The sequence below is a fragment of the Pecten maximus genome, chromosome 7 (genome assembly GCF_902652985.1).
Source record: "Pecten maximus chromosome 7, xPecMax1.1, whole genome shotgun sequence".
Taxonomy (NCBI): Eukaryota; Metazoa; Mollusca; class Bivalvia; order Pectinida; family Pectinidae; genus Pecten; species Pecten maximus.
In genome coordinates this window covers 40,460,140-40,604,318 of record NC_047021.1, presented here as the reverse complement: position 1 = coordinate 40,604,318, position 144,179 = coordinate 40,460,140, and the positions used below count along the sequence as shown (strand labels likewise).

Here is a 144,179-nt window from a genome sequence, read left to right as displayed (position 1 = left end):
GTATGCACATGTTGGCCCTGACTGACCCCCAGGGGCTGATGGGCGCGGGTAAAAAAGGATCAAATTGACTGAAATTTCAAAAAAACTTCTATTCAAGCCCCAAATAAGGTAGAATCAAATACTCCTCATAGGTGGAACGGTCTTATTGTGCTTTACTGAATTTATGAATTTCATGACCCTGGGGTCACAAGTTTGTCCATGGGGAGGGGGTAAATTTTACTATAATTTATATAAGGAAACCACATTTTTGACTATCATTTGTTTCATTTGGAATTCATTCTAACTTTGTTAACATTATCAGCATGGGATGACAGCTTAATGGTATACACATGTTAGCCCTGACTGACCCCCAGAGGCTGATGGGAGGGGCCAAAAAGGGTCAATCAATTTAACTGAAATATTTCAAATCTCAGGTGACCGTTAAGGCCCATGGGCTTCTTGTCTTTTAAAGATTAACTAACGCGAATACCGCATCCAACAACCATGAGTCTTGAGACCTGTTTCTACTACAATTATAAGTCGGTAACGGATAAAGCGATAAAAGAGTAATGTTATCCTAAAATGTAAAAGATCCCTAATAAGTATCAAGAAATTAAATTTTGTTTTTTCCCAAATATATATGATAAACCCATGATAGTTAGACGTCTTTAAAACTTTAATGTCTATGTATGTATTTTGTGTATGAAATTAACTATCACGGACTACCTGCGCGTATGTATGTGGCGCGGTGCCATCTGCTTCTCGCCTAAAAAATTCGAACAAACACTGTCACTGTCGGACACTGTTGGTCTATTTCTGGTTTTTTCTTTGGGGGGGGGGGGGGGGGGGGGAATCTTTTTATATTACGTTTTTCCTTTTTTATGTTTTTATGTTTTTTGTTGTCCCTTTTATTTTTTTGTTTGTTGTTGTTGTTGTTGTTGTTGTTTCTTATTAATTTTTTTATATATATTTTTTATTATTATAATTATTCTTTTGTATCAATTTGTTTATTTTATTTTCTCTTTTTTTATGAGAAAGTGTGATCGACGGGACCTTTGTAGTGACCTATTACTAATATATAAGCTTATAATAACAATGTCAGAATGTATCTATTGTGTATATAGCACAATTTATATACCCGCCAAATAACACCATCTTGACAATAACGTAGTAATATCTAGCTATTGGAAAGTTACCCATTTTATCACTTCACGGCCTAACCCAATATTGGAAAGCTTGTAAACAGGGCGTGCGTGTCATGCATGACTTTATCACAAAACACAATAAGTATTTCTTTCCCCGAATCGACTATCTTTCCTGAATCATATGTTATATGTTGAATAATTTATGAATTGATGAGCCGCCAGGACGAAATCCAGTTAGGCAATTACTCTTAGGTAAGAAAATGAGATATCTTTTTACAGTATATCATACTCTCGTTCTTGTGTGTACTTTTATACCATTGGCTTTCTTCCAAGAGCCAGGCAATATATCAATCGTAAAAGGCGAGTCTAGTAGTGTTAAGATATCAAAATATTTCAGTTGGTTTTTTTAACTTTATTAAAACATCTCGGACATCCGATACAGTTATAAGGGTTTTGCCTAATTTGTTCTCGATGTTTGTAATAGAGGATATTCAATAGGAGTGTTTGGGAAGTAGGACATCATTAAAGAGTTTCCTTTTCCACCTACAATGACGTAACGAAAAACGTTAACAATACATAGAGGATCTCTAACAGTGTCTTCAGTAATACCAAATATATTTCACTCGTGTGGCTAATATTTTGATATTTTTCACGAGTGCGCATGATATTATCACTTTTATAGGATGAATAATTTTTTATATATTTCACTGGTAAAAATGTAATAAATAGTTGTTATGTAAACTTTATGTATTTACAACAATTGTGAAACAAGTTATATCAACTTATATTAATCACGCTTGCTCCCCCAGATGGAAGCGCGCGAGGGGTCTTACTTTTGGAGGGAAACCATGAGAACCCGCCGGGAAACCAACATACCTTTTCACGAACCATCAGGGATAGCTATTAAAGTATTCCATTAAGCTTTCCTGTTCTTATCAGTTATTCGTATGAATTACATATCACAAAGGAGAAATTGATGTCAGAGTTGAACATCTCTTCCGATAGCGACGACGATCAAATCGAAGTCTCGTGAATTGAACAAGACAGTTCTGAATGTTGGGGGTTGAATGTAATTCAGTCTGCGAATCTTCCATCAAAACCGTCATATTGTAAGCAATTAAATGATAAAGCAATCTTGTCAATGTAATGCTTTAACATCTTGAAATTAGGAAATTGACCTTTTCTTTTGATCTATTGTACGATACGTATTGATATTGTGTGATTCCTAGTTATATCACAGCAAAAGACCGCTCAGGAATGATCTAGAATACAAATAGCTACGTATCTACAAAATGTAAATCGCAAATTAAGCCAGACTTCTTCTGGACGTAGAGCAATAACCGTTGGAATAGCTAAGACTCTAAATTGGTATTCAGTGTCTGGATGAGGTCGTTGCGCTATGCATCTATATTTGTCGTATGTATGATTCAGACTTGAAGTCATTGTGTAAAGTACAATGATATTATCAATACTGCTATATTTGACCGTTAACTACAGCATGTATAATTCAAGCCGAACACGTTGTCTAATCTAATTTCGTTTTTATCGATTTTGTGAAATGAAGATATTTCGAAACAGGAATAGCAAGTTCTGTGCAAAAAGGTCAAGACAGATTTATTTTTTAATTGAAAATACACCAGTGGCGTTGAAATAGTAAGGAGTATAAAAGGTAGGATTAAGGAGCAGTGGAAAGATTGCTACTGCCGATATGTGGAGGTTTTCGTTTCGGTTTTATATTGTTCAATGCCCTCCAAACAGCTATTTAAGGACGACCTCCATGTGTGCGATCTGCATGCTTGTGGTGGCTCTTTGTGTGTATTTGGCGGCTGTTTTAATTCGTGTTTGATTACTTATGAATAAAAGCACGGAGCTGATGTCAACTTTGCAGTGCTCCCTTGCTGAAGTATACTGTTAAAATCAAGAGTAGCAACATCATTTTTAGATTCTAAAATGTCAGGGGCGAACGCTCAGCTAAGGGCAAATTGTGAAGTAGTGTCAAGGGTTAGCTGGTACAATGCCTACATGTACGTCCAGCATACTGAACAGATTATATGAAGTCTGACAAGTATCAAATGTTAGCCGACAACCGTTTTTTTTTAAAATGGATTTGCATACTAATGGCGATTAACCCCTGATGTGAGACAACTAACACAGATCATCCATCTGTGTCACGTGAACGCAGATGTATCGCACGCGAAATTTCCCATAAGCTTTCCATGCTTTCTCCGTAAGCCAAGATCCTCGTTTGCGGATAATATCTCTTCGTGAGATCGTAGATAAACGCTATAGACAGACAAGTTGTATTGTATGTCATTAGTGATGAATTTAACAATATTTTGGGATGATCCTGCATAGCTACTCATTTTCTAAATATCTTATCACTCTGTATCTTCGCGTGTGATAGGGATATGACTCGTAAAGTTTATAAATACACCAGTCGTGGTGTCCTTTTTATGTCATTCACCGGGTTCATCAATAAAAAGAACATTGACGACTGCCATACTATTCCACTTCGTCAACAGACGTAGTTTTTGTTCTCCTAAACGGGTCAGTAGCTTCTGTTAAAGGGATGTCATCTCCTCCACGATCATCTTGCGAAGTTGAACTTCCCTTTTGTACAATATACGATCGGCGGCTATATTTTCAATCAAGCTGTCGCCTATATTGGTCCGGTAGATAATTTCTTATGTAGAGCTGTCATCTATATAGGCTGTTCAGAACACTGGGAAAACTGGAGATCAAAAGCAATGTGAGAGAAAGGTAATAACGTCAGGTGCTTGTAATGAATGATGGGTTTATCAAATTTTTAATATGACGTTTATTCTCGTAATAACCAAGGAAAGCATCCGTGCAAAAGACATTTTGAGAAAACTTTAAGTGGGAAACATGGTAGTTCCCGTTCCCTCAGGGTTTCGATCATATTTACTGCCTTCATAAATTGCCTATTTTTTTAGGTAAAATTTTACTTGCATGTGCTCATGAAACATAACTAACAAGCAAGGCAGTTATCCGAAACTCGCTTTATTTCCGATTTTACGGATTGGGTGACTACGAACGCCAACCCAACACCTGTTGATGTTTTCTACATATAAATCGGCTGACGCGATCGGTCTGTATAGTCGTAGTGTTTCCTACGACAATGCAACAATTAAAGTCATCTGAGACTTGTGCAACGTCAAACAAGAGGAGCATCAGCATGAACATTTCGTCTGGTCTCCACGTCAAATTTCCATATTCAATACCTTCAATGGTCCTTCCTGGATTACTACACTCCTGATACTATCTGATCCCAGGCATTCGTAAACCGCTCGACACGACGTATCCAGTCGGTAAGCATTGCATTATAAATTGTCGAGCAAAATAAAAGTTCTGCGATGCATTCACATCAAAATAAACATTTTACCGTGTGTCTACAGTAAAATAAAAGTTCCCCATCGTGATCCCACAGTCAAAATAAAAGTGCCCTATCGTGTTCCCACAGTCAAAATAAAAGTTCCTTTTCGTGTTCCCACAGTCAAAACAAAAGTGCCCTATCGTGTTCCCACACTCAGAATAAAAGCTCCCTATCGTGTTCCCACACTCAGAATAAAAGTTCCCTATTGTGTTCCCAGTGTCAAAATAAAAGTTCCCCATCGTGTGTCTACAGTCAAAATAAAAGTTCCCTATCGTGTTCCCACAGTCAAAATAAAAGTTCCCTATCGTGTTCCAACAGTCAAAATAAAAGTTCCCTATCGTGTTCCCACAGTCAAAATAAAAGTTCCCGATCGTGTTCCCACAGTCAAAATAAAAGTCCATCGTGTATTTCAAGTCAAAATAGAATTTAACCCTATGTCAAGTCAATATAAAAGCTATACCGTGTGCTCGTGCCCATAGTCAAAATCAAAGTTGTTTTTCGTGTGCCCGCAGTCAAAATTAAAGTTCTCTATTGTGCGCTCACAGTCAAAATAAAATTTAACCCTGTGTCCAGTCAATACTATTAATCACATTCCTCTCAACAAATCCAGAAAGTTAGAACGAGTACAAAATACCACATATCTGAGTTTTCATTCCTAGGAACAATAAACTGAGACCAGTCCTTTTGTCTCGGTGTATCACAAATTGGCTTTAATGCCACGCCAGAGCCTGCCAAAAGGCTTTTCCTTTTGATAATTTTGTAAACGAGGTGACGCAATGATACTGTAAACAGGGAAATTTGCGCGAGGGGAAAATGTACGCTATTTACGGGGACCCCTTTTCGTCGCGAAAATGTCACCCACACGAATTATTTTGATATCATTTTGCGTAATCTCGAACTACAAAAGAATGTGGGTCGATTGTGAAAGTTACCCCAACGTGTATAGTCTAAATAAATTCTACATTTATTTCTTAACTCTAATATTTCAAATAAATATCAGGAGATATATAAGCCGCAAATTACTACGCTATTAGGGAAAGGTGATCTAACTCGCTCAGTAACATAATCGATATACCAGACAAAGATGCCGTAAGCTAGAAAAATATGATTACCACCATCAGATTCCAAGCAGAAAAAAAGCATTTATGGTTAGTGATACCATGAATTAAAAGGCCTGCTAAAAAGACAAAAAAAAAATATAAGAAAAGCTTTTAGAGATCGCTTGATTTTACGCCCAAAGCCAAAGCCTTGTGCAAAATATGCTATTCTACCACCTACCAGATCATGGTGAAACCATCTATTTCTCTTTTTATTTTAATATTTACATTGACCTTTCATTTTATTTCGGTGATACATCTATCCCTGTTGATTTGTCTCACCTTCTTATCTCCTCAGAGTTCTAGTTGATTTGCTCTTCCGTTTGTGTTGTCGCCTCCTCAGGCAGTCTTGATGTTTTTCGTTTTATCCCGGATTCGTCTCATGAGTGTCTTCCCGTTTGTGTCGTCGTCTCCGTAGTTCTTATTGTTGTTTTTCGTTTTTTGTCCCGGCATCTCTTAGTTCGTTTAATTGTCTTCCCTTTTGTCCTGGCGTCGTCTCATGCATATACTTGTGCTCTCGTTTGTGCCGGCGTCTCCGTAGTTCTTATTGTTCTTTTCCGTTTTATCCGGCATCTCGTTCAATTGTCTTCCCTTTTGTTCCTGCGTCCCCTTTTTTTCTCTCTTTTGATCCGTTATCTCATCAGTTGTTATTTTCTGACCTTTTTGTCCCGGCGTCTTCCCGAGTTCTAAATGTGGTCTTCCCTTATGTTCTGACATCTCCTCAGTTCGTATTGTTGTTTTAAGGGGATGTCACACTATAGCGTTTTGTTGGACGTTTGGTTGCGTTTTGAAAAATTGGAGAAACGTCGGGGAACGTCGACGTTCTTCAAATTGAGTTTCTAGGTCAACGTTGTTATAACGTTCTTGTAACGCTTGGGTAACGCTCAGACAACGTTCACTCAGCGTCAGGTGACATTTGTGGTCGAAAATAGCAGCAAAATCTAGCGTTCCATTGCGTTCTCTGTCATTCTTCTGAGGGCTTTTGACTCTGTGAAAGTTCCAACAGGGCTGGCGTGGCCTCTGCAAGCCCCTTATATATGGCAAGTGCCTGTCAAACGCTCCTGAACGCTACCAGTAGGTTACAGGCGCGTTACAAGGACGTTACATGGACGTTACACTGACGTTGGAAAAATTCAGAACGCTGACATACGTCAAAAGAGCGTTATATGAGCGTTAATAACGCTCAGTGAACGCTGAGAAACGTTGGCGACACGCTGGATAGACGTTCGACAGACGTTACACAGGCGTTACCCAAGCGCTAGCCACGCGCTGGACACTCGATCCTGATGGACCGTCGTCCGCCTAGCGTCCAGGGAACATCCTGAAGTTCGAGTTACGTTCGAGTAACGCCCGCCAACTTTCGTGTAGCGTTCCTCTAACGCGTAAGTAGCGTTTTGGTAAAACGTCGTGAATTTTTGTGCACACCCAAAAATATTTTTCACCCTCAGCGTTCGTCGGCGTCCCTCAACGTTCCTAAACGTTTGTCGACACTCGTCTAACTTTCTTATAACTTGTTTCCAACGTTCTCGACGTTCCTCTGCGTTTCGCAACACGTTACTCGAACGCTGGCGAGAACGTCGTAGTGTGACAGGCCCTTTACTTTTGTCTTTTCAGACACGATGATTTTCTTACTAGTTCATTGCGTAACGTATAAAGTAATACAGTACCTATTATCATCTGCCATATTGTGTCGCGTTTTGCATTATGTGGTTTTATATTGATTTATACACTCAATTATTTTCCTTTTTTTTTTCTTTTTTTTTTTTAATTTCCTTTTCTTTATTTTCGATCCGGTTTCTTCCTGTTGGCTACTAACTGATTGTTTTTATTTTTATCACACACAAAGTGAAAGAAATTTTGTATGAACAGTAAAACTTATTTCGAATGTTCATTAAGACCTAATTGAACGCACATATCATTTTTGTCTTCATATTTTCAATGCTGAACTCTGTAACCTGAAAGTCATCAGTGTAATGGGTATGTTCAGGAGAAAAACACAGGCAACCTCACACACAAACACACACGATTAGATCAACTTAACAATAGCGCAGATGCTTAAAGAGGACTTATACAAAACGGGTAAGATACATTTACTAGACTTTACACAGAACGCATTAAGCCTAGCGAGAAAAAACCGTGTCTACACATCATTACAATATAGTACAGGAAATCCTGTAAAACGTCATGCATTAAGTAGTCAAGGTCAGACTAGATAAGCCCTATCTTAGCGAGTTCCTCGTGCTACGTGAAAGCGCCGAGGATAATAGCTTTGTAAAAATCAGCATGAATACAAAAGTATTTTTATAAAAATAATTACTACAACGTCAATATAGATATCAAAAAGATTGTAATTTTTTTTTTTCAAATGAATCCTTTTAAACAACGAAGGAACAATATGATGACACAGACAAAATGATAGATTTGGTTTCTTATCATTTTATTATTATTCTTTTTAATGAAAAAATATCACAATTTCGATAAATGACAGATGTTTTGAGAAAGAAAGGTCTGCGGTGTTGATATGTCACATTTGACGGAATATATAGCGAGCGCTTTGAATGTTGTTGAGTTGTGATTGACATCAACTTATAACTGCACAAGGAAGTGTATTTCCCCTTAAGAGATAATGTTGGCAGCCATATAGAATTTTTTTTATTGATAAGTGTGTAAATTTACAATAGAAAATGAGATGCCGCTTACTAAACCAAAAACAACAATCGTTTGTGTCAAAATATATATGGAAGGATTGTCTATACAATAGCATTACTGAACAGAAAAGGTCTAATAATGAATCTAGAAATTCACTTTACAACTATTTCCTACTTCTGGACTCTTTTGTTATGCAAGGTGTTAATTACTGTAGAACCCCCGAGGGAAGTGAGAATTAAAAAAAAAATGAAGAAATGTATAAATATAAAGTACGTTTTTGCTTCACCTAAACGAGAAAGCTCGTCGTCCTGTCAGTTGTATTGCTCTGCACAATGGTCAGGTTGTAGGGCAATCGGAGTTGGTGATTGAATGATCGCTAGTTCGAGTTTCGAGCGGACATTGCATTGGTCTCAAGAAGATTTTAATTCCCCCGTTTTCTCTTTTCTTAATCAGTATTGTGAAATATTATACATACATATATATATTGACAGTTAAAAAATGTATTTATAAAGTCTCTTCCGATTCCGATAGCGCAAGAGAAACGAATATTTTTTCCAGAAGGCAATGGATCGAACGGAGAAAGCTTACCATGGAACAGGATATAACGAACATTAGAAATAGCAGTGTGTTTTTGTGCAGCGAACAGTTTAATCTTCTGCTATCGAAATCGGATTTGTTTGTTTGCTTAGTAAATAATTAAACTAAATTTATCAATTGAATATTTGAATAAATTCGAATCGTAATACCTCTCTCTCTGTCTCTCTGTTTCTCTCTCTCTCAGTCGTCTCTCCCTCTCTCTCTCTCTTTCTCCCCAAATATAATTGTTAATATTTCAAATGTCATGTCGTCTTGTATAAAAATTGCAAAAAATCATTATAATTAGGAAAGGGCTTCATATAAGTTTGAAAACTTGTGCCTAATTCCTTGTATATATTGATACAAATAAAATATATTTAAATCAAAATCGAATAAATCAAATTGCATTGGTTCACTGATTAATATACTCTGCTGGAAATGAGTACGTCATAAAACAACGGCAAAATATCAAAACAAATATAGATTTCCATGGAGACGTCATAAAACAACGGAGACTCTTAAAAACTGTAAGCGAATAATAATACCAGGTACTCAAGAAGAGTAAGCGTCGCTTGCTTCATCTATGTCATCCGTGCTTGAAATATCATGGACATATTGTATTGTTGTGTCAGGATGGTGCGTTAAGTGCTATTAAATAACAACACAAGTCGCAGAGCTTGGCTCACGTTTAATCGCGGCAAACTCTACAACAACAACGGAAGTAATCTATTACACGGCAATACAAGACACGAAGAGCCGGGTCCAAATATCCGAAATGTCACTAATATTCGACCCGGGTAGAAAATATCCAGAAACGTCGGTACAACAGTATGGAATCTGCAACTGTATGGTCCCCAAGGAGCTGAGAAACACAATGGAGGGAACAATGTACTATTATCACAATATACAGTTAATGTTTTGTTATTCTTAATATTCGGGTATAAAATAAAAACCTTAAACAAAAGTAGGTAAATTTAACTGTTTTTTGGGTTTTTTTTTAGTTTTTTGTTGTTGTTTTTTTGTTTTTTTTTCTCATTTATTTGTTACTTTGTACTGGATGCGAAAAATGTTGTTTTCCTATAATGTTATTACCGTTCCCTTTTTTTGGAGCATGATCATGATGATGACTTTTCAGACACTGTCGCGAAAACTTCTTTGTGCAGACGAGACAATAGCATGTTGGTTTCCTTAGTTATTAAGAATACCATATAAGGCTCGCATCGACAGCCTCACTATGAAAATCGTTCTGTCTTCAATACAGTTTGGATTTTTTAATATATCGCAGTGAAGAGAATCATTTTTATTATTTTTATTATGAAATATGTATCTGATATTTAATCTTTACACGAGAATCCATATGTATATAAATCATCCACGTTGATATAAAATCACGTTCTTGGTACATTCATTACCAAGAGATAAATGTCATTCTTGTTGGTATCATAAAGCTTGGATTTTTAGTGGTGAAGTATGATAAGTTGGATATTGATAAAGAGTGAACGTCGATTTGGTATGTCATAGAAGATAACCGACATTGGAGCTAGATCTTAGTTATAGCTAAAATTGACAGATTCTGGTCAAAACATGAACAAAATCAAAACATTTGCAATGAGCCCATTGGAAACGTACTCTGAGGACAAGACCATGTGTTCCGCTTTCTCGATGTCACCCGTGTTAATTATGTAAATACGATACACTTCAAAACAACGTCCTGCGCGAATTGTATGATAACCTTTTGAGAGCACTACTGAACCTATTGTTATTTAAACTAATCCTTTGGTACGCCCATTGTTCCGTTGTCAACATACTATGTATCACTTTGAGAATGTAACTTAACCTGGATTTGAACTAGATTGATATGATAGATGTCATCCATGAAGCAAAAGACGCTTTCCCTTCTTGACCACATGGGTCCATATTCACGAAACCGTGTCCATGTTCAAAACCACATTTTGTTCTCAGACACAAATATGTTTGGTAGTAAATTTGATATCTTAATTAATAGTTCTTTCGAGCATTTTAGGGAATGTTTGTGAATGAGTTCAAGTGAAGTATTATTTTTCAATGTTTAGGCTTTTAAACTGCTATTTCATGATTTAAGCGATTTAAATGCAAGTTGGATAGAGAACAGATCTCATGCTTGAGCAGAGAAATTGTTTCATGAATAAGGACCCAGAGGTCTCATTCTACTTGTACTTTTTTAGGGTCTCATGTAAATCTATATTTTTTGTTCATAGCTTGCCCACTGTTTTATTCTATTTTGAATTTGAAATATGGTTTCATTATTATAATTTCGGTATTCTTTGTTGTTTTAATCTTGTCCTATGTTCTGACCTTTGCCAATATCAGCGACCTATTCTTGATGACTATATAGAGACAGTAAGTATATGAGAATGAAAACAAACCAGTTAGATTTCTCAACTTTATATTAATATGGGTTGTCTATAGTGCCAGATTTGTATTTGCTTTGTGCAAAAATGAAGTCAATCTCAAGCAATCAATAACACAAATCAAAGTATAATTAAAAAGGATGCAGATTCGAAGACGAAATAGGTTCATACATTTTATCATCATATATTTTTGAATTCTATCAACTAAATATAACATTTCATTACTCTTTTCTGATGCTAGCCTAGATGCAGGCGATTTATCATTTATCATGCGCACATTAAGTGAAGAGAGTCAAGAATAGAATCCAGACAAAGAAACTACTGATAATATCAGATTAGGATGGATGCGTTGCAAGTGCCCGGAGGTGTTTTTCATTTCTTGCCTGTATAACATATATTTTTGAAGTATGACATAAAAGTTTTAATGAATGGTTGTCGATAACGGATGACATCCTTATATAGATATTGGTATCTGGTTCTAACTTAAGGAGACAACCTTGTCGCCTTTGTCAAGCTTAATTGTACCAGCATGTCTTAGAAGAACAAGTGCTTCTTTAGAGTCTGTTAATTAATGGGAAACATCGACATGATGTCTTGTTCTGATTGCTTGATTTGACTCAATTTTATGACATTTTTCTGTCGTATCACTTAGGATTATATGGGTATATATCATCGGAAAGGTCGGGTTTCAAAATAGCCTAAGAAGCAAATACGATATGTATCTTGTATATGTTATTGGTAGCCGCTGTAGTCCTAGGTTTGCAAATATGCATTTAAGTCAAAACGTGTACATGTACATACGCAGGAATATGCTGTAGCGCCCTTTTTGGGGAAAGTGCTTCAATATCATTTATCATTTTTTTAAAGAAAGCTAAACATAAACATGCTGATAGTAGCATGCTAGATATCATATAAGCAAATCAAGAAGTTACATTTTTGGATACATCAGAAACAAGAGCAAAAAAAAAAAGATTTTTAGTATGACGATCAAGCAAAATTTTCTGAGCGTCAAAAATATATTTTTCTATCGCAGTCCATTCGTTATATGCCTCACACGTGTTCAAACAGTATTAAATAAATTGCCCCAAAATAGTAATAGGGTGTTTTGTGCAGAGTAATAATTGAGATATTGTACAGTGAACAAAAATAAAATGTTTATGCTTGGTTGTATTAGTACTCGGGGACTGACATCTACACTAATAACCCATTAAAGGTTTCTTACAAGAAAGCTACATGATGGATTTACAAATTAAACCACCTGTTACCCATTATGTCTTCCTCGTCCTAGAATATGATTGACCATGTCAGTGTTGGTCTACATCGCAGTTGTAATTGTTCAAATCGACCATACCTAATAACCTGAAGATAACGGTTGGTAGCGAAATCTGCATTAATTTTTGAACATAAAGGAATGCTGGTTTCCAAATGCATGTAGTATCCTAAAAAAGTATAGGATACTGGCTACATTGAACATACTTTCATGGTTCTCTGTCAAGCAGGACACTGATACATATTTACATCTCTCCCTTCTTCAGCTTAGTAATTCGGACTGCGAATAAATTAGCATATACGCAGTGAAAAACGGATCAACGGATTAATAAGCCCGGAATCGGTAACATAATTATGACGTCGTCTATTTGTGACGTTACAGGAGCCTCAACTAGACGGTGCCATTTTGAAAGGACTCAGCAACGCAGTTTTAAGCGTTTTCTCTTGTTACTTGATGATCTCTGCACAAGAAATCATAGTTGTTCGTCCAGTCGGACACTGGCAACAACAACCCTTTGTGTGATTTATTGTCTCGGAGCAGTCATGCAAGTTCCAAACATTGTACCTAACAATTATCATACTTCGAGTGAATCTGACATCCTACAATGTCCCGTGAGTGCCGATCCAGATTTCGTAGTGAACATCATCACTGACGTGATCACTGATGTGGCGAGCTTCAAGTGATATAAGGTACAATTGTATGTGCCGCAGGATATTGCCCAAAGATAGTCTTTTGAAAGTCGCAATTTTTTGCAGTCGAAATCTAGTTTGACAAATAGTGATTTGACCCTTCGGGTAATATCTGGCTCATCTTTCACATGCTAAGCTAATGTTTTGCATCCTGTTCCAGTGCTCTAACATATATAGGTCATCGTATACCATTTAGACAGTCTGCTTACTATTTTAACGAGTGCATTGATGAAACAAATAAAATTGCTGGAGGCAAGGGTTTTTTTTGTGCCATTTCTTAAATCGTATGTGATATGACTACACCGCTCATCTGGATCTGGTTATGGATCTACCAATGTTAGCTTGTAGGTCGTCAAGGAGCCTATGATCAGAAGTCTTAGGAATAAAGATATATGTATCGTCACTGTATTGTGCTCAATAAAGGTTTTCTCTTGTAAGATATTCACGTCCAATGAACAATGTCTATTGCTTTTACTGTGGAATGAAATGCTTTCGATATACTTGAAACTGACACGTTAAAACGAAAATCTTTGTGAAATGAAAAACATGTTAAAACAATTTGTAAACTTTTTCCACGATATTTCCGTCTTCATTTTTTCCCTGAAAAACAGAAGTGCATCCCCGTGGTTTTGAGGTGTCAAGTGTCATTGGAGGACGAACAATGTGGAAGAAAATTGTCGAGTGTTGATTGAAACTCTTCATCCATAGTGTTTATTTAGCGTGGGAAGACTGGCTATAAAATAGATCCTCTATGGATAATAATGATATGATCCGCTACGTATCTTCATCAGCACCAATGCTTTGATCTTCAGGTCGCGGCTTTTCGTTTCTGGTCATTCTTGAAACACGTGCGCACATACCCTTTGATCATAAGTAAAATTAATTCCATCTGCTTTTGAAACATCAACCAACCAATTGTGCTGAGAAAGTCTTAAGTTTCTAGCAGATGTGTTGGTTCCAATGTCTCTTCTATAGACAACTATACAATCTGCACCTACAAACATATCTCTCATTGCGAAAATGGTAGTGTATTTGCTGTTTAATGGCTCCGTTAGACGGGATTTTATAAATAGGATAGAGGCGGTTTAATGTGATATTTCAAATTATCGACTTAGAAGTTATCTATTTGAAGAAAATGATGAAAGCAATGTCAACAGTACAATGTGATTTGGGTACATGGGTATATCATTGCAAGATTTTGAAGTCACTATCGGTCATGTAGTATATATTGCTTTTAAAGTCCTAATTATAATTATGGATATTTTAGGATGAAGCCTACACATGTCGGCATTACTTTAAGGATTTTAGACACAAAAAGGTTAAAGTTGTCTATAGGTTGGTTTTCTGAAAAGCCAGTCAAATTACCCCCACACTCCTGGGGTTGTGTATATACAAGCTGAGATACAGGGCACAACATGGGTCCATCTGGACAACTGACCTATATGCAAAATTTCATTCTGATAACGAGGTCGGTCAGCCTCCTACGTCACAGGTTCACTGCTGCCGAGACAACAATTAAGCTGATAGTATAACTAACGTTAGAAATACCCAAATGTGTGTCACATTAAATCACTATTTACACACTATCTACCATTGCAACGGTTTTGTAATGTGAGAATACTTTACATAAATATATTGGGTTACAACAGTGAATTGGTTACATGTACTCCAGTGATGATCCCGTTATTCATTAAACAACTGTATTCAATTCAACTTTATTCCATAAGTTTTGCAACTTATTGGATAAAATAGTATATAGCATTAATGGACAAAGGCATCCACTCTTATATGATTTATAATTAAATAAGCTAATTTGTCAGATTTGTTTCAGGGAAACAGAAGTAATCATTAAAAATGAACATATTCTAATTAAAATCATTTAAAAAATCTTTCCTTTATTTTATTTGCTAGTGATAGATATTTTCCTAAATTGTTAAGTTCTTTTATATTTTCTACTTTGAGTAACTGAATACGTTTAAACACACTAGGGTATTTAAAATGATATGTTTTAATCAAATCAATACGAATATCTGCGTAACATTTTCACCACATCAAATACATTTCCTTCATAACCTTCATAAAACATTCTTTAAGGAAATTGTCAAAAATAGGACGTTGTTTGAATACATTACTGTAAAATTGATCAGAACAGTAACTGATTTCTTCAAACATATACCCAAGACTGACATTTCAAAGTTACTGATTTAAATAAAGAATCAATGGATCTTTAGTTTCCAACTTGTCATCATAACATGCTTTGAGTAAAAAATTATCGGGACGCTTTAATTTCAACTAATATTTAAAAATTCTTGATTTAATATGCACAAAGGAAATCCTCAAAGTTCGATGTACAAAAAACCCATGTATCGTCTTAGATAAAAAAAAAATCAGCTCTGTGATTACGTACTATCTAATTAAATTACATCAGGAGGAGACAACAGTTTTTTAAACTACTGCATTTTTATCAAATCTTTATCTTGCAAAATTAAGAAATGGATCTTTTTATGTTTTTTTTTTATATTTCTTTTATTTTTTTAAACATTTTGCATGATAAACATCAAACAGGTTACATTTCACAAGTACAATTATATAATTACTTGCTCACAAATTTCTTCATTTTCTCATTTGAACAGTTTAACTGATCACACTAATACTTATGTTAGATCCAACCCACCTTACATTCACACTCGCATACAATATGAAGACATATAGAATCGGACAAAACACAAAGAAACAGCAGAACAAAAACATAACACATATAAAAGAGCTATAGTAAAGAAAGAGACAGAAAAGAGGGGGGGGGGAGTAATGGTGATGGAAAAGATAGAGAAGAGAGGGGGATATTAGGGTGAGAGGTGGTCAGACTTTCGGTTTATATCTTTAATTTTTTTTTTTCAACGTTTTTGATCAGGCAAGTTCAACAAGTTTCAACCATTTTTTCCATTCATTACTTAAAACATTGAGGCACTGTTCACCTTTTCCCTGAGCAATGTACTTTTGGACTTTGTAATAATCTTTTATCAAATTTACCAATGCCATAACATTTAATGATTTATGAGCGCACCTGGTTTGGTACAGATATTGTTTAAAAATTAAAATAATTTCATTATCAACTTTATTATAAATGCCTATATGTTCAAATAATCCAAAAATCATAGCTTGTTTATTAATTGCAAAAGGAATAGTAATGATCTCTAAAAGTGATTCAAAATTGAACAAAAATTGTTGAACTTCATTACATTCCCATAAAATATGGGTGATTGTCTCCCTGTCACCATTACAGAATGTACAGTTAGGATTATTTGTTTGGCCAATCTTGTAAATAAAAGCATTAGTGGTTAATATGTGATGATTTATTCTAAACTGTAGCCATTGTAGTTTTGTATTTTTTGTTATTCTAAATGGGAGAGAGTATATCTTTTTCCATGCATCATTATTAAAATCAAATATATTTCCCCACTTATTTTGAGCTAAAACAATGTTTTCTTGTTTTATAAGTAGTTTGTAAAAATCTTGAGACCCCTTTTTCTGTTTAAAAATAATTTCTAAATCTAAAGGGATGATCGGGTATTGTGGGGTTCTATTAAGGATAGGATAGTTTTTAATGAACTCTTTTATGCTTCTTATTCTATGATATTGTAAATAGTTAGCTATGTTCCCATATATATTGCAAAATTCTTCAAATGAAAAGAAAGAACCATCACTTTTATCCTTAATTAGATCATTAATTATTATTATTCCTTTCTTAAACCAGTTTGGAAAAACATTTACTTTTTTACCCACAATTATATTTTTATTATAACATAACGGTGATTTAAAAATAGAATAACCATCTTTCTTATATATTTCTTCTCTTACTCTAAGATTATTCCAGGCTTTAAAAACATCCACCCAAAAAACATTTTTACAACAAGTCAAAGACATTTACTTCCAGAAACAGCCAAACGGTTAAGGTTTATTCGGGTCTTAAGAATTTCTAACCATTTCCCTTTTGAATTGAAAATCCTTCTTATCCATCCTATCTTTAAAGACTCAATAAAAGCTATCAAATTAACCATTCTAAGGCCACCCTCACTATAATTTTGAATAATTACATCCCTCTTTACTTTATCTGTTTTACTGTTCCATAGAAAATTAAACAGAAGTGAATTCAGTTCTTTAACAAACTTTCCATCTGGATTTGGTAGGGAAATAAACAAATGATTTAACTGTGATATTAATAGTGATTTAATTATTGTGATTCTTCCTATTGGGGTAAGTAACCTTTTACTCCAACTCTTAAGGGGCATCTAAACAGCAAATCCAGCCAAAACAGTTGATATTTTGCAGGGCTATACATCCCTACTAGGGTGCAATTTAATATAAGTAACTTGATAAAATTTTGATATGCATCATGTCAACCTGTGGGCCTTGCTGTTGACATTTAATTTGTTCAGTAGTTCGTAAATTTCAACAAAACATTGAGAAAAATGCATGTTTCAGGGGGACATAATTAACTCATTTGTATCGCATTTATTGTGCAAAACAGACATGGCGTTTTGCTAACAAGAGTCTAAAGCACAAAATAGGAGCATTGGTTTGACTAGATCGGACTTTATGATATGTATTAACACTGATTTTATTTAGACCTTGAAATGCAAATGGCGGTTGTGAATAATATCACACAATTATGGCATATAAAAAGGTATTTCAAACGTCAAAAATGCTCATATTAGGTACTATAAAGAACTCTAGACATGGCAGGAAAACTGTTTTTAGGAAAAAATGTTCATCCGTTGAGTTTGTGGTAAAAGATATATATTTCTGAAAAAGGCCCAAAACTCACCAGTTTGACAATTTGTCTTAAAAAGTTCATTCTTACTATAATCAGATGTCTTAAAAGAATGATATAGGAGCATTTTTAATCGCTGAAATGCCTCCCTTTATGCCATATGTGTGTAATATCATCCACAGCCGCCATTTGCATTTCAAGGTCAAAACAAAATATGTATTTATACCTACATAAAGTCAAATCCGGTCAAAAAAATGCTCCTACCCTGTGCTATACTTGTGAGCATGACAGCTAGGCTATTTTTCAGGTTTGGTTATTTTTGTTCCATGCTACAACTTACCACAAAGTAACTCTATAGAAGAAATTGTTTGCATCTACATCAAATTATTTGTGATTTTAAGACACTACATGTCCAAACAAACATTTTGGTATATTACATGACTATTTTTGTGCAAATTTTAAGATATTTATTCGTGTTTGAAATTCAACATTATTCTGCTACATAGATGACTCTTAATTATTGATTTCATCTTAGTAAGTTTTTTATCAAAATTCATTTTAGGTATTTTATGTAAATCTACATGAAATTCAATCCCAAGAAGGGTAAATCTATCTACTCCCCATTTATAATTTAACTCTGGTATAAAAATGCCATTACTGTATTTTTTGCTGCCTATCCAAACAACTTGTGTTTTACCTGTATTGTCTTTTAGACCTGAAAGGGTGAGGGAGGCGGGCAGGCAGGACGGAGGTGGAGGTAATCATTAAGGATAATAGAATACGTATAGCACAGAAATAGGGATATAAGTACATAAAAAATCTAATTCCTCAATTGATTTCTTCATTGATTTCTCGGTTCCATCTAGTATTAGTGAAGTATCATCTGCATATTGAGAGTTTAAAATAGGGCAGTTATTACATTTATACCATTTATATCTTTGTTATTTCGGATTCGTATTGCCAGAATCTCTACACACATTATAAATAAGTATGGGGCGATCGGGTCGCCTTGGCGATAGCCTCGCTTGATATTGAAGAAAGATGACAAATTACCTCCTTGATTAATGGCAGAATTACTGTTATAATGTAATATTTTAACCCATTTTCTTATATCATTACCAAAACCGAAATATTTCAAAATTTCCAAGACACAGAATCAAAAGCCTTCTCAAAATCTATAAGCAAAAGCATACCAGGTATATTATTTTATTCTGTATATTGCATGATGTCATGAATAAGTCTAGTATTTTCTCCAAGATAACGACCTGATTAAAAAGCCAGTCTGATCCGAGTTAATTAGTTTATCTAAGACTGATTTAAATCTACTTGTAATTGATCCAGAGGCAATTGTATAAACAATATTTAGAAGGGATATCGGTCGCCAGTTTTTTTATGAAATATTTAGATTTATTCTGTTTAGGAATACAAGTAATAATGCCCTGTCGTTGGGTAATGGATAATTGGCCACTTACAAAACCAAAATTGATAGACTGTACAATAAAATTACCTATCTTTTTCCAAAAACATTTAAAAAATTCTGAGGTAAAGCCATCAGACCCAGGACTCTTATTATTTTTCATATTTTTAAGAGTTACAGAAGCTTCTTTTAAAGATACCATACCCTCTAGACCCAAAGCTTCCTCTCAATCTAATTTAGGAACATCAAACTCATCAAGAAATTCATCAATATTTACTTCATTAGTGTTACTATCTATTCCATATAAATTTTCATAAAAAGTTTTTACCTCAGTCAAAATATCTTCCTGTTTTGTTATTATTTCCCCATTATTTTGCTGTAATTTTGGAATTACCTTCGATGTAAAGTTTCTATTTTCTAAATTACAAAAATGATTAGTGGGTTTTCCCCTTCCTCAATCCATTGAGCCTTAGCTCTCACTATACTGCCCTTAATTCTATGTGACCTTATATCTTCCAATTCTTTTTTTTTCAGATTTAAAACTTCAATGTCAACATTATTTTGACTTTCTAACAATTGCACTTCATGAAGGAGTTTTTTTTTCTCTTAGTCGACTTTGTTTCTTTTTAAAAAAATGAGTAGGAAATAGTTTTGCCTCTGATTTCCATTAAAAGAGTTTCTAAGAATAGCTGATCAGTTATAAAAAATTGCAAACATGAATCAGGGATATCAGTTATCCTTTCAGGATTGTAAGCTAGAAGACTATATTGCATTTTAATTTGTTCAATAGTGTCATTTATAATTTCAAGATAGTTTTGATCATGCAACAATGAATTATTGAATTTCCATAAGCCTTTACCTTTTTTAAATTCATTAAATTCTAAAGTTATTTTTGGGAAGGAATGATCAGATCTATATCCTGGATCTATGGCTGAATCAGAGATACTTGGTAGAAGGTTTACAGATACTAAAAAGAAATCTAATCGTGCTTGTTTTATTGGTCTACTCTTTCTCCATGTGTATCTTGAAGTATTAGGATGTTGCTCTCTATACACATCAACTAAATTAAAATTCTCTATAACTTCTAAAATCTTTTCCCTAGCTTTTGGATTATTTACCCGTTTATAAGTTTTATCATAATCTATGACAGGGTCAATCACTAAGTTAAAATCTCCACAAATTATACAATTCTGATTATTAAAGTCTGAGATAGTTTCCGAGATCTTATCAAAAAAGGAAGGAGTGTCCAAATTTGGACCATATAGAGTGATTAATGTGGTTTTATTACCTTCAATTTCTAAATCCAATGCTAAAAAATTGCCTGTCAAATCTTTTTTTTTCTTTAAAAATCTTCACATCAAAGTTATTATTTATCAGCACTGCAGTCCCTCTAGCATTAGATTTAAAAGAGCTAAAACAACATTTATACCCCCATTCAGATTGAATTATATTTTCCATTTCATCTGTAAAGTTTGTGTCCTGAAGACAGTAAATATTGTAACTTTTGTCCCTTAAGTATGAAAAAACATCCTTCCTTTTTAATTTGTCCCTAAGTCCCTGACAATTTGCAGTTAATATCTTAATTCCTTCCATAAAAGTTATGAGAAAGTAACTCTAATCTCTCTAAATGGATTGATGAAATCAAAACTATTAATGCACGAAAAAATAGTATTGTCAACTTGGACAAACGGTAACATGGATACACTAAAAGTATTTTCTTCATGTCTAGATATTACATTTAGAGGACTACGTGGAACAGATAACGTGTTTACATGTATCTGGAGTATCATATTGAAATGCCTGACCTGATAGAACAGAAGAAAGGAAAGAAAGGGAATTTAAAGGAGACACAATAAGTACAAACAAGAAAAACATACAAACAAACGGGAAACGTAAAATCATTGAAATAGGTCAAAAAGACTTACCACCAGCCAAACAAACTTGCACACTCACTCAGTCCCTCATGTACATGTACTGTCATACTCTCACAGAAAAAAAATCCAGATCAAACAACAATCCATCGGTGACCGGCAACTAATCTGTATCGACCAGGTTCTTTTACGTCATACAGACTATGGTGTGAGTAAAACAAGAGTCCAGCTGACAGGGACCGCACCGGAAACCATAATGCATCAATATAAACATTGACTTTAGATCCAGTTTACATGTACGCAAACTATCATTATGGAAATTATCGGTTACGTACATTTTCAAGTACAGTAAATCAATGCTGTATCTGCTCATATTTTTTATGCCTGAATTTAAGCACACTAAGCTACATTTTCTTTGTACGTTATTATTAATTAGGCCATAATATATGTCCCATAACGTTAAAACATTAATTATACTTAAAATATTGGACAAAGCATAGTAAGATCTGGAACTAGGATAACCAAACAGCACACATACTCTTTGATTTATAGACACGTATTACTATTTGGTAATACAGTAAAAGTACTGTATAAACATCATATATATAACAATCATCATTATTGCCAACATAAATAACCTAAAAGAAAACTAAATGCCTATATACATGGATGGTACATTCCTTAATCGATGAAAACATCTCTATATATGTAAATGTACTTATACATGTATAAGATATTACTTTAAGGTATTATACTATCGGATATTACTTCAGATCTTTTTATGTTAACATTATGTCAGGAAAGGGTAAAACGTGTTCTTAAAAGTTAATAAAATCTTATCAAATTATGCCAAAAATAAAATGGTTAACAAGGCTAGGAAAATCAATCACCGTAAAAAGACTGCACAAGTAATATCATTTTGTCACCTCACTGTATAGTAGACCAGAGATGTATATATCACATATGTGATATTTACACCTCTGAGTAGACCTATAGTGTATATGCCATTGTTTGAGTTTTTAAAATTAAAAAAAAAAGATGACATGTGATAATAGTAAATTACCAAGATTATGATATTGTCCGCTGGTCTACTATTTTGATTATACAATTACAGACATGAGGTGTGGAAAGAAAATTTAAACATGTAAGATGATAAAATCAGGACATTCACTGTCATTGCTTTCAATGTTTACAAAATAATATGGGGCCCTTTGAAGTTTCCCTCTATAAATGCATATAACAAGGCAGATTCTAGCCTAGTGATACTGGTGAGGTGAACCAGATGACGCGTTGGACCACGTGACCACCTAGCTCATTAAAATTTTTCAGCCAGCAGCAATATCCCCCTACTGGCCTAAAATAGATAAACAGCTTTGTAAGGCGAGGTGAAACCTGTGTCAGCCAACATTTATGGGGTCGGGCTAACAGAAAATGGAAAAATACCCTATGTGTCCAAAACCCTTTAATTGTATGTGTGCTATGGGTTTTTATATAGTAGGATAGTCACACTTGTACATCAAGGTTCGGAGTTCAACAGGGTGGCATGTTATATCCACTATCGTACAACAAGACATTGGGGTGACACACATCAAAGCCAACAATCAACCCTTTGCACAAATGGTTAAATTGGTTGATCTATTGGCATGATAAGGGTTAGTGATGAAACGCTAAATAATTTAATGGACTGAATATGGAAAACATTTCAAATGGCATTTGTTCAAAAAAGTTTAGTTTTTTCACAAAATGCTAAAAAAATAATGTTATTTGCGGTTTACTTACTGTCTTCGTATTTTGGTATTTAGTTTAAGGTTCTAACTTTCCAATTTGATAAAAATAAAACATAATTACCCTATCTTTTTTGTGACAATCTGCGTTCCTAGTTTTGTTATTTAGTAACGTAATTAGTTAATTAAGCAAGTGCGTCATCAATTAATTTGGGTTAAATTTATAGCCAAGGAAACCAACTGTGGACAATTCTTTGGGCCAACCCCTACCGGAAATTAACATTGCTGGGAACCCCACTTTATATATGATTGAAGAATTCGTTATATTTTATAAACAAATTGAACTGCAAAACCAACCTGAAGTTTTCGTTTTTCAGTGCCAATTCACGATTGCAAATAACATCGAAATTAAAATGTTTAAAGTTTGCTTTGCTGTAGGCAATTAATTTCGACTGAAGAATCCTTATGAACGAACCAATAAGGGCTTGTATGATATATGTCAAAACGCCAAGTGGCAGCAGACAAGGCAAAACTAAACTTAAGTAATGTTCAAAGCCATCTCATGCAATCGTGATGGAACTAAAAACGATATACCAAAGTTGTACCTAGAGACCCCTAAAGATGTTCAAGGAGAATCAGGCCAGGTGATTTAGGAGGACAAGTATCTGCAGCCTCACTGATTGTACTAGGCATATAGGTAAGATAATAAGGATACGCAACATCCAATTAAAACAGAAAAACCCTTACAGATTTGACATTTTATTCAAATAAAATAATGATTCTATCCTACGATCAATAAAGCCAGAGCGAAATACAAGGGAAAATTTAAAGATTTGCATGCACACTCTCGAAAAAATCTAGGAAAATAAGCCAAGGATCCCGGGAGGGTGAGTGTCTTCTTCATCAACAACACCCTCCATACATATCTAGGTCAAATCCATGTTAACTCAGGTAACTAGGGCGGTGCCAACAGAACGGACAGCACGAAACGTGACAATGTTATTCGCACAATAAAAAAGAATGTAGTACAAATAGTTCAAAAAAGTTTTCATTGACTTCATCAACCTACATCAGCGTGAGGGAGATGTGGGTGACAGAGGTATAGTTGAGGAAAGTGGGAAGGTGGGAGGGAGGTGGGAAGGCGTGGGGGAGTTGTGGGTGAGGGAGGTGTAAAGGGGTGAGGGAGTTGGGAAGGCGTGGGGGAGGTGTGGGTAAGGGAGATGGGCAGAGGAAAGGGAGGTGGGAAGGCGTGAGGGAGGTGTGAAGGTGTGAGGGAGTTGGGAAGGCGTGGGGGAGTTGTGGGTGAGGGAGATGGGCAGAGGAAAGGGAGGTGGGAAGGTGTGAGGGAGGCGTGGGTGAGGGAGGTGTGAGGGAGTTGGGAAGGCGTGGGGGAGTTGTGGGTGAAGGAGATGTAAAGGGGTGAGGGAGGTGTACAGGTGTGAGGGAGATGGGAAGGCGTGAGGGATTTTAGTAGTGGTGAGAGAGGTTGGCAGGTGTGTGAGATGTGGGAAGGCGTGAGGGAGGTGTGGGTGAGAGAGATGGGCAGAGGAAAGGGAGGTGGGAAGGCGTGAGGGAGGTGTGGGTGAGAGAGGTGTGAATGTGTGAGGGAGTTGGGAAGGCGTGGGGGAGTTGTGGGTGAGGGAGATGGGCGGAGGAAAGGGAGGTGGGAAGGCGTGAGGGAGGCATGGGTGAGGGAGGTGTGAAGGTGTGAGGGAGATGGGAAGGCGTGAGGGAGTTGTGTAGTGGTGAGAGAGGTTAGCAGGTGTGTGAGATGTGGGAAGGCGTGAGGGAGGTGTGGGTGAGGGAGATGGGCAGAGGAAAGGGAGGTGGGAAGGCGTGAGGGAGGTGTGAAGGTGTGAGGGAGTTGGGAAGGCGTGGGGGAGTTGTGGGTGAGGGAGATGGGCAGAGGAAAGGGAGGTGGGAAGGCGTGAGGGAGGCATGGGTGAGGGAGGTGTGAAGGTGTGAGGGAGTTGGGAAGGCGTGGGGGAGTTGTGGGTGAGGGAGATGTAAAGGGGTGAGGGATGTGTACAGGTGTGAGGGAGATGGGAAGGCGTGAGGGAGTTGTGTAGTGGTGAGAGAGGTTGGCAGGTGTGTGAGATGTGGGAAGGCGTGAGGGAGGTGTGGGTGAGGGAGATGGGCAGAGGAAAGGGAGGTGGGAAGGCGTGAGGGAGGTGTGAAGGTGTGAGGGAGTTGGGAAGGCGTGGGGGAGTTGTGGGTGAGGGAGATGGGCGGAGGAAAGGGAGGTGGGAAGGCGTGAGGGAGGCATGGGTGAGGGAGGTGTGAAGGTGTGAGGGAGTTGGGAAGGCGTGGGGGAGTTGTGGGTGAGGGAGATGTAAAGGGGTGAGGGATGTGTACAGGTGTGAGGGAGATGGGAAGGCGTGAGGGAGTTGTGTAGTGGTGAGAGAGGTTGGCAGGTGTGTGAGATGTGGGAAGGCGTGAGGGAGGTGTGGGTGAGAGAGATGGGCAGAGGAAAGGGAGGTGGGAAGGCGTGAGGGAGGTGTGGGTGAGGGAGGCGGGCAGGCAGGACGGAGGTGGAGGTAATCATTAAGGATAATAGAATACGTATATCACAGAAATAGGGATAAAAGTACATAACTGCTAAATGAATTGTGTATGAATTGTGTAATATCAATCACTATTTTCTATTGCAGCTATTGTGTTTTTCCCTACGTCCTGCTCTAGATAGGACGTTTACTGGAATCCTACTGTATCTTGGGTAATGCATACATTATTTACTTTACTACAATTTTGAAATAGGTTATATCAACTCATATTTATCACGCTTGTTGTCCGGAATGTAAGTGCTCGAAGGGTCTTACTGTAGAAAGAAAGCGAAATACACAGGGAAAATCAACGTAATCTGGCACGTAACCCTATACCTTTTCACGTCCCAAGGAGGAATGGAACTCGGCCGCCTTGGTGAAATCCAAGCGGAATACCACTGTGCCACCCGACCATCCTATCATCACATGATATGTATTGGTGAGTGTTAGTACTGGTTTCTGTTTCACAGCTTGCAATGAGTTAGATGTAGGAATAAGTTACCTGTTGCTTGTTTAAAATGTGATCGGTTAACTTTCTAGTTATACCACACCATCATGCCATTGCGATGGCAACTTGATTACTCGTCTTGAATTTTCAACCCGCTTTCAGCTGAAAGATTATACGTTCATGATAGGAATGTCTCATTGTCAACACAGATGATTGATAAGCCATATTATCATGTTGCAAATAAGGAACGAAGCATTTGAAGCAAATAGGAGATGTCATATTGGCTTTGATTTCAAGTTCGGGAGAAAAATATGAACAAGGTATTCAATTTACTTCCTCTTTCCTTGTTGTATTAGACAAAATGTTGCCGACATGTTTTAAATTCGAGTATATGGTTGAATCCATGTGCTTATCACGTCAAAACGTTTAACCCCAAGTGGAAACAAAACGAGTTGACGAAGAGAAGCGTATAGTTTGATTTGATTAGTCTAGTATAAAAATGCAATAAAGATATTGTCAAAAAAGGAATTCGATCCTTCTCTCTATTTCATCCTCAATACAGTTGATTAATTCTTTTTCATCAATGCGTTGCAATATCCCAATATAATCCACGACCATATGTTTGTATTGCTGTTCTTGGAAAACGAACTTGTCGCGTTAAGGGAATGAAGGCGTACGGTTGTGTGCTGAATAAAACAGATTAATGGCATAAAAGAGGAAATAGTTTAAAGGAAAATAATCTCAAGGTTTATCAAGTGATGTATTTATTACTTAACGCCATTGTGTTACATGTCGCATCACGTTTAAACGTCAAGTTGTGGTATTCTTATCAAATACAACGCTTGCAATGAGTTTATCCCGAGGGCCTTTTAATCATTTTTTTTCGTTTGTGTCAAAATTGTTATTGATCTTGATAATTTTTTTCTCTATAACAACCCAGCAAAGTAGTTTGGAACAAACGTACTGTCACTAGTCGGGCCATTACCACTGACGTAGGCAATGCGCAGTAGTCTCCCTTTCTTTAGTGGACCTACATGTAGTATGCCGGCAAGACATATCGCATCATTTAGTGAAATTCTGGCCCCATACCATTTCCCATAGACTATAAACCTCATCAAAGAAAACAAGAAAATGTTATTCAATGGTCAATCTAAAATGCATTTTCTTCTTTCAAGAAACTCCTGTACGTTATAAACTTTGTGGGATGAAGCTATGTCGTAAAAACCATTTAGTCCTTTATTTGGACGTTTTTATTTATTTATTTAATTTCATTTTTATTTAATTTTTTTAATGTCCTAATCCCACTAGAATTTAGAAAATGACATAAGAAATCTTATTTGCGTTTTTATACTTTTGTATCTTGGAGCCGCGGTTGTCGAGTGGTTAAAGTGTGCCAACACTTTATCACTTGCCCTCCACCTCTGGGTTGCGAGTTCAAAGCCCACGTGAGGCAGTTGCTTGGTAATGACCGTAGGCCGGTGATTTATCTCCAGTTACTCCGTCTTTCCTCCAACTCCAAAGCCTGGCACGTCCTTAAATGGCCCTTGCTGTTAATAGGACGTTAAACAAAATACACCAAACCAAACCGCTCAAGTGCTTTAATTGTTGTTTCAATTAATGGATGATCTTTAAGGCGCAAAGCGAATCAGATTGAAAGTTGGTTTTTAGAAACAATTTCACGGCAATACTTCTTAACAGATGTTTTCATAGCAATAGCCTTTTCCTTTTTTGTGCTGAAAGAAAGGTAGCAGCGCACTGTAGAAGTCTCAGTTGACCTATTGCGATCGCCTTTTGTCGTGCGTCGTCCGTCGTGCGTCGTGCGTCGTCCGTCGTGCGTCCGTCGTGCGACGTAAACAATTTGCATTTTTAACTTCTCAATTACCAACAGGCGGCCCGGAGACCTGATACTGGGTCTGTACTGGACTCTGTAGCATGCTGGGATGAAGGACTACCAAGTTTGTTCAAATGGATTACCTTGATCTTCATTCAAGGTCACAGTTGTCAAATATGCTAAAACCTTTAAAATTACTTCTTCTTAATAACCAAAATGCCCAGAGACCCAATACTAGGTCTGTAGCATGCTACGATGAAGAGCTACCAAGTTTGTTCAAATTGATTACCTTGTCCTTCAACCAAGGTTACAAGGGTCAACTATGCTAAAATCTTTAAACAACTTCTTCTTGATAACCAAAAGGCCCAAAGACCCAATATTAGGTATGTAGCATGCTGGAATGAAGGGCTACCAAGTTTGTTCAAATGTATGACATTGACCTTCATTCAATGGCAAAGGGTTCAAACATGCTAGAATCTTTAAACGACTTAATCTACATTCAAGCTCACAGGAACCAAATATGGTAAAATATATCAAAACTCCGGTGACCGTTCAGGCCCATGGGCCTCTTGTTTTGTTAAGCAGGTAACCCCCGTGTAAAGACATTTAAAATAATGTATCTCAGAATAATTGAATTCATTATGAAGTAAACCGGTTTCACATTTGTAGAAAGAAAATGGTTTGAAATTAAGAGTTTTGGAATGATCCGAAAGTGTGTCGATACCGGAAAAGCTAGCTTTACCTGCATCAAATAATGGAGGGCTGGACTGAAGGTGAGCTACCGGGAAAACTTAATGTACAACATATATAAAGAGAAGATTAATTCTGCCTTTGGGTTAAAGATGGTTAATTTTAAATACAATAGGTTTAGAAAATAAATTGTGCAGAGAATTTTGTAATTTGGGGGCAAATATTATATTTTGCATTTACTAGGTTTTTTCTTGCGGTTGCCATGGTTTTCACAGGTGTGATATACCACGAAGAAATAAGTTTACTCATCCTTTAGTACTATATCAAAGTTCTTAATGTTGTGTAGATTACAAATAGTTATGCTTTATTATAGGTAATATGTAGGCTTAATTGGCTATGTTTTCTAGAATTTGGCACTTTTATTGTACACTGCTACCAAAAGGCCTTCCTCTTTTTCACATTCATATCAACTCCACTAGTCTTGAAATTACTTACTCACTTGAAAGTAGTTATCAAAGAATAGATAAATATTCTGTTCAGTTCTGCATGTACCAGTTTTTTTATGTTAACGTAAAGCACAATGCGTTATTCATTTGGTGTCAACCTTCATTTGAGTGTATCCCTGGAAAATATTAGCCGCAGTGTTCCGCTTTGATATCCGAAGATCGATCGGTTAAACGTAACGTCTAATTTGCTCAATACTTGTCAAGCTGGTTACAATTTCGCAGATCAGCCATTGCTGTCAAACCCGTTGTTTCGAGGTGCTGTGTTGTTGCATTGCAATAGAAATGAGTAATGAAAAATATCCTGCCCGCGCTGGGGCTCGAACAAGCGACTCGCTCTCAAGGCAAACATCCTACCACTAGGCTGAAGGCGAAATCCCGCAAGTCTAAGCTAGTAAGGTGGCCATTGCTGTGCACTTTTACAGTATTGAATGTTCCATCTTTAGCCACGAATTAACCAAATTTAATGACTGGCACTTGCATCTACCCTGTTAAGAACACCAATGAGATGAAATTGTTTAAATTCAACATATATGTATGTAACGGTAGCGGTTCACGAACTTTTGCAAAGTATGTAGTTATGTGATGAACAGAATCTTATACTCGTTTCCATTTTATATCAATCTATTAAGTTATGAAATTATTAATGAAACGAAATTTTCTGTTTGCCTCAGCAGAACCCTGGTAAAATGAATTTTTGAGACTGTTCTATTGTCTGAAATACAAGCTCATGAGATATCCGATGTATGACATACGCATTTTCCTTTCATTTTTTTTTTTATTTTACAAACTCAGTCCCACAGATTATCTATCCCTGTTTATAAAATAATATTATCTTAATCGCGAAATAGAAATACACTGCTGACGCTAAAACAGAAAAGTGAAAGTTCATTATATCGCAATATTGTAATTGAAGGCGTCAGCAAAATCCTTTATTACACAGGGAACTCCGGTCAATAACAAAGTTATGGTAGCTTAATCTCCTATGTTAACAAGAACATCTGATCCCTAAGTAATTTACTACAAGCTCAGAAATAGGATTATTCTAACACTAAAAAAAGCCGATCAAAATCGCCGAAACCATCTCATTCGAAAGAGTTTTCTATGGAAACTGTCCTGTCAGAAGTCCGATATCACGTTTGTTATTATGTCTCCTTACGTCTGGTTCGGCTTGTAAACGATGGTGGGCATCAATTAGAATTTGTTTTTCTTCTTAATTTGACTGCGGGCTGTCCTTTCCCATATAATTTGGATAAATTGAATTACTCCCCCTTTGTGCACAACTTTGTCTATTGTCGCTCCCAGACACTGTTAGGTTTGCAGACGATCTGTAAACACTGCAGACTTGTTTCCTAAGCTCAAATGTCAAGACTTGTTGACATATATTGGATCCCATAGGCTTCGTGGTATACCCCCGGGGGATAAGTGATAGTGCGCTGTGCCACCTTAATTAGGTATGGATGCCAACAAGCGAATAGAGGCTTACCAATTCCATGGCGTCAACAAGCGATACGTTTTAACCTAAGGGTATGATCGGGGCGCTGTAAAAATTGCCCAAATGGTTTCTCCTTCTTTGTTATTATTTTCATTGCAATTGTTTTTATGAATTACTATCATAATCATCGGATATCACAAATGTTATCAAAATAATTTTAGAGTTTTCCAAATGCATTTGCATGCACCCTTGCGCATTCATGTTCATGCGTCAGTACGTATTTACATGCAATAAGTTCAAGAATATATCAAAATATCCATATACATGTTTTCCATCAGCTGTAATTCTTAAGAAAGAATTGCATGCATCAAACCAAATAATCAACATATTTAGATAAAATTTGGAAATTAATCAAAATAGAAAAAAAAAGTGTGTGGCATCACTATGTAAACAGAAATACAACCTGTACATTACATAAAAAAAAAACACTGTTTCTGTTTGGCTGGGAAAAGAAATAGAAAGAACGACTACAAATAAAAACGATAAAAACTACTTAAAGTCGTTTACAAGGTCAACGATTAACATAATTTTGTTACGACGCTGCTAAGGGAATAGACGTCGTTTTGGATGTTGGAGGTAAACTGACTTGGAGGAATATGACGGCGGGGGTAAGGGTTGGGGCAACTAACACAACCGATATCATCCCCTGCCGTCAGTTCGTCTCAAATCCATGCTCTAGAGGAAAGTAGTGTGCAGCTTGCGTTTAATTACACTCATCCTGAACGTCAGCGCATTACCGATCACAGCTCCCGAGTTAAAATTATCTTCAGCAATAAAATGAACAGATATAGACCCGAAGTGCCTGAAGTTGGAAATCAATTCAATTTTAGCATGTCAATGTTGTTGATAAAGGTGTCATAGAGCAGAATACTTGATGCTGCTTGGTACACTACGTCACCTACTTTAATCAGCATTGAATCATTCATACATCATAAAAACTTTTTTCCCCTTTTTTTTACCAACTGATAAAGTATAATGTTGGCTTAAAATTACAATAATATTAAAAAAGTGTTTGTATATCATTTAAAGGGTATCCTAAATTATAAAATTGATTGACTTTATTTCCTTCAGGTCTATCCTTGACCTCATTCCTTGAATGATTGATATGTCCAACAAGAACAAACAATCATATGACTTATTTCATTATTTCATATTCATTTTTTTGGCATTTAATAGTGTGCCGTTGTTGAAATAGCTTATATAAGCCTATGGTCTGCGACTATCGTTTTACTTTCTCTACGATATGAACAAAATGTTCACCGTACTTTAATTACTTTCTTTCATCTTTCATGCGCCAACATACTTGAACATATATGCATACTTTCAGTATTTGTTTAACCTTCTTTAACTTGCTTTAACGTAGTTAACTTGAGTTACCGTCGTCATTTCTGATGACGCTTAACTGCGTTATTGAATGCCTGTGCGACCTAGGCTTTATCAAGACCTAATGTATCTATACGTCCAATTAGCAACAAAATTAATCGATGCTTTTAAGATGATTAATCAAATGCCTGCATTCAAAGATATCTCTAATAAAATCATGCGTGTGTTGAAAAATACCTATAACTACCATCAGTTTAACAGTTATAATAGGATATCAGCTTTAATTAAAGTTTTATGTGCACATGCTGTGATTTAAAACAAAACATCATTTTCATTTTAGATGTAAAACGAAATGAGCAATTTCAATTGTGTACATTTCACTTGATGTTAATGTATGTTTTAAAATGTTCCTTCGTTAGGCAGTATTAAACAAAATGGCTTTTAAAATACAAGTTGAAGTATTTATTATCGACGAAATCGTCAAATATATGTTCTTTTGTACACAGCGCGCATGCTCAAAGGGCTTATATATTTTAATATATATTCTTCTAAAGCTGTATTATTTTCATCTTCAAATGTGTGGCGCTAAGAGCTGTAGACAATTTTAACATGCTAAGACTTACCTACTCAGTTCCATCCCGGTTCGTATTGTGTTGTATACGGTCTGGACACATGGATGATATCACTGTCACAGTTGGTACTCCCGTCGTGTGAAGTCGTTAACAATGCTTACATCCACACGTTGTCCAGAGTGGGCCTTACAAGCTTCCAATAGGGAATCGAAGATGCTCCGGACAGCTTAATACTGACAACTGACACGATGTAAGCATGCGCCTGATCGCTGTACCAGGAGAGTATCCCGAAACTGGAGTGAACGCTTATAGACTACCAAGTCAGCGTCGTCTGAACACCTTTGTGCTTTATATCGCTATGTGAACTGTTTATTGTTCGTACAGACCAGGACGGTAAAAACAGAAAGGTATTATTTCGTATACAGTAACGATTATTTTATAAATGGATGTTTTGATGTGGATTGGCTTTGCTACCTACTCCAGGTAGAGATGACATTTAACGATCCCGTCAATATGTCATTAACATACACTGTTCATGGTGTACATATGACGAACGCAGATTCACTTTTGAAAAACCCAGTGCCATAGATGTCAACACAGTAGAGAAATATCGATTAACCGAAGAGACACTGTGTCCTAATTGACGATACTGTCGACTGGACTTGCGATGCACATCAAATAAACAAAATCGCCCGATTTTTCGAAAAAGAGATAATGTCTTTACTTCATTTGGTGTGTGTTTAATGATATTTTTGCTTTTAATGCAAATGACATTATATGGATACTTAAATTATCTTTGTCATTTCTATAGCTTTCCTTTTAATAGTCGCCATGCCTGGCACGTCTAGTGGCGCGTTCATTAAAATTATTCAATATCCATAATTTAACACGTTGATAAATTAAGGGCGTCATCGCTCCTTTCCCTTTCTATATTTAACAGTCAAATCCCATTTGTTTTACCAGCTCATTACTGGATTTCCACTCTACGCACTGATCGAGTACTGGGAAGACGGCAATATGATGCAGTTTTATATCATTATAACCGTTGTTCGCCATATACTGACTAACTAATATTAAAGGTATTGTTCTGTTGTGTGACTCTATACAAAGCCCTATAGATAATGAACATGTGTATGCCCAATATTTTTTTTTTTTTTTCTTATAAAGTTTAAATGCAGTCATACAGGAAATTGCTTCAACAATGACCCATCCTCAGGAACAACCACAAATGTTCTCATGTTGTTTACATGGCAATGGCCACAACTGGCTACAGCTAAAACAGCGTTCTCCAGACCGTGGTTTCTTTCCAAAAAAATGTGTTGTTACGAAAATAATCTAAACCGGAAGTAGTATAAGTGCAATAAAAGCCAATGCCGCTATCCTGGAGACGGAATCTAGCATTACATTTCCTTCTCTGTAACTTGGTTGTTAGCTTCTGCTTAATACATTTTCTTTCCTGGAAGAAGAAACATAACACTTCATCGTGTCTAAACAGGGGTCTTAGAAATCTGTTAAGTTTGTTCCTAATTTTAACGCCATTTAAGCATTTGTTAAGTAATTTTGCACGTACTTCTTTCTTATCAAATTCCGAACTGAATTTATAGTGTTTCTTGTTTCCATTTCTCCGCCAGCTTTCAATTATTTCATAACCTTCTTATGAACTGAATTTAGGAACTGCCACCAAATCTCTTTTCCATTCATCCATTTGAGAGTTCATCTACATTAGCCTTTTATTGGCTGCAAATAGCTACCAATACTGTGACAAATGAAGATTGTTTCTTCAGACATTAGATATCGTAACCGTCCGCCAAGACCAGTGCGTTGTCCTGAACTGCCGTGCCAGCTCACCTAATGCGCATGCCTTTCACTCTTATACCGGTACAGGGTGTCATTTATTGGGCGGACCATTAGAGAAACCTATTTTGTACTCATCTTTTATGGTCAACCGCGCGAATAATAATTTATTTTCATTTGGTTGACCTCTATGCGAACTACATCTATTTATACCCAAATAATCGATCGCCCAGTTCGGTCAAAGTCTCAGTATCATTCTAGATCGAATGTTTAAACTTGTTTTCTGTTGATAAAATGTCTATACTGGTCAGTTGAAAAATGCACTTATAAAACTAGACTCAGAGTTTAGAATACTTTCTCTACCTGTTTTTTAAATGATATTTTTTTGTATCGCTATTATTTCGGATTTTTCACGAAATTGATTGTACTTTGTAAACACTTTCATTGCAAATTCAGTACTTTACTTAATCAATCATTATACATATACAATTGGAATAAAATTCCGAAAAAATAGCTTAGATACTATTTAACAAGGCATATCAAGTGATACGGATATCCTCGTTATTCACCATTGATTAAAACGAAACACGAGATTGTAAGACTTATCTAATCACAATGTTGCCCATGAAAACACTACCTTAATATGATAAAAAGAGAAAAATTGTCCGAGTAAGGGTTTTTCATGTAATATAACTATATATATATCCAATAACTATAAATAAAATCTATATACATGTACGTCTATCTATATTTTGCCCTTGTTAAATCGATTTTGAGTTTGAACCATTGTTATCACATCAAGTTTCGGTATTCTCCGTTGAATTGATTCTACATAATGAAGGAATGGGAAATTGATGTTAGGGTTTCAGGAAATACGATATATTCGACGAATAGTGGTTCGAGTTCTCCGGGATCGATTAACAAAGGATATATAAGGATGTTGTCCAAGCTAACAGTTCTTTAATAAGTCAAGTAATGCAGGTCGAGTTAGTGATGTTTTATTATACCAATATTTTCTCAACAGTTATTGTAATAAATGTGTCCACTCGTACTAAATATGTCTTTTTGAGAAATGAATTTGTTTATCATGGTCGTTCCAGAATCATTATCAGTACATGGATCCACTTTTTCAGAAAATCAATTACCACACACTACGTACAGAATTTATGAGCCTAATGTCTTTAACATAGGGGTCGTATTTCTTAAACATCAAAGACTTGGTCTCGTAATTGTCATTTTGATGGTAAGGTTGTCTATGTTCCAAACATAAATCAGACAATAGCATAGTGCATGTTTCTCAATGAAGCCAAACGTTTAACGATTGAAGCCTGGACTAACTAGCATGAGTATGCTGGCAATCATTGATAAACAAATGTTTTGAACAATCTTGTACACAACATATCACATGTGAACATAAATATTCTTTCTGGGGAGACATACAAAGAACAGTGGTATATTTATGATAAACCAAGCCATTACGCATCGCAACATGTAAAATAAGTATTTTCAATTTATTGGACATCTATTTATTTAGATAATTTAAATGTTCTTCATTTTAGGTATTATATGAATAATTTTTGCTTCAATTATAAATCTTATTTTCAGTCTCCTTCTCATCCGTGCTACTCCTGATTAGCGCTCAGCATTTTGCGTAGTCATACGACTGATTCGTTCATTATCAGTTTAATGTGACCGGGTGTGGTGTCCTGAGTGTCATCGGCAGTATGCTTCAGTGAGGTAGCACTATAAAGTCGGCTGTATGCTTCAGTGAGGTATCACTATAAAATCGGCTGTATGCTTCAGTGAGGTGGCACTATAAAGTCGGCAGTATGCTTCAGTGAGGTGGCACTATAAAGTCGGCAGTATGCTTCAGTGAGGTAGCACTATAAAGTCGGCAGTATGCTTCAGTGAGGTGGCACTATAAAGTCGACAGTATGCTTCGGTGAGGTGGCACTATAAAGTCGACAGTATGCTTCGGTGAGGTGGCACTATAAAGTCGACAGTATGCTTCAGTGAGGTAGCACTATAAAGTCGGCAGTATGCTTCAGTGAGGTAGCACTATAAAATTGGCAGTAGTTTCGCACTATCATAAGGAAGCAAGCACATCAGTCTCCCAACACACACACACCACTCACCTCATGCATGCATTTCGCACACAGAGGGGGTAGTAACATCCATATACAAAAGCGAATCCAAAACAAAATCAAAGTACTGACTATGCTTATAGCTTGGCATCCACACAATGCACTGACCTATTGATTTCCTAAATAAGAATAGCCGTTTTTGTAATTAGTTTTCTAGAGATCTCCTCTCGTTTTTAGAGCCATCTTCTTGTCTTTTTGTAAGTTATTGCTGCGACACTTTGCTTTTTGTATGGAATTTAGAAAAGATGATTTTTCAAGAGAATTTTAACCCTTTTCTCAGCATTTCGATCTGGTCAAAATTTAATCAATCTATTCTTGATCACATTTCGGCCAGATAAGGATTGTATTAAGCACATCACTAGCTCTGTATATAGTTGCAGAGCGACCGGCCTCTATGGGAGACCTGCTTCTAATTTTGGAAAAAAAACTACATGACATAATGAACCAAGCAGTAAGGACCTTAAGTCCATATCATTCAGTTAAGGAATGTTAGCGAAAACAAATAGTTTTAATTTGGGTGTTTTGATAACCATCTTTATGCGTGCGGCGGGTTTGATTATTATGTAAAGATCCTTTAAATAACTTTGAATAGCCTTATTCCATCAGATGTAAACATGCCATCCAGGCTGAGTAAAATAGTTATGGTATGTAAAGGTTTAGTGATGAACGGACAGATAGACGATCGTGTGTTTGGTCTTCAGGGATTTAGGGTTATTGAACAAATATCATTCCACCTTTTACAGTATGCCATTAACTGATCTTCATAGATAACAGATTTTACAACAAACCATTTTATGTGCATGACGATAACTAAAACAATTCATTGCGCTTGTTGACCTTGGTTGGTGAGGTATACTGTGTATTTTGAACTGGCTGTATAGAGTCTGTAGACATCGTTTTTAATTACCAGCCAGTACCAGTTGATAAAAACCCTATATAGTTGCTGGCTATACGAACTATTGTCATACTGGTGATAGACTAAGTGCATTTGGTTTGAGAAAAGCACTAAATATGAAAACTTCATAAGGGTAGTGTTGTCACTCTGAAATATAAAAAATAAGCAGTACTGTTGCAAAGCCTAGGCAGTCTTGCCAGCTTAAAATGATAATTACCGGCAGAACATTGTAACTTCCGTTCAATGCAAAGATCTTCCAACAATTATCTAAGATAAAACAAATGAAGCACATGGAATAAAACGGTCATTTTCCAAGATTTGCAACAGAATGATAATATGTGATTTAATTTATGGAGTCTCATAAGAATAAGCAATATTGGTTCAAGTAAGGTCTCGGCAGATTTCTACGCAATCACTTATTGTTTAATATAGGACCAAACGACATAAAAACGCTCAAATACATTTTTTTTTTAATTTTGGCATAAAAAGCGATATGCATTAACATGGGAGCTTTCTGACACGCGCAACGTTCCGAGTGGCGTCCGCGTGGGAGCGTCGTCATAAGTACATCCCGAAAGTAGTCCACACACAAAAAAATGTTTGCTAAATGCAAAATGAAAGATATAGGATGGCTCAAAGACAAACAAGAACTGTAGGACGACTTGGACAACATATTTGAATGGACTTAGATGAAGAACGTGTAAATTAATTCAAAAAGACAAAATGCAAGCGCATGGGTATTGAAAACTCTCATTAAGTCGCTAACGCTTGTCACGGTATTGAGAATCACGGACGAAATTGTCAAGCGTGATTTGGAAAAGGCGTCGGTGTAACATTTGATCATTAATTGGAATTAGTTAAGATGTTTTCAGTCATGAGTCAAACACCAGCAGAATAACAGGTTTTATTTGTCATAACCTTTATTGAAGAATAAACATGTCTTTCATCGCAGTCAATGATATTATATTAATGTCGATATAATAATAACTCCTTTGATGATATATCCAGAAAAAAATATCTTTATATATATCTATACATTTACTGTCTATATCTTTATTTTCACTCTTAAGCTGCTTCCCCACAATCGCCAGTGCGACAATGTGACATGGCAAAAATCAGCCATCATACTTTGGAATATTCACAGACGTTAATGGAATACAGCATGCAGACAATTTTGGTTTTTGATATTTTTTTTTTTTTGAAACGGCCGCCATTTATGACGACGGGAATGACAAGTCCACAGATAAACTATACGTTTCATGAGATGAGAGAAATTGGGGTTAGCAAGTTTTGTCGGCTCGAAATGCTATCTATATCGCTTCCTTATTTCCTTTTTAATTCAATATGACGTAAATTAAATTAAGGCTAAGCATATATTGAATTATTTTATGATTTGTAAGTAACACTATCACGTATTGGTCAAAATGAGATCACATCTGTCATCTGTGCTGAGATGTATTTTTAGCAGAGGTCAATATAAAACTCCACGAACCAAGCGAAACGTAAATATGACCTCCCGGTGAGGTGATGAGCTATTTTAAAGGAACGTTCTTAGTTGTTGCTTTTTTTTTAGATAATATAAATCATATTATAAAGTAAATGCAGAATTTAGTTTCGGGCAATCCATGGTCTCGTGTTTAAATCGTACTTGAAGGAAATGGATTGTATCATTCCATAACAAATGTCATTGTCTAATTCTTTGAAAAGCTACTATTACAGTTTGGAAAGAATGCGTTCGCAAGCATTGTAGAAGGAAAAGATAGTATGTAACATCACTGTTGAATGTGAAAGAATTTATTATCCAGACTTAGATGGTACAACGACAGAAGTACAGGTCGCGTGCGGAACACGTGGATTGGCAGTAACGGCAGTGTGGCTGACATCAGCAATTTCCTTTGAAACTTTCTAAACTCTGGAAAGGTGGTACTTATATTTTTTTTTCCGACTGTGGTTGTTTCCATAGACGCATGTTTGAAAAATGAAGCCTTATTCCAGTAAATTGGATGATATTTCAAAACATTCATGTCTATTTGTCCAAAAGTGCAACCGTGTATCCTAAAGAAATATTACAACGATTATGGGACAAAGAGAATGATATTATTAGCCTGAATTTCTGTGTGCATCTAAATAAGTTTCAGAAGATATCAGATTAACTTATTTTCCATGCCAATATTGCATTAACCTCTCGTGGGCTGTTGCTATGTTCGAAAATTCTATTTTCGAAACTTAAATGTCGTGTATTGATTTTTTAGAGGTTCCACTTGCAAATTGGCCAAATTATTTATTAATGTTAATGCTGCTCTATATTCCCGTCACGTGATTGATCTCAAAGTACACCTGACCCCAAAAGATCAGTATGATGCCAGAGACGATTTGGACCTAATATTAGATATATATACCGTGAGACCGGTACCGGGAAGGAAATGATTTACTGTGGGCTTTAAAATGTCTCATTTTCAACGATTCCAAAATGAAACATAACATTTATCAGGGATGCATACAGTTCGGTTTGCTTTGGGCGAAATCAAAAGAGTTTTAGTATCAAATCACGACTTAATGTAGACATTTACACAGAAATGTTTATAATTTGTACAAAACTGTTATTATGCCACATCTTGAATATGCATCGTACATAATTCATGGAACCCACTACTGAACGTCCAGAGGAGACCTATAAAGATAGTGAATGACTTAACAAATTGCTGCAAGCACGGCGACATAGCTTTGTAGCATTACCAAGTCCTCCGTTTCGGATGATACGGGCAAGTTTTGCGCTATTTTATAAATAATCACATTGATATTGTGGACAAGGAGAAGTAATTTACAGTATCACCCATTATTGCCATAACAAGCATTCAAACAATATTTCAACTCGGGTTTAGATTAAATTTCACCAAAACAGTTGTATGGAACAGTTTACCAGGAAAGTCAAATCCGCTAGTATTTTGAATGCATCCATTGACGCAACGGTTCCTCTTAATCTACATATCCATATTGTAGTGTTACATGGAGAATACTGCTGATTGCTACGTATTTCAACATTTCCTGTGCTAGTCAGTACCTTCTAAACGGTTGTCAAAACCTTAACAGAAAAAAGTGTGATATACTCCACGTGGAATTAATGCTGTCCTGTAAGCAGGGCGTAAGAATTGTACCTTATGCCCCCATTGCTTGATATTTTGTAGTACACTGTAACTAAATTTGGAATCTTTTCTTCCTAATGTCTCCCTTGACAATGCCTCACTTTTGGTCTTCACTGGAGCGTTCGCCACTTTGAGGAAGGCTTCGAGTTCTGTCCCCTGGACGAGACTTGCCAATGGCAGATGCCGCTTCTGCTTAGCGCTCAGCAGTTTGGGAGTGGGACAACTGGCAGAATAATGTGACCGGGTAGGGTGTCCTGCTAGGTATCTTCGGCAGTATATTTCAGTAAGGTAGCACTATGAAGTCGACATCACATTTGCGCTATCACAAGGAGACACACACAAACATACCGCAGCGTCCCAGAACACACACACATACCGCAGCGTCCCAGAACACACAAACATACCGCAGCGTCCCAGAACACACAAACATTCACCAAAATCATTAATCTCTTTACACAGGGGAGGCCGTCCTTAAATGACATAAGCTTTTGATAGAATGTTAAAAAATAACAAACGACGTAGAATCAGCTACCTCGATCGATTAGTGCTGGTTGCTTACGCATACTCTTCATGAGTAAACCACCGTGTAGGTAGCGTCTGATCTACTTACATGTACGTGTATGAGCACACTTCGCATGAGATGGGCCACCCCGATCGAGAAAAGCCAAGATTATTTTCGCGTATGAGCATACTTCACATGAGATAGGTCACCTTGATCGAGAAAAGCCAAGATTATTTTCACGTATGAACACACTTCGCATGAGATGGGTCACCTCGATCGAGAAAAGCCAAGATTATTTTCACGTATGAACACACTCCGCATGAGATGGGCCACCTTGATCGAGGCAAGCCAGGAATATTTACGCGTATGAACACACTTCGCATGAGATAGGTCACCTGGATCGAGAAAAGCCAGGAATATTTACGCGTATGAGCACACTCCGCAAGAGATGGGTCACCTCGATCGAGAAAAGCCAAGATTGTTTTCGCGTATGAACACACTCCGCATGAGATAGGTCACCTTGATCGAGGCAAGCCAGGAATATTTATGCGTATGAACACACTTCACATGAGATAGGTCACCTTGGTCGAGAAAAGCCGGGAACATTTACGCGTATGAACACACTTCGCATGAGATAGGTCACCTGGATCGAGAAAAGCCAAGATTCTTTTCGCGTATAAACATACTTCACATGAGATGGGTCACCTTGATCAAGGAAAACCAGGAATATTTACGCGTATGAACAAACTCCGCAAGAGATGGGCCACCTTGATCGATAAGAGCCACAGTTACTTATGCGTTTGAACTATTCCCCAAGGTGCTGATTCGATCAATTTGTGTCGGTGTCACTGTTTCAATCCTGATCTCTACTACTGCCTCAATATCTCATTGTTACGTTCTCCCGTGAATGAAACTCCTGACTGTCAGTAAAATGATATGCCTGAAATAATGACTGACTAAGAATTCTTAAACAACAGAGCTATTCCAAAAACAAACTATTTTACTGTTTTTTGACATTGATATCCATGGGGAACAACATGATGACAAGCCACCATTTTAAATTTCAGCGGTCACCTTACAATGTGAAACAGTAGTAACACTATGACGCCATATTCTAGCTGAAGAGAGTGGATGGTGTCCACACTCGGACTGTAGCAACGATATGATATAACAACCTTGTAACTGTCAGTGGATGGTGTCCACACCCGGACTGTAGTAACGATATGATATAACGACCTTGTAACTGTCAGTGGATGGTTTCCACGCCCGGACTGTAGTAACGATATGATATAACAACCTTGTAACTGTCAGTGGATGGTGTCCACACCCGGACTGTAGTAACGATATGATATAACGACCTTGTAACTGTCAGTGGATGGTGTCCACACCAGACTGTAGTAACGATATGATATAACGACCTCGTAACTGTCAGTGGATGGTGTCCACACCCGGACTGTTGTAACGATATGATATAACGACCTTGTAACTGTCAGTGGATGGTGTCCCCACCCGGACTGTAGTAACGATATGATATCACGACCTTGTAACTGTCAGTGGATGGTGTCCCCACCCGGACTGTAGTAACGATATGTTATAACGACCTTGTAACTGTCAGTGGATGGTGTCCACACCCGGACTGTAGTAACGATATGACATAACGACCTTGTAACTGTCAGTGGATGGTGTCCCCACCCGGACTGTAGTAACGATATGATATAACGACCTTGTAACTGTCAGTGGATGGTGTCCACACCCGGACTGTAGTAACGATATGATATAACGACATTGTAACTGTCAGTGGATGGTGTCCACACCCGGACTGTAGTAACGATATGATATAACGACCTGGTAACTGTCAGTGGATGGTGTCCACACCCGGATTGTAGTAACGATATGATATAACGACCTTGTAACTTCTCAGTGGATGGTGTCCACACCCGGACTGTAGTAACGATATGATATAACGACCTGGTAACTGTCAGTGGATGGTGTCCACACCCGGATTGTAGTAACGATATGATATAACGACCTTGTAACTGTCAGTGGATGGTGTCCACACCCGGACTGTAGTAACGATATGATATAACGACCTTGTAACTGTCAATGGATGGTGTCCACACCAGACTGTAGTAACGATATGATATAACGACCTTGTAACTGTCAGTGGATGGTGTCCCACCCGGACTGTAGTAACGATATGATATAACGACCTTGTAACTGTCAGTGGATGGTGTCCACACCCGGACTGTAGTAACGATATGATATAACGACATTGTAACTGTCAGTGGATGGTGTCCACACCCGGACTGTAGTAACGATATGATATCACGACCTTGTAACTGTCAGTGGATGGTGTCCCCACCCGGACTGTAGTAACGATATGATATAACGACATTGTAACTGTCAGTGGATGGTGTCCACACCCGGACTGTAGTAACGATATGATATCACGACCTTGTAACTGTCAGTGGATGGTGTCCACACCCGGACCGTAGTAACGATATGATAATACGACCTTGTAACTGTCAGTGGATGGTGTCCCCACCCGGACTGTAGTAACGATATGATATAACGACCTTGTAACTGTCAGTGGATGGTGTCCACACCCGGACTGTAGTAACGATATGATATCACGACCTTGTAACTGTCAGTGGATGGTGTCCCCACCCGGACTGTAGTAACGATATGATATCACGACCTTGTAACTGTCAGTGGATGGTGTCCCCACCCGGACTGTAGAAACGATATGTTATAACGACCTTGTAACTGTCAGTGGATGGTGTCTCCACCCGGACTGTAGTAACGATATGATATAACGACCTTGTAACTGTCAGTGGATGGTGTCCACACCCGGACTGTAGTAACGATATGACATAACGACCTTGTAACTGTCAGTGGATGGTGTCCACACCCGGACTGTAGTAACGATATGACATAACGACCTTGTAACTGTCAGTGGATGGTGTCCCCACCCGGACTGTAGTAACGATATGACATAACGACCTTGTAACTGTCAGTGGATGGTGTCCACCACCCGACCTGTAGTAACGATATGACATAACGACCTTGTAACTGTCAGTGGATGGTGTCCCAACCCGACCTGTAGTAACGATATGATATAACGACCTTGTAACTGTCAGTGGATGGTGTCCACACCCGGACTGTAGTAACGATATGATATAACGACCTTGTAACTGTCAGTGGATGGTGTCCCCATCCGACCTGTAGTAACGATATGATATAACGACCTTGTAACTGTCAGTGGATGGTGTCCACACCCGGACTGTAGTAACGATATGATATAACGACCTTGTAACTGTCATTGGATGGTGTCCACACCCGGACTGTAGTAACGATATGATATAACGACCTTGTAACTGTCAGTGGATGGTGTCCACACCCGGACTGTAGTAACGATATGATATAACGACCTTGTAACTGTCAGTGGATGGTGTCCACACCCGGACTGTAGTAACGATATAACGACCTTGTAACTGTCAGTGGATGGTGTCCCCACCCGGACTGTAGTAACGATATAACGACCTTGTAGCTGTCAGTGGATGGTGTCCACACCCGGACTGTAGTAACGATATGATATAACGACCTTGTAACTGTCAGTGGATGGTGTCCACACCCGGACTGTAGTAACGATATGATATAACGACCTTGTAACTGTCAGTGGATGGTGTCCACACCCGGACTGTAGTAACGATATGATATAACGACCTTGTAACTGTCAGTGGATGGTGTCCACACCCGGACTGTAGTAACGATATTATATAACGACCTTGTAACTGTCAGTGGATGGTGTCCACACCCGGACTGTAGTAACGATATGATATAACGACCTTGTAACTGTCAGTGGATGGTGTCCACACCCGGACTGTAGTAACGATATTATATAACGACCTTGTAACTGTCAGTGGATGGTGTCCACACCCGGACTGTAGTAACGATATGATATAACGACCTTGTAACTGTCAGTGGATGGTGTCCACACCCGGACTGTAGTGACGATATGATATAACGACCTTGTAACTGTCAGTGGATGATGTCCACACCCGGACTGTAGTAACGATATGATATAACGACCTTGTAACTGTCAGTGGATGGTGTCCACACCCGGACTGTAGTAACGATATGATATAACGACCTTGTAACTGTCAGTGGATGGTGTCCACACCCGGACTGTAGTAACGATATGATATAACGACCTTGTAACTGTCAGTGGATGGTGTCCACACCCGGACTGTAGTAACGATATGATATAACGACCTTGTAACTGTCAGTGGATGGTGTCCACACCCGGACTGTAGTAACGATATGATATAACGACCTTGTAACTGTCAGTGGATGGTGTCCCCACCCGGACTGTAGTAACGATATGATATCACGACCTTGTAACTGTCAGTGGATGGTGTCCCCACCCGGACTGTAGTAACGATATGTTATAACGACCTTGTAACTGTCAGTGGATGGTGTCCACACCCGGACTGTAGTAACGATATGACATAACGACCTTGTAACTGTCAGTGGATGGTGTCCACACCCGGACTGTAGTAACGATATGATATAACGACCTTGTAACTGTCAGTGGATGGTGTCCACACCCGGACTGTAGTAACGATATGATATCACGACCTTGTAACTGTCAGTGGATGGTGTCCCCACCCGGACTGTAGTAACGATATGATATCACGACCTTGTAACTGTCAGTGGATGGTGTCCCCACCCGGACTGTAGTAACGATATGTTATAACGACCTTGTAACTGTCAGTGGATGGTGTCCACACCCGGACTGTAGTAACGATATGACATAACGACCTTGTAACTGTCAGTGGATGGTGTCCACACCCGGACTGTAGTAACGATATGATATAACGACCTTGTAACTGTCAGTGGATGGTGTCCACACCCGGACTGTAGTAACGATATGATATAACGACCTTGTAACTGTCAGTGGATGGTGTCACCACACCAGACTGTAGTAACGATATGATATAACGACCTTGTAACTGTCAATGGATGGTGTCCACACCAGACTGTAGTAACGATATGATATAACGACCTTGTAACTGTCAGTGGATGGTGTCCCACCCGGACTGTAGTAACGATATGATATAACGACCTTGTAACTGTCAGTGGATGGTGTCCACACCCGGACTGTAGTAACGATATGATATAACGACCTTGTAACTGTCAGTGGATGGTGTCCACACCCGGACTGTAGTAACGATATGATATCACGACCTTGTAACTGTCAGTGGATGGTGTCCCCACCCGGACTGTAGTAACGATATGATATCACGACCTTGTAACTGTCAGTGGATGGTGTCCCCACCCGGACTGTAGTAACGATATGTTATAACGACCTTGTAACTGTCAGTGGATGGTGTCCACACCCGGACTGTAGTAACGATATGACATAACGACCTTGTAACTGTCAGTGGATGGTGTCCCCACCCGGACTGTAGTAACGATATGACATAACGACCTTGTAACTGTCAGTGGATGGTGTCCACACCCGGACTGTAGTAACGATATGATATAACGACCTTGTAACTGTCAGTGGATGGTGTCCCCACCCGGACTGTAGTAACGATATAACGACCTTGTAACTGTCAGTGGATGGTGTTCCCACCCGGACTGTAGTAACGATATGATATAACGACCTTGTAACTGTCAGTGGATGGTATCCCCACCCGGACTGTAGTAACGATATGATATAACGACCTTGTAGCTGTCAGTGGATGGTGTCACCACCCGGACTGTAGTAACGATATGATATAACGACCTTGTAACTGTCAGTGGATGGTGTCCACACCCGGACTGTAGTAACGATATGATATAACGACCTTGTAACTGTCAGTGGATGGTGTCCACACCCGGACTGTAGTAACGATATGATATAACGACCTTGTAACTGTCATTGGATGGTGTCCACACCCGGACTGTATTAACGATATGATATAACGACCTTGTAACTGTCAGTGGATGGTGTCCCCATCCGGACTGTAGTAACGATATAACGACCTTGTAGCTGTCAGTGGATGGTGTCCCCACCCGGACTGTAGTAACGATATGATATAACGACCTTGTAACTGTCAGTGGATGGTGTCCACACCCGGACTGTAGTAACGATATGATATAACGACCTTGTAGCTGTCAGTGGATGGTGTCCCCACCCGGACTGTAGTAACGATATGATATAACGACCTTGTAACTGTCAGTGGATGGTGTCCACACCCGGACTGTATTAACGATATGATATAACGACCTTGTAACTGTCAGTGGATGGTGTCCCCATCCGGACTGTAGTAACGATATAACGACCTTGTAACTGTCAGTGGATGGTGTCCCCACCCGGACTGTAGTAACGATATGATATAACGACCTTGTAGCTGTCAGTGGATGGTGTCCCCACCCGGACTGTAGTAACGATATGATATAACGACCTTGTAACTGTCAGTGGATGGTGTCCCCATCCGGACTGTAGTAACGATATAACGACCTTGTAGCTGTCAGTGGATGGTGTCCACACCCGGACTGTAGTAACGATATGATATAACGACCTTGTAACTGTCAGTGGATGGTGTCCACACCCGGACTGTAGTGACGATATGATATAACGACCTTGTAACTGTCAGTGGATGGTGTCCACACCCGGACTGTAGTAACGATATGATATAACGACCTTGTAACTGCCATTGGATGGTGTCCACACCCGGACTGTAGTAACGATATGATATAACGACCTTGTAACTGTCAGTGGATGGTGTACCCACCCGGACTGTAGTAACGATATGATATAACGACCTTGTAACTGTCAGTGGATGGTGTCCACACCCGGACTGTAGTAACGATATGTTATAACGACCTTGTAACTGTCAGTGGATGGTGTCCACACCAGACTGTAGTAACGATATGATATAACGACCTTGTAACTGTCAGTGGATGGTGTCCACACCCGGACTGTAGTAACGATATGATATAACGACCTTGTAACTGTCAGTGGATGGTGTACCCACCCGGACTGTAGTAACGATATGATATAACGACCTTGTAGCTGTCAGTGGATGGTGTCCCCACCCGAACTGTAGTAACGATATGATATAACGACCTTGTAACTGTCAGTGGATGGTGTCCACACCCGGACTGTAGTAACGATATGATATAACGACCTTGTAACTGTCAGTGGATGGTGTCCACACCCGGACTGTAGTAACGATATGATATAACGACCTTGTAACTGTCAGTGGATGGTGTCCACACCCGGACTGTAGTAACGATATGATATAACGACCTTGTAACTGTCAGTGGATGGTGTCCACACCCGGACTGTAGTAACGATATGATATAACGACCTTGTAACTTCTCAGTGGATGGTGTCCACACCCGGACTGTAGTAACGATATGATATAACGACCTTGTAACTGTCAGTGGATGGTGTCCACACCCGGACTGTAGTAACGATATGATATAACGACCTTGTAACTGTCAGTGGATGGTGTCCACACCCGGACTGTAGTAACGATATGATATAACGACCTTGTAACTTCTCAGTGGATGGTGTCCACACCCGGACTGTAGTAACGATATGATATAACGACCTTGTAACTGTCAGTGGATGGTGTCCACACCCGGACTGTAGTAACGATATGATATAACGACCTTGTAACTTCTCAGTGGATGGTGTCCACACCCGGACTGTAGTAACGATATGATATAACGACCTTGTAACTTCTCAGTGGATGGTGTCCACACCCGGACTGTAGTAACGATATGATATAACGACCTTGTAACTGTCAGTGGATGGTGTCCATACCCGGACTGTAGTAACGATATGATATAACGACCTTGTAACTGTCAGTGGATGGTGTCCCACCCGGACTGTAGTAACGATATGATATAACGACCTTGTAACTGTCAGTGGATGGTGTCCACACCCGGACTGTAGTAACGATATGATATAACGACCTTGTAACTGTCAGTGGATGGTGTCCACACCCGGACTGTAGTAACGATATGATATAACGACCTTGTAACTTCTCAGTGGATGGTGTCCACATCCGGACCTGTAGTAACGATATGATATAACGACCTTGTAACTGTCAGTGGATGGTGTCCCAACCCGAACTGTAGTAACGATATGATATAACGACCTTGTAACTGTCAGTGGATGGTGTCCTCACCCGGACTGTAGTAACGATATAATATAACGACCTTGTAACTGTCAGTGGATGGTGTCCACACCCGGACTGTAGTAACGATATGATATAACGACCTTGTAACTGTCAGTGGATGGTGTCCACACCCGGACTGAAGTAACGATATGATATAACGACCTTGTAACTGTCAGTGGATGGTGTCCACACCCAGACTGTAGTAACGATATGATATAACGACCTTGTAACTGTCAGTGGATGGTGTCCACACCCGGACTGTAGTAACGATATGATATAACGACCTTGTAACTGTCAGTGGATGGTGTCCCAACCTTGACTGTAGTAACGATATGATATAACGACCTTGTAACTGTCAGTGGATGGTGTCCACACCCGGACTGTAGTAACGATATGATATAACGACATTGTAACTGTCAGTGGATGGTGTTTACACCCGGACTGTAGTAACGATATGATATAACGACCTTGTAACTGTCAGTGGATGGTGTCCCCACCTTGACTGTAGTAACGATATGTTATAACGACCTTGTAACTGTCAGTGGATGGTGTCCCCACCCGAACTGTAGAAACGATATGATATCACGACCTTGTAACTGTCAGTGGATGGTGTCCACACCCGGACTGTAGTAACGATAGCATATAACGACCTTGTAACTGTCAGTGGATGGTGTCCCCACCCGGACTATAGTAACGATAGCATATAACGACCTTGTAACTGTCAGTGGATGGTGTCCCCACCCGAACTGTAGTAACGATATGATATAACGACCTTGTAACTGTCAGTGGATGGTGTCCACACCCGGACTGTAGTAACGATATGATATAACGACCTTGTAGCTGTCAGTGGATGGTGTCCACACCCGGACTGTATTAACGATATAATATAACGACCTTGTAACTGTCAGTGGATGGTGTCCACACCCGGACTGTAGTAACGATATGATATAACGACCTTGTAACTTCTCAGTGGATGGTGTCCACATCCGGACCTGTAGTAACGATATGATATAACGACCTTGTAACTGTCAGTGGATGGTGTCCCAACCCGAACTGTAGTAACGATATGATATAACGACCTTGTAACTGTCAGTGGATGGTGTCCTCACCCGGACTGTAGTAACGATATAATATAACGACCTTGTAACTGTCAGTGGATGGTGTCCACACCCGGACTGTAGTAACGATATGATATAACGACCTTGTAACTGTCAGTGGATGGTGTCCACACCCGGACTGAAGTAACGATATGATATAACGACCTTGTAACTGTCAGTGGATGGTGTCCACACCCGGACTGTAGTAACGATATGATATAACGACCTTGTAACTGTCAGTGGATGGTGTCCACACCCGGACTGTAGTAACGATATGATATAACGACCTTGTAACTGTCAGTGGATGGTGTCCCAACCTTGACTGTAGTAACGATATGATATAACGACCTTGTAACTGTCAGTGGATGGTGTCCACACCCGGACTGTAGTAACGATATGATATAACGACATTGTAACTGTCAGTGGATGGTGTTTACACCCGGACTGTAGTAACGATATGATATAACGACCTTGTAACTGTCAGTGGATGGTGTCCCCACCTTGACTGTAGTAACGATATGTTATAACGACCTTGTAACTGTCAGTGGATGGTGTCCCCACCCGAACTGTAGAAACGATATGATATCACGACCTTGTAACTGTCAGTGGATGGTGTCCACACCCGGACTGTAGTAACGATAGCATATAACGACCTTGTAACTGTCAGTGGATGGTGTCCCCACCCGGACTATAGTAACGATAGCATATAACGACCTTGTAACTGTCAGTGGATGGTGTCCCCACCCGAACTGTAGTAACGATATGATATAACGACCTTGTAACTGTCAGTGGATGGTGTCCACACCCGGACTGTAGTAACGATATGATATAACGACCTTGTAGCTGTCAGTGGATGGTGTCCACACCCGGACTGTATTAACGATATAATATAACGACCTTGTAACTGTCAGTGGATGGTTTCCACACCCGGACTGTAGTAACGATATGATATAACGACCTTGTAACTGTCAGTGGATGGTGTCCCCACCCGGACTGTAGTAACGTTATGATATAACGACCTTGTAACTGTCAATGGATGGTGTCCACACCCGGACTTTAGTAACGTTATGATATAACGACCTTGTAACTGTCAGTGGATGGTGTCCACACCCGGACTGTAGTAACGATATGATATAACGACCTTGTAACTGTCAGTGGATGGTGTCACCACCCGGACTGTAGTAACGATATGATAAAACGACCTTGTAACTGTCAGTGGATGGTGTCCACACCCGGACTGTAGTAACGATATTATATAACGACCTTGTAACTGTCAGTGGATGGTGTCCACACCCGGACTGTATTAACGATATGATATCACGACCTTGTAACTGTCAGTGGATGGTGTCCCCACCCGGACTGTAGTAACGATATGATATAACGACCTTGTAGCTGTCAGTGGATGGTGTCCACACCCGGACTGTAGTAACGATATGATATAACGACCTTGTAACTGTCAGTGGATGGTGTCCACACCCGGACTGTAGTAACGATATGATATAACGACCTTGTAGCTGTCAGTGGATGGTGTCCACACCCGGACTGTAGTAACGTTATGATATAACGACCTTGTAACTGTCAGTGGATGGTGTCCACACCCGGACTGTAGTAACGATATGATATCACGACCTTGTAACTGTCAGTGGATGGTGTCCCCACCCGGACTGTAGTAACGATATGATATAACGACCTTGTAACTGTCAGTGGATGGTGTCCCCACCCGGACTATAGTGACGATATTATATAACGACCTTGTAACTCTCAGTGGATGGTGTCCACACCCGGACTGTAGTAACGATATGTTATAACGACCTTGTAACTGTCAGTGGATGGTGTCCACACCCGGACTGTAGTAACGATATGATATAACGACCTTGTAACTGTCAGTGGATGGTGTCTACACCCGGACTGTAGTAACGATATGATATAACAACCTTGTAACTGTCAGTGGATGGTGTCCACACCCGGACTGAAGTAACGATATGATGTAACGACCTTGTAACTGTCAGTGGATGGTGTCCCCACCCGGACTGTAGTAACGATATGATATAACGACCTTGTAACTTCTCAGTGGATGGTGTCCCCACCCGGACTGTAGTAACGATATGATATAACGACCTTGTAACTGTCAGTGGATGGTGTCCACACCCTGACTGTAGTAACGATATGATATAACGACCTTGTAACTGTCAGTGGATGGTGTCCACACCCGGACTGTAGTAACGATATGATATAACAACCTTGTAACTGTCAGTGGATGGTGTCCACACCCGGACTGTAGTAACGATATGATATAACGACCTTGTAACTGTCAGTGGATGGTGTCCACACCCGAACTGTAGTAACGATATGATATAACGACCTTGTAACTGTCAGTGGATGGTGTCACCACCCGGACCGTAGTAACGATATGATAATACGACCTTGTAACTGTCAGTGGATGGTGTCCCCACCCGGACTGTAGTAACGATATGATATAACGACCTTGTAACTGTCAGTGGATGGTGTCCACCACCCGGACTGTAGTAACGATATGATAATACGACCTTGTAACTGTCAGTGGATGGTGTCCACACCCGGACTGTAGTAACGATATAACGACCTTGTAGCTGTCAGTGGATGGTGTCCACACCCGGACTGTAGTAACGATATGATATAACGACCTTGTAACTGTCAGTGGATGGTGTCCACACCCGGACTGTAGTAACGATATGATATAACGATTTGGTAACTGTCAGTGGATGGTGTCCACACCCGGACTGTAGTGACGATATGATATAGCGACCTTGTAACTGTCAGTGGATGGTGTCCACACCCGGACTGTAGTAACGATATGATATAACGACCTTGTAACTGTCAGTGGATGGTGTCCACACCCGGACTGTAGTAACGATATGATATAACGACCTTGTAGCTGTCAGTGGATGGTGTCCACACCCGGACTGTAGCAACGATATCATATAACGACCTTGTAACTGTCAGTGGATGGTGTCCCCACCCGGACTGTAGTAACGATATGATATCAGGACCTTGTAACTGTCAGTGGATGGTGTCCACACCCGGACTGTAGTAACGATATGATATAACGACCTTGTAACTGTCAGTGGATGGTGTCCACACCCGGACTGTAGTAACGATATTATATAACGACCTTGTAACTGTCAGTGGATGGTGTCCACACCCGGACTGTATTAACGATATGATATAACGACCTTGTAACTGTCAGTGGATGGTGTCCACACCCGGACTGTAGTAACGATATGATATAACGACCTTGTAACTGTCAGTGGATGGTGTCCACACCCGGACTGTAGTAACGATATGATGTAACGACCTTGTAACTGTCAGTGGATGGTGTCCGCACCCGGACTGTAGTAACGATATGATATAACGACCTTGTAACTGTCAGTGGATGGTATCCCCACCCGGACTGTAGTAACGATATGATATAACGACCTTGTAACTTCTCAGTGGATGGTGTCCCCACCCGGACTGTAGTAACGATATGATATAACGACCTTGTAACTGTCAGTGGATGGTGTCCACACCCGGACTGTAGTAACGATATGATATAACGACCTTGTAACTGTCAGTGGATGGTGTCCACACCCGGACTGTAGTAACGATATGATATAACAACCTTGTAACTGTCAGTGGATGGTGTCCACACCCGGACTGTAGTAACGATATGATATAACGACCTTGTAACTGTCAGTGGATGGTGTCCCCACCCGGACTGTAGTAACGATATGATATAACGACCTTGTAACTGTCAGTGGATGGTGTCCCCACCCGGACTGTAGTAACGATATGATATAACGACCTTGTAACTGTCAGTGGATGGTGTCCACACCCGGACTGTAGTAACGATATGATATAACGACCTTGTAACTGTCAGTGGATGGTGTCCCCACCCGGACTGTAGTAACGATATGATATAACGACCTTGTAACTGTCAGTGGATGGTGTCCACACCCAGACTGTAGTAACGATATGATATAACGACCTTGTAGCTGTCAGTGGATGGTGTCACCACCCGGACCGTAGTAACGATATGATAATACGACCTTGTAACTGTCAGTGGATGGTGTCCCCACCCGGACTGTAGTAACGGTATGATATAACGACCTTGTAACTGTCAGTGGATGGTGTCCACCACCCGGACTGTAGTAACGATATGATAATACGACCTTGTAACTGTCAGTGGATGGTGTCCACACCCGGACTGTAGTAACGATATAACGACCTTGTAGCTGTCAGTGGATGGTGTCCACACCCGGACTGTAGTAACGATATGATATAACGACCTTGTAACTGTCAGTGGATGGTGTCCACACCCGGACTGTAGTAACGATATGATATAACGATTTGGTAACTGTCAGTGGATGGAGTCCACACCCGGACTGAAGTAACGATATGATGTAACGACCTTGTAACTGTCAGTGGATGGAGTCCCCACCCGGACTGTAGTAACGATATGATATAACGACCTTGTAACTGTCAGTGGATGGTGTCCACACCCGGACTGTAGTAACGATATGATATAACGACCTTGTAACTGTCAGTGGGTGGAGTCCCCACCCGGACTGTAGTAACGATATGATATAACGACCTTGTAACTGTCAGTGGATAGTGTCCCCACACGGACTGTAGTAACGATATGATATAACGACCTTGTAACTGTCAGTGGATGGTGTCCACACCCGGACTGTAGTAACGATATGATATAACGACCTTGTAACTGTTAGTGGATGGTGTCCACACCCGGACTGTAGTAATGATATGATATAACGACCTTGTAACTGTCAGTGGATAGTGTCCCCACACGGACTGTAGTAACGATATGATATAACGACCTTGTAACTGTCAGTGGATGGTGTCCACACCCGGACTGTAGTAACGATATGATATAACGACCTTGTAACTGTCAGTGGATGGTGTCCACACCCGGACTGTAGTAATGATATGTTATAACGACCTTGTAACTGTCAGTGGATGGTGTCCACACCCGGACTGTAGTAACGATATGGTATAACGACCTTGTAGCTGTCAGTGGATGGTGTCCCCACTCGGACTGTAGTAATGATATGATATAACGACCTTGTAACTGTCAGTGGATGGTGTCCCCACTCGGACTGTAGTAATGATATGATATAACGACCTTGTAACTGTCAGTGGATGGTGTCCTCACCCGGACTGTAGTAACGATATAATATAACGACCTTGTAACTGTCAGTGGATGGTGTCCCCACCCGGACTGTAGTAACGATATGATATAACGACCTTGTAACTGTCAGTGGATGGTGTCCACACCCGGACTGTAGTAACGATATGATATAACGACCTTGTAACTGTCAGTGGATGGTGTCCCCACCCGGACTGTAGTAACGATATGATATAACGACCTTGTAACTGTCAGTGGATGGTGTCCACACCCGGACTGTAGTCACGATATAATACCACGACTGTTTAATAAATGTGTGTTGTCGTTATATCTGTGTTATAAACCTGTTCTCGTTACATCTGTAAAAATAACTTGTGTTTACGTTACATATGTATAATAAACTTGTGTTAACGTTATATTTGTAAAAACAAACTTGTGTTAAGCTTTTATCGGTATAACTAACTTGTGTTAACGTTATATAAGTTTTATAGACACATTATTTCTATGATAAACTTGAATCTACGTTATATCTGTATTGTAAAATTGTGTATAACTTACATCTGGAAACGCTTATGAACTGATTTCTTTTTTTTTCTGAAAATTGTGTTTGGAATTTTTCAACAAGCAATAAAGTATTCTTGGGGAAAATAATTTACTAATTCAATAACGGAACGAATTTTATCAACACATTGCAGTTTATTTAAGGTTTAAACTGTCTTTTTTGGTGTCTATGGTCGATATAGATGCCAGAGCTTTGCAAGCAAACGTCATATTGTGCGCTCAATATGACGTTTGTTTGCAAAGCTCTGGCATCTATATCGACCATAGACACACAAAAAAAGACAGTTTAATGCTTATATTTACATTCTCGACATATTCGTTTTGTTATTTTTGAAAATTGAAATTGAGTTAGCATAAAAATGCCAATATTCAGCGATTTCGTCAATGGGGTTAGACAAATAGAACAGCCTATCTTTTTCAAAATTCATTTGTCACGTGCAGATTGGCAAGCATAAAAGTGCATTGAAATAATACGAAAAAAACAAAGTCTGTTCAATTCTTTTTATTATTTGTGTAACAATATTGTATAAAATATCTTTTTGATACCTTTTAATTAACATAAAAAAACGATTTACGTAAGTTACAAGTAGTTCCGGTGGGTGAATATATTCATGCGCGGCATGGATTGTTGTCACGTTTTGGGTGTCAATTATGGTCACATAGACTGCAAATCTTTTAACTAAGTTTATGTCGTGGCTTTGCCACCAACATGTAAATATATAGATATAAATATACAAATTTAGTTTGTCATGACTTTATTCGAATTTTGGCGAGATAGGAATATTTTGTATAAAACTTCACTAATGACGTAGTATAAAACTTCACTAATGACGTAATATAAAACTTCACTAATGATGTAATATAAAACTTCACTAAAGACGTAATATAAAACTTCACTAATGATGTAATATAAAACTTCACTAATGACGTAATATAAAACTTCACTAATGACGTAATATAAAACTTCACTAATGACGTAATATAAAACTTCACTAATGATGTAATATAAAACTTCACTAATGACGTAATATAAAACTTCACTAATGACGTAATATAAAACTTCACTAATGATGTAATATAAAACTTCACTAATGATGTAATATAAAACTTCACTAATGACGTAATATAAAACTTCACTAATGATGTAATATAAAACTTCACTAAAGAGGTAATATAAAATATCACTAATGGCGTAATCTAAAACTTCAATAATGACGAAATATAACACTTTAATAACGACGTCATAAAACAACTCCACTTATGACGTAATATAAAATATCACTAATGGCATAATCTAAAACTTCAGTAATGACGTAGTATAAAACTTCACTAATGACGTAATATAAAACTTCACTAATGACGTAATATAAAACTTCACTAATGACGTAGAATAAAACTTCATTAAAGAGGTAATATAAAATATCACTAATGGCATAATCTAAAACTTCAGTAATGACGAAACATAACACTTTAATAACGACGTCATAAAAAAAAATTCACTAATGACGTTATAAAAAACTTCACCAATGACGTAGCATAAAACCTCAGTAATGACGTAGTATATAACTTCAATAATGACGTGGTTTTAAATATCGCTATCAAGATAAAAAAAAAATATATAATTTTAGAAAAGATTGTATTCTTCTGAACAGAAATTGGTTGTTATTTTTTTGTTTCGTGAATAATATTTGAAAATGACTGACTTTCCGAAACTAAAACTTTAATAACGGAACCAGACATCAAGACTAGTGAACGTTATCGTTTGAAATGGACTGACTACATTAATGTTAGTTCTCATGACAACACACACGTAGAACTTTGGTTCTTAGAAGTAACTGGCGGTGACGTCTTTGAGGTCTGATTTGGACTAATTCCATGTCTCTCACAATGATCTGCCGCCCTTTCAACAGCCTTGTCATTTCCGTTGATACCATTAAGTGGTGACATATCACCGGGTGTCCTTACTAAAGGCAGATTTGTATATTCGTCCTTTGGTTCTGATAAACTGGCTTCCGTTCCAAGCAAAAAATATGTATTCATAGGTCCTTTGCCCTTGACTTCTATATGACCTCTGTCACGAAACTGGTATTTATTTCCTTCTAGAAATCTGAAAATAGATTATACAGTCAAAACGTGAATGAAAAATATAATGGGAAACAACACTTGTTGACAACACGGTCATTTATAAGGCGATCCTCATTATTTTTCCAATATTCATAACGCCCGGAATTGGTCAAATTATAGGACTATTGCATCCCCTTTCTGCAGTACAATTCAATCGTGTTACGAGTATTTTCATTGGCTTCGTCGCCATTTGTGACGTTGCTTTTCATTGGCTGAGTGTATTTTTATTCTAAACCGCTTTTTGTTTTCTTTTTTTTATTCAGTTATTAAGAGTACGCTCAATTGTGTTTTGTTCAAAAATATATTCAAAATAATCTCCTTATTACACTTGAGAGCCAAGAAGGACGTAACAACTGTATGGTATCCTTTTAACATCATTGACGGGCCCTGGAAGGTCTAAAAAAAAACTGTATGATGTCCCTAACATCATTGACGGGTCATGGAAGGTCTAAATAGCTGTATGAAGTCCCTAACATCACTGACAAATCCTAGAAAGAGGGACCAGCTGTATGGTGTCCCTAATATACTGATGAGCCATCGAAAGTCTAAATAGCTGTATGGTGTCCCTTACATCACGGACGGACCCTAGAAGGACCAAACAGCTGTAAGATGCCCCTGAAATCACTGACGAGTCCCAGAAGGACGAAATAGCTGTATGATGTCCTTAACATCACTGACGAGTCCTAGAAGGACCAAACAGCTGTCCCTGAAATCACTGACGAGTTCTATAAGAGCGAAACGGCTGTATGATGTCCCTGAGATTTGCCAACACCCTGAATGTTACATCTAAAATTAAGTAACGAGTATTCAGAACAGTTCTATCTGTCGTGCATATGCTGTTGAAGACAAAACATTTTAATAATTAATATTGTTTCCTCTTTTCTTCCACTGCCAAATTACATGCAAATGAAGAGAAGACAAAAAAAAACAATTATGAATGAATTCTTATCATTGTTTATTAAGTTTAAAAAAAACTGGTTTTGGTTGAAGTGCTTGGCTATTTAACATCTATGATATGTATGTGTGATTTGATACATATTTGCTCTGTTCGCATCGGATATGACCACATATTTATCTCAGCCAGTTTTAAACATGTCTGAAGTCTACAGATCACCTATGATGTCTTTTGAAATGTAAAACAGAATGCAAATATATTGTTTATTTCCATGAATGATCAGCTACAGGTACACTGTATCAATCGATCAGTGATTATACACATTTAATAAATCAATAATTATAATCAATCAATAAATCAATAATTATAATCAATTAATAAATCAATAATGTAACATCGATCAATATTGAAAAATCAATCAATAAATCAATAATGAAAAGTCAATCAATAAATCAATAATGAAAAGTCAATCAATAAATCAATAATGAAAAGTCAATCAATAAATCAATAATGAAAAGTCAATTAATCAATCAATAATGAAAAAACAGTCAATAATGAAAAATCAGAAATCTTTAGAATTCAATATTAATCAGTATAGAGGAGTAGACGTAAATTAAGGAGGGTCAAATTAAGCATCGTTTACATTTTAGTATATGTTTGCTCTCTTGTATATTTATATTTGTATTTATCACAGACGTCTGGTCCTGGTTAGTGTTTATAGAAAAAAAATTAGCACCAACTTTTACCATATCAACAAGGTGTTACACTTGAAAATTTAATAATGCATCGACTACGGAACAAAAGTGTGCTATTTTTTTTAATTTAAACATATTTTATGTACTTTAAAATCATAAAGGATTAGGCACAAGTTATTACAACATTACTAAGGCCTTCTCCACAATACATACTATATAAATTGAGAAATAGCATAATATGAGAACAATGAACACCATTTTTTCCAAAAAAAAAAACATATTACCGAAACCTTTGGCTGGATTTTAAAATAATTTGCACACTTCTGAAAATATGTGTGTTTACGTCTACTGGCAGATGTTCATTTCCTTTGAGAAGTAGGTCTAAATCAGTGACAACCTCCTGATTTAAATTTTCTAAATTAGAGAAAAGGGTACGTCTTTGTATAATATAATGAGGACATGTAACAAGAAATGACAGGCATTCTCACAAGGATTTTCATAAGCGCACCGGAAAGTTTCAGTTAGATTTAGTCATAGTTTAAAGAACTGCATTTGTACCTCAACTAAGTATGCAAAATATTTAAGTTTCGTTCCCCAAAACTGTAGAAAGAAGGTCATTTTGGCGATTTACTGGATGAGGTATTGATTTAAAGATAGATAGAGAAGGAGATGATCTTGTTTCCAAGTTTAAACTGTTCCAAGAAAGAAAAGTTGATGGTAAAAAGGAAAATCGAGTACTATTTAGTCTATAATTTGGAACCGTAAAATCATTTCTGTTTCTTAATAGATAGGGATTGTTAAAATCAACAATAGGTGTTAATAGGTCATTAAGAAATTGAATAGGTTATTGATTGGTCGACAATATTACAGTTAGTATTGTTTACAAAGATGTCGACCAATCAGATTGCCCCTTGTTTACCGCTCTTAAATATACAGACTGCTTCCGTTCCACAGTCGATGCATCGTCAACTATCACGACTGCTTTTAATCCATTTTCCCATCTTTAAATCATGTCACACGGCAAAATAATTGTATGCATTGGAACATAACTAAAGTGTGTGTGCATTTGATATTTTAGTCAGATTGAACTCAAATGTGAATCGAAGCTAACCCCCCACTCTGACTTTTCGAGTGTTACGCCTTGTGCTATTGTAGGAGGAGGGGCTAGTATATTCTCTCTATCAATACTAACCAGAAGCAGACGCCTATGTACACAGCACATGTATTTATCATTTAAGAAATGTTGTTGCTGGTGTCGTCGGCGGCGGCGGCGGCGGCGGCGTCGGCGTCGTTGTCGGCGTCGTCGTCGTCGTCGTTGTTGTTGTTGTTGTTGTTGTTGTTGCAAGCTTAAACGCAGCAGGAATAGAAGCCTGCTATAGTATCAGGTTGCATTCTCTATCTTAATCATGTGTCTATAGGAAGTTCCTAAGGCGTAATTCCATCAATAGCTTCATTTAGATTCCGACAGACTACTGGTCGTGACCAATAATTAGTTTGAAAAAAAAAGAAATATATATTTTTTTTCAACAGATAATTGCCTTTGACCATTAAGCTGATTTTGTAGCTTCCGTAGAATAATTTAATTTCCTACAAGATTTGTACACTAATAAACTAACTATTGTCTGGGTAACTTTTGCAGAATGGGTCTATATATCCCTATATGTACTTTGTAAGTGGAGAAAATAAGAAAACGAAACCTATTTTGAATAGATTAAACTTTTGGTATTCAAATTCACAACATGATATGCCTAGCAATCTGTCATTGTCTATGGTCTGTTTCGGAATCTACTGTAGATAATCCAAATCTGTATAATGCTACGTTCTATGAAAACCACTTACATGTTTTCGATTAGGAAATGCTTAATCAGACAGCGCTTTGGCTCAAGAAATTCCCTAGTGGCGTTGTCTTTGATGTATAATCTTTAAGCAGATGTTTTTTTATATCTGTTATCGTTTATCCATCTGTCCATAGATACTTACTCCCACATAGCGTTATCTGACATGTCCTCAACTTCTATTTGTCTTTGTCAAATGTCAATACCATGACAAAGTGCTATGGGGAATCACGTCCCTAGCCATAAACTTCCTTCTAGCGACTCAAATTACAATTTTGATAACGCGGCAGGAGTACATTTTAACAAGTTAATGGTTGGTTTTAACATATTTTATTGTCATAAATGGCAAATGGATGAGGGAAGATTCTTATAACTTACGGGCTCTTCTCCATACATACAACTGATATAATTACACATGCCTACATATATCAATATTATTAGAGACAAATGAGACTTTTAATTTGAGTGCAGGCGTACTAGCTCATAAAACATCCATCAAATGTCATATTAGGCTCCTTTTATCATTACACACCAACGTCTTAACATTTAATGATTTAAAACTGAATAATCGACAACATATATAAAAGATATTTCAGAAAACACTATTAAGGTTTTATATAACCATTATTTTAAAAAGGAAGTTGCTGAATATAAATGATGCAGGTACAGTATGGATGTTAAAGGCAGGCTACGGAATTACGCTCAATTTTTGTTCCGGCGAAAATATTGAATAATTACCCGTCCACACTGTAAGTGTTTTTATCGCACTCCAACTGAAATGCGTCCTTCAGAATGCGCTGATTGTCTCTGGTAAGGTCCTCGAATATGACATACCTGGTATTTTTAAGTTTTCTGCGCGCGCGAATGATTTCGTGTTTCTTTCTCCTTGTGTTGAATTTCACAATAACGTTCCTTGGTTTATCACGGTTAAAATGTCCAAGTCTATGCGCAATGCTGATCTCATCCTTCATGAGAGGTACACTGAGTTTGTCCGTCACAAAATCAACAATTTTCCCAACACATTTCTCTACTGTTTCTTTATCCGATGGATCTTCTAGACCCATAATCCTAAGAGACTCTTTTCTCCCGTGTTGCTCAAGATCGTTGAGTTTGTTTTCTGTCCTTTCTCTAGCTGCATGCAATCTAGCGATTTCACCTTCCAGACTTTCCACTGCTTTCCGAAGATCGTAATTGTCCGACTCCAGCTCCATAATTCTCCCCTCAAGGCGATCTGTGATTTCTTTATTCTCGGTACATATGTCAGCCTTCAGTTGTGAGATCTTCATATCAAGGTAATCCCGAGTGAGCACGGAGGAAAGAAGTTCATCCAAACGATCTTCAACTCTTTCGTTCTCTGCCCTCACTACCAAATCCACTTTGTCGTCTATCTTTACTGGTCGAGTTCCCTCTTGTCGACACACCAGTATGAGGTTTATCGGATCCAGGCATGGTTAAGATGACAGTTCTTACAAATGTATAGCTAAAAGTCCAAATACGTATAAGTTATCGGGTAGGATCCGGGTATACGTGTAGCTACATATAGTATGCCGTGAGTAGTAGCCACTGTGGCGTTTTCAGTCCATGTTCAGAATATAAGGCGGCCTCAAATAACACTTTCTAGACATTTCCAAAAAGTGTCCAATATTCAGTCTGGTTGTTCTATCACACCAAACAGTACCAAACAACAGCTTTTAAAGCCATCTCAAAATAAGTGAACTTTGGAGAATTTTGCTGAGCAAAAAAATAGTCGACTGACCAGGAGCCACGTGACGTCACTCCCTTCTTATAACTTACGGGCTCTTCTCCATACATACAACTTATTATTATTATTATATTATTAGAGACACATGAGGCATGAGTGCAGGCGTACTAGCTCATAAAACATCCATCATATGACATATTAGGCTCCTTTTATCATTACACACCAACGTCTTAACATTTAATGATTTAAAACTGAATAATCGACAACATATATAAAAGATATTTCAGAAAACACTATTAAGGTTTTATATAACCATTATTTTAAAAAGGAAGTTGCTGAATATAAATGATGCATAATGTGATTTCATAATAAGTAAATAGTACGTATGTCTAAATATCGTAAAGGTACAGTATAAATGTTAAAGGCAGGTTACAGAATTACGCTCAATTTTTGTTCTGGCGAAAATATTGAAAAATTTCTAATTTTTTTTTTTTTTTTGATTGCTTAAGTTATGAGCTTTGTGTTAAAGCCAACCCAGAGTATAAGTAATAAAATGAAAAGTTTATCACGGATTTTGTAGGTAATCCCCTTACGTACATCATGACAGCACAGTTCGGCCCCTTTTCTTAGCTTCTCGAGATAACACAAACCGATACGGGTAGGGATCGTGGAACCTTTATCTCGGATCTTCACCTGAGAGTGATGAGTCCGGCGCTCTAACCGACTAAGCTATGGCGATCCTCTTGGCGCATAGAAAGTAGTTCAAAACGATATAGAAACTATTTGATTTGCACAATAATGATTAAGCGCAATGCTATCAGCGCAAAATGTTCATAGTACCGCTAAATTTGTTCACTTTTACCGCGGTGAACTCGCCTACTTGGGGAAATACACCTGCTAAAGCTATGAACTTATTTGTTCAGATGGCTAAATAACATATCTGTAGGCGATGGATACACAATATAAGCTTATGTTTACGAGAAATATTTTATAATCTGATATTAATAGGTAGTTTACAGTAATGTTGAAGCATTGTTTTCAGTTTGATTTGATTAGGCAGAAGGTGGTTTCTACAAATAGGTTTTGACTTAAACGCGTGCATGTCTAGACGAACACACCACTTGCGTTTCACTCGAATACACCCTACTGTGCCTTACATTCCCATGATGGAAAAAGGCAGACTGAGTTGTCATTTTTCTGACCTTGCCGAATGCTGGATATCAAGAGGCTAATGGAATATTCGCTTGCATACGACAAAGATCAACAATGGCAGACTGATTGTTAAATATCTAGAGGGAAACGTATCATAACTGGATCAAGACGTTTCTAATGGACTTCTTGATGGCAGCCTGTCAAAGTTCTACCTTGAACTTCGTACATGTAATAGGAAGTGAGAGACGTAAAAAAAAAAAAAAAAAAAATAGAAAATGTCTGAAAGACATAAATGTCCCTTGTGTCGTGTGACCTTTTCATCGAGGTGAGCAGCTGATGTCTGTAGTGACTTTAATTTCTACGTGATATATCTGATCGACATGGTCAATAAGGCTGTTGTTATTTTACAGGTAAGATGGCACACCGTCAATACACATTAAGATGAGATTGAAGGACTTCGCAAGGTCTCTGTCACCTGTTTCGATAAGCTCAATATAATCAGCCTCGCATGTAAACAAAAAACAAGTCGACCAACAAATAGACCATATTTGTTCTCATGGGACGGCCAAACGTTTATTTGAAGATCTGGTTAGCAAGCTCAATAAAGATATGGTCGATGAGAATTTCAATAATTCTCACTATTTCATCTTTGGTGTATTTTATGTGGGCCATTGTCGTGTGCTTTAACGAAACCCGCTCCTGTATAGCTCATGCTTATATGCTTGCAACGCCGTTCGCCTTCCTTCGAAAATAAAGCTCTCATCACAAGAGAACGAACGGGTTTCTTAAGTTTCGGATGAGCAAGTTTTGTGTATATAGAGGATAAAGCAAACGTTTTGACAGAAGAACCATTTTTAGGAATGGATGTTAAAGATTAATCAAAGGATTTTTGGAGTTCAAGAAAATCCTTGTGCCATTGATTCTAAACAGTTTCCTAATTAGACTACAATACATCCTTATTTGTACTCATTTGTACTTTCAACTTGAGCAAAAACGTACATGTATACAACTACCAATGATACCTATTAATCAATACCATCATTAAGTGTGGTTTTGATTTCGATTTAAATAAATTTTGATATAAATACACCCTGGCAATACCAAAATTGTCGAGGAAGAAAACTATATATATATATATATATATATTTCAAGTGGTTTAAATCATCATTTGATGTAATAAAATGACCGCAATAATGTACAAAACACCTTTCAATATAAGGGAGCCTGCAGTTGGTTCCGAGTTCCGTTTAAGCAAAACGGAACTAGGAACTCGAACTCGGTGCCAACTTTAGGCTCCCTCAATATAAATTGAGAAATAGATAGAGAAGGGTCAAACATGAATTAATCATTATCACATCTCTTATGCATCTTTTAAGGACTCGTCAGTGATTTTAGGGACATCATACAGCTGTTTCGTCCTTCTAGGACCAGTAAGTGATGTTAGGGAAAAATACAGCCTTTTCGTCCTTCTAGGACATGTCAATGATGTTAGGAAAACCATACAGCTGATTCGTCCTTCTAGGACATGTCAATGATGTTAGGGACATCATACAGTTGTTTAATCCTTCTAGGACTCGTCAGTGATGTTATGGACATCATACAGCTGTTTCGTCCTTCTAGAACCAGTCAGTGATGTTATGGACATCATACAGCTGTTTCGTCCTTCTAGAACCAGTCAGTGATGTTAGGGATATCATACAGCTGTTTCGTCCTTTTATAACTCGTCAGTGATGTTATGGACATCATACAGCTATCTCGTCCTTCTACATGTAGGACTCGTCAGTGAGGTTAGGGAAATCAGACAGTCGTTTCGTCCTTCTAGGACTCGTCAGTGATGTTAGGGACATCATACAGCTGTTTCATCTTTCTAGGACTTGTCAGTGATGTTAAAGACATCATACAGCTATATCGTCCTTCTAGGACTCGTCAGTGATGTTAGGGATCATAAAGCTGTTTCATCCTTCTTGTGCTCGTCTTTGATGCTACTTCTATACATTTATATATATATACAAATATTCGTTTAGTATTAATAATATTGAATGATCGAGAGGAAAGCGAAATTAAATGTCTTGCGAAAATTACTAATTATACAGTGCTCGACATCGACAGGATTTATAAAATTAATTAACCTTGCGTAGTAGAATACCTAGTTTCATAATATTTTACAAGTATATCGTTACGTACATAGCACACAGTGGATAAGTTGTTTTATACATATAACTTACCTGTAGGTTGTTGGACTAACATGAATCCTACCGGGGATTCCGTGACTCTCCATCCGTGACGCCGTGTTGACAGTGTCCCCAAACAGACAGTACCTAGGCATCTTTAATCCCACAACTCCTGCCACAACGGGCCCTGAATGGATCCCAACTCTGATCTGTAAGATACGATATTTAGGTAACTACGCTTTCTGATTGGTAAAATGAAGCAGTTTATGCATCTACAACGTATATTTATCCAAGTATCCCTCACACGATATTTTTTTCAGAAATATACTGAAAACAAGAAGTCGATGAGCTTAACAGTCACATGAGTTTTGATATATTTTAACATATTAACCTCTGTGACCTTGAATGAAGGTTAAGGTCATTTATTTGAGCAATCGTTATAGTCCTTTACCCAAAAATGCTACAAACCCAATATCAGGTATCTGGGCCTCTTGGGTATTAAGAAGAAGATGTTTAAAGATTTTAGCATATTTTATCCCTGTGACCTTGAATGAAGGTCAAGGTCATCCATTTAAACAAACTTGGTAGCCTTCATCCCAGCATGCTACAGACGTAATATTGGGTGTCTGGGCCATTTGGTTATCAAGAAAAAGATGTTAAACGATTTTGGCATATCTAACCCCTGTGACGTTGAATAAAGGTCAAGGTCATCAATTTAAACAAATTCGGTAGCCTTCATCCCAGCATGCTTCAGACGTAATATTGGGTCTCTGGGCCTTTTGGTAATCAAGAAGAATCTGTTTAAAGCGTTTAGCATATTTAACCTTGAAGGTCAAGGTCATCCATTTTATTCCCCAAATACATTTGGGGGCAAACTATACTTTGGTAGTCTAATGCACTGAAGTAGACAATGAAGTGTACTAAGTAAACATTGTAGTGTTCTGTAAATAACACGAGTACACTGCAGTTAACACTATAGTACACTAGAGTTAACACTATAGAGCACTGGAGTTAACACTGTTGTTCACTAGAGTTAACACTGAAGTGCACTGGAGTTGAAACTGTAGTGTACTTGAGCTTACACTGTAGTTCTCTGGGGTTAACACTGTAGTGTACTGGAGTAAACATCTTAGCGCAATAGAGTTAACATCGTAGTGCACTTGAGTTGACACTCATAGTGCACTAGAGTTAACAAGCTTGTTCAATCTAATTATGTCCTTTTTTTTATCTAAAATATAGATTGTATATTCCATTCTTTGACACGTCTAAATCATACCGGTCACCCACCTTGGACATTACCGGAGTCTCCCAAATTGTTTTCCTTTTAACTTCCATATAGCATTTCCCGTTGAGCTTCATCTATAGAATCTACCATTTTTAACATATAACCACAGGAATTACAAATTCTTTTATGTGAATTACAGCTAAGAATTATTCTGACTTCTATATGTGAACTTTATACAATGTTTAACTACACTGCAGGAGTCATAAATTTTGCATAAACAATTTAACACAATATCCGTTTTCTGTGCATTAACCCAAGTTTAACTCGCAATCTTAGATGTTCATATTTTTTTTATTTCTCACTCAGTCAATCAGAGCATGAGACAAGATGGCTCTTAATATCAAATGCATGTACACTTTGCCGATAGCAAAATACAACTGTAATAAAGAACAGATTCTACAATGATTAACTAACGATATATAAATCCGACAGCTTTTCAGATTTTGTAGAAATTTCCAGACATTTGATAAAACCTTCACATTATATATGGTAAATAGTCCATGCATTTTGACAAGGCTAGAGTTTGCAAGTAGTAATTTGAAATTGAAATATTGTCTGGTTGCATGTTCACATTCAAATAATCGTCAATCATACCATTAAAACATAGATAACAAGTTCTCTTTTCTTTGTGTATTCCAATCCATCTTCCAGTTTCTATAGCTAAGCTCATATTTGAGGTTCAATATTAAGCAATAATAATGAAGTACAAACTGTCTTTTATAGATAGAATATGAGTAGATCCTCCTGAAGAGAACATTGTTCATTAATTTATTTTTTTCATTTTTTTTTAACTTTGTTTAACAGTAAGTAGATACAATTCCAACTAGTTTCTATCAATATATTCTGAACATTCTTTAACCATTTTAACTCCAGAATTCCTTTTATCTGTTTTAAGTTAAACATTCAGTGATGATGATGATGATGATGATGATGATGATGGTGGTGGTGGTGGTGGTGGTGGTGGTGGTGGTGGTGGTGGTGGGTGGTGGTGATGATGATGATGATGATGGTGGTGGTGGTGGTGGTGGTGGTGGTGGTGGTGGTGGTGGTGGTGGTGGTGGTGATGATGATGATGATGGTGGTGGTGGTGGTGGTGATGATGATGATGATGATGATGATGATGATGATGATGATGATGGTGGTGGTGGTGATGATGGTGATGATGATGATGGTGGTGGTGGTGGTGGTGGTGATGGTGGTGGTGGTGGTGGTGGTGGTGGTGATGGTGGTGATGATGATGATGATGATGATGATGATGATGGTGGTGGTGGTGGTGGTGGTGGTGGTGATGATGATGATGATGATGGTGGTGGTGGTGGTGGTGGTGATGATGATTCTGATTCGATGCTGATGATGATGATGGTGTTGGTGGTGGTGGTGGTGGTGATGATGATGATGATGATGATGATGATGATGACATTTTCAAAGCCCATTTCTTCTAATGAATACAAAAGTATTGTTGATACGACGGATACAAAATCGGGTACATTATAATTGAATGTCTGCCAGTAGAGGGATATCTCTTATTTTATTTTAACCCCGAAATAGGAAAATGATTCCAAAACCGCTTATTCCCTCGTTCAATATTGTAAAATGACAATTTGATTGACACTTTCTTTTTTTTAAATATAATTTTCATTATATTTGTATTGATATCCAGCTTCCATCTATTACAATATAATTTAAATGTATTCAGAGTTGTTAGGAGTTTTTTAGCCGATTCATACATCATAGTTGTATCATCTGCATTAAGAATTATAAACAGCAGTTCAATATAAATTCAATATTTTTGAAGGTGAGATTTCAAAATGGCCTAAGAAGCAAATACGATAACTTGTATGTGCTATTAGTAGCCTCAGTAGTCCTACGTTTAGGAAGAAGTATTCCAAACGTGTACATGAGTAAGAATAAAATTTATTTTTTTATGTCCAAAATAATTTTAAAAAAAATGTATTCGATTCGGGGAAAATTCTACAATATCAATTCTTTATATTTGAGAAAAATAAACATAAACATGCTGATAATAACATCTGTTAGATTTCATATATACAATCAAGAAGTTATTATTTTGAATACATTAGATACAGGAGATAAGAATGTGATTGATTTTTTAGGAAGAACATGCTCCTTTTTAAATTAAGCAAAATTTTCTGAACTTCCTATTGCCGTCCATTCGTAATTATGTTCATCTACGAACAGAATTAAATAAATTGCCCAAAAATGGTTATTAGGAGTATTGCGCAAAGTAATAAAAATCGATTGAAAATATTGTAATGTAATTTTTAAAAGAAAAGTGAGCATAGGGGAAAATCCGTTTTACATTGAAATATTGTAAAGTGAAATGGAATAAGATATTTATACTTGGTTTCATTAGTACACAGAGACTGACACCTACACATACAATCAACTTAAGTGAAATTTCCAATTTCAATATGGCCGCCATGTTCCCGATAACCCCAAATATGTAATGGTCTTACAACTGCTGAACCAATTTGCTGACAAGAACGCTAAATGATAGTTTATTATGATTTACACATTAAACCTGATATGGATCCCAATATGGCTTCCTCTAAAATCTGATTGCCCATGTCAGTGTTGGTCTATATCATAGTTCTTATTGTCCCAGTCGACCATACCTAATACCTGGAAGATGACGGTTGGTAGCCAAGTCGACATTACTTGAGGTTAGTCTTAAACCTTCCGACTTTTCGATGCAAAGCTTTACTTGTTTCATAATGCATTTAGTACCCATAAATAGTGTATGATACTGGCAACGTGGGCACAAACCCCCATGGTTCTCTGTCCAGTAGGACACCGGCAAAACTAATCCTTTATCGGATAAATGGTGTCGGAGCTGTCATGCTGCATCCAAAAATAGTACTTTACACTCCTCTTATGCCACGAGTGGGTCTGACATCGTACAATATCCCATGAGTGCCGATTGATCCAGTTCTCATAGTCATCATCATCACCAAGGTGCTCACTGATGTAACCAGCTGCCAGTGACTTTTGGTATGTGCCAGAGGAGATTGTCCGAAGGTATTCAATGTCAAATTTTTGAAAGTCCCAATCATCCAAAGTTACATCTAGTTTGACAAATAGTGACTTGACCCCTCTGGTAGGACCTGGCTCATTTTCCACACACTGAGCTGAGGTGTTATGAACACTAAGGCGCTCTATTTTGTCAGTCAGCGCTCTTTCCTTTGCGTCTTGCTCTCGTGTTCTTACATATATGAGTCCTCGGATTTATTCAGACAGGCTATTACTATTCTAACGAATGCCTCGATGACATCAATGGAATAGTTGGAGACAAGTTGTGTTTAAAACCAGCCATTGCTTGCAGCGTCCGTGATATGACTCCACTACCTATCTGGATTTAGTTATGGATCTCTCAATGTTAGCTTGCAAGTCGTCATGTTAAGCCTGTCCAGTTTTTAGATAAGATAACATCTATGTTGTCAAACCAAGTGATTTCAAATCTGGCAAAACATCCTTAAACCTTCGATCATCAACGGCATTGTCATTTTTATCCATGATGGCTTTTGTAATTTTCGCATCATTATCGCTGCCAGGAAAAGGTCCTACTGTGCCAAGTTTGTAACAATCAGGCAAGGCTTTGCTCACGAACTTCAAATAGTTCCACCTTTTCTTCTCTGGAGCTTGAGTTCAGAACTCTTAGGAATAAAGCTATATGTACCGTAAGGTATGACAGTCGCCTGGCAATCGCCTGACTGCAAAAAAATAATGATTCGTAAAACACTGTGTTGTGCTCCAGAACGTTTTCTCTTGTAATGTGTTCGTCCAAGGTACAATGGAACAATACTTAAGTGCAATGCTTTTACTGTGGAATGAAATGTTTTCGATATACTGGAAACTGGCATTTCAAAATAGTTTGGGTTATGGAATTTCTTTCAACATTATAACGTTTGGCTCTATGAATCTAAAAACAAATTATCCTCTCTGGATAATACAGATTGTAAAGCCTGCACAGATAAGAAAAAACAGTTTCTAGAAATTCTTTCACATTGTTCGTCCTCCAATGACACTGGTGTATATACTCCAAACCACGGAGATGCACTACTGTTGGTCTGGGTAAAAATGAACACGGACACTTTATGGAAACAGTAATCGGTAATATGATGTGCGGTTTTGTGTAAGTGTTTTGCGATCATCGAATGATCACAAACTCTACTTTTAAATTTTATTTATCGAAATATAAAGGTTCCATATTGAATTAAGTCTATTAATGAAGTTTACTCGGAAACTCATAAATTAAACTACCCGTAGGTTTGATACTGATTGGTGCTGTTCTTCAGTTTCGCCTTTTGCTTCGGTACCTCTTCAAAACAACAAGAAATAAACACAAGCTAACAACAGCTCCTATGCGCAGTGATGTAATTATATATTGTGTTTATAAATTGAAAGCATGATTAATTTCTGAATATGGGATCGTTATAGGATATCAGTTTAGAAATTGAGGTTGAAAACGAAGTCCTCCTGACTTCAAGCCCATGCATATCTGACAATCAATCGAGTACTACTTGTGCAAACTGTGGAAAATAGTAAGGCAAGCAGCGTCATTAAACAGACATTCATTTATTTGCTCTTTTCCGTTTCACTGTCTTCGATTACGATATTGTCATTAGTGCCTTCACCTAATCGTTCACGTAGATATCGTTATCATCATAAAATGACTGATTACTTAATTTGGCTGTTTTCTCTCTCAGTAACAAAACATCTGTATCGGAGGGCAATATCTGGATGATAAATCGATGCGAGATAACTTCTGAACATTGCTATGGATTGGCAATACCGATAATTACACATGTAGAAACATGGTTAAATGTATCCAGGAAGATATTCCATATCACAAAATGACAAAGTCAACAAAATATCTTTGCTCTAACGGCACTTTATGGATTTTTGGAATCCAAAGCAATCTAAATTACAACCGCAAGTAATTTTACGAAAATTGAAATGAAACCACAAGTATGCTTTTTTATACCACAATGCATTTTATCGTATTTGCTCACTAACAATATATGTTTCTGTAAACATGTCAGCCTTTGCTCATTTTTTTTCCTTATGATGTGAAAAGCGCCAAAGCAGTGCCCTAATCTGGTAACAAAGAAACAAAGGAATGCTAATTGTTCTCTCTTTGTTTTCAATACCACTTCAAACCACTTTTATAAAATAGTGCTGCCTTTTTTCCGGCCTTGCTCATTTCTCAGCCATTTAACATATTACTCGACCGCACATTACATAAAAAAATTGCAAGTATATTACACCTATGTACAGCGTGTTCTTGTGTTCGCACTATACGAGTCACTGTGATCAAGTTGACCTGTTGTGATGTCTCCCTATCTGTTCTGATCGCGTGCGCGCCGTCTCGTATCGTGACCGGAAGTGGAGGCGGAACCGAAACCGGAACTGGAATGACGATAATGGTCATGGCGGGCATCTTGAGATGTCGTAGACGGGGCTTGTGAGGGAGGATTAGTTTGCCATCTGTCACGAGCCACCTTACAAACAGGATACAGTGCCCGTCGTCTGTAGTTTATCTCTTGAGGAAACTGTTCATTTTTACAGAGAAAACTGACTATATAAATCTCACTAATTTGAGGAAATGGCTTAATTGATGTACACAATGGATGTGTGACCCACCAAGTAAAGTATAGCTACAGGACTGGATCCAGGACAGGAACACGAGTTTACATAGACAAAAGTAAGATGCATGTACAGTCTGTTTCAATAAAAAGTATACATCACCTACAACTTATTTTTTTTTTTTTTTTTTTTTTGTGTGTTGTTTTTTTTTGTTTTTTGTTTTTTTTTGTTGTTTTTTTAGAAATACATATTAATTTATTTATCTATTTTTAATCTAAAACGGATTTACGTTGTTGTTGGTATCCTATATAGCCTACGATAAGTAAAATCTAGCTTTTTTTAAGCATATTGAAAAAAATTGAATTAATCTGCATATTTCTAAATTGATTTATACAAACGAATTCCAATAGTTTTGGCAATAATCATTGGTTTCCGGAGTGTCTCGGACTGGTAGCACAGAAGTGCCCTGTTGTTTATATAATTTGTCAATCATCTGAATAGGATTTTGAGAGATACCAACAATGTGATATATATAACTAGCCACGTATGTATACCAGTAAATAAAAAGAGGCCAAATGGGCCTGTATCGCTTACCTGCTCTAGGTCATTTATACTGATGCTTACCTGATACATGTAACCACTTGATTCAAATATAACAGGAAGCGAGTTTTATAAGCTTCGATTAACATTGTAGCCTTTCATTCCAGCCTCGCTAAATATCAGGTCATTTAGTATCTTGGTTATTAAGGTTTGGTTTGTTTAACGTCCTATTAACAGCCAGGGTCATTTAAGGACGTGCCAGGTTTTGGAGGTGGAGGAAAGCCGGAGTACACGGAGAAAAACCACAAGTGTACGGTCAGTACCTGGCAACTGCCCCACGTAGGTTTCGAACTCGCATCCCAGAGTTGGAGGGCTAGTGATGAAGTGTCGGGACATCTTAACCACTCGGCCACCGCGGCCCCTTGGTTATTAAGAAGTTGTCTAAACATCTTAACATATTTGACCCCTGTGACCTTGAATGGAAGTCAAGATTATCCATTTTAACATCTGGTAGCTTTTCACCCTTAGCATGATACAGGCCCTATATCATGCCCCTGTGATTCTTGATTATTGAGAACGAAGTCGTTTGAATACATTTAGTATACTTGACACCTGTTCATTTGAGCACACTTGATAGTCCTTTATCCAAGCATGTTACAGGCACAATGTGAGGTCTCTGGGCCTTTAGCTTATTGAGAAAAAGTTGTTTATAAGGAAAAGATGGACAGCGGACGGACGAACGAGTGGGCGGGCGGACGGACGCCGCGGCACGACATACGCTGATTTGCCTTTTGGGCAGGTGAGATGAAACCGCAACCCAGAGTGTGTACGCATCTATGTTAACCAAAACACAGATAATCCCCTTTTCCAGATGCCCTGGCTTTCCTAGAAAACCTACAAATGAGATCTTCAGTTGTAAAGACAATATTGCCCACGGCGTAAAGACAGGAAATAATGTTTTGTTCCTATCGTGTAAGTGCTCATTAATATCGCGTGCTATTTAATCGCATATCCGAGATAGCACATGATTCAATTCATCTAGGAGAGGATATAACGAGATATTATAGATTAAAGAAGGCATCCTCAATTCAATCAAAGGGATTGATATTTAAAACATCTGAGATTATTTTTCCCTTGTTATGACCAAATACAGTGACGTTTGCTTAGTAATATAATGAGTCGAATCTCTAGTACTTCAAAGATGACAAACCTAATTGAATGAATCTTTTTCAAATATAATAATGTGATAGAAACCATAACAATATTACAAAAAGTTACCCATTCTACTCTAGGGCGAATCCATTTCCTTAAAAGGTTTCAAGACGTCAATTGTCGATGATGAAACTCAAAATGAACAAGTAATCGCAATGTTCAACCTCAGAAAAGTGATTAAATTACAGCGTCTTTGAAATGATGAAAAAAGATATTTTCGCATTCGACCTTTTTTGTGAGGAATAAAAGGAATGGATAAAAGCATAACATCAAGCGAATTTCTTCAAGCGTATCAGTGTTAACGTAGCTAAATCTTAACACATTGCACGAAATACACCTTTCAATGCAGATTGAGCGTTTGATAGAGTCAAACAATCAAAATGAAACCATACAGCTGCTTTGTTCGCTTAGTATAAGGTTGTGGTGATAAGGAGCCTATTGGGCGACAAAGGAAACTAATATTAGGATAATACACAGTAAGAAATGGAAACATTTGGATGGGGAGGTCCAATTGAACGAAAATTCAAGAAATATCCGATTTCCAATATTTTCCAGTATTTCAATGAAATGTGAAGAAAACATGAGAGTATTATCAGGCCATGCCAAATTATGAGTTGTTCTGTGGGAAATTGGAAAAATAGAAGGGAGATTTGAAGAGGCTAAGAGTCCTGATGTCGTGCGAGCGATATTTTTATTCCCCACATTTTTGTTAAGTTAACTTCTATAATAATCCAGAATTCATGAACAAATAACTTTAAAAAAAAAAATAATGATTTGCATTTTAAAAAAAATCCTAAAACTATTTATTGACATACTATTCCTTGATAAAATTATACTTGTGTCATTTGTAAAAAAAAATAATAATAAGACATTTAATAACAACAACAAAATTCCATGTAAAAAAAGCAGAATATTGATGAATGAGAGGAATGTTTTTGAAGAATTCACAAATGTGAAATATTAAATAGTTGACTCAAACAACCCATTTTCCATCCATCCCGCATACTTAAAATAAACTATCATCGAGCTACATTTTTAAATCATATTTAATGCAGTGAAATATACAAAATGAGTAATATCATAACAGAACAGAGGAAGTCAATGAACCACAAAAGTTACTCTTGACTATTGCCTACATTATAATAAATTGCAATACTAGATCTCAAAGTAAAATTGCATACATTCATCCTGAAAGATAGACGGCAAACAATACTGATTATTATATAACAACAGAATTATATTTCAACTTTGCTCATACAGACAGAGACATGGTTTTATAAGACACTTACTATCGATTTAAGATTCAAAGACGTAGCTTACATTCTAATCTTCTCCAGATTATCGAGTGGCATTTCAGATGCTGCGTGTGTTAATCGGCTGGATGAATAAATCGAAAAAAGTTTCATCATCGTTAGCTTCGATGACTGTGTTAGACATTTATGCAGCTGCGCCCCTATGTACATTTACTATCAAAACACCATATTGATTCTAAAAGTACGTCCGAAGTCGGTTTCTTATATTATTTATTTTGTTGTGGACAGATATCTCGTCTTCCCTTGTTGATTCTGTCATCCATTTTTTGTTATTATTCATCTGAATCAACGAGACTCTTACACGACTCGTGTTTCAAGCGTCTATGTGTGTTATAAATGACCGAGGAAAAAGACGAAAAACAGAAAAAAAAATCCGGATTTGCCGATTTTTTCGGAGGTGCGGGGCAAAACTTGTTTTATTTTTTTTTCTGGACATGGACATTTCAGGAGTAGGATTCCCGACGAACAACTTATTAATTTGGTGTGGTCTCAACTTTGTCACTATTCAAATATATTAAAACGTAACATACAGGGAAACTAGGAGAATAAAGTCTACCACCAATGTCCACCCAATCAATGTCCACAACCAGTAATATCTACCACCAACAATGTCCACCACCAGCAATGTCCATCACCAGCAATGTCCACAACCAGCAAAGTCAACCACCAGTAATGTCCAACACCAGTAATGTCCAACACCAGTAATGTCCACCACCAGTAATGTCCACCACCAGTAATGTCCACCACCAGTAATGTCCACCACCAACAATGTCTACCACCAACAATGTCCACCACCAGTAATGTCCAACACCAACAATGTCCACAACCAGCAAAGTCAACCACCAGTAATGTCCAACACCAGTAATGTCCAACACCAGTAATGTCCAACACTAGTAATGTCCACCACCAGTAATGTCCACCACCAGTAATGTCCACCACCAACAATGTCTACCACCAACAATGTCCACCACCAGTAATGTCCAACACCAACAATTTCTACCACCAACAATGTCCAACACTAGCAATGTCCAACACCAACAATGTCCACAACCAGCAATGTCCACAACCAACAATGTCCACAACCAGCAATGTCCACAACCACAAATGTCCACCACCAGCAATGTCCACACCAACAATGTCCACAACCAGCAATGTCCACAACCAACAATGTCCACAACCAACAATGTCCACAACCAGCAATGTCCACAACCACAAATGTCCACCACCAGCAATGTCCACAACTAACAATGTCTACCACCAGCAATGTCCACAACCAGCAATGTCCACAACCAACAATGTCCACAACCAGCAATGTCCACAACCAACAATGTCCACCACCAACAATGTCCACAACCAGCAATGTCCACAACCACAAATGTCCACCACCAGCAATGTCCACAACTAACAATGTCTACCACCAGCAATGTCCACAACTAACAATGTCCACCACCAGCAATGTCCACAACCAGCAATGTCCACAACTAACAATGTCCACCACCATCAATGTCCACCACCAGCAATTCCCACCACCACAATGTCCACCACCAGCAATGTCCACCACCAGCAATGTCCACAACCAGCAGTGTCCAACACCATCAAAGTCCACTACCAGCAATGCCCAACACCAGTTATATCAACAACCAGCAATGACCACCACCAGTTATGTCTGCAACCAGCAATGTCCACCACCAGTTATATCTACAACCAGCAATGACCACCACCAGTTATGTCCACAACCAGCAAAGTCCACTACCAGCAATGCCCAACACCAGTTATATCTACAACCAGCAATGTCCACCCACAGTTATGTCCACAACTAGCAATGTCCACAACCAGCAGTGTACATCACCAGCAATGTCCACCACCAACAATGTCCACCACCAGCAGTGTCCACAACCAGCAATGTTCACAACCAGCAATGTCCACCACCAACAATGTCCACAACTAGCAATGTTCACAACCAGCAATTCCCACCACCAACAATGTCCACAACTAGCAATGTTCACAACCAGCAATGTCCACCACCAACAATGTCCACAACTAGCAATGTTCACAACCAGCAATGTCCACCACCAACAATGTTCACAACCAGCAATGTCCACAACTAGCAATGTCCACAACCAGCAATGTTCACAACCAGCAATGTCCACAACCAGCAATGTCCACAACTAGCAATGTTCACAACCAGCAATGTCCACAACCAGCAATGTCCACAACCAGCAATTCCCACCACCAGCAGTGTCCACAACCAGTAATGTCCACCAACAGTTATGTCCACAACCAGCAATCCCCACCACCACAATGTCCACAACCAGCAATGTCCACAACCAGCAATGACGATCCACAATAATGTCCGTCATCAGCAATCGTACATACCCTAGCAAGCATGATGCATATTGATTTCCGAGATGTTTAAGTCCCTGAAGAGGCAGAGAGCTTTGAACACATTTTCCATCTTGGTAATTTCTCTAGTCAACCATAACACAATAAAAATATTGCCTATTGATATACTGTATAGTTTTTTAACGGGCAATGTTTCAGGCTTTCATTATTTTCGCGGTATGAAAAATCACACAACACCGTCCGAGAGACATTCTGCAGAAACAGATCTTTGTACAATTTCTTTATAGATCTATGTAAATATTCGCCGAGTTTTTATTTCACGTTGTGTTAATTGACCGTGAATATAAATCCCAACGAATATTATCAACTATATACTAGTACCATTTGCATATAACATATACATGTACGTATAAATGTCTTTTATTTGCACTAAAGAGTAATTGACAGTAATACGATTATGTAGCGAGACATAACGATGGCTGCCAGACAGGAAGCTGATATCCCAGAGGTGACATCAACATGAGATTAGAGTTTGTTTGTGTCTTCCTTGAAAAACATTCTGGCATTTTAGTTAAAATACAGTTGTTTGGTTTCGTACGATCGGGTGATCAATATTGCGTAATGCCATAATGTAAAATGTGTCGTATGAAATCGAAAACAAGATTTAACTCAATTCACGGACAGGTAAGTGATATTATATATTGCCATTTATCTAGTTTACTTCTGATCTAATAAACAGTATTGTACCTAGCCGCAATTGAGAGAAGGAATCGTGTTCTGGCCGATAAGTGTTGATCGCCGGTTTAGTTTCATTTCATCGTTATTAAGATACTGCATGGCATACATTATGGCATACTTCGAACGTCAACTATTTACTACAGCCAGGCTGTTCCATCTGATGTTATAACATATGCGTATATACATCAACCAATCACTGGCGTGCCTTCAAATGATGACGCATGCGCAAGCGAAGTCTAGTTGTTGTATTTGGGCCAAATTGTTGAGTAAAGTCAATTAGACATACACATCGTAACAGCTTGTTTCTCTACACATGCGCATTACATGTTATCAAACTGAGTTAGATCACCATAGTGTCTCTATAGTAGGCGCTCGAAGAAGGCCTATATATATATTTTGTTAAAGCTGACAATGCAAGTTAAAAAGCAAGATTGCAAGTGTGACGAAGCATCTTCTTTTTATAGCAGCGGCGGCTTGGTTTTATCTACGCATAACAAACTAGAACTGTCGCCAGGATGGCTGACTAATACTCCTGCAATCTGCATGAGTCAATGGTGAATTGGAACTGTTAATTAGAGGCTAACTAAGATAACCCAGTAATATAGTGACCAGTTGCCATAGCAACCATAATTTTGAAGAAAAAAATAAAGAGGCATGCACATCTACACATGGTCCTCTATATTGGTGTGAAGTTTCATTGAAATCGGCCCTTCGGTTTAGGAGGAGTTGTCCGGACAAACTTAAAGTTATGGTTCTCATCAGAAAACCTGTTTAAAGTGACCAGTTGCCATAGCAACCATAATTTTGAAAAAAAAAATGGCATGCACATCTACACATGGTCCTTTATATTAGTGTGAAGTTTCATTGAAATCGGCCCTTCGATTTAGGAGAAGTTGTCCGGACAAACTTAAAGTTATGGTTCTTATCAGAAAACCTGTTTATATCGACCAGTTGTCATAGCAACCATAATTTTGAAAAAAAAAGAAAGTGGCATGCACATCTATACATGGTCCTCTATGTTTGTGTGAAGTTTCATTGAAATTGGCCATTTAGTTTAGGAGTTGTCCGGACAAACTTATAAGTTATGGTTCTTATCAGAAAACCTGTTTATAGTGACCAGTTGCCATAGCAACCATAATTTTGAAAAAAAAGAAAGTGGCATGCACATCTACACATGGTCCTCTATATTTGTGTGAAGTTTCGTCAGAATTGGCCCATCGGTTTAGGAGGAGTTGTCCGGACAAAATGCGTCTACAGACGGAAGGACGGACGGACGGACGACCTGATTCCAGTATACCCCCCCTAACTTCGTTGCCGGGGTATAAAAAGAAAAATATCTGCCCGTCCTTAGATACGACACAACCATATCTGGGGGATGTCTCGGAAACGATTTTAGGAAATCTGTACATGTATTTTTTTTGTAATGTCAATTGGATGCCTTTTAACTTGCACTGTCAGCTTTAAGACGCTGCTTATGTTTGAGCCTCGGATGTATACTGAAGGGGCTATTCGGTATTGCTTGTCGACACCTGACATTCCATGCTTCAATCAGCGTGGCATTACCTGAATCTTAGCTAAAAATGAGTCCCAAGGGCCTTAATGGGAAACGTGAAACCCAAGGGTGAAGAAGCTCACAATTTTTATAAAGCAAATGAAGATACTCTCATTTCTGAAGAGCTTTCCCTAGGCCCCTGGTCTGCGTCTGTATATCCATATCCTTTATCTGGCCACATGTCCTTGAAATTTCATCCAAATGAATATTTTTCAACTAAAATGTAGCCAAAATATAGTTTTCATAAAAAAAACTGAAGTAAAGATTACCCCTTTACCAGCGCCAAATGCGAGATATGTTTAGACTCATATTACTCGTGCTTACGAATAGTCAAGAAATGCTTGTCGAAAGGTAATACATACCATTTCAGAAAAATCTTATTTCACACCCATTTTTGACATTAATTATTTTTTTGTATTGATATGCTTATATATCTTCTAATAGAAATATAATTAAATAATCACTGTCACATATTGAGTGGATATCCGGGAATATTAGATGAAATATCACACTTGTATTGCTATTGAAACAAAACAATCAAGACATTTTGCGAAAATAATTCCCGATCCGTAACTGCTTTAGATTTTCCGGCGTTTGATGTTCTAATGAAATTTCCTAATCATTTTCTCTTTCGTCTCCCTCGAAACTGAAAACAACTTAAAATCTGACCCCATTTCTGTGCTGTTTATGGTATGTTGCAACAGACCGAGATGACGCGCTGATGAAGCTGTATGATACATCTGCGCGTGTTCTGCTTCTAAATACAGATCTCGAAGGAACAAACACATAAACAACGTTTCAACCAATGCAAATAGGTCTTCAGGTTTTCTGAAAACGCAACATATCAAAATAAACTTAGCATATATAAAAGAACACATATATAAGTCATCAGTCAGACCGAAACTTGACTACTGCTCTTCCATTTGGGACCCCCAAAACACAAACCAAAGTAAACAAATAGAAAATAAATCAAGAGCAGCACGCTACGTAAACAACAGATATCACAACATCAGCATAGTAACAGTTTGTTTGTTTTTGTTTAACGTCCTATTAACAGCCACGGTCATTTAAGGACGTGCCAGGTTTTGGAGGTGGAGGAAAGCCGGAGTACCCGGAGAAAAACCACCGGCCTACGGTCAAGACCTGGCAACTGCCCCATGTAGGTTTCGAACTCGCAACCCAGAGATGGAGGGCTAGTGTTAAAGTGTCGGGACACCTTAACCACTAGGCCACCGCGACCCCATAGTAACAGACATAATCTACAAAGAACAATGGCTGACGCTACAAACACGTCGCTTCAACACAATCATCATCTAATTTTACAAAATTGTACACTAAACTGATGTTATAAAACCAACACCTATACTTAGGCCCGCTAACAAGACATGTACACCCTCACACATACAAACATATTACTGCTACAAAGTAAATTTGCAAAAATTCATTAGTTCCACAAACAATAACACATTGTTATCATCTTCCCGTAGCAGCATTACAATGCACAACACTAGAAGACTTCATGGCACACATGGCCTATGCAGCCCATGAAGCCCTCATCACACACTAAATAATTTAGCGTTATGACAACCAGGGCATAATCATCAGGAATGATGGTGCCCCTGTAAATTGAAGAGGAAAATGAGCTAGTCACATAAGCGTGTCATCTGTATAATCATGAAAGTCGTCCATGTTGCTTAGTGTACACGAAATCAATGTAAGCAGACGCGTTTGCATTATTCCTATTTTGTCTGCCTTTTGTTTCTAAGATAACTGAGTTATCAGTTACCAGTTAGAGGTATAGCTGACATATGTCTGCGGAAGACGATTCAGCAAAGGATCCGTTGTCATTTGCCATGGTTCGGCCAAAGAATACTTGTTCGTCGGGATTTCCACTGGTCCCACTTTATCGGTAATGGCCTGTTTCTACATTTGTTTGCTGAATAATCATCTTTTATCACGAGAATGCGATAGTATATGCTGGGAAGCGCAGGATTACTTAGACTTGGTACTGATTGACAGTCAATCTGTATTTGAGCAGCTTCCGTCCTTTCACAGATCGCTTCCTGCGCCGAGTTTTTCATAAAAGAGTCATCTTCATGGTACGATATATGCAGGCGATATGGTTACCCTTCTAAAAAGACATAACTGCAAAGATGCAAGAAATAAATGTCTTCTTAACAACCTCGGCATATAGAATGCTGTCCGGTTATTTGACGTGAAGTAGTTTTAAACCATCTGTAATGAAATTAGATTCTGTCCCGCATAAAGGATTGCTGTATAATTTGAGGGTGCAACAGACTTGGTTTTCGTGATCGTGGTCTTTTCAAAGAAAAACTTTTATTTTCGTGGTTTAATTTTTTTATTTTCAGAAATTTCCCCATTGTCAATGGGAGACTTGCATAGGGAAAAGATCTCATCTGTAAGCTGTTCTGTTTCTCCCTCTGAGAATGGGTTGTCAGAAGCAAGCTGGTCAGACACGTTGATTATTTTATATTGATTCTCACCTCAGGTAAGATAGGATATATACTATCGTAAAGAACAACGTATCGTTGATACAGTGGAAATTGACATTAAAAGCTTTGATGGCTTCCCGAAAAGCTCTTTGATAAACACGACAATGGGAGATAAGTGTAAGCGCAGGAAATGAACCACACTGTCCTAATTAAACTTAACATCATATTGTACAGACAAAGATATGATATCTCACAGGACACAAAAAAAACTGATGCTGTGCATTTACGTTAAACGCGTATGAGAGGAAAGGTTTTCTGGAAAGCAGCCAGATCAAAGCACCGTTTGTCGAAATTATATAAACCTGTGTTCTTTTGTAAAGATAATTACCAAAAAAATGACTTTTCATGCAGATCTTTTGACATATGTACTAGCACCTCATAGGATAAGAACATTATTTTGTGTCAGCATTTTATGGTATACTTGTTTTATCAATATATCAAGTTAAAACGCAACCTGTTGCATAATTACATTTCTAGTGAAACTCAATCGTATCAGCAGTTTGTAAATACATCAACATTGTCTTAAGCCGTGCACAAGGGAAATATATTATATTTGACCAATTTGGGCATATATTTTGCTAGATTGCGTGTTAACTGCTAGACATGATACCAAATGAATTAAAATAAAAAGAAGCCTTATACGAGGAAAGACTCTTTATCCTATATTAATGCCGACCCTATCAGGGTAGTGTTAGACGCGAGGCCTGATTCACACAGGACCAATGCAATTGACAATCATTGAAGCCCAGCCTTATCACGTATTATCCAGCAGTGCATACGGAGGCCCAACATACCATTGTGTACCAACAAAAGATTGGTCCTATATAAAGAAGACTCTTAATTCAATTATGAACAGATTGATTTGGTCACAGATACATGAGATATCTAAGATATACAAGAAATTTCTATTTACATTATGGGAACATTGTTGGCCTGGCTGTACATACAATATTCCAACCTGATCATGTCGCAGCTGATATGACTACTAGCATTTACAAGGGAAAACAAACTGCTTCCGGTTCTTTTGATTAATCAATAAAACTGTTTCATATGACATGAAATGCAAAAAAAAAAAATAATCTAGGTGCTCTAGACTATGGATTCTTTTATCTTTCACATGAATGATCAATTTTTCGAAAAAAATTATCTCATCAGACATTTTGATAAATTGTCTGAAGAATTCTGTACTCAGTAATCAATGCGTGCGTAAGTTAATACAGTCTTCGCTTCTAGTGAAAATCATCCATTTGATTGAATTTGTCAACTGATCCTGAAATAAGCGGAACAAGCGAAACCCAAATAACACGTGCCATGTTGGTAAGACGCCTCTGGTGGCTGGAAACCGACAATTTTCTTCTTATCACGGTCTGTGTGTATACATATTTCTGTTTCACAGGGACGAGACGTGCGATACACTGGCTCTGCTGGTTATTTCCGGAATAGAAAACAGTTCTTATTTAAGAGGGGTGTTACCGTCTATATCAGTTATATTGGACTTGGACGTTTATGATGCCTTGATACCTCGACAAAGACAGCTGGGGTCATATGAGGACGGGTATCAAGGAGACACCGACAGCCAGGGTAATATGAGGACGGGTGTCAAGGAGACACCGACAGCCAGGGTAATATGAGGACGGGTGTCAAGGAGATACCGACAACAGGGATTACATTAGGAATAGTGTCAAGGAGACACCAACAGTCAGGGTTATATGAGGACGGGTATCTTGAATATATAAACAGATCCCGGAGGAACCTGGACGCCCACTATTGTTTATTGGGGATACGTCAGATCGGTATTTTATCTACACTCTATCAAGGGGGACCTACATATGAAATCTTAGAGGAGTCTAAAAACCTTTCTTGAAAAAGAACAAAATCAAAGATGTCTACCTGTTGGCCATTCTGTTTCCCATTAAGTCTCCAAATTCAGTATGCACAACAAAGAACCAAGGAGAGACACGAATATGAAATTTGAAAAAAAAACGACTGAATACTTTCTTAGAAATAGAAGTTACAAACGTAGTGTCGCCTATTGACAATTTTATTTTTTCGATGAGTCTAAAAATTGAATATGCACAACAAGGGACAATAGAGAACCTCCATGTGAAATCTGAGAAATGATGGTAACAAGGATTGTCTACGGACCGACGACGGACAGAAGGACGGACCACGTACAAAGGACGATTTGAATAGCCGACCATCTGATGAAGCAGAGGAAAATACAATGCTGTGTTTGATACGTCTGTGTCTGATTTTTTTTTATCAACAACAAATATGTATTATCAAGAGATTTAGATGAAGATATAAAAATAATGAAATATTAAAAAAGAATATCTCCGTGCGCATCATTGAGTAAAGAAGATGATTAATAACTAAAAATAATAAATATAGAAGACAAATCATATAACATTACTTTCAATTCAAACGATCTACATTGAAATTCTACTCAGAATGTACCGAAGTCAGGAATGTGTCAATTTATCATGTTTCAAAACATTTATTTCAAGTTCATGTCAAGGCGACACCGACAGAAATAGAATCAGGTTCGTGTCAAGGTGGCACCAATACCAATACAATTAAGTTCATGCCAAGTTGACACCAACAGCAATACAATCAAGTTCATGCCAAGGCGACATCGGCAACAATACATTTAAGTCATATCTAGGTGACAACGACATTAATAAAAACAAGTTTATGTCAAGGCGACACTGACAACAATATAATCGAGTTCATGTCAAGGGACATCGACAGTAATATAATCAAGTTCGTGTCAAGGTGACACCGACAGCAATATAATCGAGTTCATGTCAAAGTGACACCGACACCACTACAATCGAGTTCATGTCAAGGTGACACTGACAATAATACAATCAAAGTCATGTCAATGTGACACCGACAGCAATATAATCCCGACAGCAATATAATCGAGTTCATGTCAAGGTGACACCGATAACAGTGCAATCAATTTCATAATTATATTTAAATCTCTCTCTTTTTTCAGCTTAGTAAAGTCTGACTGCTTATAAATAAGCGTATACGCAGTGTGAAAAAAAAGGCTCAGCGGATTAATAAGCGCGGGAATCGATTAAACCACCATGGTGTTGTCTCTTTGTTTCTCTTTTGTCAGAAAAATGAATATTGCGGAAATGGGTGTATATTGCTAACTTCTCCACGAGGTAGGCTAACAGCAAATGGCTGAAAGGTACAGCTCCTATAAAACATGCGACCACGTCACTACTAAATCTATGTCAATACACGCTGTGCTTGATAAACATAGTTAACCCACGACGGAAATTGTGGATTGCGAATATATTGATTATTTTTAAACGTAAAAAATATTAAATAAAATTGTTGTTCCTTTTAATTTTACTTACAATACTTATGTTTTTACGTAGAATCACGGGAACTATTTTAACTTAGCAACCTTAGCTGCCGGAATTACCAAAGTCGCAATACATCCCGACTTTTATTTTCTTCGTACACTATTTCAACGATTGTTTGATTTAAATATAAGGATTGTTTCCATTTTGACTGCGTATACGATAGTATACCCGCAGTTGGCAACATAGTTTATGGTTAGCGGAACGTACCCAAAGAATATGTCCGTTGCCAGCTGCGTACATACATGTACTACCGTATACACAGTCAAAATGAAGTAAATACTTAAATCAAAGCGACATCTCTTTACAAATATGGCAATACCTGTCAAGATGATTTGATGGCACATTTATTAAACAGTGTAGACATGTGTACGTAAATACTGCAGCAACAATGTTGATATATACGTTAACAATTTATATAGTATTCTCTAGTACGGTTTATATATTATGTGATTGTATTTGTATTCTCTGTGTCTTGATAAAGTGGCGGATTGCTTCGAAAATTTGACATTTTTCATGTCCACACTGTTCTATACTAACGACTACATATGTCACTAGCCTATCGTAAAATGAACGTTGCTGACAACTAGTGTACTATTATAACAGGAATATACATCGCAAAATCTATATCAATACTATTGTCAGTAACGTATAGATTAATCCTTTGCACCAAATCAGAAATCGATAAGTCAAGAGCAAAATGCGAACAAAGACAACATTGACAAGGAGACCTTTTCAAACATACAATGACAGTAAAACCAGACGTTTCGGACGGGTAAGCACCATTCTGCCTCATCACCTGAACCGCACTTGAAAACTAGGTCAAATCGAGGTAAGTGCCATTTCTAGAAGAAGAAAAAATGCGTACCAAGGTACTCACAACTGAACTGTTGGGTATTTTAACGAGCGCTGATCATGTCAAGGGGTGTTTCATTGACAGATGAATTGCCAATCTACATTATACAACCACATGTCATTTACCTGTAGAGGATTGTTATTGACAGGAGAATGCACGTTCGAGGCCTCTCGGATCATATCCATGGAGAAATGAGCCACTTCTCTGGCATGGTTCTTGTTTTCCTCCGGAACACCACTCACAATCATGTAAGCATCACCAATTGTCTCTACCTGCCATGAAAAAAGTGCAAGTATTACATAAGTATGCTATGGATGAATATCGCAATGTACTACGCTCATGCATAGATTGAACCACTTCGATCGATTAAGAAACGAGGTCAGCAAATACGTTTGAGGACATCAGCAACGTGCATACTCATCACCATGCTACTTAAAGAACAATGTCATTTGTATATTTTGCTCATATATGTGAAGGGGGACCGCCTTATATTCTCAATGCCCTATAGTCCGAAGGCCAAGTAGTCCTAATCCAATAGCCTGAAGGCACGATAGTTCGAAGGCCCAAAAGTCCAAAAATAGGCAACATAGTAATAATTATATACAGTTAGGAATTAATGGTTTCCCATTGGGTAAAATATATGTATCACGAGTAAGACTGTATATATTAACAAAAAAAATGAAATTAAAAACCGAAAGAAAAAAAATCTTTGTGCCAATAAGATCAAGAGAACTATTTCTGTGCATGCCACGTGTGTATGACGCTCGAAGACAAAGAAAACACTGGCAAACTTGAGTACACGTGTGGTTGACGCGGATTAAAATACAGAACACTGACAAACGTGATTACATGTGTGTATGAGGCTGGAAGACAAACAGAGCACTGACGAACGTGATTACACGTGTGTATGAGGCTGGAAGACAAACAGAGCACTGACAAACGTGATTACACGTGTGTATGAGGCTGGAAGACAAACAGAGCACTGACGAACGTGATTACACGTGTGTATGACACTTGATTACAAACAAACACAGACAAACGTGATTACACGTGTGTATGAGGCTGGAAGACAAACAGAGCACTGACAAACGTGATTACACGTGTGTATGAGGCTGGAAGACAAACAGAGCACTGACGAACGTGATTACACGTGTGTATGACACTTGATTACAAACAAAACACAGACAAACGTGATTACACGTGTGTATGAGGCTGGAAGACAACAGAGCACTGACAAACGTGATTACACGTGTGTATGACACTAGATAACAAACAGAACACTGACAAACGTGAGTACACGTGTGTATGAGGCTGGAAGACAAACAGAGCACTGACAAACGTGATTACATGTGTGTATGAGGCTGGAAGACAAAGAGAACACTGGCAAACTTGAGGAAACGTGTGGTTGACGCTGGATAACATACAGAACACTGACAAACGTGAGTACACGTGTGTATGACGCTGGAAAACAAACAGAACACTGACAAACGTGATTACACGTGTGAATGAGGCTGGAAGACAGACAGAAAAATGACAAACTTCAGTACACGTGTGTATGACGCTGGAAAACAAACAGAACACTGACAAACGTGATTACACGTGTGTATGAGGCTGGAAGACAAACAGAACACTGACAAACTTGAGTACACGTGTGTATGACGCTGGAAGACAAACAGAACACTGGCAAACGTGATTACACGTGTGTATGACACTTGATTACAAACAAAACACAGACAAACATGAGTACACGTGTGTATGAGGCTCGAAGACAAACACAACACTGACGAACGTGATGATAAAGATGTTATGCAAAATGAGCTTGGTGACTTGAGATGTAGATGAAGCTGTTTTTGGATAAAACAATTATATCACGTTTGTATAGAACGAGGGTACACCGGATTAAAAACTAGAGTCATCTCGACCAAACGTCAAGCCCAAAACACGTCCACTTATTGGAGGGATCAGAGACAATAATGTGCTTTATCACAAATGTTAACTAAAAAGTCTAGTTTGGTTTAATTGGGCTAAACTGATCAAGACATTATGTGGTTAAAGCAAGGAATATATAAAAGGGTTAAATCACTCAATATCAAAAATGAATTATATTAGATATTTAAGTGCATAATTGGCAAAATGAAATAACTTGAGCTAAACCATATATCAATTTATCTTTAATCTTCTTTGAGTTTAAAGCTCACTTCTCAAGTTCAAATGACGAAGAATTACAAGTATGAGAGTGTATTCTCACCGACTGACTTTAGATTTGGAGTGATGGTATCGACCAAATATCATACCAGTAAATAAAGGGATTTTTAGAGTTTTCTCTTAACATTGCATTTTTGCTGATAGTAACACAAAGACAACATTTACCTATTTCGTTCATGAATAAATAAACTTCATGTTTCTACAATATCCCCCAACCGCTTTCGAATCTTTATCATAACGAACATCCAATTATGTAACATTTATCCAAAATTATCAACTTTCTGAACTCGACGCTCATAAAAAATGGAAGGTGGGCTGTTTTGACCTACCATTAGCCGGGTTAGTAAAATAATCAATAAAGGTCGACACTGTCACACTAATCATTTGGCCCCTACCTTGTAGACATCGTGTACGTTAGTGCATTGATCGAAGCGTTGATAGAGATTGTTCAACATACTGACGATTTGCAGAGGCGTACTGGCAGCCGCGATGTTGGTAAAGGTGACAATATCGCTGAATAGGACGGTGACAGATTCGAATTTCTCTGCAAACGTATAATATGTAAATATATTTGTCATGTAAACATGCAAAGATATGCATTTTGTCGATATATTTGTTAATATCACTTTGATAAACATGTATTTATTGAATTTTATGTTTATATTATACAGGATCTGAGGGTGCATTTTACGATGCTCTGAATTTGAATGTCTTTGCTCATTATAGATCATTCGTCAACGTAGACGACGCTGCAATATATCTGACGTATTTCATTTTGAATTGAAGAGGTGTTGCAATCAGATGATTCTTAAACCAGCTTGTTATTAGTTAAGCGGGTATTGAAGGATAATGATAACGATAATTATTTAATTGTAAATATACGCATGTAAAAGTATAAAGATAATTATTTAATTACAAATGTGAGCATATAAAAGTATAAAGATAATTATTCACTTCAAAAATTATAATGATTATTATTCAATTATACATTATATAAAACTATTACTAATACATATACACTAAAAATCATATAATAAAATCTTTTCTAGATTGTATCATTGTTTCAATCGAGTAATTTTTTTTTTCATTAGAAAACCTTTGAGTTAAAACTATTTGCAACACCTAGTGGATGTATATCACCATCATCACGACATATCTTTTTAATTAATGTGTCACTGCAGTAACTATGTGCTGAATTCAGCTGATCTATTGTCATACAGCATTTAACCGAATTCCCTATAACATTACAAGCCTTACACCCAATACCCCACATATATATGGACCGTTTGTAATTTATAACAGCTATCTGGTATCATTATCGTTCAAAACAAATGGATTCAAAATGTGTTGGCAAATTTATTTTAATTTTCCTGAAAGGCACTGTAAAATCTTTCGACAATTGTAATGATGTTTTATAGTTTCGCCTTGATTTGTTGTAATCATTCCGTAGAAGCAGATCGTTTTCTCGGAAAAGAGTAGTACGAAGTATTGATTTTTCTAATTATTTAAAACTAAGGAATATATGTCACAAAAATGTACCTCTTCAACTAATTACATTCAATTGCTATTTACTATTTAAATTTAGAAGTGATACTTGTGTTTCACATATTTCATCAGTAATTCTGCAAGAATTTTCAAACACTTGAACAAGAGACTTCCAAATGAAAGGATATCTCTAGAAAACCATGTGAAGATTTGCTAAAAAAGTAAACTTAATTTCTTTCAAAAATAGCCTCTGTATCCTGTGATAGTATCATGCAGTTCAACCTGACGAAACAGATTCTAATAAATTTAAACTTCATCAACGAAAACCTCATCAATCAATTATACTCCCTTGTAAGAGTTCCTCGAAAGTGCCTAAACCAACACTTTTATCAAATAATTAAATTGCTTCACTTAACATTTTATCGTACAAATTTAAACAATTAAATTTTATGTTGTTTAAAATAATTTTCAAAACACGGTTGTTTCCTATGACCCCATTCGTAGCGACAAGGAGGCTGTTAATTTTGAAATTATATGCAACTTCACTCATAAAATAGCTTTCAGAAACAGCAATAAATAAATAATATTTTTAATAGAAAATAATGGACGCATGCTCGAAGCCGCTATGTTAATATCACATGGCATGTATTCAATATACAACAGCTTGTCACTGGCGTAATCATAGAATACTGAATATTTTTTGTAAATTGAGTATTTCGTGTGACCATCTAGTCGTATTAAAAAATATCTCGTAGTCTCCGCAATTATAACGGATTATGGAAGACTGTTCATGATTTTTATATAATTATAAGTCATGGTGACAAAATTTTTGTGGGAAGGAAGTGCATATGAAGGTTTTCACACAATGCATTAACTTTCTGAAACTGGATACCTGCTTCGACTGTTTTTCCGTTTTTGAGCTCGATAGCCACCTTCTCTGGTAACATCTGATACAGCAATGTTTCTGTCTTCTTCTTTTCGTACTCCAATGCTTCTGACGTCTTCTTCAACTCGGCAGTAGTTTCGTCCAGCTTCTTCCTGTTGGTGAATGTATATTGTATAAAGATAAAATGTATATTGTATAAAGATAAAATGTATATTGTATAAAGATAAAATGTATATTGTATAAAGATAAAATGTATTCGTTAACCTGACCATATTATGTCTCAGTAATTATTCAAGAGCATATACATATATATTTTTGGAAGCTCTTGAATTGTCCAACAAGCCAGTGGAAAGTTGGCCATTTGAGATTTGGATTTCAAACTTTAAGCATAACAAATACTACAGCGTTGTTCACGTACTAAATGTTTCATTAATGAAACATTTGAGAATTAAATATTTTTAGAAATAGAAAAAAAGTACGCGGATGATAACGCCGATTTTTCCCTTGTTGGAACCCATTTTATCAGGTCTCAGGCGAGCCATACTCCTCCTTTATACAACACTGAATCTCCTTTGGCCAATTATGGTCCAGATAAAATTGTATCAAAATCCATTCGTTCAAGACTATACATGTAGCAGCGATGTAAAGTATTTCCCCTATTGGGCTCTTCTTCTCCGGCCCCAAGGGAGCCACAAACTCTCCATTTATACAATATTAGTTCTCCTTTGCTCAATTATGCTCTAAACCAAATTCCATGTATCTATTTAAAGGATATCTTTATTAATCCTAATGGGCCCCGACCCTTCGTTCATACATCTTTGATCTCCTTTGCTCAATAATGCTCCATTCCAAATTTAATCAAAATCCAGTCAGGAGTACAGGACTAGTGATGATTTAAGTGAAATGTTGACGGACGACGCACCATGGACAAAGATGACATAAAGCTTCAACATGGCGTAGACTCATTGGCATTTCGGCCAGGTGAGCTAAAATAGAGTGGCGCTGTGCTCCTTTTTACTTATATATATATATATATATATATATGACCAACTCATATCTATTTTATTAATAAGGTTTGTCCTTAATGCAGTTCACTGCTTCCCATATTTGGTTGTATCAGTTTTCTTTTTAAGGGACATCTAAACAGCAAATCCAGTAAGAACATGGATAGCCTATAAATTTCTATTATGATGTCGTTCAACAGAAGTTACTTGATCATCTTTTAGTATGTATCATGGCAAAGCGTGGGCCTTGCTGATGACACTTACCTTGCGAAAAATGCATGTTTCAGGGGGACATAATTAGCTCATTTTTATCACAAATATTGCACATAATAACCATGTTTTGCTCACAAGTGTCTAAAGCACACAAAAGGAGCATTGGTTTGACCAAATTTGACTTTTATATAATGTACATGTACAATGTATAAACTGGGGTTTTTTTTACCTTGAAATGCAAATGGCAGTTGTCAATAACATCACAACAATATGGCATATTAGGCGGTATTTCAAACATCAAAAATGCACTAATTAGACACTACAAGGAATTGTAGACATGGCACGAAGACTGCTTTATGGGATATTGTTCAACCGTTAAGTTTAGGGCAAAAGATGCATATTTCTGAAAAAAAGGCCCCAACCTCACTAGTTCAACTTTTTTTTTTTTACAAAGGTCCTTCTAACTATGCTCAGATTGCTTAAAAGTATGATAAAAGAACATTTCTATTGGTTGGAATACCTCCCTTTATGCCATAATTATGTAATATTAATCACAGCTGCCATTTGCATGACAAGGTAAAAACAAAATAATTGTTTACACGTACATAAAGTGATATATGGTTAAACCAACGCTCCTACCCTGTGCTAGACACTTGTAAGCATAGCTCCTTGGCTTTTTTCTTGTTTGATTATTGGTGGTATATTACATGACTATTTTTGTGCAAATTTGTAGATATATATTCCCGTTTGAAATTCAACATCATTCTCCTATACAGATGACCCCTAAATGTAATGCGACAAGGAAGACATTTAATTCGAAAACACCTACGTCTCACTTTCGCTTAAAGTACAATGATAGCATTTTGAAATGTTTCCAAATTGGTGTTATAATTACCTTCTAACTTAGTTATATCGGAACATTTCAGAGACACTCCTTAGAAAAAAAAACAGATAGTCAACTATTGCATAACACATAATTTGTTGGATAGCTCCCTCTGTATCCTACCAGGTGCCATTATGCTGTCTGATCTGGCCGTAGGTACTGTAAAGTCGAGATCCATATCGTCGTAATTATGTTCGTAACCACCGTCATTTGAGAAATAAACTAACCCATATGTCTATAGCCGCATTTAGGAGCATTGGAGGGCGTTGACATTCGCAGAAAATTAGAAACATGGGTATTAACAGAGACTTGTATATCAGGTACATCTCTGGTATTAACTTGAAGTCGAAATAAAAATAACAGCTTTCTTGGAAACGGAAATTTAAACACTTACGCCACATCAATCTCTGCAATACGTTGTTGGTTCAGTAGAACAAGCTCTCTCGTTACATCATATATAGGGATATCGGACATGAAGACGTTCATTTCGATAAGTTCGGTAAGGCTTGTCAAGCGGGGAGAGCAAAGGAATATCATGTGGGACACGTCGTCCAACCAGAGCATCTGTCCTGGAAAGAAATAATAGGTATCTAATTGAAAAAGTTTCTTTTGTTGTTTTTTTGTTTGTTTTTTTTCTTCTTCTTTCCTTCTTCTTTTTTTTCACATGAGGGCAACGTCCCTGCAACCATGATGCTTGTTAGTTTTTTCGACATTCAAATAAACCAACGGTGAAACAAAAACCGACAAGTATGAAAAAGGTGACAGCAAAAAAACAATTCGTATACAAAATTAATATACTATACTGATGTTTTATAAACATTCAAAACAACAGTACAATGACGTACTAGTATCAACAGTTTTTATCGTTCATTTCTCCATGACAATCTCCTAACGTTTGTGTAGGATTGGTGCAATGTGAAATTATTGAGTTGCAATGTTTTTATTAATATATGTATTAAGATTTCAACATAAAAGACATAGTCGGATACCCACGGTTGGTTGCACTACCCTCAGCTACACCTCACCGATGGGCCGATTCAGGGAATATCCTCGTTTCAATGACGTTACCCTTTCAGAATAAGAACTCTTTGGTTTAGAGGGGGAAATATTAAAATGTACGTGTGATAATATAGTTGCGCACACAAAGGTGTGCAGATTTTGGGACATATAACGGGCAGGTCCTATGGGCCATATTGTTATATGGGGACGGGGTGTCAAGTCACACCAACTGTCGGGTTTTTTTTGGTTTTTTTTGTTGTTGTTTATTTTGGTTTTTTTTTAGGATTGGTGTCAAGGTCAAGGAGGCACCAACAGTTGGGATCATAAGAGGACGGATGTAAATGTAAAGAAGACAATAGCAGATAGAGTTATATGAGGACGGCTGTCAAGGAGACAACAACAGCCAGAGTTATATGAGGACAGGTGTCGAAGGAAACAAACAGCCAGGGTCATATGAGAACGGCTGCCAAGTATAAACCACTAGCCAGGGTAATACCTGGTATGAGGACGGGTGTAAAGGTCACACCAGCAGCTAAGGTTATGCGAGGGAGGGTGGCAAATACACACCGACAGAGAGGGTTATATGAGGACGGGTGCCAATGGCACACCAATAGAAGAAAACAGAATACAGAAGGAAGGAACAGACAGAAAAGAAAGAAAAAGACAGCAAAGAATAAATGCGCCAAAGGCAAGAAGTGTTGCATTCAGGACAGCTACGATCAACATTCATTATGATATAGTTGACCTAATTTTGGAGCTCCCCAATGTCCCTTAATCAGAACGTGTCCCCGATCCTGCGGATGGTGGTTGTTTATTATTTGTAAGATAGTGTCCAATGTAGCTCTAAGAATAAGAAATGAGTGTGTGTTAAAATAAATGTATACTGTAACAAACTTATATTGACGTACTCAAATTTTGGCGCAGAACCAAGAAAAGTTAGCGTAATGCAAAATTGGCGCACCAACTATCCCTGCCGTATGAAGAAACCAATGCAGATAAAGTACAATAAGCTTAATGATAATTTAGAGGAATGGTTCCAGCGCGAAATCACTCAAATAAGATTACCGCTAAAATAAGATTACGTTAAAATAAAGTTACCGCTGTACGTTTACAGAAAGTAAAAATATAAGTCTCGAATATAACGTCACGCAGTGCTTTAACACGTAATTCAAGCTTTATATAGGATAAATGGGTCTACTATTGATTTCTATGAAAACATATTAAGTCACATGTAGAACATATACTAGTTTCTACTGTTTAGCCTGCAATATTATAGAAATATGGATTGAAAGGGAAATATTGCTCTCCTCAATCACATATAATTCATTTATGTGCTGTTTTATTTTTACGTAATTTGAACGGGCAGTAACACATATTATATATCTCGTTTATTTACAGTTATTGCAGAGTTCAATGTCCTACCGTGTTACCATGATCCATACCTTCCATTACTGGGCTGGATTTACGAGTGTTGTACTTGTAACACCAATGAACATAAATCTACAGAATACAATTTCCTCTCCTTGTATCAACACCATCTAATCCTATAGAATTACTTACAAAGCACTTGGTTGGACAGCTTCCTGTACACCGGAACGTCCTATTATTGAATAAGCAAAATATATGTATACCTTTTAAAACAAGTTTGCAATTTCCTCTGGCCGCCTGTCTTACTTCAAGCATGAATACAGCGTTGATGAACATCCGTATATTTTCAATGCTAAAGTTCATATGAGGATGAATGACGTCAAAGATGGCGCTGACCTTGGTACCAGGTTTGATGCGATTTTGTACGAATCTTTGAATCATTGTACCGCACTGCATTATTTTGAGGTTTTTGTCAAACACAATATGATAGGGTAAAGCTGCACAGAACTGGTCCGGACTTATTTGTAGCAAACCGGAAGTGCATGGATTTTGTTTGTTTTCTTCCACCCTCGCCACTACCGAAGTACGCTTACTGGCAGCTAATGTCACTTTAAATACCACGTGCTCCTGGGGTTTCCCACCTTCCACTTTTTCTGTAGTTTTCTTGAACATTTCTACGTCCGCGTGTTGCTGATAAAGATCTCTAGCTACAGCACGAACCAGACCTGTACAAAAACACACCATGTTCTTGAATATTTATTCCAGAATAAATTTTCAGACTGTACAAATATGCATTGAAAAATAGAACTGTATGTCTCCTGGGAGACAAAGAGGTACTGTAAACGTGGTTATTTTCGCGGGGGGGGGGGGGGGGGGGGGGGGTGGGTTATGTCGCGATTTCGATATGCAAACTATACGCATGGGGTAAATTTTCGCGATCGATCCACCCATTTGTAGTTCGAGATTACGCCATTTGATATCCAAATAATACGCGTGGGGGAAATTTTCGCGATCAAAAGGACTCCGCGTATTTGGCGTAAATTGTCCTTTCGCGTAAATTTCCACGTTTACAGTTTTCAATACCAGTCTTCGAGTTTTGTTTTGAAATCGTTATTTCTGATATAAAAGCAAAAGAGACTATAGATATAATATCAAAATTGTTATTTAAACTTTACATCTATAAAAGTAGGTTAAAATTAAGAACAAAAAATTATATTTACATCGAGACCATTGAACATGTACAAGGGGAATAAGATCAGGTGTTTCGGAAGAGCAACACCCCAAGTCTAATCTCAGTCAAATCGGGGTTAAGTCACATCAACAAAACAAGAACTTCGGTACATTCATGACTGATGTTTTTCCTTACAAGGAAAAAACGGTAATGAGCATTTAATGTCCTTCTACTGTTCTTCTTTTTAAATTTATCTATAAAAAGTGACTATTAATGATTAGCTAAGTATGAACATTTTGAATGTAGCGCATCATTAACAAAATTTATCATCAGAAGCTTAACTGATCTTGACATTAGGCATTACTACAATATATCGATGGAAGACATTGTCTTAACAGATGGTTAGAAAAAATAATGTATAAAGGACAAGTAAAGAAAAAAAAGATTTAACACCAAATTCGCTAAAATGTCTACTTTACATACCATTATTAATAAAACCGTCTCTGGATTTCAACATCATGTCATTTTTATTTTCTTACTTACCTATGACAATTGGGTAAAGCCCTGGACGTATAGTGTAGTAGTGTAACCACAGTTGGCCATTTTCGTCAGTCTCGCATCTAAATAGAAAGATAGTATTTAAAACAAGAGATCCCAGAGGGATCTTGGCGCCCACCATTGAATGATCTTTATAGGTTCCATGTCAGATTGAACTTTTCTCTATTTTTCCCTTCCTCTTACTAATCTGTGCAAATTGAGAAACATCCCTCAAGTACTTTTCAAACAAGGGGAACCTATATATGAAATTTGAGAAAGATCCCTTCACTACATTCTGAGAAATAGCGATAACAATCTTCAATTGTCAAAATCCAAGATGGCTGCCTGTCGGCCATGTTGTTTTCCGATTGGTCTCAAAATGCAATACGCATAGCTAGGCACCAAGGGGAACCTACATATGAAATTTGAGAAAGATCTCTTCGGTGCTTTCTGAGAAATAGCGATAACAAACTTCAAATGTCAAAATCCAAGATGGCGGCCTGTCGGCCATGTTGTTTTCCGATTGGTCTTAAAATGCAATATGCATAACTAGGCACCAAGGGAAACCTACATATGAAATTTGAGAAAGATCCCTTTAGTACTTTCTGAGAAATAGCGATAACAAACGTCAATTGTCAAAATCCAAGATGGCTGCCTGTCGGCCATGTTGTTTTTCGATTGGTCTCAAAATGCAATATGCATAACTAGGCACCAAGGGAAACCTACATATAAAATTTGAGAAAGATCCCTTCAGTACTTTCTGAGGATTAGCGATAACAAGAATTGTTTACGGACGGAGGGACGGACGGACGGACGGACGGACGGGCGGACGAACGGACCACGGACGCAGGGCGATTTGAATAGCCCACCATCTGATGATGGTGGGCTAAAATACGGATGATACTGGCCTATTAAAAAGTAATAATTCTAACATTCAATTTAACAAGGCTAATGCACCATATGACTAAAACATCATATGAAGTATAAGGGGAAGCCAGAGCTTATTGTAACTCGGACCGTTACATTTATCCCCCAAATGACCCCTACAGTTGTATATATATTTCAGTGCCGCGGTGGCCGAGTGGTTAAGGTGTCCCGACACTTTATCACTAGCCCTCCACCTCTGTGTTGCGAGATCGAAATATACGTGGGGCAGTTGCCCGATACTGAACGCAAGTCGGTGGTTTTTACTCCGGGTACTCCGGCTTTCCTCCACCTCCAAACCCGGCACGTCCTTAAATGACTATTACTGTTAAGAGGACGTCAAACAAAAACAAGCTAACCATAGTATATAGTTAGTATCACAATAGTGTTTGTAATGTCATACTATACCTATATACAAAATTTCATAAAAACAAACAATATCGAAATTTTGACTAATCAGATGGCTCGGCCATATAAAGTTTACAGTATAAAGAAGAAGAAGAAGAACAACAACAACAACAAGAACAAGAATAAAAAGAACAAGAGCAAGAACAAGAAGAACAAGAAGAAGAAGAAGAACAAGAACAAGAAGAAGAAGAACAAGAACAAGAACAAGAAGGTGTGCAGATTATCTGATAATAGTACAGACTAATATTTTTGCCAAGAAAAGTACATGTCGTCTGCTTTACCTTAACACACTAATCGGTTTTTATGGCATTGTCGACCTTCATTAAGACATTAGGAAACATGATATTTCCCGACGAGAACTGATTAAGGCGAGAACGCCTACGACAAACTGCTCTATTAGTCTTGTACTGTTAGGGTATCTACAGAGAAAACACTGTTGCTGAAAGACTTTTCATAAACAACAAAATAAAAAGAACATTAAAATAAAACAGTTATTCCACAATAACTCACAATCGATGAAAAATATGGGGAAACATGAACCCATTTTCACGGAGATTTCTGAAAACGTTCATATTAATACGACCATGCACAGATATCCTGAAATAATAAAACGGTATAATAATCATCTCAAGTTTAGACTTGGGCAATAACAGTTAATGTCATGAAAGACGATATTTGATTGGCTAAGCGTAATGTGAAATCTAAAATTAGTTAATGAATCCGGAGACGGATGTTCCGGAAAGTGCAAATAAGTCGATTCAAGTTAATCTGTTATCAATTTATAAAAATTTCAAGGAAAACAAAACAAATGATCTTTTATTTATTTAACATGAATCTGAAGTAATTACAAAACAGTTACTCCGCCCAATGGACTACGTACATTTCGCCCATTTTATACGCTAACTCCGCTTCCGTAAAATGGTAAACGGACACTCAGATTTACGTACTCTCCGCCCAATGGTATCCGTATACGGACACTTCACACAATGGTATACGGACACTCCGCCCAATGGTAAACGTACATTCCGCCCAATGGTATACGTATATTCCGCCCAATGGTATAAGTACATTCCGCCAAATGGTATACGTACACACCGGCCAATGGTATACGGACACTCCGCCCAATGGTATACGTACATTCCGCCCAATGGTATACGGACACTCCGTCGAATGGTAAACGTACACTCCGCCCAATGACATACGTACATTCCGCCCAATGGTATACGTATATTCCGCCCAATGGTAAAAGTACATTCCGCCAAATGGTATACGTACACTCCGGCCAATGGCATAAGTACATTCCGCCCAATGGTATACGTACATTCCGCCCATTGGTATACGGACACTCCGCCCAATGGTATACGTACATTCCGCCCAATGGTATACGTACATTCCGCCCAATGGTATTACGTACAATCCGCCTAATGGCATACGATAAACATTCCGCCCAATGATATACGGTACATTCCGCCCAATGGTATACTACACTTCCGCCCAATGATAGACGTACAATCCGCCCAATGGTATACGTACATTCCGCCCAATGGTATACGTACACTCCGCCCAATGGTATACGTACATTCCGCCCAATGGTATATGTACATTCCGCCCAATGGTATACATACAGTCCGCCCAATGGTATACGTACACTCCGCCCAATGGTATACGGACACTCCGCCCAATGGTATACGTACATTCCACCCAATGGTATACGTACACTCCGCCCAATGGTATACGGACACTCCGCCCAATGGTATACGTACACTCCGCCCAATGATATACGGACCCTCCGCCCAATGGTATACGTACACTCCGCCAATGGTATACGTACATTCCACCCAATGGTATACGTACACTCCGCCCAATGGTATACGGACACTCCGCCCAATGGTATACGTACATTCCGCCCAATGGTATACGTACATGTACACTCCGCCCAATGGTATACGGACACTCCGCCCAATGGTATACGTACATTCCGCCCAATGGTATACGTACACTCCGCCCAATGGTATACATACACTCCGCCCAATGGTATACGGACACTCCGCCCATTGGTATACGGACACTCCGCCCAATGGTATATGTACATTCCGCCCAATGGTATACGTACACTCCGCCCAATGGTATACATACACTCCGCCCAATGGTATACATACACTCCGCCCAATGGTATACGTACACTCCGCCCAATGGTATACGTAACCTCTGCCTAATGGTATAAATACAATCCGTGCAATGTACACGCTCACTCCGCCCAATGGTATACGGACACTCCGCCCAATGGTATACGTACATTCCGCCCAATGGTATATGTACATTCCGCCTAATGGTATACGTACATGTACACTCCGGCCAATGGTATACGTACACTCCTCCCAATGGTATACGTTACTCCGCCCTATGGTATACGGACACTCCGCCCAATGGTATACGTACATTCCGCCCAATGGTATACGTACACTCCGCCCAATGGTATACGTACACTCCGCCCAATGGTATACGTACATTCCGCCCAATGGTATACGTACATTCCACCAATGGTATACGTACATCCCGCCCAATGGTATACGTACACTCCGCCCAATGGTATACGGACACTCCGCCCAATGGTATACGTACACTCCGCCCAATGGTATACGTACACTCCGCCCAATGGTATACGTACACTCCGCCCAATGGTATACGTACACTCCGCCCAATGGTATACGTACACTCCACCCAATGGTATACGTACACTCCGCCCAATGGTATACGGACATTCCACCCAATGGTATACGGACATTCCACCCAATGGTATACGTACACTCCGCCCAATGGTATACGTACACTCCACCCAATGGTATACGTACACTCCGCCCAATGGTATACGGACACTCCGCCCAATGGTATACGTACACTCCGCCCAATGGTATACGTACACTCCGCCCAATGGTATACGGACATTCCACCCAATGGTATACGTACACTCCGCCCAATGGTATACGGACATTTCACCCAATGACATTCGTACACTTCGCCCAATGGTATACGGACATTCCACCCAATGACATTCGTACACTCCGCCCAATGGTATACGGACATTCCACCCAATGACATTCGTACACTCCGCCCAATGGTATACGTACATTCCGCCCAATGGTAAACGTACACTCCGCCCAATGGTATACGTACACTCCGCCTAATGGTATAAATACAATCCGTGCAATGTACACGCTCACTCCGCCCAATGGTTTACATACAACTAGTGTCTGGTTCCAAGTTCATTTTTTTTCTTAAACGGAATTATGAACTGGGAACCAACTTTATTTAAAAACAAAATTAAATACATTAACATATTCTGTTTTTTCCTCATGAAATGGATGCTTTGTTTTGGTTTAAGCGTATGTCCATTACAATTGACGTTCGGAACCTCTTAGCCCTCTATCGAAAATAGCCGATGCTGATTTCGATATCAAACACTTGATTCATTATTTTAATGCTAGTTAATATACTAATGTAATCTAATGAAGTAAAACATTTATAGAGTTTGGTTTATTTTAATTAACGTCCTAATGCCAGGGTCATTTAAGGACGTGCCTGGCTTTTGAGGTGGAGGAACGCCGAAGTACCCGGAGAAAAACCACCGACCACAGTCGGTACCAGGCAACTGCCCCACGTGGGATTCGAACTCGCGACCCAGAGTTGGAGGGCTAGTGTTAAAGTGTCGGGACACCTTAACCACTCGGCCACCGCGGCCCCATATAGTATTGTTATGCTAATCCCGTTGTAGGTCTTCCATAGTAAGTCGTCAGGATGCCTCGACCATGACAGAACATGAGGCACTGTGAAGTCGCCTCTAGAATCACAAACTATACCTAAAGAGGGACGAAACAATATACTTAGAACATTACATGATGTTGCTTTTGTCCTGTTTTCTGTGTACAGAATGGTACATTGTATCACGATCCCTTGCGGGTATCCCCCTACAGCTGAGGAAGCATTGCTTGAAGGTCGGTTCGTTTAAATCAATTCAAGCAAGAAAGAATTTGATATTTAGATGATTTTCCTAGCGGAACATTATCTAGTCTAGTCAGGACATTGAGCATTCCTTTGGGTTGGTTTAACAAAGAAAACACGGGCAAAAGTCATTTACAGAAGGATTCTGAGCATGTTCGGTAATACCATTGCCTTGTTAACTCCACAAAATCATTCTTGATATATTTCTATCACCAATAAACGGCCCTTAACAGTAAGATGTATATTCCCCAAGGACGCTGTTTCAGACTAAGCTCTTGCAAGTGTACAATGGTCTATCTGTACGAACGTGAACTGGTTAGATATATTCATAAGAATCGACATTATAACACAAGAAACGAATGACAGAAAAAAAATAGGAAAGGATATTTGCTATCTTACATATTCCATATGATCATGTGCGATATGGTAAGTAGTCTATCTGAAATACCATGTAGCCTATCAGCCACCGGAAGTACCCACTGTATTGATTATACTCTATTGGAAACACACGCAGTATCAGCTACACTCCATTGCGAGTACTCATCGTACTCACTACGTTTTAATGAAAATACCCATTACCCACTACCGTATATCGCGTTTTTTTAGCGAGTGTCTAATTTTCGCTATTTTCGCGACCAGACTCGGTCGCGAATTATAAGATATCGCTAAAATTGGTCACATTTTACAGTAAGAGTTAGCTCCCTTGTATGGGTGTTGTCATGAACCGATCACCTGTTTACACATGCCGTATACAGGTGTACATATACAATTTAATTAACCGTGACTCGAGCATATGGACCTAAATACTAACAAATGTGCAAGGGTTTTTTTGAAGAAAAAAAAACTGTTTGAGATGTGGTATGCGGACGAGATCGGCAAACATCAAGCAGGTGGCGCTGTGATCATTGACATAATTGTTGACCTTTCGCTAACTAAAATTAAACCACTAGGTGCAAAGTGGTTCGTAAAATTATACGATCATCTGAAAATAAGGCTTGAGATTATAACAAACGGTTTCAAAGATGCAGGCATCTGCAAAGTCCCTGATATTACCACCGGAAATGACTTAGTGGCGGAAGTAGCATTCATAATAATTTGAGTTTAAAATAGTTGTGTATCAAATTTGTTTTGATACTCACATCTGAATGCATAAAGATGCATTCATAATAATTATGTTAATATTTGTATATTAAATTTGTCTTTATACTGGCGTCTAAATACATATTGGTATACATATAATGATGATTGATTATATCACATTTGGCCGTTATATATACCTGAACGAAGGTGCCGCGAGCTGCTTGTAACTCATGGCTAGTAGAGCATGTAGGGAATCCAAGTTTTGAATAAATGATTCAAAATCACTACCCAGCGTCCGTAGCATTTTGTCGTATCCGTGACGTAGACAATATGTCAGGAAGTATTCTCCAAACACTTCAAGTACAGCTGGTAGTGCCAAACCTATGTACAAAGAGACAGATTTATTTGGAAAAGTAGATAAATTTCAATTAATTTAAACATAGACGTAATTCAGAAGAAGACAGAAACATGTTACCTTTCCATAAATTTTCTTGGCAAAATTCAATCTCTTAAAATGACCTTGACCTCTGACATTTTTATTCCCCAAAGAAGCAGTAGTTCAGCTATGCAGTCAACGTCGCTTTAGTGTTAACGAGTTACCGGTTTGACCCAAAATATTAATACAGAACACTCGGCGTTGCCTTTCATACCCAGTATTAATCCTGTTTAAATACGATTTTAACGTGGAGAGTAACACTACTTGGGTCGACATGACTTTCTAACCAACTAAAGAATCAATAAGAATCCTATCTCCTTCATTGATATATAAGATAGACAGGCGCTTCACTACGGATGAGTGCTGAAAAGCTATGCACAAGAAAGGTTTCCTTAGATGCCAATACCAACTCTACCCATTACTCTGAAGTTTTCTCCGTGATATAGATATATAGAAATGAAGCAAGATATATGCCTCTGAATTAAGTGAAATACATTTCAGTAGGTGACGGTCATTCTGCTTGCAAGAATATATATATATCGAAATCGTAGAAAATGCATATATGAAATAAAGAAGAAATGGAATGGTTAAAAGAATATGTCAAAACATCAAGTTTAAAGAATTTATTTGGGAGAATCCTAGCTGCCCGGTTAAGAAACCACAAATAAAGCGATGAAGATTTCTACCGAAATTCGAACTTCAAATGAGATGTTTCTGAATTCACTCGGCATATATTTCCTTGTAGCAAGTGGACTTGCATCGTCGATACCCATGTTATCTGTCTTCGCATATCTAACTGATCCCGCGGGGGCACTGGCACACAATGTCTCGTGTTCATGAATTATTAATGAACCAAATCTTGTATTCTGATAATGGCTACGAAAAAAATGACAAACGTCGTTTCAGATGTTCTTTGGCTTCTTTGAGAGAGGTCAGGAGGTCAATTGACAAACAATGCCAAATCATAGGAGGAGCCATCTTTGTATTCCTTTTCTATTTTTCATTCTAAGAAGAGCTTAGTAAATAAGAAACATTTTGATTGGTCGATAAAAATAAGAAATATTCATGCCAAAACGAAGTTTTTTAAGCCAGCGCTTCCCCGGGTAAAACAAGTGAAACTTGGGATAAGATTCTGAAGGGGACTTGCATCGTATGCCAAGCTTGTTTTGATAAATGTTTAAGCTAAAATCTTGTGCACAAACCTGGAATGGATTTTCCATTTCTTGGTTGCCACTAGGTCGAGAACAAGCAAAGAAATATTTTCTTATATTTAAATAACATTTGTATCTTATTTCATAATGTAAGAAGAAAGACAACTTGCAATTAAAATCATTCTGAATGGGCGCTTCAACTGCTGCAAACCTAAATTCATAATATATCTTTGTTGACAATAACATGGACTATATGATCATTCCAGCAATTGGTAAATAGCAAACACATTTAAAAGTATATACAATTAAGCATTGATGTCTTTTTTTTTTTAGTTTCATCGGGGTATGAAACAAATTTTGTTTGCAAACTGTATGAATCCGCCTAGCGGATTCTTACAGTAGTAAGCAAACAAAATCTGTTACATACCCCGATGAAAATTTAAAAAAAAAAAGAAATCAACGCTTATAATTAATTTTTGAAAATGATTTTCTAATTTAAAACATGTTCTATGTACAATTTTACTGGTATTAAATGAGATTATTTTTCTCAAATCAATACGCAACGTCAATTGTCGTATTGTGACGTCACATTTTTCGCGCCATTCTCGGAATTTCTTTCATAGAAGAATAAAAAGAATTTTTCGACCAATCACATTTGAGTATTTACCATGAAAACAAAGAAAAATTAATTATCAGCAATTGGTAAATAGCAAACACATTTAAAAGTATATACAAATCTTGTTAAGCTTGGAAAACTGTAGTTGTAGTAGTAATTGTATATAGTACAGTGTGAAATGGCAACAATTTGTTTTGTCTGATTTTAAAACTGTCACTTTTAAATCTACTGGTAACTCTTAACAAACATAGATCACAGACATATAATTAATTTCCAGTGTTTGAACGCAGAATGCGGCTTTCTGATTGGTTGAGATTTTTTTTCACATCTCTATGAAAAAAAAATCCGAAAATGGCGCGAAATATGTGACGTCACAATACGGCCATTGATATTTCGTATTGATTTGTGAAAAAGAATCCCTGATGAGATCAGTTCAATTGTACATAAAACATGTTTTAATTTTGAAAATCAATTTCAAAAATTAATTATATTTAAATGAACAAAATTGTAATTCTTACTTAAAATAGATAAATCGAGGGCATCATGTGAATACAATACAGCTTTACACGTAGACCTTTGAATTGTACTATAATAAAACCAGGTGTTCAGGAAGAGTGAGCGTCTTTTGCCTCTTTGTCAACACCCACCATGTTAACTGGAGCCAAATTTAGAGCAGGTAATGTTCTCAAAATGAGAACAGAACTATAAGACATGTCAATGAAAAAAAATATATACATCGTCAAATAAAACAAATATGTCAACTGCATCGAAATTCTTTAAGATTGAAACCAATTCTGTTTTATCAAAATTATTTTAAGGTTTGCACAAAGGACGGAAACGAAATATGAAAAACAAATGCAATATACAGTTGTTTTGTCCGTCTAGGACTCGTCAAAATTGCTGAGGGCCAAGAAAGTGGAGATCAAAACTGAGGGCATGGAAACCAAAATGGGTCGTAAAAATCATTATAATAATAATTTTGAGTTTATATACCGATATATCACAGCAGGATAGCCTCTCAAAGCGGTTCCGACATTATCATTCGTGATTATTGGGCCTTAAGCAACCAGCCAATGTCCTTTCCAACTCCCTGGGAAGCATGCAGCCGGAGCTGCCATTTCGGCGCCAACAGCTTACACACGACATTTCTTGCATTGCCCTATCACGTGCAATTTACAGCTGAGTCGACATGAACACAATGCAGTAAAGTATCTAGTTCAAGGATACAACAAAGCGTCGGTGACGAAACACGAACTAGCGACCCTTCGGTCACGTAGTCCAGCATCCTACCACTAGACCACCGTGCCTCCAACAACAGGAATGATTAAAGCAGACAATTAAAACGGTATAGTTAAAGGAACTGAGAACATCACTGAAGCCTCGAAAGCACCAAGAACAGTTTTATACAGATCAGACATGTATCCTGTCTTTGTCAACAGTTTAAATATTCCTAAAATAATATTGCCCAACGTTCTTATAACATGTACCCCAAGCTGATTGGATATATGACAGCTGAGAAATCGATTGCCGTCTTTGACGAAAATGTCATCTGCAAACTTTCTGCTAATTGTAAGTTTCACATATGAATACATCCAATGCGTACGTAATCAGCTCACAGCAGTATACCAAATGATGTACGCCTGTATGTGACCAGCTTTCCCTAAAATCGAATGATTAATTAAATATCTACATTAACTGTTAATCCAACTGTAAAAACCTGGGAACAGGATACAAGTTCTCATAAACTCAAATTAGATGGCGATTGTAAGGCTTGAAATCATGTCCGGTTCTTGATAAGTGCAAACAGCATTCACGTGTACTTGTCACTTTGTTTGTTACGCGCAAGTCGATCTGTACATTTTGTCACACTGATCAAGAACGAATAGGTCCAAGAGCAGTGAAACTTTGATGTGCAGTATGTTGCTAATAAGGAAATGAAAGTTTACGTCAAAAATATATCATTACCTCCCATCTTTGTTCTTTTAAAGTCATCCGACATCCTAAATGATCGTGATGATTTTTGTTTTTATTTCAATTTTTATTTTTTATTTTATTTCATTCTATTTTTTTTTTTCAAACTTTTCCTACTATTTTTGATATTGGTATAGATCTGCTTGAGTTAGCCTTATTTCCCTTACGGTCTCTGATATCGGTAGAACATCACATGTCAAAATGCTGATTTCCTATTGGCTTCCAACATGGGTACCATGAGTCGATAGGTGTCCCGCTCATCCAGACACTTTACACTCCTCCGGGAACTATTATCTATTGTGACGTCACTGTGATATTTACGCAGACGACGAAAATGGCTGGTGCTCATCCCCCTCATGTGGTGGAATATTAAGCTGAATATTGAAATCATCAATGTATAATATAAGTATGATGAGCTAAAAAAAAAAAACCGTCTTTAGAAACCACTATGGTCTCATCGCGATATTTCGAGATGGAATAGTAACCATGACTACGGTTCGGGTACTATTCTACCCTCGACAACACTATCAAACCATAGTGCCTTAAAAGAAGGCAATGGCGTACTTTCAGTATAGTTAATGAGTTCTAGAACGGCGAAACAGCTGCGTAGGTGAATTTTATTCGTTATTTTACTCGTATGTCTGTAAGTTATCACCTGTTTGTACCTATATAGTCAATTTTCAAGCAATATATCACGCCTTGGAACTCAATGTTCATCTCAAATACACCTGGTTTTATTCTTCTTGTACTTTTTAAATTACCTACATGTACGTGCAAGTCTAAACTTTTTGTTCATATTCTGCCCTCGATTCGTCGATTTTGAGTAGAAATTACGAATTTGTTTTCGTAATGTTGCAGCATTAATTCTGTAAATGAGATTCAAAACGTAATTTTTTTGTTGAAATGCTATGTATGTAATAGCCGCTGTGTATCCAAATACTTACCAGATACCTCACACACAGCTCCTATAAGAACAAACGTCTTTTCGTCAACGTACTTATGGAACACCATAAAATCGACCCGCTCGTCAAATCCACTCTTCTCTCTGAAATAAAAAATATTCACTATTACATTGTTTGTTTAATTGTTTATTTAATCGTTTGTTTGTAAGATTTATCGCGCCCTTAACATTCAAGATCATTTTGAGGCAGGGTCTATTTTTAGTAGCTGACGACTACCTCTCTGAAACAAAAAATATTCACTATTACATTGTTTGTTTAATTGTTTGTTTAATTGTTTGTTTAATTGTTTATTTAATTGTTTGTTTGTTAGATTTATCGCGCCGTTAACATTCAAGATCATTCTGAGGCAGGGTCTATTTTTAGTCATTTTGAATCATGGTCTCCTTGTAGTAGCTGATGACTACCTCTCTGAAACAAAAGATGGTCACTACTACACGGTTTGCTACATGTAGTTTGCTTGTTTGTGTATATCGCCCCGTGAACAGCCAGTGTCATTTTGAATCATGGTATCCTTGTAGTAGTTGGTGACTACCTCACTGAACAACATACTGGAGGCCCGTTGCATGTCATCCAGAGCAATTATAGGGTAAAGTGCCTTGTCCCAATGACAACCACGACAGCACAGACCGGCCCGTTTCTCAGCTTCCCGAGAAACACAAACACAGATAGGAAGAATCGAGCCACGTTATTACAGTGTTTCGAAACATAAAAGTTCATTAAGACTAAGAATATTATTGTTTGCCTAGATAATAATGACAGACTGCGTTCACATAGGTGCCACGAATACAGGAAGGCCAATTTGGGGGTGGGAGACCTTTGAATTTCGATTTACTTTAGAACGGCTTCATTTTCACAAGCAACATATATCAATCCTTCACTTCAGAGCTGATCTATAATCGTCACCTCGTTCTACTTGTAGAACTGTACAGCCTAAGCTACAATGTCAGTCTTCCTCAAGTGTGTGGGGAAGTGTTAGGAGATAGGGGGAAATGCTATGTATTCTTTAGGAAGAGTAGACGATTTTTTTTTATGATCATGTTGAGATAAAGTTGATAATTAGGGGTTGAATAATATGTTATTATCTACGGATGTATTGCAGACATTCTCGGGTGCTATGTGATTTAATAGTCGATATTCAGATTACTAAGACGTTCGGCAACCGCAAGGGAGGGTTCATTTGCTTCCAAACAAAGGCTTTGTATGGGGGTTGTTTTGAGATCTCTAAGTGCGAGACGCAGTCCAGCATCTTCAAGAGAGACTTGCGTTCTGACCCATACACTATAGAACTAAATTGAGTTTTGATTGAACAAGTGATTGATGCAGGCGCAAAAAATATTTCGCTGTTAATATCCAAAAACAAAACTCGCCAAATGTTAAGTGCCATTGAACATTTATTAGTGGGGTGGGGGTACTTAATTTTCGATTGCACTGCCCATTAGTACATGAAGGGCCATGTAACAAAACAACCGTGGGTTACCGACGATGTAATAGAAGAGACACGTAACGAGACTACCGTGGGTTACTGACGATGAAATAGAAGAGACACGTAACGAGACTACTGTGGGTTACCGACGATGTAATAGAAGAGACACGTACCGAGACTACCGTGGGTTACCGACGATGTAATAGAAGAGACACGTAACGAGACTACCGTGGGTTACCGACGATGTAATAGAAGAGACACGTAACGAGACTACCGTGGGTTACTGACGATGTAATAGAAGAGACACATAACTAGACTACCGTGGGTTACCGACGATGTAATAGAAGAGACAGGTAACGAGACTACCGTGGGTTACTGACGATGTAATAGAAGAGACACGTAACGAGACTACCGTGGGTTACTGATGATGTAATAGAGCCACGTAACGAGACTACCGCGGGTTACTGACGATGTAATAGAAGAGACACGTAACGAGACTACCGTGGGTTACTGATGATGTAATAGAGCCACGTAACGAGACTACCGCGGGTTACCGACGATGTAATAGAAGAGACACGTAACGAGACTACCGTGGGTTACCGACGATGTAATAGAAGAGACAGGTAACGAGACTACCGTGGGTTACTGACGATGTAATAGAAGAGACACGTAACGAGACTACCGTGGGTTACCGACGATGTAATAGAAGAGACACGTAACGAGTCTACCGTGGGTTACCGACGATGTAATAGAAGAGACACGTAACGAGACTACCGTGGGTTACCGACGATGTAATAGAAGAGACACGTAACGAGTCTACCGTGGGTTACCGACGATGTAATAGAAGAGACACGTAACGAGACTACCGTGGGTTACCGACGATGTAATAGAAGAGACACGTAACGAGACTACCGTGGGTTACCGACGATGTAATAGAAGAGACAGGTAACGAGACTACCGTGGGTTACCGACGATGTAATAGAAGAGACAGTTAACGAGACTAACGTGGGTTACCGACGATGTAATAGAAGAGACAGTTAACGAGACTAACGTGGGTTACTGACGATGTAATAGAAGAGACAGGTAACGAGACTAACGTGGGTTACCGACGATGTAATAGAAGAGACACGTAACGAGACTACCGTGGGTTGCCGACGATGTAATAGAAGAGACAGGTAACGAGACTACCGTGGGTTACAGACGATGTAATAGAAAAGTTGGATAAGAATGGTGAACACTTGCGCATTCAGTATCTGGGAGTTTACGGATTTGAAGGTCCCTTTTTCGCTTACGACGTCAAACTTGACGCTTGTTTTTTTTTTTTTTTTTTTGCTTTTGACAACAATTAAAGATGGTTTTTAGAAGACAATATGCCTATAAAATTTTCTTGTGCTTTTCCTTATGTTTGTATTTGTCTCAGTGTACTGTTTTTGACATAAACATACTGATCTCTAATAATATTCAGATATATGAATCGCAAATGAAATATAAATGTCCTATTTTGCGCCCGTATTGTATAGTTGTTTTCGTGCGACATAAAAGTGGACCAACTCTACAGAATCGGCCGTCAGAACAAGGTCTGGAACTGACATGGATGCGGATTGCCAGAGTTCACGTAGTGCTTATAACAGCCACGGAATAATAGGTTTATTGTTCGTGGAATGACTATTGGGACGACTTCCGGAATACGTGGGGAGGCGTTTCGTGCAGTGATCACTACAATGTGGGTGACAGACGCGAGGGAGACGTCGTTCGAATGTTAAACATAATGCTACATGTAGGTAATATCTTAGCTTATACAACAAGATTTTCTTCCCAAATTGATAGTTTGACAGATATACAGTTAAAGCCATGCTTTTGTTTTATTCGTCTATCTATTTCAACAGTATATTTAAGTTTTTTGAGTTTCTTGGCTTTTTTGTTTTTTGTTTTTACTTTTTTGTTGTTGTTGTTTTGTTGTGGTTTTTTTTTGTTGTTTTTTTTTTTTTTTTTTACTTTTTTTCAATAAAGCGTGAAACTGAAATTTTAACTGTTAATAAAGTTTTAATTATATTTGAAAGTGTATCATTGAAGTCTTTACAAATTATCTTTGATTAGTTTCTATATTGTTAATTGTGTGTACATTTGTGACATAATGCCTTAGATTGCAGTTTCAAGTGACTGACTAGGTTCAACAACTAGATCCTCAAGTCTGAAATAGCATTATAGCGTTGTCATAATGGAGAATCGTCTCGCGATCGTCACGATCGGAATTCTGTTGTTATATTTGTTAGACAATAGAAAAGTTCTTATCAAGTGTTTGTGCAAATGTATCCTTTTCTCTTGACAATTGTTAAAGTACAGAATAACATCGACATTTTTTTTAAAGATCAAGCAATAAAGTTTTCTTTTAAACAAAGCAAACCAATGTTGATGTCTGATTTTTAAAGAAGTCAGAATTAAGCGTTTTTCACATGTCTCAATAAACTTAGGAGAACGTTTATTGAAAGCAACCCGTATACATTTTAGCTTCAATTTGGTATATACCAGTAGTCTGGATTTGACAGATATACACGTGTCTGACGTCGTCGATGAAACAGGGTAGACGTCTGGAGTATGTCTAAGGGTCGCCATGTAGACTAATACATTTTGTATTTTGTTTTATTTGGCCCCTTGTTCAGGTTACATATCGACATCTTCTTATGTTTTTGTTTTTTGCTGGTTTTTTTTGGGGTTTTTTTTATTGTTTTTTTTTTGTTATTGTTTTTTATTTAATAAATACCATTACTACCTTTTGTGAGATTCTACTTGTTATTCTTTTGTTATTTTTTCCATGGTCTCTGGTAAAGGTAAGAAGGAAATGTAACATTTTCTTTACATCTGGCAGGATAACAGAGACTGTTTTATCTGTTTAATCATAGTCAGTATAACATTTGTTTGTAAATATATAAAACATGTTTCCCATTGTCATTCTGAATGTCTTCTTTCCCCTACCTTTATCTTTAAAGCGACGTCATATTTTCATATCACAAGAGTTCATTTCTAAATACAGGCTATGGACGTCTGTTTGTTTACTGTGTTTATCGCCCTGTAAACTGTCAGGGTTATATTGAGGCGGGGTCTCTTTGTAGTAGTTGGTGACTACCTCACTGAACAGCATACGGGAGACCTGTCGCATGCCATACTGAGCAATACGGGTAAAGTGTTTTGCCAAAGGACAAAACCACGAGTTTATAATAACTTATTCAATATGACAACGTGTTCCTTTACAGCCTCGTTTTTTTTATTGCGGCCTGACACCGTCAAAAGATGGCGCCATAAAAGTTACTATCTGCACGGCATTTAATGGCCTTTGGGTCACGTCTTCTACGTAACTTGACATCGTGTTATTCCGGTGCAAATATAGATATTGAACGACATTAACAAGCTAAGAGGAAAATACCAAATGCTCGAAACAAGCCTAAAACGAACACTATTAAAACAGAGGGCTGTAAACAAATTGAATGGCATGAAAATGATCCAAATATCGGTGGAGGGGAACTGATACTAATATCGGTGGAGGGGAACTGATACTAATATCGGTGGAGGGGAACAGATACTAATATCGGTGGAGGGGAACTGATACTAATATCGGTGGAGGGGAACTGATACAAATATCGGTGGAGGGGAACTGATACTAATATCGGTGGAGGGGAACAGATACTAATATCGGTGGAGGGGAACTGATACTAATATCGGTGGAGGGGAACTGATACTAATATCGGTGGAGGGGAACTGATACTTATATCGGTGGAGGTAACTTATACAAATATTGGTGGAGGGAAACTGATACTAATATCGGTGGAGGGGAACTGATACTAATATCGGTGGAGGGGAACTGATACTAATATCGGTGGAGGGGAACTAATACTTATATCGGTGGAGGGGAACCGATACTTATATCGGTGGAGGGGAACTAATACTCATATCGGTGGAGGGGAACTGATACTAATATCGGTGGAGGGGAACAGATACTAATATCGGTGGAGGGGAACAGATACTAATATCGGTGGAGGGGAACTGATACTAATATCGGTGGAGGGGAACAGATACTAATATCGGTGGAGGGGAACTGATACTAATATCGGTGGAGGGGAACTGATACTAATATCGGTGGAGGGGAACTGATACTTATATCGGTGGAGGGGAACTGATACTAATATCGGTGGAGGGGAACTGATACTAATATCGGTGGAGGGGAACTGATACTAATATCGGTGGAGGGGAACTGATACTAATATCGGTGGAGGGAAACTGATACTAATATCGGTGGAGGGGAACTGATACTAATATCGGTGGAGGGGAACTGATACTAATATCGGTGGAGGGGAACTGATACTAATATCGGTGGAGGGGAACTGATACTAATATCGGTGGAGGGGAACTGATGTACTAATATTGATGGAGGGGAACTGATACTAATATCGGTGGAGGGGAACTGATACTAATATCTGTGGAGGGGAACTGATACCAATATCGGTGGAGTGGAACTGATACTAATATCGATGGAGGGGGACTAATACTAATATCGGTTGAGGTAACTGATACTAATATTGATGGAGGGGAACTGATACAAATATCGGTGGAGGGGGACTAATACTAATATCGGTTGAGGTAACTGATACTAATATTGATGGAGGGGAACTGATACTAATATCGGTGAAGGAGATTTAATTATGATGTCGGTAGACTTCCAAACTTCATGCAACAGGTATTGTCAACCTTTTGTTAGTGCTATTTGACCGCTATTTCGTTTTGTATTGAAAAATGCTAAGATTTAGAAGAAAAAAAGGGGGGGAAGCAAAACAAACAATAACAACAAATGTCTTAGATAATACGTATAAATACCAAAAAGGACTCAGGCGTATTTCGCTTTATCGGGTGAAGCATTAACTTTTATTTTATTGTAACGGAGTAGTCTCCCTTCGTACGGCCACATCGACACTGACTTGTTTCATGAAAAAAAATTAACAATACAAAATATATAATAGAAAACTATACAAAGGTTTAGTATATTGATGTAACTGAGGTATTCACTAACACACAATTTAGTGAGTTTTTAGTTTTTGGGGTTCTTTTTATCTAAAGATTTTATCAAACCGTAATTGTAAATCAAATGAAAATGCTCACACAAACATTTTTTCTTGTTACACAAGCAGACAGGTATTGCTTGAAAACATCTTATCATGTGGCTCTGAGAAATCATGGTACACAGATATAAAATGACAAACAAAGGTTTATATCTACATCATGTGGTGCATTTGTATATATGTCGTTAGTAAACCATAGTGTTGTGTATGGTTCTGTATAATTACACTTTAATGTTTTGGCTCCGGACGATTGAATATATGGCTGCCAGTTACTTTGCGGTATCAATAGGTCTAGACAATTTTCTAGATTTGTTAGCATTTAGTCACACATAAGCCGCCACAAAAACAAATTCACAGAATTATATTTAGTGCTATTTTTGATATGAAATGGTCATAATTTTTAAATATTTTATATGTATTTTGTTTTTGAATCATTTTAATATGAAACAAATACAAAACAAAACGTCACATCATCATCATAATCATCATCATCATCATGAAATTAAAATTAATTGAAAAAAAAAAAAAAACAATTGATTTTTTTTTTCTTAAGATTTTACGAACACTATTTATGATATAAAGAAAAAGAATATCTGTATAACTGTTATATTTCGGTTATTAAGAAAGATAATAACTGTGGTGTACATTTCTTATATAAAGAAATATAATATCTATGTACATTTCGGTTATAAAAACATATTTCGGATATAAAGAAATAGAATATCTATGTACATTTCGGTTATAAAAAATATTTCGGATATAAAGAAATAGAATATCTATGTACATTTCGGTTATAAAAAAATATTTCGGATATAAAGAAATAGAATATCTATGTACATTTCGGTTATAAAAAATATTTCGGATATAAAGAAATAGAATGTCTGTGTACATTTCGGTTATAAAGAAATATTTCGGATATAAGGAAATATCATATATGTGTTCATTTTGTATAGGGGTTCTCTCTTCACGGTATTTTGTATGATAACTGTGATATATACTTACATAATTTTGTCCCATGCCTCTTGATTGAATTTCTCCAGCACTAACTCTCGAACACAGACATGAATCTGACCGTACTGAAATTAACAAATACATACAAATGAATGGAAAACAACCTATCCCTTACATGTGAATTGAGCAACAATAACATTATTTATAATACAATGTTTTGTCAGTCTTTGGACTCATCGGTGATGATAAGATTGTAAACCCCATGGGAATCGAAACTGTCATAACCAAATAAGGAGAAGTTAATTGTGTAAAATGTGGATATCTATTGTATGTTTATATTAAAGGATATGTAATAAGATTTTATGAAAATTAATATTTTGGGCTAATATGATGCAATAATGTGATAATACAACATGTGGCATACAAGATGGTCGTCGATTGGAACGAGGCTAATCGGCCTGTGACGTTAGAAGTTACCTAGCCACCATCAAGGAGACACTAACAGCCAAGGGCCATATGAGGACGGGTGTCAAAGGAGACACTAACAGCCAGGGTCATATGAGGACGGGTGTCAAGGAGACACTTACAGCCAGGGCAATATGAGGACGGGTGTCAAGGAGACACTAACAGCCAGGGCCATATGAGGACGGGTGTCAAGGAGACACTAACAGCCAGGGCCATATGAGGACGGGTGTCAAGGAGACACTAATAGCAGGGGCCATATGAGGACGGGTGTCAAGGAGACACTAACAGCCAGGGCAATATGAGGACGGGTGTCCAGGAGACCCTGACAGCCAGGGCAATATGAGGACGGGTGTCAAGGATACACTAACAGCCAGGGCCACATGAGGACGGGTGTCAAGGAGACCCTGACAGCCAGAGCCATATGAGGACGGGTGTCAAGGAGACACTAACAGCCAGGGCCATATGAGGACGGGTGTCAAGGAGACATTAACAGCCAGGGCAATATGAGGACGAGTGTCCAGGAGACACTATAACAGCCAGGGCATATGAGGACTGGTGTCAAGGAGACACTAACAGCCAGGGCCATATGAGGACGTGTGTCAAGGAGACACTAACAGCCAGGGCCATATGAGGACGGGTGTCAAGGAGACACTAACAGCCAGGGCCATATGAGGACGGGTGTCAAGGAGACACTTACAGCCAGGGCAATATGAGGACGGGTGTCAAAGGAGACACTAACAGCCAGTGTCATATGAGGACGGGTGTCAAGGAGACACTAACAGCCAGGGTCATATGAGGACGGGTGTCAAGGAGACACTTACAGCCAGGGCAATATGAGGACGGGTGTCAAGGAGACACTAACAGCCAGGGCCATATGAGGACGGGTGTCAAGGAGACACTAACAGCCAGGGCCATATGAGGACGGGTGTCAAGGAGACACTAACAGCCAGAGCCATATGACGACGGGTGTCAAGGAGACACTAATAGCAGGGGCCATATGAGGACGGGTGTCAAGGAGACACTAACAGCCAGGGCAATATGAGGACGGGTGTCCAGGAGACCCTGACAGCCAGGGCAATATGAGGACGGGTGTCAAGGATACACTAACAGCCAGGGCCACATGAGGACGGGTGTCAAGGAGACCCTGACAGCCAGAGCCATATGAGGACGGGTGTCAAGGAGACACTAACAGCCAGGGCCATATGAGGACGGGTGTCAAGGAGACATTAACAGCCAGGGCAATATGAGGACGAGTGTCCAGGAGACACTATAACAGCCAGGGCATATGAGGACTGGTGTCAAGGAGACACTAACAGCCAGGGCCATATGAGGACGTGTGTCAAGGAGACACTAACAGCCAGGGCCATATGAGGACGGGTGTCAAGGAGACACTAACAGCCAGGGCCATATGAGGACGGGTGTCAAGGAGACACTAACAGCCAGAGCCATATGAGGACGGGTGTCAAGGAGACACTAACAGCCAAGGCCATATGAGGACGGGTGTCAAGGAGACACCAACAGTCAGGTTCATGTGAAGATGAGTTTCGATGAGACACCGACAGTCGGGGCCATAATGATAGGTTTCAAGGAGACACTAATAACCGGAGTCATACGAGGACGGGTGTAAATGAGACCGCGACAGTCAGGGCCATATGAGGACTGATGTCAAGGAGACACAAACAGCCGGGGCTAAAGTCCGCGTGGGAATGATACCTACATTTCAGTGATGGCTAATTAAAGATAGCTTGTTAACACAGGCTAAACGTACTGTACATTGTTTACAGTATTTTATGTCAACGTGCGTCACTGTTTACCAATTCTACAAGGTCACCTGAGACCTGTAGTATCGTGTCGTCATCAAAAGTTTACTAATGGATGAAATGACATGGATGAAATGAAATTCATACTAACTTTTTTCGGCATAGCCGTATACTTTTCTTTTTGCCCCGGATATGACGCGACAGGTGGCGTTACCGGTTTAAGATGAAGTATGTGATTGGTCAATATAGTGGTAAATGCAAAATGCAGACATGCAGTTAAAAACGAAACAAAGTTAAGATTGAATGCAAGCTGAATAAGTGGATGTATCTTTTTAAATGACACAGTAATACAATTATATTCCTGATCTAAATGCAGTCTTATTATTACCAAAAAATGGTATAAACTGATTTCTACCATGTTTGCTATGTAACGCTAGTTTTGATTGGTTTAAAACCATGTATTATTTTCCAATAACCCACGCTCGTGCCAATAATACACGGTCGTGAGTCACGGCTGTTACAATTTTAAATATCTAATATTCATTACATAATCAAAATGAGAATAAGTACATTTTGATTGTTAAAATTGAAAAAAATGGAAAGCAAAAAGTATAAGACACCTTATCCTTTCTGAAAGTATTGCTATTCTATTTTGCCTTTTTCGACCTGTATAAACATTTCTCGTCAACATTTTTGGGTTTGCGTCACAGGTATTGCGCCTTTTAAAACGTATCGTGTACAAATTGAAACAATTACCGCACATTACACGGTGTACAGCTTCTTGGACTAGAAAGACAAACATCAAAAATACCAGAGCCCGATTACCGATTTTGTGATGGCGCTTGAGTTTCTGGTAATGCTGTTTTAGTAAGATTGTAAACCAAAACAAACCATAGTGTGAATCTTGTAAAAATGGCTTCATAGTTGTAAAAACTATGACGACATTTTTACAAGATTGACAAGAATTATTTACTTTGCTTAATCAACTTTTTCTTTTCATTGACGTATAATAACGGTATGTGCTTAAGATAACACCCCCGCTAATATAGTGTTAAATGTTTACCCTCAGCAAACCATTTTCTTGTGCTTTAACATAATAGAATATCGATATGCTGTATGTAACGTGTTAACACAACATTTACAGTATGTTTTGTATGCGGTCCATTTACAAAAATTGTATATGTACTCATTATTGCAATTCTGAATTTTAAAGCCAAAGCTATGGGATGTCAACTATAGTGCGTAGTTTGCCTTTTATAAGAAAAAATACAGTAATATAACGAATAAGTATTTTTGGATCCAAATGTAGACGTATTCCGGTTGTCCAAGGTTGAGATACGACCAAAGTTCGAAGTGACTGCCGAAGTTTTAAAGGGATAAGTTTGAAATAAACTGTAAGTTCAAAGCCACAACAACTGCATAGTCCATACGCATGCGCAATGCAAGATGATTTCTTCTCATAAATAATGAAATGGGTTTTAAATACAGCGATAAATATATGTTTACGAGCTTTAAAACACTGTTTACCCCTGTGGCTGTTTGTAGCGAATGCTTCACGGAGAAAGCCGAATGAAGTCACGTGGGAGAGCAATTGGCAAGTCCGTGTACAGCGTTTGTTTACGAGCGGTAATATACGTATTCTTGTAGGACCTACCGAATTGTAAAGTTATTGTTTTACAATTATTTTGGTATTTCCAAGACACTCTTCCGGGCACTTTAAATTTTCGTAATTAAGGCAAAGTCTTAATTTTATGACCTGTCTTTTTAAAATATAACGCCTGATGATATTTTCCAATATGGATTTTTTTTTCAGTTGTAGTTCCTTTAAGAAGGTAGTGACAAAATTATCTCGCTTAAGTGTGAATCGATAGTATACATCTCACGTGTAACTGTATTCCCTGTTGTATTGATGTTATAGTATTATACGTGTAACAACAATGAGCATTCAATTACAACGGTATTTGTTGTTGTTTATTTATTTTCTGCCACATTGCACCATTTAAATATACACAACAGATTAAATGTTTCTATTGAAATAATAAATGAACTTGTGTTGATCCTATAGTGATATAATTCGAACTATATATTAAAACCACAAATCAAACACTCTAACGCTAAAATCAACAGAGTAAAACACGGACATCAGTAGGCAACGTCATCGTTTTGTCTCTACGGAGACAAAGAGATGGACAAGTACCCATGTTGTTTACACTGTACTCGCGTGGCCGGCTCGTGAAGACCTTATCCCCACGACCTCGTGACACTATACAGCCGATAAACATTCTCAAATGGCTAAATGAACAAGGGAATCCACTTCAGTTCAGATTCCAATCGCCCAAAGGGAGGCACGGCTGTGGTCAGTTTGAACCTAGGTGACGGTCTTGTTTACACATGGTCAATAAAGGACCTCATTGATAAGTGACATTTATCGAGTGTCCAGTAGGAGAGTTATCAGAGCCGCAGTCTGTCCACAGACGAATGCTAGATGTATGAAAGAGTCTGACTGGGTATATGGGACAGGTTGATTTTGGTTTTTAGGGCTTTAACGTCCTCGCAAGTATCAGGGTCATATGAGGACGGGCACTAAGATTAATAGAATCCTTCACTCCCGTGGGGGGGGGGGGGGTGAAACACGGGAATCTCAACCCGAGGGGAACATTCTTAAGTTGTCAAACACGAGGCTTGCTGAGTGTTTGGCAGCTTAATTATCTTACCCCGAGGGTTGAGATTCCCCTGTCTCACTTCCATGGGGGTAACTAATTATTTTTCTCGTACCCTGTTAACCATCTTATGTATCTAATATTGACGTTACACCAATGCAAGGAAATTTAAAGAACACGTGTAGCTTGTCTTTTCCCTAGGATGAGATAAGAAAATCTCACCCCGGTAAAACTGCGGATATCCCTGTCCAGGGTAAGAGGAATATATTTCTACCACATCACGTAATCGGACAATATCGGTAACAACGGTTGCGATGAAAGCAAATCTAGTTCCATGCGATTCATGAGATATTCTACAATTTTCACTTGTATTCATCGCTTTCCCCTTCACGAGCTGGCAACAACTGACCACTGGCCATTTTCCACTGACCACAGTTACAACCGGTGGCGGTGAAAGCTTGTATGCACGCACGTGTACGCCGTCTCCGTTTCCTGTAACCGGCCAATTTAGAACATTGACTGTTTCGCTTATACAGTAGATGGAATGAAGACTGCCATGCTAATTGTCTGGAGGTCAATCTACATTTTCTTTTATGAAGTGAACGAAAATTTCTCAAACACACAGAATAATGTGTGTTCTATATAAGGCCGCATATAAAGTCAAACTTCGTTTTCGTGAACTCGGATAACTCGAAGACCCTTCTTAACTCGAATTATACATTCAGTTCCAACAGTAAAAAATCATATCCAAAATACGCTCAGTTACTTATAATTCTATGGATATCTCGATTTTTTTCATGAACCAGCTGACTTCGTGATAAGTAGGTTGGTTTACCTAAGAAATCAATTAAGATATTTGGAGACTTGCACGGCCAGACCGGGGTTCGAACCCGGGACCTTTGAACACTAGCTGGATGCTCTACCAATTGAACTTCCTGGTTGCCGACGATCGACCCGATCCAGTTCCAACACACTCTTCCCGCCCTTTTAAAGTCTTCGACCCCGAAAGACCTTACAACTCACAATCCAGTTTCGGGTATCCCCTTATCAAGTATTCACCTCACTTGAAACAAGGTTTGGTCACATGTACCAAATGTAGTAGGAGCGGAAAAATACACGGCCAGACCGGGGTTCGAACCCGGGACCTCCGAACACTAGCCGGATGCTCTACCGACTAAGACCCCTGGTCGCCGATGATCGATTCGGTCCGATTCCGCTACAGGTTTATAAGTTCACAATGTACAACTTCAATGATAAGACTACAGCATACAAGTGCTTTGTCATTCATGGGCTATTCCGATAACAGTAGAAATAATTATCTATTTTTTGTCGTATAGGTTCATGGTACATATTTTGAGATCAAAGAAATGTAATTCACTTTACTTTCAAAAAGCGAAATTATTTCGATCGGAATTGATTTGCTAATACCTGAGTCACGAGCTATCGACTCAGTGTTTAATTATAAAGATGTCGGCGAGAATGTGAGTGGATGGTGTTCGCTGCATTGATTCTGCATAAAGCTATAGCAAAAATAAATGTTGGATTTTTAAAAACGTCTTGCCTGCTAACCTTGAAACATTAGAAACAGTCTTTTAAATATCATAAGCACTGCACTCTCACGAAACATATTCTGTGCTGCTATACGCCGAATCATGTAGTACCCAAGCCACGTGTTCCCCTCTAAGTAAAGTTAAATGATGAACATCATTTTATCTGTTCCCTTTCTAAGGAAAGTCAGATGATTAACAGCATTTTATCTGTTCCCATGTAATGAAAGTTAGTTGATGAACATCATTTTATCTGTTCCCTTCTAAGTAGAGTCAGAGGATAAAGATCATTTTATCTGTTCCCTTCTTAGGAAAGTTAAGTAATGAACATCATTTTATCTGTTCCCCTCTAAGTAAAGTGAGTTGATGAACATCATTTTATCTGTTCCCTTCTAAGTAAAGTGAGTTGATGAACATCATTTTATCTGTTCCCCTCTAAGTAAAGTGAGTTGATGAACATCATTTTATCTGTTCCCCTCTAAGTAAAGTGAGTTGATGAACATCATTTTATCTGTTCCCTTCTAAGTAAAGTGAGTTGATGAACATCATTTTATCTGTTCCCCTCTAAGTAAAGTGAGTTGATGAACATCATTTTATCTGTTCCCTTCTTAGGAAAGTTAAGTAATGAACATCATTTTATCTGTTCCCCTCTTAGGAAAGTCAGATGATCAACATCATTTTATCTGTTCCCTTCTAAGTAAAGTTGGATGATGAACATCATTTTATCTGTTCCCTTCTTAGGAAAGTTAAGTAATGAACATCATTTTATCTGTTCCCATGTAATGAAAGTTAGTTGATGAACATCATTTTATCTGTTCCCTTCTAAGTAGAGTCGAGGATGAACATCATTTTATCTGTTCCCTTCTTAGGAAAGTTAAGTAATGAACATCATTTTATCTGTTCCCCTCTAAGTAAAGTTGGATGATGAACATCATTTTATCTGTTCCCATCTAAGTAAAGTTGGATGATGAACATCATTTTATCTGTCTCCCTCTAAGTAAAGTTAGTTGATGAACATCATTTTATCTGTTCCCTTCTTAGTAAAGTTAGTTGATGAACATCATTTTATCTGTTCCCCTCTAAGTAAAGTGAGTTGATGAACATCATTTTATCTGTTCCCATCTAAGTAAAGTTAAAGATGAACATCATTTTATCTGTTCCCCTCTAAGTAAAGTGAGTTGATGAACATCATTTTATCTGTTCCCATCTAAGTAAAGTTGGATGATGAACATCATTTTATCTGTTCCCTTCTAAGTAAAGTTAAGTAATGAACATCATTTTATCTGTTCCCTTCTTAGGAAAGTTAAGTAATGAACATCATTTTATCTGTTCCCCTCTAATTAAAGTTGGATGATGAACATCATTTTATCTGTTCCCATCTAAGTAAAGTGAGTTGATGAACATCATTTTATCTGTTCCCTTCTAAGTAAAGTTAGTTGATGAACATCATTTTATCTGTTCCCCTCTAAGTAAAGTTAAAGATGAACATCATTTTATCTGTTCCCCTCTAAGTAAAGTGAGTTGATGAACATCATTTTATCTGTTCCCATCTAAGTAAAGTGAGTTGATGAACATCATTTTATCTGTTCCCTTCTTAGGAAAGTTAAGTAATGAACATCATTTTATCTGTTCCCCTCTTAGGAAAGTCAGATGATCAACATCATTTTATCTTTTCCCTTCTAAGTAAAGTTAAGTAATGAACATCATTTTATCTGTTCCCTTCTAAGTAAAGTTAAGTAATGAACATCATTTTATCTGTTCCCCTCTTAGGAAAGTCAGATGATCAACATCATTTTATCTTTTCCCTTCTAAGTAAAGTTAAGTAATGAACATCATTTTATCTGTTCCCTTCTAAGTAAAGTTAAGTAATGAACATCATTTTATCTGTTCCCCTCTTAGGAAAGTCAGATGATCAACATCATTTTATCTGTTCCCTTCTAAGTAAAGTTAAAGATGAACATCATTTTATCTCTTCCCCTCTAAGGAAAGTTAGTTGATGAACATCATTTTATCTGTTCCCCTCCTTTGAAAAGTTCGATGATGAACATCATTTTATCTGTCTCCCTCTAAGACATGTGCTGTAATCAATATTACGACTATGAAAACCTGCATAATGTAAAAATAGTGCACGAGTTCCACGCGTCTGGCACTGAGGTTCATAATCAAAATGGATATTGACAAGGATGGAGTGGAAAATGGACAGAAGCCGAACAACACGGCTCGCGATATTGACGTTATCTCTCCAATCAATGGCTGTTATTTGTCTGAGCCTTTTATCCTTTAACTGAACGCCAGTTGTGTGAATGAACGATTAATTAACAGCCTTACATGTCAGTACTAAGTTACACGGTAATTAATTTTTTCAAATCCACTTGCAGGTATTTTCTAAACATTATTGAACACTTGTTCGTAAAATATGCCAACCTTGATCAGCTTGACGCTTTTATTTGGTTATTACGAAAATGCTGTTAGGGGCATATTCACTTCGCTAGCGTTTCTGGAAAATCAATGAATGTGAAAAACATATTAAACAATGAACTGAAATGAACTTGGGAAGTGACTAAATCAGTTAAACATGAGAATGTGACTAGATCGGTTAAAACTGAGGAAGTGACTGGTTCGGTAAAATCTGAGTTATTTACTAGATTGGTTAAAACTGAAGTAGTGACTAAATCGGTTAAACCTGAAGTAATGACTAGATCGGTTAAACCTGTTGGAGTGACTAGATCGGTTAAACCTGTTTGAGTGACTAAATCTGTTAAACCTGTGGGAGTGACTAAATCGGTTAAACCTGAAGAAGTGGCTAGATTGGTTAAACCTGAAGAAGTGACTAGATCGGTTAAAACCTGAGGGAGTGACTAAATCGGTTAAACCTGGGTTAGTAACTAGATCGGTTTAACCTACAGAAGTGGCTTAGTCGGTTAAACTTGAGGAAGTGACCATATCGCTTTAACATGGGGAAGTAACTAAATCAGTTAAACTTGAGGAAGTGATTAATCGGTTAATCACTTCTACAGGTTTAACCGATCTAGTCACTTCCTCAGGTTTAATCGATCTAGTCACTTCCTCAGGTTTAACCGATCTAGTCACTTCCTCAGGTTAAACCGATCTAGTCACTTATTCAGGTTTAACTGATCTAGTCACTTCCTCAGGTTTAATCGATCTAGTCACTTCCTCAGGTTTAACCGATCTAGTCACTTCCTCAGGTTAAACCGATCTAGTTACTAACCCAGGTTTAACCGATCTAGTCACTTCCTCAGGTTAAACCGATCTAGTCACTTATTCAGGTTTAACCGATCTAGTTACTAACCCAGGTTTAATAATGTTCATCATCTAACTTTAGCTCGTAACTTCCTTAGTAACTATATCGGTTTAACCTACAGAAGTGGCTTGATCGGTTAAACTTGAGAAAGTAACTAGATCGGTTAAACTTGAAAAAGTGACTAAATTGGTTACAACTGTGGAGGAACCTAGATCGGTTAAAACTGTGGAAGTAACTTAATCGGTGAAACTGAATAAGTGACTATATTGGTTAAACATGAGGAAGTGACTAGATCGATTTAACCCGAAGAAGTGACTAGATCGGTTAAACCTGAGGAAGTGACTAGATCGGTTTTACCCGAAAAAGTGACTAGATCGGTTAAAACTATGGAATTGACTAAATCGGTTAAACCTGAGGAAGTGACTAGATTGGTTAAATATGAGGTAGTCAATAGCCGGGTAAAACCTTTCTGCTGTCACTCCATGGATTCTTGTATTTTTGTCACAATTACTTCATTTACTTGTACTTTAATATGACAAAACGGATCGTATCGTGCATGCGAATGATAGCAGTCGTGGTTGATATTAATTTAGGATTCAATAAAACGTTCGGGACGATTTTTATATTAAGAAGTTTGTGATTACAAAATCTATATTGTAATTGATACATCTGTGATACGGCGCGTTCCGTATTTTTGTCATTTCCCAAAATTGATCGACCGATCGTAATAAACCACACAATTATGCGATACACACGCCACTCCTAAATTTGTACGGACGATGTTAAAATGAGAGTGTACGGGTGATGCTTTTGTTGCGTGAAGCGATCCTAAAATTGTAACTATTAATTTTGTGTATACTGTGCCCCCATTTGGGTAAGATGTTAGATTAATCGTCAGTTAACATATCTGTTTACTCATGTTGTTATATGGCTAGAACAGACTCTAGCCTACCATTCTGATGAACTTAGCAATCAACCCTGAGAACGTAACAAAATGTAGCGCCTTTGGGAATCATAACTTTCTTTTATCCATGGAAGCCCATCGTTGTTGACATTCCTCAATTATTTTGTGGGGACCAATTGCATTATATTCAAATAAAACTCAGCAAGTGAACTATATATTTTTTGATGTAGCAAAGTTCATATATTTATGTAGATTGTCTAGTGTAAAGGGACGAGGAAGGCAACTTAAGAACAGTAACGAAAATGTCAGACCTAGGTTACAGTCATTAACATACAAATGCAGGAAGTTTATATTCTCTACACCAAAAAATATCAAGATCAAAACCGGGTTAAATCCCATCCTCAAAATCAGATTTATGATGGTTATAGACAGGTCATCGCTATAGACAGGTGGTAGTTATAGACAGGTGGTAGTTATAGACAGGTGGTAGTTATATACAGGTGGTAGTTATAAACAGGTGGTAGTTATAGACAGGTGGTAGTTATAGACAGGTGGTAGTTATAAACAGGTGGTAGTTATAGACAGGTGGTAGTTATAAACAGGTGGTAGTTATAGACAGGTGGTAGTTATATACAGTGGGTAGTTATAGACAGGTGGTAGTTATAGACAGGTGGTAGTTATAGACAGGTGGTAGTTATAGACAGGTGGTAGTTATAAACAGGTGGTAGTTATAGACAGGTGGTAGTTATATACAGTGGGTAGTTATAGACAGGTGGTAGTTATAGACAGGTGGTAGTTATAGACATGTAGTAGTTATAGACAGGTGGTAGTTATAGACAGGTGGTAGTTAAATGGATAGCGGTAGTTATAGAGACGTGATACTATAATCATGTTCGAGTTATTAGTAAGCTATATTTAATCTACTATGAAATCGTTTCTATTTCAGTATTTTTTTCTTCCACACAACGATAGCTAACGATTTAATGCAGTTACATATATTTTGTCCTCGCACCCAAACAAAAGCCAGACCTATCATTTTTATATTTTAAATGATCTCTGTTGAGATCAATACACAACCTTGTCCTAAATAGAACATGCCGTACCTAGAACCACTATCACCCGCGTGATGAGTTTGAAGCCATTAACCCCTGGGGAGGCGATGGTCATTCAATAATGGAGTGGATTGTTAGTTCTGCGAGCATAACCAAAATCGACGGAGTGTGTCACATAAACAGACAAAAACAGGTCCGCACATCGATAGCTTAGAAAAAGATAAACATGTCACCGAAAGTCTATTGTTAATTTTGTCATTAAATATCATATTTATTCCCTGAATCGATTAGATTCTTATCACTTCGATTCAAAGACACCTGGTTATGAGTGGTAAATAGAATTATTGTGCGCTAAATAAATCGAAAAAACTAAAAATGGAAAAAAAAAAATTTTTTAAACATTTTCAGCAGGTGCCCGGTGGAAATAAGTTATCAAGTTAACATAGCAAGTGTATTTACTTGATAATAAATAAACATGTTTTTGTTTAGATTGATGTTTTGGGGGCCCATGTACAACAAATAACTATTAATTTTTTTTTTTTTTTTTTTTTTTTTTTTATTTCATATCTTAAAGTGTAATAATTTAATTTCATAAAACAAGCTTACTCTGAATTCATAAAATGAGGAAAAACACTAAAATATTTCAATGGAGCCCCATGAAAGCACGCACAGAGAGTATGAGACGATATTTTAAGGAAAGTTAAGCGACTCTTGCTTCATCGACACCTGTCAAATGAATACATGCCAAATAAATGTGACATCAACAAATAAAGTATATGGTGAAAGAAGGGATATCATTATCAAGAAATGGTAAATTCACCATTATACAATCGATATTAATATACAGCCTTGTGATCGGTTATCCTTGTCGGACTTGTAAACATCAATGTTAACGACTGATTATATATTTCTGTTTGTCAATATTTGACATGTTACAAAAGACGCATTGTCGAGTTTTTCTTTCTTTTTTTATTTATTAACTTTGTCCGTGGGGATTATATTTTGCAGTAAAAATACGGGGTCACAGATTGTTACAATGGGTATAATATTATGCTGTTTGGAAAACATCTAAACTAAAAATATTTTCAAACATCTATTTCCTTGTCTTAATGTACATGCGCAGTATGTTTTCAGACGAGGATCAAGTCCAGTGGATGTTACACAAACCATACAAAGGTTTAAAATTAGTTCTCTGTATTTATTACTGTAAACGTGGACATTTAGTCGAGGGGGGAATTTTCGCTAATTACGCGGAGTTCTTTTGATCTCGAAAATTTCCCTCACGCGTATTATTTGGATAGAAATGTGCCTATCTCGAAATACAAATGGGTGGATCAATCGCGAAGTATAGATTAGATGTCGAAATCACGAAATTAACCAACCGCGAAAATGACCAGGTTTACAGTATGTTATTTACAATGGAACATAATGTGTTGATACAGAAATCAAAACTGTCCGACCGAATTAACAGTCTGTTTATTGAGTCCATTATAGAATTGTCGACGCACAAAAACTGTTCAATATAAACAGTTCAACAAATATGAATAACGAGTTTCTATTTTGAATAGCTAAATACTTTCTTCATGCTGTTGTTTGCTGATGTCTGACTGTTCAATCTAGTAAAAACATTAAGTATTCTATCAAACATAAACCCAAATCAGACCTTCTTTAAACATTAATACTGGTATTTCGGATTGCTGCAGAAATATATTGTAAAATGAATAGGGTTTATGATATTTCCTCATAAAAAACATCGTCTGTTTTATTTGATATAACTACACGTATATAATTTGTAACGAAAAAAAAAATTATGACACTTTTATTTACCTGTAAATAACATTTCGCGAGGAATGATTTTTGTATGTTGAAAATCGGTGGGTAATAATTATCTGTGCGATAATAATGATTTGACGGAAAACACTCACCATTATCTATCAATTACCATTATGACAATGGAACAAAACAATGTAAGGTATTTTTTACCTTGTTTTTCATCATCTTTACAGTTGTTTCACTGCAAAACGGGAAATAAATCATTTTAGGAGAAAATAGCAAATTCTAAGACTTTAAGAAATATATTTTGTCCTAGTAGGAACAAACAGCTGTTTGGCGCGGTTTTAATGATTTTGACTCTACTAAAACATTATTTTTTTCGAAAGGTGCTGATATCTTTTTGTGTCTAATGTTCATTCCTTTAACATGTGGAGAGATAAAGATAATTTAATTTTGCGTCATGCTTAGTAAAGAATTGTAACAAAAGAAATGTTGGGGCGTTTATCTTTAATATTTGTTCTGTGACTTTCAAACGCCACTTTCTTCGTACGAAAATGAATTGTTAAAGCGACTCTATCTGTAGAATTCATTAAACGCCGATTTTTTTATTTTATTTTAAATAGTGAAAGGGGTCTAAGAAATAACCATACCCGTGCCTATACCGTAAAAAAATGTTTTTTAAATATAAGTTCACGAGTTTAAACGTTGTTTACCGGTGTTTATGTTTTAAAAGAATGTTGAACGGACAAAGCCGAATGGAATCTGTGTGCACAGCGCCCTCTTACGAGCGGTAAGATGCTTTCTAGTAGCACCTACAAAATTGTAATGTTAATATTTCGAATTGATTTAGGTAATATACAAAGACACGATTTCATACACCTTTATTTTTTGTAATTAAGGGAATGTCTTAGTTATATGAAATATCTAAAAACAGCATTACGCCTGATGATATTTTCCAACCGTGATTTTCACAAATATAGTCGCTTTAATAGCCTTAATCTATTTTTCTTGTCTGGCTTTTAAATCATTAATTTACACGTATAAATATTGATTTAAGAGAAAGAGTTGGACCAGCATATGTAGGTTTCGTTAATTATATTGGAAATCAGAAAATTGATTTTCCAAGGACAATGTTATGCAATTTCCACAGCCAGGTTCTGGTCATGAATGAATGAATGCTCATGCTATTTCGATTATATTTGAATGTGAAACATTTAGTTTTGTTAAATTCATTTGTATTATCTGTGAAATCCCTACTTAAATTTCCTTGGAATTTAAGTTCTAGACAAAAATACCATCATACAAATCGTGCTCAATTAAAATCATAGGAAATATCTTATTTGTATGATTTATATGCAGCTATATAGGTGTACATCTAATGTAAACCTTCATATCTTAAAGAGGCTTACCCGCAGACGGACCGGTAAACGGCACATCTCCGATCACTAAATAAACTTCAGTACACGTTTCTATGTGACAAAATTAGAGGCTTTCCGACTTTATTTCTTGAAAACAATTACAGAATATGTATTTAAAAGACGTTTTAAAACTCAACCTGAGAGGGAAATGTATGGAATATAACGGCAAATATTCTTTGTAAATCGCCGCTGCCTTTGAAGTTATCACTTTGCGGCACTGTGCACGTGCTTGTTTCTTTGATGTGTCAATCAAATTAGACTTATTGCGGGTTGCGATTAAATAAATAATATTTAAAAATGAGGTTTTAATATCACTTTTCAGCGTTTTATAAGGAAAATAAAATGAAAAACTCAACAATTCCAACAATCTGTCATGTGTAAAAAATCTTTTTCTATTAGCCAATTTTTCTGATCTCTCTGCGGGCAAGCCTCTTTAATGCACTGAATTAAATGGGTTCTTTATCCCTATAATTAAGAAGATTTTGTACGACTGCAATCATACATCGAGATCCCATGGAACGTCATCCGACAAGCTTTATGAAAATATGACGTTTGTATTATGTTTTAAAAGGGCTGGAAGTTGAAAACAAGATTAACAGCCGAAGCTCAGCATCCTTCTTATGTTTTAGATGTTTATAACAGCTAAAATGCCAAATCACCGACAATGTATAATTTTCTTCCCACAAAACTGCATAGAACGACAACCACAATAATGCAATACATCTAATTAACACCAACATATTAAAAAATATAATACCTTCGTCTTAAAGTATCGCTCATAAGTTAGTGGAATTGATTACTTTTTTCAATTTTAATTCAAATTTTTAAAAAAAATGTATTTTTACGCTTTTATAGGGTAATGGAGTTAAGGATGTTCCTTCCGGAATAGTATATGAATAGAGAATATTAAAAATATCAGATCATCCGCAATATTCATCACATTTTGAAAATACTTTACTGATTCATTAAATCTTCGTGAGGCCGCGGAATAAATTATACTTGGCAAAACCGATGTTAGCGAAACATTAATTGAAGTTACCACCTTCGGGAGCACCTCCTTTATTAGCCGTAAAACTTAAAGTGAATAAACAATACATGTACATCAAGACAATTATTGAAGTTATCCCCTACGGAAACACCTCCTTTATTATGGATGAAAACGAGACAATTATTGAAGTTATCACCTACGGAAACACCTCCTTTATTATGGATGAAAACGAGACAATTATTGAAGTTATCACCTACGGAAACACCTCCTTTAGTATGGATGAAAACGAGACAATTATTGAAGTTATCACCTACGGAAACACCTCCTTTATTATGGATGAAAACGAGACAATTATTGAAGTTATCACCTACGGGGACACCTCTGTTAATTTGTCATTTTTGCAGTACCAAACTTAATTTATCATGGCGAGAGTGCAGGTATCGAGCACCATACTGTCTGCTTTGAAAACAGATGAACCGAACGCACCCCTCGGTGATGAGGACACTAGAAAGAGGGCTCACGCTTTAAGATCCATCCAAGGATTCCCATCGTGAGACGGGTGTAACAAATGATTCCTTTTGAATTACTGGCGGTATTTTTGTACCTTTGGGACGAAAGAGTTCTTGTAGAAGCCCGAAACATCAAATCTGGATATCAGTTCGTGTTTGTCAAATCATATGTCACCAAACTCATAACAGTGGACAAAATGGTAGGATAGGAATGGTATTTGTAATTTATCATCGACACATAGACAAGATGTAGACATGTTGGTGTAAACCTTTGTAAGGAATTAAAACACAATGTCTTGGTCTACTGAATGCCCTGGATACAAAGCAGATATATTTTGCATGAAATTATTACATCTATCAGAATATGATATGGTCTCTGTGTGTGCTAAAATGGAGATTTTACCACGTGACAACCATCTAGCCCTCACCGTGTCACGCTCAGGTTATCTACATCGCTATAGATCTACCACTACAGATTACTTACCATATTTCAACGAGTGTTAAACCTCTTGTACTTCTAAAGTAGATCCATCGTCATTATCCACTGTTAGCCCCGCGTGCACACGTGCCCACTCTGTTACGATGACTCTACAACGTATGAATATAAACAAAAATCCTGAATACATATATTGTCTCCACGAGCTTTACTGCCGACTGTCACAGGCTACAAGCACAGGTATGATACACATACTGGTCAAATAGCTAATTAAATACCTGCTCAGGTGTGGTGTTTGTCGAAAGTTTTTAATCACATTTCATGTTTGAATAAACCACAAATCAGACGACGTCACAAGTTGACATAAGATGTAAAACAGTATTACAAAATGGACTCCTCGTGATGAACCCCACAGCCTCGATTTTAATGTTATGGATAATGAAATCTCAAATTAGTATTATAAATAGCGCACATGGCAATTGACGATAAAAAGGCATTGTAGAAACTAATCAAATCGCCTACAAAAATCTATATTTCAATGCCCTGATTGAAACAAACGTGAAATACATGTTACTTATTAGATTTTAATTTGCATTGAATGAATTCTAATCTAAAACGTTTTATTTAGATAATGAAGACTCCCAACAAAAGCCAGGAACGATGATAATGTTTGTTCAGTATTACATAATTATTCTTGCAAATCCATATACATTGTAATCAACTATTTTTTTTTAGAATCACAATGTGTAAACACATCATTAGCAGCTGAAATCAGATACAGGTATGTCTACCTAAACAAGAAACCCATTATCATAGTGATAATATAAAATATACATTATTCATAACTATGAAATATGAACATTTTTACCTATGTTCACGCATTCACATTTCGTTCTGAATTAACCCATTAAACATGGTTTACACAAAAGTCTACTGGTCCTCTCAACGGGAGAGGCATTAGATATAAAATACGTACCTGGATATTGTCCGGAGTTTGTGGTCTGGACCTAATCACACACAAGATGACCACTTGCGTACTGCTCGCGATTACCTGGATATCGGGTTATTCATTATAACCTGAATTCTGATCAATAGGGGAAGATCCGTATCTGAAACCTAATTTCGATTTCCCTTGTGCCTGTTCGTTTGTCTTCACTGAGCAAACGACATTTTAATGAATTTGTTAATGAAATATGATCAGTGCTAGAAGAGTGTACAGACCATCGTTCGTTTACACGTAAACGGTAAATGGTATTGAATTTTTAATCAAAACAAGGCAAAGATTATTCCATTGTTCCTATGTCAACAAATATGGAAGCGTTGGTAATGGGACGCGGGCAACCGCTGAGCATGAGTACGCAGGATGTCCAAAGAATGCTCTCGCATCGCCACGCGCCTATATCAGTTAAACTGGTGATTGCCTCACATTGCCAATAGAGTACACACTGGTGCGAATTACGTTCCTCGTACTTTGTTTAAAATTATTTTGACCGTAAATAGTTTAGTTAATTTTAAGATTATTTTTGGTCTGGTATGACAGCTTTAACAGCGAGATAGCTGATGTATTGGGTACCAGTACTAGTACTACAAAGCATAGCACGCGATGCAAATTCCCTCGCGTGCCATGTATACCTACTCAAATATTCTGCAATAAGCCCCGAGGCCAAGTCGTTCGACGACCAATATATGAAGTTTGATTGAAATTTGTTTAAAAATGAAGTCGCTCAAGGGATGACAGAATCTTTTTTTTAATTTGTGTAACATTAAACGTGTCCTTGGTACCCTGAAACGCAAAACTCGTTCGAGGCACAGGGACGTGGCATGGATTCTGAACTCATAGTCCATTATACAATTGTATATGTATTATCGACTCCAAAGATTCACGAACCTCTACACCACCTTCCATGGCTGTATTTAGTTTGGGTGTCAAATTCAATGTTCTAGTCATTTAACCTGCTTATCCCGAACCGGTCCCGCGATATCTATATCATTTAACAATTAACTTGCATATATTTTTTATGTTATGGAGTTAAACACAATTTCTACCACAATACCCTGTGTTATTCAACTCTCAGACCATCAGTTAATCATTACAGCTGTTGATTAACAATCCGTTTATACCACACGTGGTATAAACTCTTTACGCATTTTGATTGGCTAACACGGTGAACTTTGACCCAAGCTGCAATTGTTATTGACGTCATCAATAATCTAATGACGTCACATCATCGGGTCCCGGACGTCACCGGCACACTTTATTTGCATACGCGAAATTATACTTGGCCACGTTTCCCTTTGATTCAAGCCGATATTATTGTGGTAGAAACAGGTTACACGACTCGAAATTGTTGGATATGGAATTTATTTCACACGAGTAAGTTATTTTTTAAAAGTTGCAAAAAACACTCGCTAAAGCTCGTGTCTTTTGTAACTTTTAAAAAATAACTTACTTGTGTGAAATAAATTCTATACCCAACAACCACTCGTTGTGTAACCTCTATATAAACTTATTGTACTCTCATCATAAACCACGAAACCGGTATATGATGAGAGTACACTTATTTTTTTTTTTTTTTTGTTATAACTCCATAACATAAAAGACATATTAAGTTAATCCTCATAATTAAATCTATATCCTGGAAAAAATCACTTTCTTGATGGACTCTTTTCTAACAAATCATTTCGCCGCCCCATCCACCAATCAAAAGCGGCGTTATAAACGGCGACGTCATTTTTGTACGTTATGGACTAATAACATACATTTATAAGCCAATGAAAATGCTTGTTTTAAACAAGATTAAATTAAAAATGTTATGTAGTCTGGTTATTGTTTAACTTCCTATAAACAAAACCAGGACATCTAAGGACTGTGTCTATACTTCAATAGGGCCAACTTAAGGACCGCTTCATAGTGTCATTTCAATATCGGAGACACATCAACCTAACATATCTCCCTGTCCACTCTATCACTGGAATAAGCTACATGTAGTTATATTTTAGTTCCATCCCTAACATACCTGAGCGTCAGTCATTGATCATCAACTACCGTTTTTTAAATGAATTCGATATGTCATGGCCTGGCAAGAGAACTCTTTGACACAATTTAATTAAAATTAGACTTGTGATTTCCGCTCTTTTACCGTGCTCCGCAGGAGGTCATCTCAGCGTGACCTTTGAGTTTCAAATATAATCCACTGAAAACAGGTCAATGACTTCATTAGTCAACCAATGAAAAAGAGTCTTATATGAGCCTTCGGTTGCGTCTCTTTAGTATTTACGACCCAGCGCTTGATTTGAAATATGCAAAATTTCAAACATTTGTGGACTATCTTAATGGCAACGGTAATACAAAAAAAAGTTGCAAATCTTCTGAACGTTTCATTGATAGAAAAACAGAAAACGATTATACAATGTCTCCTCGACATGACGGATTGTGTTGCCAACTGGGTTTGGAAAATCGTTACCGTACATGTTATTCCCTTTCAAACTCTTTTGTCATGACTCTGTTGCCCTCTATTTCTCTCGTTCGATGAAAGAACAACCACACGGGCAGCGCGTGTTAGTTAAACTATAAATTCGTTGAGGCCGTCTTGGTGATGCCGGAGAGGGCGAAGCCATATTGTGTAACGTTGCAATCGACCATCGGAATACCTCGGGAACGTTCCCTAAGTATGCATACTTCCGAAAAATGAAATCACACAACAATTTCATAGGCGGTGCGCTGATTGGCTGAGATCAAAGGTCATGCTGAGGTGACCTCCTACGGGGTTTGTTAGATCTTGTATTGCAGTTAATCTTAGAGAAGCTGGAAATATACATTTTATTTTGCTTAGATAACCTTTGGCACTGCCTCACACGGCTCAACTTAAAAACGAAAATAAAACAATATAAAGAAAAAAATATTAAAAAATTAAGAAAAGATATGAATATCCAAAATTTAGTCGCCTCCTACAAATCCTGCAGCGGATACACGCTCTGCCTGCAATTACTACAAAAGTTAGAAAGCAAATTATGTATTAGTCACTGCTGACGGTCGGTTGAAGCTGATTTGCTATAGGGAACACAACCGGAGTATTCAAAAATGAAATCCACGAATTATAAACGTAAGATTATATACCAGTACCTTTTAGGTAGGGGGCGCCCCAACCACTTGGTACTGGTACTATTATATTAAATTTAGTTATGATAAAGAGTATCCGAAATGAATGAATGAATGAATGACGAGTGACAGCCCTCTTGTATGAGGATATTTTTGTAACTGTTTTTTCTCACTTTTCTCACTTTTTATTTTCACCTCATAAATGGTAATGAATACTAACCAAGAGATAGTTGAATGACGTTACACATCACGTGACTTTAAACCGACACTAGTACATGTTTATTGATAACACATAAACAAATACCGTTATCTGACCTCAAATTGGAATCGTCAGGAATTTAATCAATACGTAATATCCTGTCCTCAAAAACGACATTTTTGTAACGTAACCATGAAATATCTCATATTTATCTAATGAAACTTTACTGCCCACTGCTTGCTATATTGTTGTTGTTTACTGCCCACTGCTTGCTATATTGTTGTTGTTTACTGTCCACTGCTTGCTATATTATTGTTGTTGTTTACTGCCCACTGCTTGCTATATTATTGTAGTTTACTATCCACTGCTTGCTATATTATTGTTGTATACTGTCCACTGCTTGCTATATTGTTGTTGTTTACTGTCCACTGCTTGCTATATTGTTGTTGTTTACTGTCCACTGCTTGCTATATTGTTGTAGTTTACTGTCCACTGCTTGCTATATTGTTGTAGTTTACTTCAACTGCTTGCTATATTGTTGTAGTTTACTGTCCACTGCTTGCTATATTGTTGTAGTTTACTGTCCACTGCTTGCTATATTGTTGTTGTTTACTTCCCACTGCTTGCTATATTGTTGTTGTTTACTTCCCACTGCTTGCTATATTGTTGTAGTTTACTGTCCACTGCTTGCTATATTGTTGTTGTTTACTTCCCACTGCTTGCTACATTGTTGTAGTTTACTGTCCACTGCTTGCTATATTTCTGTTGTTTACTGTCCACTGCTTGCTATATTGTTGTAATTTACTACCCACTGCTTGCTATATTGTTGTTGTTTACTGCCCACTGCTTGATATATGTTTTGTTGTTAACTGCCCACTCGTGCTATATTGTTGTTGTTTACTGTCCACTGCTTGCTATATTGTTGTTGTTTACTACGCACTGCTTGCTATATTGTTGTAGTTTACTGCCCACTGCTTGCTATATTGTTGTTGTTTACTGTCCACTGCTTGCTATATTGTTGTTGTTTACTGCCCACTGCTTGCTATATTGTTGTTGTTTACTGCCCACTGCTTGCTATATTGTTGTAGTTTACTGTCCACTGCTTGCTATATTGTTGTTGTTTACTGCCCACTGTTTGCTATATTGTTGTAGTTTACTGTCCACTGCTTGCTATATTGTTGTTGTTTACTGTCCACTGCTTGCTATATTTTTGTTGTTTACTATCCACTGCTTGCTATATTTTTGTAGTTTACTTCAACTGCTTGCTATATTGTTGTAGTTTACTGTCCACTGCTTGCTATATTGTTGTAGTTTACTGTCCACTGCTTGCTATATTGTTGTTGTTTACTTCCCACTGCTTGCTATATTGTTGTTGTTTACTTCCCACTGCTTGCTATATTGTTGTAGTTTACTGTCCACTGCTTGCTATATTGTTGTTGTTTACTTCCCACTGCTTGCTACATTGTTGTAGTTTACTGTCCACTGCTTGCTATATTTCTGTTGTTTACTGTCCACTGCTTGCTATATTGTTGTAATTTACTACCCACTGCTTGCTATATTGTTGTTGTTTACTGCCCACTGCTTGATATATGTTTTGTTGTTAACTGCCCACTCGTGCTATATTGTTGTTGTTTACTGTCCACTGCTTGCTATATTGTTGTTGTTTACTGCCCACTGCTTGCTATATTGTTGTAGTTTACTGCCCACTGCTTGCTATATTGTTGTTGTTTACTGTCCACTGCTTGCTATATTGTTGTTGTTTACTGCCCACTGCTTGCTATATTGTTGTTGTTTACTGCCCACTGCTTGCTATATTGTTGTAGTTTACTGTCCACTGCTTGCTATATTGTTGTTGTTTACTGCCCACTGTTTGCTATATTGTTGTAGTTTACTGTCCACTGCTTGCTATATTGTTGTTGTTTACTGTCCACTGCTTGCTATATTTTTGTTGTTTACTATCCACTGCTTGCTATATTTTTGTTGTTTACTGTCCACTGTTTGCTATATTTTTGTTGTTTACTGCCCACTGCTTCTTATATTTTTCGTTGTTTACTGCCCACTGCTTGCTATATTTTTGTTGTTTACTGTCCACTGCTTCTTATATTTTTCGTTGTTTACTTTCCTCTGCTTGTTTTATTTCTGTTGTTTACTTTCCACTGCTTGTTTTATTTCTGTTGTTTGCTGCTAACGACTCACTTTATTGTTTCATGTTTTGTTTTGTGTAACGTCCTGCCAAACCTTTCGTCATTTTCACTGTCTCTCCTGTGATATGCATCTGTGTGGTGGGTAACAGAGTGAGTGTCAGTGTGTATGTTTGTGCGTGTGTGGTCGTGGTGTGGGAGACTGTTGTATGTTCGTTTTTGTTTTCTTGTGATAGCGCCGAATTCATGTCGACTTTATAGTGCTATCTCACTGAAACATACCACCGAAGAGATCCAGTAGGACACCCCACCTGGTCACATTATACTGACGACGGGTAAACCAGTCATCCCGCAACTCAAAAAAAATGCATGAATAGCAACTACCATTTTTATAGAATCTGGTATGTCTCGGCCAGGGGACAGTATCGAAAACCTTTGCTCACACAGGCGAAAACTCAACAGAAAGCCACAAGTGAAACAGGGGAACAGCAGCTGATTGGCTGATTTACTTGTGAAGTCATTAAATTTTCACTTTCATATGCATTGACATGAACCTCAAAAAATTCAGAAATATATTTCCTAGTTAAAAGATGCCATTCACACGTGTGATTGCGATTTTCCGAAAATTATTTTTTTTCTTAATTGACAAATACTGACGTCTTATGAATTATGTTATAACACCAAGCGTTTCAATTTGATGAGAAAATATGAGTTTTTGTTAAACATATTTCATTGTAATTAAACAAAAAAGACTGGACACGAATAATATCAACTAATGGAGTCCTCACCTTACACGGAACATATTATTAAGAAAGATGGTGAGAGGGGGGTGGCAGGGATAGGAGGTGAGATGGTGAGAGAGGGGTGGCTGGGATAGGTGAGATGGTGAGGGGGGTTGCGGGGATAGGAGGTAAGATGGTGAGAGGGGGTGGCGAGAATGGATGAGATGGTGAGAGAGGGGGGGCGGAGATAGGAGGTGAGATGTTGAGAGGGGTCAGGCGTGGTTAGGTGAGATGGTGAGAGGGGGTCGCGAGGGTAGGAGGTTAGATGGTGAGAGAGGGGTGGCGGGGATAGGTGAGATGGTGAGAGGGGGTGGCGAGGATAAGTGAAATGGTGAGATGGTTAGAGAGGGGTGGCAAGGATAGATGAGATGGTGAGAGGGGTCAGGCGAGGTTAGATGACATGATGAGAGGGGGTGGCGAGGATAGGAGGTTAGATGGTGATAGGGGTGGCGGCGACAGGAGGTAAGATGGTGATAGGGGTGGCGGGGACAGGAGGTAAGATGGTGATAGAGGGGTGGCGGGGATAAATGAGATGGTGATAGGGGTGGCGGTGATAGGAGGAAAGATGGTGATATAGGGGTGGCGGGGACAGGAGGTAAGATGGTGATATAGGGGTGGCGGTGATAGGAGGAAAGATGGTGATATAGGGGTGGCGGTGATAGGAGGAAAGATGGTGAGAGAGGAGTGGTGGGGATAGGAGGTAAGATGGTGATAGAGGGGTGGCGGGGACAGGAGGTAAGATGGTGATATAGGGGTGGCGGGGACAGGAGGTAAGATGGTGATATAGGGATGGCGGGGACAGGAGGTAAGATGGTGATATAGGGGTGGCGGGGACAGGAGGTAAGATGGTGATATAGGGGTGGCGGTGATAAATGAGATGGTGATAGGGGTGACGGTGATAGGAGGTAAGATGGTGGTAGGGGTGACGGTGATAGGAGGTAAGATGGTGAGAGAGGAGTGGTGGGGATAGGAGGTTAGATGGTGAGAGGGGGTGGCAGGGATAGGAGGTGAGAGGGGGTGTCGGGGATTGGTAAGATGGTGAGAGGGGTCCGGCGAGGTTAGGTGAGATGGTGAGAGGGGTGGCGGGGATAGGAGATGAGATGGTGAGAGAGGGGTGGCGGGGATAGGTGAGATGGTGAGACGGATGGCGGGGATAGGAGGTAAGATGGTGAGAGGGAGGCGCGGATTGGTGAGATGGTGAGAGGGGTCAGGCGAGGTTAGGTGAGATGGTGAGAGGGGGTGGCGAGGATATGTTAGATGGTGACAGAGAGTGGCGGGGATAGGAGGTGAGATGTTGAGAGGGGTCAGGCGAGGTTAGGTGAGATGGTGAGGGGGGTGGCGAGGATAGGAGGTTAGATGGTGAGAGAGGGGTGGCGAGGATAGGTGAGATGGTGAGAGGGTCAGGCGAGGTTAGGTGAGATGGTGATATAGGGGTGGCGGGGATAAATGAGATGGTGATATAGGGGTGGCGGTGATAGGAGGTAAGATGGTGACAGAGGAGTGGCGAGGATAGGAGGTGATATGGTGAGAGAGGGGTGGCGGGGATTGGTGAGATGATGGGAGGGTCAGGCGAGGTTAGGTGAGATGGTGAGAGAGGGGTGGCGAGGATAGGAGATGAGAAGATGATAGGGGTGGCGGTGATAGGAGGTTAGATGGTGAGAGAGGGGTCGCGGGGATAGGAGGTAAGATGGTAAGAGAGGGGTGGCGGGGATAGGTGAGATGGTGAGACGGGTGGCGGGGATAGGAGGTGAGATAGTGAGAGGGGTCAGGCGAGGCTAGGTGAGATGGTGAGAGGGGGTGGCGAGGATAGGAGGTTAGATGGTGAGAGAGAGTGGCGGGGATAGGAGGTGAGATGTTGAGAGGGGTCAGGCGAGGTTAGGTGAGATGGTGAGAGGGGGTCGCGAGGGTAGGAGGTTAGATGGTGAGAGAGGGGTGACGAGGATAGGTGAGATGGTGAGAGAGGGGTGGCGGGGATAGGTGAGAGGGTGAGAGGGGGTGGCGAGGATAGGTGAGATGGTGAGAGGGGTCAGGCGAGGTTAGATGACATGATGAGAGGGGGTGGCGAGGATAGGAGGTTAGATGGTGAGAGAGGGGTGGCGGGGACAGGAGGTAAGATGGTGATAGAGGGGTGGCGGGGATAAATGAGATGGTGATAGGGGTGGCGGTGATAGGAGGAAAGATGGTGATATAGGGGTGGCGGGGACAGGAGGTAAGATGGTGATATAGGGGTGGCGGGGACAGGAGGTAAGATGGTGATATAGGGGTGGCGGTGATAGGAGGTAAGATGGTGAGAGAGGAGTGGTGGAGATAGGAGGTTAGATGGTGAGAGGGGGTGGCAGGGATAGGAGGTAAGATGGTGAGAGCTGGTGGCGGGGATAGGAGGTGAGAGGGGGGTGTCGGGGATTGGTAAGATGGTGAGAGGGGTCCGGCGAGGTTAGGTGAGATGGTGAGAGAGGGGTGGCGGGGATAGGAGATGAGATGGTGAGAGAGGGGTGGCGGGGATAGGTGAGATGGTGAGACGGGTGGCGGGGATAGGAGGTAAGATGGTGAGAGGGAGGCGCGGATTGGTGAGATGGTGAGAGGGGTCAGGCGAGGTTAGGTGAGATGGTGAGAGGGGTGGCGAGGATATGT

At 38.1% G+C, this 144,179-nt stretch overlaps 2 protein-coding genes across 2 annotated transcripts; both read right to left on the bottom strand.

Annotated features, from left to right (window-relative positions):
* Positions 1-24,032: 24,032 nt before the first annotated feature.
* LOC117331218 (extensin-like) lies at positions 24,033-25,517 on the bottom strand. Its single transcript, XM_033889815.1, has one exon. It carries the CDS (start codon positions 25,515-25,517, stop codon positions 24,033-24,035), a length of 1,485 nt encoding a protein of 494 aa, XP_033745706.1.
* Positions 25,518-57,162: 31,645 nt separating this feature from the next.
* LOC117330842 (guanylate cyclase soluble subunit beta-2-like) lies at positions 57,163-134,553 on the bottom strand. Its single transcript, XM_033889367.1, has 12 exons — positions 134,376-134,553; positions 117,605-117,678; positions 110,054-110,154; positions 105,133-105,316; positions 98,531-98,607; positions 97,080-97,541; positions 94,844-95,018; positions 92,356-92,501; positions 90,374-90,522; positions 87,899-88,045; positions 66,489-66,643; positions 57,163-57,967 (listed from the first exon to the last, which is right to left on the bottom strand). The coding sequence occupies exons 1-12, from the start codon at positions 134,376-134,378 to the stop codon at positions 57,655-57,657; spliced, it is 1,986 nt and encodes a 661-aa protein (XP_033745258.1). The 5' UTR covers positions 134,379-134,553; the 3' UTR covers positions 57,163-57,654.
* Positions 134,554-144,179: the final 9,626 nt, after the last annotated feature.

Bases quoted from the DNA above. Each gene is read 5' to 3' on its own strand.
- LOC117331218 (XM_033889815.1), bottom strand. From the start codon at position 25,517: ATGATTACCTCCACCTCCGTCCTGCCTGCCCGCCTCCCTCACCCACAC.
- LOC117330842 (XM_033889367.1), bottom strand. The intron at 98,608-105,132 runs GTATATATAACG...CTTTCTATTTAG, and splicing joins CTCGCGGCACCTTCGTTCAG to ATGCGAGACTGACGAAAATG. The intron at 88,046-90,373 runs GTAGGGGCCAAA...TTTTCATGGCAG, and splicing joins ACGTACACGATGTCTACAAG to GTAGAGACAATTGGTGATGC.